This window comes from Arachis hypogaea, chromosome 2, assembly GCF_003086295.3.
Source record: "Arachis hypogaea cultivar Tifrunner chromosome 2, arahy.Tifrunner.gnm2.J5K5, whole genome shotgun sequence".
NCBI classification, from domain to species: domain Eukaryota; kingdom Viridiplantae; phylum Streptophyta; class Magnoliopsida; order Fabales; family Fabaceae; genus Arachis; species Arachis hypogaea.
In genome coordinates, this window is record NC_092037.1 from 6,373,291 (window position 1) to 6,517,469 (window position 144,179).

At 34.0% G+C, this 144,179-nt stretch overlaps 10 protein-coding genes and 3 long non-coding RNA genes across 33 annotated transcripts; 4 read left to right on the forward strand and 9 right to left on the reverse strand.

Moving 5' to 3' along the window:
• Nucleotides 1-6,706: 6,706 nt before the first annotated feature.
• On the reverse strand, nt 6,707-11,656 carry LOC112734968 (uncharacterized). Of its 7 annotated transcripts, none has more exons than XR_011870575.1 (6): nt 10,905-11,656; nt 10,474-10,596; nt 10,285-10,384; nt 7,972-8,171; nt 7,347-7,676; nt 6,707-6,934 (listed from the first exon to the last, which is right to left on the reverse strand). It is a non-coding gene; the product is annotated as an uncharacterized lncRNA (long non-coding RNA). The 7 variants fall into 7 exon arrangements; XR_011870584.1 differs by having other exon boundaries at nt 10,233-10,384; nt 10,905-11,405; XR_011870583.1 differs by having other exon boundaries at nt 10,228-10,384; nt 10,905-11,405.
• Nucleotides 11,657-20,275: 8,619 nt separating this feature from the next.
• Nucleotides 20,276-23,141, reverse strand: LOC112734999 (O-fucosyltransferase 36). The gene is made up of 3 exons (XM_025784554.3): nt 21,521-23,141; nt 21,081-21,330; nt 20,276-20,719 (listed from the first exon to the last, which is right to left on the reverse strand). Exons 1-3 carry the CDS (start codon nt 22,738-22,740, stop codon nt 20,543-20,545), a joined length of 1,647 nt encoding a protein of 548 aa, XP_025640339.1. The 5' UTR covers nt 22,741-23,141; the 3' UTR covers nt 20,276-20,542.
• A 1,225-nt stretch (nt 23,142-24,366) lies between these two features.
• On the reverse strand, nt 24,367-29,985 carry LOC112735009 (uncharacterized). 3 transcript variants are annotated; one of them, XR_003168483.3, is made up of 4 exons: nt 29,617-29,985; nt 28,038-28,190; nt 25,534-25,752; nt 24,367-24,940 (listed from the first exon to the last, which is right to left on the reverse strand). It is a non-coding gene; the product is annotated as an uncharacterized lncRNA (long non-coding RNA). The 3 variants fall into 3 exon arrangements; XR_003168482.3 differs by having other exon boundaries at nt 28,038-28,194; nt 29,617-29,984; XR_011867125.1 differs by lacking the exon at nt 29,617-29,985 and having other exon boundaries at nt 28,038-28,277.
• A 2,220-nt stretch (nt 29,986-32,205) lies between these two features.
• Nucleotides 32,206-35,874, reverse strand: LOC112735018 (uncharacterized). The gene is made up of 7 exons (XM_025784581.2): nt 35,613-35,874; nt 34,616-35,038; nt 34,344-34,396; nt 34,124-34,161; nt 33,720-34,038; nt 33,175-33,449; nt 32,206-32,839 (listed from the first exon to the last, which is right to left on the reverse strand). Exons 1-7 carry the CDS (start codon nt 35,623-35,625, stop codon nt 32,374-32,376), a joined length of 1,587 nt encoding a protein of 528 aa, XP_025640366.1. The 5' UTR covers nt 35,626-35,874; the 3' UTR covers nt 32,206-32,373.
• Nucleotides 35,875-43,980: 8,106 nt separating this feature from the next.
• LOC112718041 (RING-H2 finger protein ATL60-like) lies at nt 43,981-45,458 on the forward strand. Its single transcript, XM_025769952.3, has one exon. It carries the CDS (start codon nt 44,413-44,415, stop codon nt 45,352-45,354), a length of 942 nt encoding a protein of 313 aa, XP_025625737.1. The 5' UTR covers nt 43,981-44,412; the 3' UTR covers nt 45,355-45,458.
• Nucleotides 45,459-51,707: 6,249 nt separating this feature from the next.
• Nucleotides 51,708-53,352, reverse strand: LOC112735022 (uncharacterized). Of its 2 annotated transcripts, XR_011867127.1 has the most exons (3): nt 53,124-53,332; nt 52,774-53,003; nt 51,708-52,403 (listed from the first exon to the last, which is right to left on the reverse strand). It is a non-coding gene; the product is annotated as an uncharacterized lncRNA (long non-coding RNA). The 2 variants fall into 2 exon arrangements; XR_011867126.1 differs by having other exon boundaries at nt 52,774-53,352.
• A 1,468-nt stretch (nt 53,353-54,820) lies between these two features.
• Nucleotides 54,821-59,195, reverse strand: LOC112735040 (ubiquitin-conjugating enzyme E2 34). 2 transcript variants are annotated; one of them, XM_025784622.3, is made up of 10 exons: nt 58,937-59,195; nt 57,394-57,529; nt 56,932-56,986; nt 56,594-56,632; nt 56,395-56,458; nt 56,240-56,301; nt 56,098-56,137; nt 55,877-55,904; nt 55,574-55,665; nt 54,821-55,460 (listed from the first exon to the last, which is right to left on the reverse strand). In XM_025784622.3, exons 2-10 carry the CDS (start codon nt 57,448-57,450, stop codon nt 55,172-55,174), a joined length of 726 nt encoding a protein of 241 aa, XP_025640407.1. In that variant the 5' UTR covers nt 57,451-57,529; nt 58,937-59,195; the 3' UTR covers nt 54,821-55,171. The 2 variants fall into 2 exon arrangements, with proteins under 2 accessions (XP_025640407.1, XP_025640403.1); XM_025784618.3 differs by having other exon boundaries at nt 57,394-57,526; nt 58,937-59,190.
• Nucleotides 59,196-63,968: 4,773 nt separating this feature from the next.
• On the reverse strand, nt 63,969-67,611 carry LOC112735056 (uncharacterized). Its single transcript, XM_029291156.2, has 2 exons — nt 67,282-67,611; nt 63,969-64,738 (listed from the first exon to the last, which is right to left on the reverse strand). The coding sequence occupies exon 2, from the start codon at nt 64,695-64,697 to the stop codon at nt 64,077-64,079; it is 621 nt and encodes a 206-aa protein (XP_029146989.1). The 5' UTR covers nt 64,698-64,738; nt 67,282-67,611; the 3' UTR covers nt 63,969-64,076.
• A 4,264-nt stretch (nt 67,612-71,875) lies between these two features.
• Nucleotides 71,876-80,419, forward strand: LOC112735064 (exocyst complex component SEC10b). Of its 2 annotated transcripts, none has more exons than XR_011867128.1 (24): nt 71,876-72,176; nt 72,431-72,655; nt 72,781-72,855; nt 73,130-73,231; nt 73,375-73,425; nt 73,504-73,609; nt 73,859-73,966; nt 74,430-74,521; nt 75,316-75,484; nt 75,560-75,636; nt 75,761-75,859; nt 75,944-76,034; nt 76,691-76,776; nt 76,856-77,032; nt 77,186-77,239; nt 77,339-77,467; nt 77,578-77,670; nt 77,787-77,933; nt 78,103-78,223; nt 78,773-78,857; nt 79,186-79,244; nt 79,526-79,624; nt 79,707-79,790; nt 79,901-80,419. XR_011867128.1 is itself a non-coding variant. In XM_025784636.3 (24 exons), the coding sequence occupies exons 1-24, from the start codon at nt 72,093-72,095 to the stop codon at nt 79,968-79,970; spliced, it is 2,460 nt and encodes an 819-aa protein (XP_025640421.1). In that variant the 5' UTR covers nt 71,876-72,092; the 3' UTR covers nt 79,971-80,419. The 2 variants fall into 2 exon arrangements, 1 of the variants encoding a protein (XP_025640421.1); XM_025784636.3 differs by having other exon boundaries at nt 78,103-78,200.
• A 341-nt stretch (nt 80,420-80,760) lies between these two features.
• LOC112735078 (uncharacterized) lies at nt 80,761-85,992 on the forward strand. 6 transcript variants are annotated; one of them, XM_025784674.3, is made up of 11 exons: nt 80,761-81,135; nt 82,384-82,753; nt 82,927-83,001; nt 83,082-83,135; nt 83,293-83,371; nt 83,459-83,586; nt 83,800-83,883; nt 84,231-84,314; nt 84,571-84,722; nt 85,052-85,202; nt 85,308-85,992. In XM_025784674.3, exons 2-11 carry the CDS (start codon nt 82,406-82,408, stop codon nt 85,626-85,628), a joined length of 1,476 nt encoding a protein of 491 aa, XP_025640459.1. In that variant the 5' UTR covers nt 80,761-81,135; nt 82,384-82,405; the 3' UTR covers nt 85,629-85,992. The 6 variants fall into 6 exon arrangements, with proteins under 6 accessions (XP_025640459.1, XP_025640434.1, XP_025640445.1 ...); XM_025784649.3 differs by having other exon boundaries at nt 80,768-81,167; nt 82,266-82,753; XM_025784660.3 differs by having other exon boundaries at nt 80,771-81,167.
• Nucleotides 85,993-96,799: 10,807 nt separating this feature from the next.
• Nucleotides 96,800-108,435, forward strand: LOC112735112 (uncharacterized). 4 transcript variants are annotated; one of them, XM_072205880.1, is made up of 15 exons: nt 96,800-98,932; nt 101,958-102,312; nt 102,465-102,653; nt 103,645-103,978; nt 104,085-104,158; nt 104,320-104,403; nt 104,490-104,783; nt 104,953-105,092; nt 105,494-105,581; nt 105,824-106,006; nt 106,240-106,401; nt 106,516-106,709; nt 107,265-107,415; nt 107,731-107,896; nt 108,069-108,435. In XM_072205880.1, exons 4-15 carry the CDS (start codon nt 103,672-103,674, stop codon nt 108,089-108,091), a joined length of 1,866 nt encoding a protein of 621 aa, XP_072061981.1. In that variant the 5' UTR covers nt 96,800-98,932; nt 101,958-102,312; nt 102,465-102,653; nt 103,645-103,671; the 3' UTR covers nt 108,092-108,435. The 4 variants fall into 4 exon arrangements, with proteins under 4 accessions (XP_072061981.1, XP_072061982.1, XP_025640472.1 ...); XM_072205881.1 differs by lacking the exon at nt 96,800-98,932 and adding an exon at nt 102,741-102,781 and having other exon boundaries at nt 102,397-102,653; XM_025784687.3 differs by lacking the exon at nt 96,800-98,932 and adding an exon at nt 102,741-102,781.
• Nucleotides 108,436-109,350: 915 nt separating this feature from the next.
• Nucleotides 109,351-113,096, reverse strand: LOC112735127 (nucleolar GTP-binding protein 1). 2 transcript variants are annotated; one of them, XM_025784706.3, is made up of 3 exons: nt 112,511-113,096; nt 109,911-111,951; nt 109,351-109,622 (listed from the first exon to the last, which is right to left on the reverse strand). In XM_025784706.3, the coding sequence occupies exon 2, from the start codon at nt 111,935-111,937 to the stop codon at nt 109,916-109,918; it is 2,022 nt and encodes a 673-aa protein (XP_025640491.1). In that variant the 5' UTR covers nt 111,938-111,951; nt 112,511-113,096; the 3' UTR covers nt 109,351-109,622; nt 109,911-109,915. The 2 variants fall into 2 exon arrangements, with proteins under 2 accessions (XP_025640491.1, XP_025640486.1); XM_025784701.3 differs by having other exon boundaries at nt 109,351-109,625.
• A 22,678-nt stretch (nt 113,097-135,774) lies between these two features.
• LOC112721017 (protein FAR-RED IMPAIRED RESPONSE 1-like) lies at nt 135,775-136,539 on the reverse strand. Its single transcript, XM_025772109.2, has one exon. The coding sequence runs from the start codon at nt 136,537-136,539 to the stop codon at nt 135,775-135,777; it is 765 nt and encodes a 254-aa protein (XP_025627894.2).
• Between the last annotated feature and the right edge of the window lie 7,640 nt (nt 136,540-144,179).

Consider the following 144,179-nt stretch of genomic DNA (forward strand, 5'->3'; position numbering starts at 1 on the left):
GAGAACCAGAGATCTTATTGTTTAATTTAGGACAAAATACACCATTAAACTAAATGAAGGCAAAAATTACACAAATCAATTAAAAGTAAAATCGTTACATAAATCTCTCAAAAAGAACATTCTTATATAATTTAAATGAGTCTCATTTGAAATAGACAAACAAATACTAATTTGAATTAGACTAATTTAAATTAGTAATGATGCATATAAATTGAATTTAACCAATTCGAATTATGCATGCATACAATGTACTACTAAATCGAATCACATTGATTTGAATTAAGCATGCACATGACCCACACTAATTCGAATTTGGTTACTTCGAATCATAGAATTTGGACGTCCATAGTAAATCGATACCGTCCAATTCGATTTACTAGCAAATTGAGTTCTATGTATAAATCGAATTTGGACTATTAAATTTAATGTGAAATCAATCTATATTAATATTAATTTTTATTATAAAAAAGAGTACTCAACTTATCAATTTTTATATGTTATTTATAGTTAATAAATAAATAAATATTAATTTTTATTATAATAGTAAAAAGTTATAGCATACAAAAAAATATTATATAATATAAAAAATATACTAAAAATATAAAAAAAGATAATATTATAATTTATTATTGAATGTACTCTTTATTGTATTCATTATAGGTATTATTAAATATAATCTTTATTGAATACCCATAATGAATAAAATAAAGAGTATAATAAAGATTACATTTAATAATACTATAATAAATACAATAAAGAGTACATTCAATAATAAATTAAAAAAATAATAATTATAAATATTTTTTTATAAATTATTAAAAAATTTTATTATAACTATCATATTATGTTAAACTTTTGATTTGAGAATACTTAAAAAAGTATTAAAATATGTTATTTTATATATTTTTTAAATTTAATAAATAAATATTAATTTTTATTATAAAAAAAGTAGTTAAAAAGTTGTTAAATTTTTATATATTATTAAAATTTAATAAATATGAATAAATTTTTATATGTTATTTTTAATTTAATTTATTAATAGGAGTAGAAATTAATTTATATATACTAAAATTAATTTTAATAAAATAAATATTGTTTGAATAATATTAATTAAAATTATTTTTAAATAGATAATTATTAAAAAATAATATTAAATTATAATATTATCTTTTTAAATTTGTTATAATATTTATTTATACTTTTTTAATATATTTTTTCATATTATATAATATTTTTTTAGTATTTTATTTTAATATGTTATAATTTTTTACTATTATAATAAAAATTAATAATTATTTATTTATTAACTTAAAAATAACATATAAAAATTGATAAGTTAAGTACTCTTTTGTATAATATAGGTTGATTTCACTTAAATTTAATAGTCTAAATTTGATTTATACATAAAATTTAATTTGCTAATAAATCGAAGTAGACTGTATCGATTTACTGTGGACGTCCAAATTCTATAATTCGAAGCAACCTAATTCGAATTAAAGTATAAGGACTTTTATTAATAATAGCTTATAAATAAGTTAGTTTGTGTTTGAATTTTTAGTTATAGAAGTACCTATTTTAAAGTTGTAGTGTTTAGATAAATAACTCAAAAAATACAATTTTTTTATACAAAAAATGGATATTAAAATAATGATGATAACAAATACTTTTCAATATTGAATGTTTATTTTACATAGCCTAACCACTAAGATTGCAATCGTTTAAGCAATTGATTCTTTATTTTCTCTCTTATTAGCTCTATTTTTTAGGCAATTGGTTCTTCGCACGTAATATCATTAGAAACTGGTTCTTCTACTTCACCTTCAGCCATAACGGTGTTCTTGTATGTGGTGAATAGTAATAAAATTTTAATTTATAATAATCTTGATGGCAATGCCAAAGAAATTATTGTATAGTTAGTGTTTGCTGTTTTACTGTGTATGATATGATAGGTGAATATAAAAAACAAATGTAAAATGTGTGTTGATGTATATTTTGTTGTTTTTTTTTTTACTTCTATTAGAACTTCTTCCTCTTTTATTGTGGTCAAAAACTTGCTATAACTAACTATAAAAATAATAGCAAGCTATATAAAAATAAAATCACATGTGAAAAAAATAAAGTTAAAACTGGGATTTCATACCACACACAATGTTAAATACAAATTTAATAATAAAAATAGAGTAGTAAAATGATAAAAAAAAAACTAGAAGGAATATATGTAGTAGGTGGTTCAAATGGAACATTATTTTAAAATGGTAGTGGAGGGTCAATACATTCCGCAGATGAATTATTATGTCAAGATGGTGGTGGAGGGCTAATACTTCTAGCAGAAGAAACATTGCGTGAAAATGATTGTAGAAGATCAGTGCCTCTAGCAGATGCAACCTTGCGTGAAAATAGTGGTCGATGGTAGTATTTCCAGCAGAAATGGGAAACATTTTTCACATAGCCAAGAATGAAATTAGGTTTTTTTTGTTTTGAAGTCAATTTCTTTTTACGGAAGTGATAGAATGACTTATCGAAAAGGAGAAGTCTTATATTTCTATTTTTTCAAAAAGTTGTGAATTAATTTTTCAAAAAATTAAAAGCTCACGTGCATGCTTAATTTGAATCAATGTAATTCAATTTAGTAGTACAATTCATACATGCATAATTTGAATTGGTCAAATTCGATTTATATGCATCACTGTTAATTCGAATTGGTCTGATTTAAATTAGTATTAGTTTGTCTAATTTAAATGTGGCTTATTCAAATTATATAAAAATATCCTTTTTAAAAGATCTATATAACGTTTTTATTTTTGGTTGATTTATGTAATTTTTACCTCCACTTGATTTAATGGTATGTTTTGCCCTTTAATTTGTTTTTATTTATTCATTTATCTCAGATGGAATTGGAAGAGACTATCATCTTGAAATGGTGGTGATAAGAAAGAAACTTGTTGATCACGCACGCACCTTAACTTTTTTCATCAATTCATGGATTTAAATAAGGTTGGAAGTGAGGCGAGTTGAGTCGAGTTAGATCAAGTTCAAGCTCAGCTCACAAAAATTGAGTTTGATTTATGACTCGACTCATTAACTATTGAGTCTATTTCTTGAACTCAAACTCAACTCATCGAAAGCTCATGAACTGGCTCAAATAATAGAAACATAAATACATAATCTATAATTCTATATCAATAAATTATTATAACTTATATATTTTTAAAATATTTAAAAAGATCAATTTTATATATTATTTGTCTATCAATAAATTATAATTTTTTTTTATTTATGTCTTACATAAAAAATTATATATAAAAAATAAACATAAAATTTTAAATAATTAAGATCATTAATATATATAATTATATATCACTTTCATATATATATATATATATATATATATATATATATATATATATATATATATAATCGAGCCAGCTCACGAGCTAATGAGTTGAGCTTATCTAAACTCAAACTCGGATCATTTAATTTATGAGCTCAATTCCAAGTTCAAGCTTGGCTCACTAGCTCATGAGCTTAGCTTATCGAGCTATTAAAGAGTCGAGTTCGAGCTGGCTCATGAGTTGGCTTGACTCAGTTCCAACACTAAGTTCAAAATATGACTTGAAAAAATTCTATTGGTCAACAATACTTTAATGTTAAACATTTGATTAAAATATTTTTTATTTAAATTTTTTTCTTAAAAATATTAATCTTTTGTATGTTTTTTTTGTTTTTATTAGCGTTATTTTTTGAACTATCAACTTTATAACTGCTATACTTTCTTCTATACACAAATGCAGAATTAGGAAAAACTACCAAAAGTACCCATGAAATTTATGAACGCTGACAAAAATACCCATAAACTAAGAAAATTAATGATGTACCCATGGAAAATGGGTTTCGTATGACAAAAGCATCCAAATTCTAATTTTTTTGTTAATTTTTTAATAAAATTTCCAAACTACCCTCATTCTTAACCTCAACTCACTTTTTCAACCTTCCATAATCTAACTTGTACCTTTAAAACCTTTGTCATGGAGTCTAAAACTATTCCTATAATAGACCAGGCCAAAATCAATGGTGGTGGTGGCAGAGGACTTCGACCGATTCCTAGCAGATAAATTTAGTATGGTGAACTCTTTTCCATTTTTTTCGCTAATACCTTCACACAAAGAAAGCCCTCAAATTAAGAAAAAAAAGGAAAAAACAAATGAAACGATTAAAAACTGTTCCTTTATGATTCTTTATCTGATTCTTCATCGGTATTGATTTATTCTTTTGTTAATCTCGGCGCTGCAATCTTCTGTTGCATTATTATCCAAAATTTCCACCATAAAAGATTCATTTCATCTGTTGTAGGAGTAGTTTTGGACTCCATAGCAAGTTTTAAAGGTGCATGTTGAATTATGAAAGATAAAAAAAAGTGAGTTGAGGTTGAGGGTGGGGATAGTTTGGGAATTTTATTAAAAAAATCAACAAAAAATTAGGGTTTGGATACTTTTGTCATATGAAACTCATCTTCCATGGGTACATCATTAATTTCCTTAGTTTATGGGTACTTTTGTCAGCGTTCGTAAACTTCATGGGTACTTTTGGTAGTTTTTCCCAGAAATTTGATCTCTTCACAAAAAACTTAGTACATTTCATATTATGTTTATTTAAAATAAAAGTAAAAATGATCAAATTTACTTTTGAAAAATTATATATTTTTTAAATTAATTTTAAATTTTTTTATTAAATTTGTTTTTTAAAAATTTTAATTTAGTCATATTAATTTTTTTTATTAATTTTATAACAGATGCATCAAAATTTACTGATGTTAAATAAGATCACATTGACTATAATGCATTCGTAACAGTTAAATTAATCTCAAATTAAAAGAAATTTTGAGACATTGTTAATTTGTCAAATTAAATAATCATTTGTCAAAAAACTTCAAACATTATAAAATATAAATTATACATTAAACATCGCATAATACGCAACTATATATATATATATATATATATATATATATGATCCTAACAAAGCATAGACATTTAGTTTTATTTTTTTAAAAATATATACACAAATATGTATCCACTTTGATTGTTAGTTTGTTAGAACCAATGTAAGAATGGCGGTATTTTTATGTTATCTCAGAATCTTTCACATCTAAACCAATAATTAATATTGTTTATCTTTTTTTCAAAGGTAAAAACTTCATCTAATGAAACTTAAAAGTTTAGGTCTCCGTCGAGTCGTCGACTTATTCAAAAATAAAGATGGAATATTCCATAATCTACTATGATATCACTTAAAAGTTAAAACTTAAAAGAAAGACAAAACTTAAAAAAAGGAAAGAAAATAAACATAATGAGAGATTCGTGTGGTTTTGAGGGGTTTCATTTTCATCCTCTTGCTGGTGCTTGAAAATCATTTTTCATCTTCATTTTTTTGCTTATTTTCCAACTTAATTGCTGCTTCTAAAATCTATTGATGGCCAATCTGTTTCCAAAAATAAATAAATATATAAAATGTTTACTTATACGAAAGGGAAATATATATATATATATATATAGGGAATAAGAAAGGCTTCCAATTCATGAGCTTACATCCTAAGAAATACTATATAATTGAATTTTGATGTATATAAAATTCTACATAATTAGAATAACTTTTTTTAAGTAACCCATGAAAATTAATATTGAATTTTGTGTATCTATAGCTTTTTTTTACTTCAATAAAGTAAAAATCTAAATTTATTAGATTGTTTAAATTGAAATTTATTACATTATTTTTATAAATAAATATATGTTATTATTTCTCCATAAATTGAATAATCTGTCACCATTTACTAAATAAAATTTGCAAACATAAAAACTTAAGAGAAGATTAAATTCTGTTAGACAAATACAACTTCCTTGAGGCAAAACTACACAAGGCATTTCACACTTAATAGACCTGTTCAGTATTTATGGTGAAATACTGGAGCTGCAGGTTTGAAAATGAAATTCATTATGCTCCCAATATATCCTCAACTTAGTTCTCACCGCTTTTACTAATATGTACTTTACAGTAGGTCAAATGAATATTTATAAGTTCAAAATTCATGATTAATTTATTCAGCTCACTCACTCAAATAAATAATCTTAGTAAGAATATAACATAATTTAATATAATAATATATTTAAAAATAATTTTTTGATAAATAACAGAGTAGAAAGTGCTCAGAAAAAACAAACTAAACAGCTCCACTATTTTAGAAAATATTATTCTAACTAAATTGGCAAAAAAATTAAGAAATACAGAAAAGTTAAAAAAAAGATAAAATAATTATATTATAAAATAAAAAACAATTGAAAGCCCTGATAAAATAAAAAACAAAAACAAAAACAAATTATAATTGAACATGGAAGTATTGCCATTACAGATAAGGTTGTTCGGGTGCGATTTAATTCGGTTTTTAAGAAAAAAAAATAATCCGATAAATTCTCTTCAATTTTTTTAACAATAAAGTGTCTCACCTTTAATTCTGGGACGAAAGATAAATAGAAAAGAGAGAACAATGAAAGATGAAATTAAACACTTGACACCATCCAATTTTTTTCTACCGGAAAGGATCCATTCTCTTAATTAAACTACGGTTCAGTTTTTTTTATCCAGACCATCCGAACCAAATCAAACCAATTGAAATCGATTTGATTTGATTCAGTTTGTTCGGTTTTTCAATCAATTCGAACAAAAACCTGTCATACCATTTCACAGTGATAACATTGAAATTATAGAATACAAGTACATCATAACTAACAAAAGTCTTGATCCAATAAAATTCAACAACAAAAGAAATTAAAATACGACTATTAAAGAAGTTTAAAAGTTCAATAGTCAGCACAACAGCAACAGATAGCCACATTTTGGTTCTTCTCTAACAAAACAATGAAATTTCTTTAAGCAAACCAACCTGAAATCAAAAGAAATCAAAAGACATCAAATGAAATCAAAAGACAGTTACATAATAAGAACAATAATAATTGGAAAAAGCACTTAGTCATGTCACAGTGAATCTTGACCGTCGTCTCTTAGGACCCATTCTAGGGACTACCTTGTCAAATAATGTTAAAATTCTACAACTGACATGGTCCAATACTCCAATCAGAAAGGATCTACACACATAGACCACTACAACCTTTATTTAAAGTGCATCTGATTTTATGATTAATTTGAACAATTATTTCAAAAACCAAATTATAACATTAACCATTTTACTTGTCAACCTGAAATTTACTTAACAGACCTACGATCAAGATCTATGGAAAGCACATACGAAACGAAACCATGCAGTTAGATAGAGATGGGTTTAAGTAAATAGTTACCTTCCGATGCAATGGCGAAGTCACCATGGATAGTTCCAGGCTCAGATGCCAAGGGGGATTTGTTGCTCCAATCAACTTTCGGCCAGTTGCAACAACCCCTTTACCCTCCCAGACCATGGCAAGAATAGAACCAAAGATAATGTATTAGGCCAATCCATTAAAGAAAGGCTTTGTAGATAAATCAGCATAGTGCCTCTCGGCATAAGGCTAAAAATTTGTGGAGTTTCTAAGCCAAATTGTTAGCAAGTATGTTAAGTAGTAACAAAAACAAAAGAAGTCACCTTTCAAGTAAAATCTCTTCTTCTCAAATCTGTTAATAATTTTCCCAACCTGAAACAGAAAGTAGTTTTCTTTCAAATATTATAAAGGGAAAAAGAACAACATTGACCTATTTTACAAAATAGCTACCTTCATCAACCTAATTACTCATAATTTCAAACAATCAGTAATGAACAAATATTAAAAAACCAGTAATGAACAATAAACAAAAATCAGCAATCAACAATGAATAATGAACAACAATCAACCATGAACAATGAACAACAATCAGCAATTTCAAAAAATCAACAACAAAATAATGAACAACAATCAAACAACAAATATATAGAACAATGAAACTGAATACCTGGCTCGGAGGCTCCATAATCTCGGCGTGGAGGAGACAGTGCTGTGCCTGTGGGTGGCTGGGTGCCGTTGAGCAACTAAATCTTTTTCCTTAGATAAATAGATGATATTGGCTATTGAGATACTCATTGGAAACATACGTCTTCTTGAAGGTGGATTCCAAAGAAGCCTCAAGCTTTTTCATGTTCTAATTTATATAGTCTGAAATAAAAAATAGTCTTCTATTCAGAGTTTCAACTTTGGAATTAGGGTATGTTTAGAGGAGTGATTGCAAGATGTCTTTATCATTGAAAAGTGTGCCTTACATGAATAAGAATTTCTGATTTCAGGAGGTACGTCGTCCTCCCTGAAATAACAATTCCTGGTGATAGCATTTCAATATGAAAACTGGTCATGCAGCTCTGTCTCCGGCCATGGCAATAGACCCAACAAATTTGAAGCATGGGTTCAAAGTTAGATATTGCAGCACCGAATTTTCGAGTTGATAGTTTGTGTTGTTGGAGCTACTGGTGCTATAATAGGTTTTTATCAAGTTCGGAGACGAAAATTCATAGAATCTTTGGCTAAGGTCTTTTTCTTGCCCCAGTCGTGCTTCCCTTTCCTCTTCCTCTGTTAACTTTATCAAGAAAAAAATGTTACATTATCGAAGTCAATTCAAAACCTATGGTGTGTTCGTTTTCGTATCGGTGATATTTTTCTACTCCTACTTTTCGAGAGAGGAGAAAAACAAGAACAAAAAGATACGTTGATATTTTATCGTTGGCTGAATTTGCCATTATTAATTTTGTTTTATCACTCCAAAAGAACTATTAATTTGTTGAAGAACTTATAAAGTTCTTTTTGTAGAACTTGTGGTGGAGCTCACTGTGTTAAAATAGTGATTTGGTTTTTTGGGAGCAATCTTCAGCTTTTCCTTAATAATTCTTTCTTCCTGTAAAGAAAAATATGCCGACAGCGGTTAGGAACCATTTATGGACACCACTACCAGCTCACTGATGCTAGAATGGAGTTGAGTTTAGAGGCAAAATGTGCTCCAACCTGCTCCATTCTAGCATCAAGAAGATTGGTGGTGGTGTTGTTAATGGATGATTCCTCACACTGTTAACGTTTTTTTATAGGAAAAAAGAATGATTAGAGAAAAATTGAAGATTGCTTTCAAAAAACCAAATAACTATTTTAACACAGTGAACTCCAGTACAAGTTCTACCAAAAAAATTTTCACAAGTTCTTCAACAAAATGGTAATTCTTGATAAAACAAAATTCATAATAGCAAATCCAACAAACAATACAATATTACCGTATCTTTTTATTTTTGTTTTTTTCTTCATTCCTCAAAAAGTAAATATAGAAAAATATCACCAATACGGAGACGAACACACCACAGACTTTGAATCGACGATGATAGTGTAACACTTTTCTTTTATAAAATTTTAATAGAGGAAGAGCAAAAAAATACAACAGCAGTGATAAAAGGATCTTGCCCAAAGTTTCATGAATTTACGTCTCCAAACTTGAACTTTGATAAAAACTTATTATTACAAGTAACTCCATCAATATAAATTATCCACTAGAAAACTCGGTGCCGCAGTACCCAATATTAAACTCATACTTCAAACTTGTTGGGTCTTGCGATTGTTTCTATATTGAAATGCTATAACTAGAGATTATTATTTTAGAGAAGACGACGACGTGCCTCTCAAAATCGAAAATTCTTATTCTTGTGAAGTTCATTTAATTACTGTCCAAGCAATGAACCATCTCCATATTGCTTTCAATGATAAAGACACCTTACAATCACTCCTCCAAACATATCTTAATCCTAGAGTTAAAATTCTAAATAAAAAATAATTTCTTATTTCCAACTATATAAATTAAAACATGAAAAAAGCTTGAAGCCTTTTAGAATCCCACTTCAAAATGACACCAAGAGTGTCCACAATGGCTAATATCATCTACTTAATAAAAAAGGCCATAGAATTTAGATTTCCATATTGAAATACTACAAACTGTGTTCGTTTGGAGGTGAAAAAGGAAAGGAAAAAGAAGAAGTGATGTTAATAGATCTGTGTGTGTGGAGGGGAGGGGAAGGTTCCTATCATTTATTAGGGGTTCTATAACAGGAACATACTTTCCTGAAAAAAAAATGTGTTTCATATTAGTTAATACTTTGGGGACACTGTTTCATATGAAAACAAACCAAACCATGAATAAATAATAAAAAATGAACTGAAATAGTATAAAGAACTCAGAAACCACCTCACATGGGCAAAAAAAATATCATGGACAATGAAGGCAGTCACAATTCTCAGCTACCTTCCTCACCAAAGGTGGATTTTCATTTTGGAAGGCTTTCCATGGTTGACTTCCGGTCCGGCAACTTCCCCCACCAGAAAATTCCGCCAATATCCCCACTCTGCCCGAGATGTCAATAAGATCAAGAATCAGTCGCCCATTGCCTAGTTTATCGCAGAGAATCAGAAGCTATTTAGAGAGGAAACTTACTGGGTCATTATCTTTAGATGATTACAACTGAGCATTTCCAAGAGGCAGAACCTCAAGGCATCTCTCACAGCAAATAGAAGCGCGACAGATGATGGAGCTAACAACCTTTCTATGCGTAGAAATCTAGAAAGCCAGGAATTTGTTAGTGTTTGAACAGAAGAGAGTAACTCCGCCAAAGACCCTTGCAGCAGCAGCAGCGATGAGAGGGTACCAACGAGCTTCAGAGATTTGGAATCCCCAAACCCTAAATTTTCGCCACTTCCCCCTTTTTCTTCTATGAGATTTTTTGCTGTCTATTATCACTTTAGTAATATATTTTGGAAAACACCCAATACTTTGTATTTGTCCTAGAATTGGACACCCACTTATTTGTTTATTCTTCGGATAAAATAAAATATCTAATTAAAAAATATATTTTATTTCGTATATACCTCTCATAATCAAGGTAGACAATCTCTCCGTCACCTCTACTACTCGAGTCACTGGAGTTGCTTATGCACAGAAACGCCGGGAAAAGTTGCAGAGTCATCGGAATTGCGGTTCTGCAAACAACCTACGTTTCGAGAAGAAAGTTGACCCAAAACTTAGTTTTGCTGTGCAATGCAGAACCCAACTTGAATCACAAGCATAATCTGCTGAGAAGGTGTTGGGACCTTCGATTTTCCACCATCTTTCCCTCTCAGTCTCTTTGCTTCTGATAAGTAACCCACCATGTCTTTTTTTCTAATTCATCACGTAGATAGGTGTTATTTTATTAGAAGAGGATAAGGATATGTATGAAAAAAATTTATTGTTTTGAACAAAAAAATAAGAGAAAGTACAGAATTGAAATGGTGCTGTGGGAAATGGAAATTTTGAGGGAAAGGAAAGACGGAAGAGGGCATTTGAGAAGAGAGTGGCGATGGAACTGAAATGATTATTAAAATTGGTTTATTTTATTTTATTTTTCTTTTGAAAACTTTAAACATTTTTCCTTGTTCTTTTATTTTTTAACTTGGTTGTTTTTTATGAATATCTCTTATTGATTTTTTTTATATCCTTTATTTATTATTTGTTTTATTGCTTTTAGTTAAACGAGCTTAGTCAATTATTTTTGTCCAAGTGATGTCTTGGACTTATGGCATATACATATGATATAATATAAACTATTAAATTGTTTTTCTAAATTAATTTGAGAATTAATTATGAAATTCATTTTATTTGTTAATTTTTTTTACATTTTTTTAATTTTTTTATAATTTACAAGTTATATTTACATTTTGTTTTATAATTTTACAAATTATAATTTTATTATAATCAACCAAATTAAAGTAAAAGTTACGAGTTTGTTCGTAATATAATTTTTAGAGCAATTTATATAAATAAATTGTTTGTCCTTTAAATTTACACAATTGCATTCTTTCAAACATTTTATATATCTACAGAAATCGCTATTGACAGTAGCGATTTACGAAAACACATAATCCGCTATAGCCAGCGGCAGATTACATGCAAATGGAGTAACACAGAAACCGTTAGAGACGATCACGGTTTCTGTTTATTGATGATTGGCCATAGACCGCTGCTGACATTAGTGGTTAGCTCAACTTATTTTGTTTTGTTGAGTTTTTTAAATTTTATTCTGTGTTTGTGATTTAATAACTTAACTAAAGATTAAAAAAAGAATTTATAGACATTTTTGCCAAAAATACTACCCACAGTTTCCTTTCACAGAATGTCCAATGAATTTGCTATTTTATTCTGTGTTTGTGATTTAATAACTTAACTAAAGATTAAAAAAAAGAATTTATAGACATTTTTGCCAAAAATACTACCCACAGTTTCTTTTCACAAAATGTCCAATGAATTTGTTTCTAACAAAATAAGTCGAGCTAATAAAATAACATCTAAACATATAAGAGATTTTCTAAAATCACATTCTGGCACACACTAAACTAAATCAAAGCCATGCATTCTCCCTGACTAAACAATATAAAGCCAAAACTACAAATAAAACACCATATAAGATTATTATCAAAATTCGATCTTGCTAAGACTACTCCGTATGTCCATGTATATGAAGACAAGATATGAAAAAATTATAACATATAAGTTGATACCAAAATAGTACAGAACAGAAACGCCAGTAGCGATTTATGGCCAAGTATCAATAAACAAAAACCGCGACACCGCAACCGCTTCTAGCAGTTTTTGTGTTCTCCTATTTACATGTAATCCGCGGTTGGCTATAGTGGATTATGTGTTTTCGTAATAGTAACGGTTTTTATAGATATATAAAATAATGTATTTGCGTCTTCATGTTTAAAAAAATGCAATTACGTAAATTTAAAGGGTAAACAATTTATTTATGTAAATTGCCCTAATTTTTAAATAGAAACAAGATAAAAAAAAGAATAAATGACCATTTGTATCTATAAAAGATGAAAATACTGACATATGTACCCACATTAGATCGAAACTAAACTTGTACCCATGCAAGATGTCCTCTGACAAAAGTACCCTACGTGGCACTCCAACCCTCCAAAAACAAAAAACTTTTGTCACACGAAAAACATTTTGTGTAGGTACAAATTTAGTTTCGATTTAATGTTAATACATATGTCAGTATTTTTATCTTTCATGGATATAAATAGTCATTTATTTTAAAAAAGATGAACGACTTCGCTATAAAAGAATGCCAACAATTAACTGATGAGTGATAAGTGATAAATAAAACCAAACCAACATCATTTATCTTAAAATTGCTTCTGTAACAAATTAAAACTTTTAATTAATACGCTTGGCATCATCAACATAGGAGAACAAGCAAAAAGGTAGAGAGGAACATAGTCTCGTGAAATTATATATATATTTAAAAAAATTTTATGAAATTGGATTTAATCATTATATTATGGATTTTAATCTTCTTATGCCAATCTTAAAACGTACTTCTAAAGAAATTTAAAAAGCAAAAGAAAAAGAAATTAGTATATGACAATTTGTTATACAAATCTGTGTTTTATTGTTATGTAAAGAGTAAAGACATTTTCATTTAAATAGTTATATTATATTAACTATATTATTGTCTTATGATGATTATGATGGCTTTTTTTTTTTCCGGGAGAGGAGGGGTCAAAACTCCAAACAATAAAGGAGAAAAATCAAGAAAAATCTAGACAAAAGAGAAAAATCAAGAGAAATCTAGACAGAACTTCTTATCATAACAACACCAATACAATTAGAAATAAGTGAATACACTTTGGCAGAAGGAAGGGTATCATAAATATGAATTCCTAATGATAGAATGGCCTTGCTTTATCATATAATCTGCTACCAAATTTGTTTTTTCAAAGGTTGTGTTAGTTAATCTTAGAGATTTAATTTTTTGGTTGGACAATTTAATTCAGTTGAGGGGTTTGTCTTTAGAGTTGGAGATATCTTGATTTTTCACTTCTCCTCTCTAGTGCATATAATTAGTTGATTCTTAATTTTGTCTTTATCTCGAGTCGTGTTCCTTATTTTAGTAGAAAAACCAGCAAATTTGGAATAATATTTATAGAACTTTGTAGCTTCTTCTAGTGTCTCAAAAATCATCCCCACCTTTGGGACAAATCTTTCATCCACAACACAGTTGGTTTGCACGGTGAACCCGAAAACGTCATTAACGATGAAACAATTCTATAATACTTACCGAACCGAAAGATTACTCACAGTAAACGAAAGATAATCCATTATACAAAATCAAATTCGAAACAGTTCTGTCTACAATTTAGATATCATCAATTCAATTCAATTCAATTCAGATTCAGATCACCTCCGTCCATTCAATTCAATTCAAATAAAATTAGCAATTGCATTCCATTGAATTCGATTCAAAATTTAATAATCCAAACCTCATCAAATTGATGTGTTTCGGAAGAATAATCCAAATCATACTCATTCAACTGACTTGAAGTTGATTCACTCATTGTTTCAATTCAAAAGTCCAGATCGAAGAAAGGAACAAAGAAGAAGTAGAAGAACGACGAAGTTAATTACGTCAAAATCAATCCAGATCCATAATGCAGAGAACAAGGAATTTTATTAGGTTGAGGAAGAGAAGAAGAAGAAGAAGAACGAAAACGCGAGAAGAGAACAAGGTTTATGTTGAGAAAGGTTTACGTTAAAAAAAATTTATCACGCAGAAAATGTTTACGTTATATACGTTATATAAGGCGCGTGTATAATAAACGACTGTAGGATGGGAAAACGCGCATGTGGAAGAAGTTACTTAAATAACATCCATGTATTTTTTACATGAATGTAGAACTTTTCCGTTATTCAAATATTATTTACAAAAGTTAATATCTTTTGAATCATTTTTTTTATGAGTGTAATTTTTATTACAGATTTTGGTATGATTATTCTTTCTATTTTTATTATTATTTACATATACATACTAGAGATTTAAATTTTTCTAAAGTGAAAAATTAAAAACTTAATTACCCTTAAATTAAAATAATAGAATTTACACGGATCACACCTAATCATAATTACAAATTCAACATGAATTAGTGATTAATTATCTATTTTGTCATTTTACAATTTTTTCCACAATTTTTTTTCCATATATTTGTACTAGGACAATTATTTGTTGAGATTTCGTTCCTCCATCATAATACCTTTTGTGGACATTTTATTCCTCAGATTGGATAGTAATTTTCAAAAGTAATTTATTAAAAATAGTGTTTAAAAAATAACGGTTCAAATATTATAATGGAACGAAGATGAACGGATTAACTTGCTCCACATTAAAGACAAACATAAACAAGTGTATGTAAACCAAATCCGTAACATACCCAACCAACTCAACTTTAAAGAGAATACATTTCTTAAAAAATCCATAAACTAGTACCACCCATTATATACAGGAGGGCTCCATATAAGGCTTTTATTGTATATATGTTTGATAAGAACATTGAACATATATATTATATAAGCAACTAATAGCGCGGGCTCTTTAAGAGTTTAGACAAATGGGTGTTTCAAGTTTCAACATAGCCCGCTTTTGGCAGCAATTCATCAATCTTTTCCGGGCCTCTATCATATGCCTCATAAGAGAGTGGCTTGAACTCCCCTCTATTAATTCTGGGCAATAATGGGGTGAAGATCTTCCATGATGTCTGATATAGTTAAACACATTACATTAGTCTTCCAAAAATATTTGAAATATGGAACTTTTTTTAATAGGAAAAAGTATATTTAAGTTTTTAGTGGTATAAAATTTTCTATAAACTATGGTCATTGAATTTTTGAATCAATAGCTAAATTTAAAATTTTTATTAATAATATAATAATTATATTTATGTTTAAATATTTTTACAAATACTTCTGTTTCAAAATTACATTTTTGTCCTTTGTCCCCTTCTTTCTTTTTGTTTTCTCCGTCACCCCCTTACTGTCGTCACTGAAAGGAGGAGCACGACCGCCAAAAGAAGCCGCCGTCGTGGTCATCTTCTCGGGCTGCCTCTGCATGCGCGTCCTTGTCGTTGTTCATTTGCATCTTACCGTCGCCATCTGTGGAGCACGACCGCCACGAGGAGCCGCCGTCGTCGTCATCTTCGCGGGCTGCCTCTGCGTGCGCCGTCTGTGGAGTCGCCAAGCTGTCGCCGTTCGCCACTTTCAGTGTTGCCGCCAAGTCAAGAACGAGCGCGAGGGAGAGAGATCCGTCGCTGTCGACGCTGTTCAGTAGGGGAGGAAGAACTGCAATATGCAGAAAGGGTGATATAAAGTCAGTTTGGTTTAGGTGTTGAGCAGACTGATAATCGAACTGATCAAAGCAAGGGGATCATGACGGATGGGATAAATGCAGACACAGCAATTTGGTTGACCACACAAATTCAATCATCCATTCTATACAGTTATAAATGGAGACAATTAACAAAATAATGGTTTAATCGCAAAGCAAACTTGAAATGAATGAGTTAATGACACAACAAATACAATTGTTTCCTTAGTGATCAAGGCACGTAAGCAAAAAAAAGTATTAATATATCATTACATTGGAGTAAACACCCAACTTGGTCTCTATCCATTTTAAATTAGGACAAGGCGATCCCTCATAAAAAAAAGTAACCCACGCCGGTCCCTATCCGTGCATAAAATAACTCATCGCATCCTTTCCCTTGTATCCCCGGTCCATAGTTGACGGAAAAGTCTGATGTGACACTTACCGGCATTGATCTGGCAGCTAGTTCAGAGTTAAGTGCCAACGTGGATGAGGGGGACTAGACATGGGTCGATTTGTCCCCCTGTCACATTAAAAAACGACGACGCCGTTTATAAGTTAAGAAGAAGGAAACGTCATTCTCACCCTCGTAACCCCAAGCCCTAACTTATATTTACAGAATAATCAAAGCCCTTACAACCTTCTTCGCGCGAAAGGACAAAGAGTGGTGGAAGTAGCAAGTGTTGGTGCTGACAAGGCCGCCAGGAAGGACTCAGAGGACTCTTCTAACTCCACACTTGACGGAGTCATGACGTCGTGCAGTGTAGGCAGCTTGTGTCGCCATTCAGGTAAGTAATGAATTTGGGCATCTAAAACATTAGCACTATCCAATCTTTGTTTCTAAATTACATGTTGGTGTTGTAGTGTTCAGTAGGTTGAAATAGGTTGTCTGGTTGTGGGTGTTTAAGAATGTTGTGGTCATGAATGGATTTTGAATTTTTTTAATTAATTTGTTAAATAATTAATGTTGCTTGTCAGTAGTTTAGATCATTGGCACAGTGAGATAAAATGTCATGAATTGGATTTTGATTAGTAATAATATTTTTCAGATGGATGAGTTTGAAGTAGTTCATGTTTTTCATCATGGAAGAAATTTTAAGAGAAATGCACAGAGCAAATTAGAATATGTTGTTGGAAAAGTCAAGAAGTGGCCACCTTTACACATTGATTTGGTGAACTTTGATTTTGAAACATTACTGAAGGAGTTGGGTTACACAGAGTACAAGACTATATTTTGGTTTGATAGCATGGCACCTGACTTAGAATCTGGCTTACATGTAATAAGGGGTGATGTTGAGATAAATGACATGAGGAATAATAAGATTAAAAACAATGGGACAAACGAGATTTATATCTACTTTGATCATCCGGTTAGTGTGCCAGAAATTGTGGATGAGGAAATGCAAGCTGAGGAGGTTATTATGAGTGACTCATCTTCCTCAAGTGAGAGAGAGATGAGCACCACCAATGCAAAGAAGACATTCGCTGTTACTTGCTCTAAGTGTGGCCAAAAAGGCCATTACTATAAGACATGCCCGAATACAGCACAAGATTCCAACTGGAAGCCTATGACTAAAAAGGAGAGACGAGCACAGAAGAAGACAACAACTCACAATTCATCAACTGATCCAACAACAAGCACTGACCAGGTACAATGTGTTAAGTTTTGAGAATTGAATTGTCCTAAACAATAACTTCTTTACTCTATGTTTGAGAATTGAGGTACAATGGCTATGTTATGTATTGATTAGATTTAGATAAGGTCTGAGTTGTGGCTTTTTATTCATGTCAATGATTAGGTTCAAGAATGTCATGAAAAGACCTCTGACCTCAATGCAAATGCCACAACAGTAGGGTCAACCTCAGATTCTGTGGTGAGTTTATGGTTTAAGTTTATATGTTACACTAATTTTGTTGCTTGCTTTCTATAATAATAGAGCAAAGCGAAAAAAAAAAACTAAAAAGAAACTACCCAAAAAGCCAATCAGAAATGGCGCATCGACCCAAAATCAGAGAGAAGAAATTTCAGTATCACAATCTGCACCACCAGTTGAGAAGGTCATTTTTTTCCTTTAAAAAAAAAAACAAAACTTGTTTCATACAAGAAATTATTACATCTCAATCCCTTAAAGTTTTCATTCATATAACTGTTAAACCTACCTTTTACAGGCTATAGGAGAAAACTCCAATGACAACCCTACACCATTTAAGGAGAAGCACCAGATTATTAGGCCTCCAACTCCATGTTTCGTGCCTCCACCCATACCAGCACCGACGCCAACCTTATGGTTCAAATCTCAACCTTTCCAAGCACCAAACCTAATGCCTCACACCTCACAACTCCAATCAAATGACTCAATAGCTGGGAAGACTACTCCAAAAATCAGTCACGATGCAATTTCTGAAGAGACGATGGTAGCTGCAAATTCAACTACTGCATCAAGACTTTTGAAATTTGTGCCAACACCCGGCTACAGGCCTCCAGGATTCGGGCCTCCTAAGCAGGGGTGACAGTGCTAATAGGGATTTAGATATGTGATACTATTATTTTGGTATTTTGACACTTTAGTTTGAAGGATACAATTATTCCAACAAATGTCTTGCTATTCTTTTAGTATTTTGGTATTTACAAATGTGTAACTTTTATTTAGAGTCATGTTGCCTCTGCAATGATATTATGACTGTGAACATATGAATTACATGTTTCTTGACAATATGAATATAATGGTATGAATTGCTATGCTTTACAAGGTTTACTTCAATCCATGTTACATGCACAAATATTTGCCGCACTAATTTGCATTAAGTTCAGGTAACAAACTTTAAACAGTCATAATAATAATTCATCTTCATATAATTTACATCCACAATGTTTACATATACAATTTCACCTTGCCACACAATTCTTAGATACCCTAAAATTATTCATTAGGTTGCCTACATAGTTGTCCTAAATAAACAGGCAACCATAATCCCAATTAAAAATGCAAAAATACTACAACCTAACCCCAAGCATCTACTTTCACCTATTTTTTTCCTGCTCTTTCCCAATTGATTTTCTAATCCAATCAACATAATTTTTAGCTCTTCCACTTTGTCATCCATCGCATCACTAAAGCCTTCAAATCGATGCTAGTTCTGCAGCAATACCCCCTTTGATATTGTCTTCGAAACATGCTCATTAAAGAAAGAAACATAATCATCTAGCCATACAAAAAATGAGCAACATCTTTCTGCAGTCTGCATATAGACAAATTCAAAAAGGTTAAAACCATGAACATACCTTGAAGTAAGTATAAAAATCAAACACAATTAACACAAAATTTTTCATGAACATACCTTAAACTTAGGGCAACATAAGAATAACCTATCCGGATTATTTTTTGTCTCAAACATGAGCAGAATAGCATCAGACCCGCAATAGCATTTTGGAGAGACTCATCTCTTCTTCCTTCTACCTACAATACTTTCATTAGAGTTCATGCTATAACTCCAACTATCACCAACTTGCACGTTGGAGGATGAGCAACGTTCTCCACTTTTAACCATGGTCCCCTAGGGTTTCGTTATTGTTTAGAATATGAATAGTTTGTGCAGAGATCGAGGAACGAGAAGATGAAGTAAACGTTTCCTTCTTCACTTATAAACGGCGTCGTTTTTGAATGTGACAGGGGGACAAATCGACCCCTGTCCATTCCCCTTCATCCACGTTGACACTTAACTTTGAACTAGCTGCCAGATCAGCGCCGATAAGTGCCACATCAGACTTTTCCGTCAACTATGGACGGGAAATACAAGGGAGGGGGCGCGATGAGTTATTTATACAGTGAGTTATTTTTTTTTTTTTTTGTGAGAGATCACCTTGTCCTAATTTAAAATGCACAAGGACGAGTTGGGTGTTTACTCTATTACATTGCCACCTACTACTTGCTTAAAATACTGCAAAGGTAATGAAACATAGAGGTTTCTTACTTTAAGATAGTCATTTAATTAACAAATAAATTGCAAATGTTTCAATGCTATCTTAATCTATTCCATAATAGTTGAAGTATGAAATGAGCACATCATAATCGAACAACTTTACTACTATAATCCCCTTTGGGCAAAGCTCTCAACATGCAATCCTTATTAGGTACCAATACGAGGTTCCATTAATGAAAGAATATGCATAACAAGCAAAACTTAATGAATAAAATTGGCTAATTCTATTATCATACATGATTACTCTCACATTGACAATTGACAAAATTCCCAATCAAACCTATAATAGAGCAACAAACATAACTGGTCTCGAGTCAAGGCACAAAAAAATGGTCTTTATCCTCATTCATTTTCTGCTATAAAGTTTGGTTCTTCACCTTGGCAAAGGTACTCATCGCACAACGATGCTGATCCCCAATCCTTTCTCAGCCGCAGGATATCTTCGGTGAAAGTGGAACCAGGGGCTCCGATGAACACTGTAGACATTGCACATATCGTTTTGTCTAACATAGCTTCAACCTTCAGTGTGGAAACATTCAAAACTCATATCAACAAAACAATTTTCAAGGAAGAGTTATCACCGCATATAAAAGCTTCTCACTGATGTATTTTCAATGGCATAATAATCCAACCAAACAAAAATGTTTGAAGTGAAAAACGAGTATATAGCAATACACTGCCAAGTGTCATCGCAGATGTCTTTCTTTTTTCGTGATTGTGATACATAAACTTATTCTCCATCGGGTACCCTTAAACTTCTATTCTCAATCCAACTCAATACTAAGTTGAAAAGTAAAAACTTGCAGGAGCACCTAAAAGTTCTCAATCTTTCATTTCCTAATTTTCAAAACCAAAGAAAAAGAATATATTGTTATCTCACCTGTGAGTCCCCCTCAATGCCACTCCTGTATAACAAAGCATCCCATTTCTCTGCTGAGTCACGAGCAGGGCGTTTTATAAGCAGAACAGGCTTGCCATCCAGCACAACCATTGACTGAAGCAGACCAGTCTCGCTTTCTGCAGCATCCGTAGAAAGATAAATGACAGGTGCATCGGCCGTTTCAACCACCCTCAAGATGCAATCTGCAGCTTGAGGAATCGGGTAAAAGCAACTTGGTTTCTTAAGATTGCTGTAAACATGCGAAGTAATCAATCATTAGTAGTAACATTTTTTAAGGAAAAATCAGCAATCGAAAAAAGCAAGCAGATGCAGGCAGAGTTTACCACTATCATACTCAAACTTCATATAGACCGATATCATAAAACACCAATGATGAGAACAATAATGACTCAAGCTCCACTGATATCATAATGGCTCACCAGAATTTTAAGAAGCCATGTCTTCGAAAATGCAAAGCGATGAACTTTTTTCCCAGGAAGGTCTGAACAAATCGCTGAGCAGTGAGCACAATGAGGCGGCTAGGTTCAATCAGAGTCTTGCACTTGTGAGCAATAGGGCCACCTGGCTGCATTACCCACTGATTCTCCAAATCAGCAAAGAAAACATCCCCAATAGCCATAACATCATCATCATGACCGAACTTATCCAGAACATCCTTAATCGTCTTCGGTGTTGGCTTCCGAGTATCTTCCTGCCAAACAGGCTCAGGCTTGCTCATTGACAAACCCAAAGACCCCAACTTCTTCAAATGATCATCATCAAGATAACAAGGCTGTGGCAGAGAGAAGTAACACAGGAAACTATTAATGTGCAAATGATCCTTCTTAGCACTTGCAAATTCCTCAAAGGAAATCACAACTTTTTTCCCCAAACACTTGTTAATGTGATCAATGTCAATTACCCTGTCATACTGATAATCAATTTTGGAACTTGGAATCACCAGAGTCCTACTAAGAATTGCAGCAAAGAACATATGTTTTTCCAAACAAATCAAATGGTTTGACATTTGGCCAGAAACGCATACAGCAAGCAAAAATTTATCATCTCTAGGATTCCAATCAATGGTTTTTCTCTGTGAGAACTTCTGATCCACTGTTCTACACCTATTGTAACTAACTCCACCGAACAAATTAGGATTTCTAAAATCGAATTCAGGCTCATTTGTGTTACCTGTTCGATGCGGATTCAGCAGAACCTGCTGAATCTCTCTGTTAAGAGAGATCTGTTTGAACAGCGCCGATTTCAGATCCTCCAATTGATTTGGATCGGAATATGACGCATTGTGCTGAAAAGTTCGATTCCAAGCAGTTAAGAGCCCTAGTTGCTGCTCCCGCAAGAGGTTAATGGCGCGCAATTCGGATTCCTTCATTTGACCGGAGAGATAATCGGAGGAGAAGCTGGCGATAGGGCCATGGCGAATTTCGGTGATAGAGAAGAAGAGAACGACGGCGATGACGACGAGGATCAAGAAAATGTACCTCTTCCGGAGCTGGAATCGCCGAGAGCTCGAGCTGATATCTTCGACGTGAAAAGCGGCGGCGCCGGCGGTGGTGGAGGTGGAGGGAAGAGTGGGAGGCTTTCTAACGTTTTGGTCGATGAGGTTGCGGCGGTCGTCTTCGTCGTCAGAAGACGAATCCATGTGGTTTAGTTTGTTAGCCACGGCGGCAGTGTGATGAAGAAGCGAGTGAAGGAGTCAGTGAGTGAGTAGCAGAAATGGTAGAGCCAAAGAGGTTGCAGTTGCAGAAGATCCAGCCATGTGAGTGAGCCAGAGAGCGAGTGAGTGAATCGTTGGTGAGTCACTGAGTCGAGTTGAAGGTGCGTCGGTGAAAGTGACTCGGTTTAGTGAGTAGGTGGCGGTTAGCGAGAAGAGGAGGGAGACGGATTAGGTGCGCAACCAATGTTTTGTCCCCGAAGCGCCAAAAACAATTTTGACGCACCAGTGCGCTGAAAAAGAATTGTATTTGTATATTTGTATGTAATATACCTATACTTTATTGTTTGGGTTTATTCGGTTATAATTTTTAGGAAATGGGTGTTTTCATAATTTTCTTTATCTTCTCCCTTTTTGTTTTACTCAGTTTTTCACTTTTTCTCTATCTTCCACCTAACCGTTACAGGTTAATCTCCTTACTTCTATTTTTGCCCCTCTCAATTTTTCTGCATCTAAAGTCCGAAATCGCAAAAATAGAATAAGGAATAATATATTAGAATAACGTTTTCGAATATACCCATCTCTTCCACACATGTAACAATGGAATTCGTATAACACATAATTCAATTATATATTTTATTATTTAATTTATATAATCTAATATGTTCTTATTTTTGATATTTTAGAGTTTCGAATATAGTGCACAAATGTTCACCGCACTTTCGAATATGTTTCCTTATATTCGAATATATGAGAAGTTATAATGTGTACTATAAATTAAAGAATTAAAAATGTTTAATGTTTAAGGAAAGGAGAGAAGAGGATGTTGCGCATAGTCTCCCCATACTCAATTAAGAGGTTGCGGATTCGAGTCTCTTATCTTTAATAAAAAAAAAAAAAAGAAGAGAAGAGGATATTCCATTCCAACTTTAAGAGTAATTCCAATGATTTTCTATCTCATAAGTAGGATGCTGATTTTGCAATTTAGAGATTTTGACTTGTTCTATGTGTTCATGGAATGATAGGGAAGCAGAGCATATTGGCTTGTTGACAATCATGACTTAGTTTCTCAAATAAGTTAAAATTTTGACAAGTTAATTAGTATTGGATTTTAATTTCTACCACTTACTCTTAGAATGTGAATCACAGAATAATAACAGTAATGAAAAAATATATATATATATATATATATATATTAAAAAAAACTCATCAATACTCTAACTTACAAGGAATAAAAGAGAAGTATAATTCTGATTGGAACAGTTTTATCCTATAATATTTTTTTATTTCATATATTATTTAATGACTAATAATATTTTTATTTCCTATAATATACTTTGTGTGATAATTTGTGAGAATGAGTAATACAAAACGTAACATGCATGTGCATCAACAAATTCGACTCAATTTAATTCCAACTGCATTTTACACTTTTTATTACTAATACTGATATTCTAATATAATTGTTGTATTCGAAAGTAGATAACACTCATTTTTCTTTATGCATCATTAAGCGCACGATATTAAAATATTTGTGCAATATATTCAATTATCGAAATGCACATATATATTGATATTATATCCGATTATATAAAACAAATATTAGAATATATATAATAAAATATATGGAGTGTATCTAATATAATCCCAAATAATTTGTGCACATTATCTACATCCATATCCCATCTGTTAAAGTCTCAAATGTCTGGTATTAGTAAACAAACACAACCTTATATCCAATTTTCTACTTTAAGTACAAAGGGTCAAAATAAGATGAGCAAGATATGAAGAGTCTTGCAATAGACACCAAAATTAGGAGAAACAATTATATGAGTAAATTACACAAGATCCAAAGCCCGAACAGAAGAATGACCTTTGACACGCCACAATGCAATATACAAAATGCATAGCCTTTATGATTAATCACGTGAAGGCAAATATATCACAAGATGATTTAAATAAAGTTATATCCTTTAATTTGGTCAAGTATGGTTAGAGGAGTGCAAGTTCTACATGGCTGACAAGTATGGTTATAGGGGCATGTTGCTCCGTTGGGCCAGCATTTCATTCCACGGCAGAAAATCTGGCGAAAAGTTAAGCATGCTTGAACATCTTCATGCTAAGCCAATGGAAGTATACAAGAACCACAATTATAGGGAGAGTCAACGGCACTAAGAAGCAGTAATACCTGTTGTATTAGTCAAACAGAAATGAAAAACATGAATTTTTAATAACACTCACGCTCCTTTGCCAAAGGGGAGGTAACAATAATAGCAATATCGATGATGCTTATAATGATTGTTGATTAAAGAAATCAAAACAAGGATAATAGCATTGTTTTGAATGTTTGTGGTGTCCAAAATAGATCATTGTTTAGATATGCTGAAGAACCAAGGAGCTAGCCATAGAAAATACAAAGAAGCTACAAAAAGTTTGTCTCTACTCAAAATTGAATAATAACACACCACCGAACATTAAAAAGTAATCAATAAAGAAAAGATCAGATTGTATCTCCCACTTCCATGATATATTTCTCTGTACAACTATCTCATCAATCAGAAATGAGTTTGGAGGGTCATATACCCTTACATGTGTTAAAGAATTTTGGTTTAGAGGATGAAAGGGCATACTCTTTTATGTATTTTACAATAACATATTAAGGGCATGAAATCTATAAACAAAATCAATTGTGAAACATAATGCAATGCCAATCCTTTCCATAGATCAATAAATATGCTAAAAATAGTTTGAAAAGTAGAACTTAAGAGTTGTGAAGATTACCAATCATTTTGCATGGCAGATATCACTGCAATATTTGACGGAGGCAAAACCTTGGAAATAATTGCGATAAAGAAGTACACAGTAAAGTAAAGAAAGCCAATTGACACGAACAACCATCCCCAAATTTTTCTCTCATCATATGCAGCCATGTGACACTACCTCCAAGAACTGAAACTCATAGAACCAAGTACATGCCAACCTTGACCAGAATCAATGCACCTAAATTATAAAGCAAAATAATTAGTGCATCAAATTACAAATCAATAATATAAATTTATCAATTGCAAATTCACTTCTTTTCATGTAATACTTTGAACTCTATAGATATAAAACCAAACCAAACAAAACTCAGGCGACCTTGTCAAAAACTCAAAATCATCCTAGAGGAGCCACAATTGAATTTCAAAAGCAGCATTCTAGACGCACCACCATATTTTAACAAGGAATTAAAAACACTTTTCAAAACAAAGACTCTGACAACAACATTCACTCTAGGAATATGTACATTCCCAAAGGGCGAAAAAAATTAATGAAATATCAGCATTCCAAAGAAACTAATAGGACATCATTGTGCATTACACTGTTCAGGTTACAATAAAAAATTCCAAGTTTCCAGATCATAAAATTCTGTAAACCCAGGCCTGTGCAATGAAGTCAAACTTGAACCTAACAGAAAGAGGGAAAAATAATTTGATTTTATAGTGAAAGGTTGTGTGACTTTGCTTTTGAAACTTGAAAGGACTGGAATTGTGTGATTTTGAACTTTCTTCACTGAAGTTACACATTAAAAAGCAAGTGCATCCAAAGGCTAAATATTACACAGTACAAATATTTCCTTTTAAAGAAACTAATACCAACCAAGAATGAATTTAAATCTTGAATGTGAGTAAACCTGGAAAATGTAACATGAGATGTATGGCTCAGCTAAACTATAAGAAAAACCCAAATAGGCAAATAGTAAAATACCAACAATAACCTGAAGAGAACTTTTAAAACATAAAATCCAACCCAAGATTAACAAGACCACTTACTCTGAATGCAAAATAAGTTAACACAATTTAGTAAACCACTCAGACTTTGAAGACAGCCTACATTTAGCTGAAGGTAAAGCTCTCACCAAGGTGCATGACAACTACAATATTCAAGTCCGAATCATTGCATGTAAAGGTTTAGTAATGATATTATTTTGCATCAAAATACTATGCGAATGCAACTTTTGTTTTCAGGAATCTCAGATCCACAGAGAGCACAATTCAGCACGACCAAAACCTAAACCAACTCTACATATTCAGGTGCCCTCAGTCAGTCATTAATTAATAAATTGTCCCTATATATTGAACTGTTCATATCTACATATACTTTGTCCACTAGTTAAAATAAAACTCCTCCATTGTTTCTTCCGCCATTGATTCTTTAACACTAGTCTCCTCATTCTCACCAGCTCTTTTTATAACGACAATCATAGTAAATATCAACTATTCCCCTCTTTTCGTTGTCATGCTCACAATGCTTTTGAATAAATTCAATTGCATCCTCCTTATCTCTAAATTGCAAACTCAACCACAAAATTGAAAACCATGACCAACAAATCAAATCTATCAAGGGCCCCAACTACTCTTTAAAATGGCATAGGACATACTAACAAAGTATTTAATAAAATCGAGATAACAAATTCATAAGGAATCATTAAGAAACAACCAAGAATTCAGGCAGTCTAACTGCAATGCAACTCTTTCAGCTGTAATGCAAATTATTTTGGAGTTGGTTTAGCTACATAGGTCTTTTAACAATGAAAATTGTGGAAACCCATGCATAGTCCCAAAATTAAAATAGCAACAATCATAGAACAAAGCATTCCGTGATCCTTTCTAGCAGAAGGATAAAGTTGCTTTCAAATGTACAATTCAAGTTAGCTCCAATAGCAACTCAATATCTTAATCATTGCTATTTATTCTAACTTGAAACAAAATGAAGATTTCAAAGTTTTGGCTCCTAATGAAAATTTCATCAACCACATATAGCCGTGAAAACTTTATCAAGTTCATGTCAACCAATTCCTATTGTTAAGCCTGCAAGTGAAAATGAATTTCCCCTAAATGCTTAACAGAAACTCATACATAGTAGTGAAGCACGTAATGCTTCCTATTGACCTATTCAATTCATTGAGTGAGAAACTGTAAAGAACAAAGCAATATAACTATGAAGACTGAAAAGGGAACATTGCAATTCAACCAAAATTTGAGTACGAGATAAATTTACTCACAACTTCACATTTCACATTTCACATTTCACATTTCACATTCACATAATCGGACCAAAGCCATAAAGTAACATAATGATATTCAATATAACGTTTTATACGAAGCTGAGCAGCAGAGAAAGCAGGACACAAACTCAATAATCTAAATTGACAAAAATTAACAAATTCAGTAATAAAAAATGCACTAAAATCTGGCGACGAATTCGGGACATAAAATAACAAATTGAGGATCGACTCAACCTACCTGCAAGACAACGGCGACAGCCACGAGCAGAGGCTGTGCCGACAAGGAGCACAGAGGAGCAGCGACGATGGAGAGAGGGCAGCGGCGCGGGGAGAGAGGTGGTCACTGTATGGGTGTGTAAGAGTCTCAGAGCCGTGACAGAGAAAAAGAAATCTATCTATCCATTAAAATAGAAATCCTGAGTAGTTTGATCATTTAGGCTATCCAAATATCAAAATATTAGATGTTGCAACACTGTTCATGTCATGTAAGTATGTTATGAATACTTACATGAGATTTTAACTTTTGAAGTGTATCATGAGTAAGGTTCTGAAAACCAGACCGATCATCAAACCGCTCTAGTTATTAGTTTACTGATTTATTGATCCAATCGGTTCAACAGTGGTTTAACCAAAAAAATTGTTTTATAATAAAATAACAAATAAAATATAAATAAAAACCCTAAAACATAATTATAGTCTAATATAGACCTTAAAATGTCTTCCAAATTTAAAGCAATACATCAAATGTTATCAACCAAAGTCTTATGATCTTATCAAAATACAATTTTAAAAGTTAAATAACAAAAAAAATATCTAAAATATAAAATAACATCATGAAAGTTTGTCATGATATTAACAATTTAATACCCATTATATTACTATTGAAATCTTCAATACAATCACAAACTAAACACAATTAAGCCCAAAGCATAAACACAGCACAGCATAATATTCCAACAACACATCACTATGCAAAAGAAGCACAAAACACAAAACACAAAACAGCAGCATATAGAGCAGCCAGAGCTAATCAATAATCAATTAATCATTCAATAAAAACACAAAACATTCAATAATCATTCAATAAAAACACAAAACACAATATGATTTCTGAACCCAGCATTAAAAAAAAAACAAAAGAAAAACACTAGCAGTGAACACTGCAATTTTTTTTTACTTCAAAAGGGGATCATAAACAACTGGTTCTATGAAAGTTCAATGAATAAACAAAGGTTCAATTTTAAAGTATGAAATCCCAAAGGTTCTAGAAGGTGATTTCTAACCAATAAATCAAATTGCATAGTGACAGTTAAATTTTAAGTCAAAAAGTGAGGCTTGTTGGTATTAAGCATAAAGTAAAATTAACAACATTCAAACTTTGCACACAATTACTTTCAAGTTGACATAGTACTGATTAATCACATATCATTTCAGTGTTTCCCTGTATTCAATGGTATTAACACAGGCGGAAATGATAATCACCTGGTTTCTAAGAGCTAAAACAGTAAAATATAGTTACTAAAATGTCAGTAAGACTATGATTATGCGAGTTCATTTCAATATACAATTTGTTACATTTTTTTATTAAATTACAAGTATTCCTTTAGGCAATGAGCACAAAATTTATTAACAACAGGACCAAAAAAAAGCAAGAACAAGCCAGTAACAATTTATCATCAATCAGTAAGCCAGAGTTAATCAACCCAAAACAAGCAAGAACAAGCCAGTAACAGAGTTAAAATTTATCATCAAGCAATGAGCAGAGCCAATCAATCAAGAAAAAGCACCGAGAACTGACTGAGCATCCGAGGCATTACCTTCGGCGAGGGCAGTGACCATAGATTTGAGGGAGAGCGACGGGCGACGGACGACGGGAAGCTGGCAAAGAACACTGGTGAGATGGAGACGGACGACGGGGAGCTGGCGACGAACGCTGGCGATCTGGCGACGAACACGACGGACGGACGACGTTGGAGCAAGACCTGGAGACGTTGGCGTTAGGTGAACGGGAGGGCCTTCGAGCACGACGAACTAGGAGATTTGGCGAACGACCACGACAAACCAGGCGGCGGCGGTGAGACCAATGGCGGCGCAATGGAGGCTAGGGTTTTCAAGGAAGAATGGGAAGAGCTCTGCCTGAGGGAAAGCTTGAAAGGGGAGAGACTGGTGGGGTACCGATTCGGTCCAACCGGCCAGTTCTCAGCCGGTTTAACAGTTTATAAACGATTTAAAATGACCAGTTTTAGATTAAACCGAACCGCATTCCTGTTTGCTTCGCGGTTGGGCCAATCCAGACCGATTTTCAGAATCATATATCATGACCAAGGCTATCCAATATCCGTGTATTTGGTAGAACTAAATTGGTAATCGAACCGATATAATTATTAGTTTATTAATTTTTTGGTTTAATCAATAATTTTTTTATTAAACTGTTTAAATTATAATTAATAAATATAAATTTTAAAAGTATAATTTAATTGCATAGATTATATATTAAAAAAAAATAGTTCAGCTACTCATTTAAGTGTGTTTGGCAATTAAGTTGGCCTAAATTCAACAAAAATCACTTTCATCACACGCATCACACGCACGTTTCAGAAACGCAATTTTTTCGTCTTCGTCTTCTCTTTTTATTTTTTTTTTCTTCCTCCTCCTCCTCTTCCTCTCTCTTTCATTATCGTAATCACTAACAACACCGTCACCAAAAAAAAAAAATCACTAACAACACCAACATTTTACTAACAAAAACCAACATTTTAAATTGAATTTGAATTTTATATAATGGACCATGTTCGGTTCATTTAGTATTATACAATGGTTTCACTTTAATAATATTTTTGGTTCATTTAAAGTCCTAGGTGTATTATCGATAAATAATTTGTCCCAATAATTTGAATGACTTTTAAGACAAATTGAATAGAATGGAATGAAATCTAATCTAGTTGAATAAAGTGATAATAAATAATTTTATTTTTTTTTTGCTAAAAAAAAGACTTAATCATTAACAAAAACGCATCGAATTCATTTCTGGATCCAAATGAATCTCAATTAAACTAAAAAATAAACTGAAATTACTTAAAGAATAAAAAATTTGGTCAATACTTACAAGCAGCATCAAGTGAACTTCAATTAACACACAAATGAACGAAAATAAATTAAGAAATAAACCAAAATTATTTAATGATGACAGCAGAGAAAATCAAAACTAATAAAGATGTTCGTAAAATGTTGGTATTATTGATGATGACGATAACAAAGAAGAAGAATCTGCGTGTACGAATTTGGAGGAAGAATGAGAAGAAAAAGAGGAGAAGAAAAAGAAGAAGAAGAAGGGAAGAAGAAAAACTTGGACGAATTTAGAAGAAGAAGAAAAAAGACAAGGAGGAGAAAAAGGAGAAGGAAAAGGAGAAGGAAATAAAAAAAAAAAAGGAACGCGTGATTTAAAAAGTCGTTATAACAATTTGATTAGACTTAGTTAAGTATTTTGCTTTTCACGTAGATTTTATTTTTATTTTAAAAAAAACAAATGTAATGAAATGTTAAGTTATTGTACATGTAGGACAACTCAAGTTTGAACCTAAGAAAGAGTTCTCTTTTATTAATGGTAGACTTACGTTTTTTATCTATTTGCATTCGTTTTGATATGTTCTCTTGGATTTTGATCGATTTTCTTTCTTAAATAATTAGAATACTGGATTAGAGTGATTTAGAGTCTAATTTACTGATTTTTCGATTAAACTGACTGATCTAAATAAATTTTAACAACTATAATTATATTTCTGTCTTTTGTGTTTTATTCTTGATATTTTATCTCATTATCATTAAATTACTAGTAAATTGATTAGGTAATAATTATATCTTCAACATTCCTCTTTCTTTTACTCTATTTATCCGGATTTTATTTATAAAAATGAAATCTTTTGAATTTTTTTTTCCATCAAAAGATGAGTATAATTTTTGTTACAGATTTTAATGCAATTATTTTTTTTGTCATTATATATATTAGATATTTAAATCTTTTTAAAGTAAAAAATTAAAAATTTAATTACTATTAAATTAAGATAATAGAATTTATACCGATCACACGTAATCAAATTTACAAATTCTACATGAATTAGTGATTAATTGTCTATTTTGTCAATGTACAATTTTTTTAACAATTTTTTTCCATATATTAGTACTAGGACAACTATTTGTTGATACCTTCATCATAATACTTTTTGTGGACATTTTATTCCTCAAATTAGATGGTAATTTTTTCAAAAGTAATTTATTAAAAGTAGTTTTTAAAATATATCATTTTAAATATTATAATATTTATATTTAATAAATTAAATTAAAAATAATTTTTAATAAACATAACTAATAATAATTATATTTAAAAAATTAATATAAAAATATATATATTTATTAATATACAAAATTATATATTTTTTTATTTTAATAGACACAAACTAACTTTGAAAAATATAAAGTACACATATACTATCCTTTTAACTTACCAAACATAAAGATGTTTGTACTTTGAGCTACCTAAGCTAAGGTTCCTCTCTAACAACTCTCTACTGTTTTATCTATTCAGCTACTTCAACAAGCCTTCCACAAATCCATTTTCTTGTTACAATAGCTCTTCTTGGTTCTGCTTCCTTCTCTTCATATGATGAACTTGTTGCTTCCTCTATCTTCCTGCTAAAACTAGCATCATATGAAGCATACCCATTGGAACTTGTTAGAGGAAGTTCTGAACTACCATTAACCAACTTCTTGTTATCACTTAATGATAGTGTTTTGTGTCCATTTAATGGGACCATGAATGGTTGGTTCAGAACTTCAAACTCTTCATCTTGTTCCTTGTTTGTTTGTGTCATAGCAACAGAAACAGCATTGCTTATTGTCCCTCGCTTATGTATTGATTCCAGCGATTCGATTGCTTCGGCTATAAGCCTTCTACTTTCCCTGAGAGAAGCTTGAGCAATGGGACTCTTCGTTGCTGCAATCTCGAGTGCCTTCGCCGCCTTCTCAGCTTCAGCAATCAACAATCTGTCACAGTTACATAACATAGAAGTAGAGTGTTTCGTTATAAATGTATCATTTTTTTTTAAAATAATCGATAGAGAAAGTAGAAGGAACCAACTTTTAGTTTGCCAATTTTCATGTTTAGGTTAATAATTCAGGGTCGAGGGTCTAAGATTTAGGATATAGAATTTAAGATAAAGAAAATAATTTTAAAAAAATTGGCTGATTTTGGTTGAAAAAAGTTGGTTTCCTAACATTACTCTTAACAGATATCTGAATTGGATGAAGTAATTAATTTTTAGATAATATTCTGCCATAGATTGATTAATGTTAAAGGTTAGGAAAGAGCAATTTGTTACCTTGCTTGTTCAATGGCATTGGCTTGTTTAGTTTCAGTAACACCTCTCTGAGCTCTAATGCTCTTTATCATTGCCAGATTTGAACTCACCAAAGGATCTTTATAGGGAGGTGCATTGCTTTTCTTTGACAGAACCTGCTTAACAATTTTAGTATCTTTTTTCATTGTAGGTTTCCTCCTTTGTGAACCACCACTTGGCCGCCTTCTTGGTTTCGTTTCGGATCCTTCAGCGCCATGATCCTTGGTCATAGCATTGCAAACTCTTTTGCGATATCCCTGATTCAACGAAAAATCAGATGGTAAGGACTCATGATCACAGTTGATAGTAACTTCTATTCTAATCACATGCTCAAAAGTTAAAAGCCGAAAATCTAAAGGCCAATTCGAGTTTTGTTTTCGTTTCTTGTTTTCATTTTCAGTATTTTCTATTTTCAAGATTTTGCAAAGAGCAACTAATATATAGTCGAATAACTAATAAATCTTTGCTTGCGACACAAGTAAAATCCACAAACAATGAAACTTGAAGGCATTAACATATACACTTACAGGATCAGACCATTTTGCATAGATAGCTTCTGCAATTTTCCTCCTTTGTTCAGGAGTCTTGGGAGCCCTTTTGCTACCTTGTGGCCTCGGCATTCTTTTCCTTTTCTCGACACTCGCCATCCACTCCAGCTTCAGCTGTTCATCCAATACTTCATAGGAGTCCCACTGCAGCTCTTCCTGACCACCATAGCCTTGTTTAGAAGCTTCTGCAATCGAATTCTGCCACTCGAGACAGCAAGTTTCCTGCACCACCCTCCTTTCACGCTTCCTTGCCCATGTCATTTTCACTGCAGCACCAATCTTCTCTCTTGTTTCGATACTGGGAATTTGATAAAAAAGACTGAGTCCAGAAAAATTCTATAGGTAAAAAATGTAATCAACTAAAAACTATTTAACCAACTTACGTCTGCGGATGCGAACTATTAATCAACTTCAATTTGATCTGCATTGCTAAAGTTTTGTTAAAACTTTCTTACCACAGTTCCATGAATATGTTATCCACATGAAATTGAACTATTAGAAAGTGACTTTACATTGCATGTTTCATGGTTCCATGCCAAATTAGAATTCATATTGTGAACTTTGTATTGTAAAGGCATAAAAAATATTCTTACATGACATCACCTTAGGATTCTGCATTGCAAGCCTTGTTCTCTCTTTGATTTTCCGCAAAGTTTCTGGTCACATATTTAACATTTGAGCCAATTTTAAAGCACAACAAAACAATGACATAAGGGCCTGATTTGGTAATCGTCTTAGGATAGAAATACACAAACATAGGAGACACAACTTTTATTTCTTGTCTCAATCTCCATCTCCGTGTGTCTGGTTTTCTATTCTAAAATAATTACCAATTGCAGCCCAAGAATGGAGCTTGAAGGAATCTAGCTAGTTACCAGCACTGTGCTTCCTCCCTTTGTTCCATGGTGCTATTCCTTTATTTGCTTTTGAAATCCTCATTCTCCTCAACTTCTCCCTTTCATCAATTTCTTCTGAATCATCATCTTCATTAGAAGATTGGTTCATAGGTTCAAGTGGAACCTTCGGTGGATTACTAGGATTTAGACCATACCATTCGTTTCCCTTTGGAGCCAAAGAACTCTTTGGTTCTTCAAGGGTAGCAGCAACTGCTTTAATCACATTGAATTTCACACTGTTATGATTAAGTTTGTTGTCCAAGTATTTCCAAGAACAAGGAACACACTGCCCAAGACCAAAGGCAAATGAAACTGATGACTGTTTGCCATGACATGGTATTTGAACCTTCTGTGAACTCAAAGGATTTGGATGGTGAAAGGAAGGGTGTGCATTTCCAACTTCTGCTCACAAAATCAAAATAAAACTAAATAAATGAATAAAATATACTATTGATTTAACTCGTATCATCGACGTATAAAAGTTTTACAAGTGTATCCAATCATAATGCCACGTCAGTAAAAATAATAACTATTTTGTTCCAAAAGAAGGGATATAGTTGGGCGATTGTGTAAAATGTTTTATAATGCGTATGCAGGGCATAGCAATTAACCTTACAGGAAACATGTCAAGTGTTCCGGGTGTTGCAGTTGTTTTAATCTCAACCATGTATTATATTTTATGATTGAAATTAATGACTAAAACTATTAAAACAACTAAAATTCTTAAACACAAGTATATCCCTAGGTATGAGTTTACCTTATAAAGATAACAAGGAGTTTCATATTATATATTGTATATTATCTTATCTTGAAACACAGTAAGGCACACATAAATAGATTATGTCTAATACAATTCAAACTATATCTATGCATATTATGTTCCTGACACAGAAATAAAGATACATAGTTATAATTGAAGCATATATAACATAAGATGAGAGTAAATAAAGAAAGGGAGAAGTGAGTTAGTGTGTACCAAGCAAAGGCATATCTCAGTGAGAGTGCAAAACTTGTTGGTATGGAAACAACATCATATCCCAAACTCAGTTATATGATATTGATATATGTATGTTCTATTCTGTTCTTCTCTGTTGTTGTGAGAGAGTGTTGTGTTGAGGAGTGAGGATTCAGAATCAAAATGAATGAAGGAAGGAAAGAACTCAAAGAAGGAAGCAACTAGTTGATGTTGCTGTTGGAACACATGAGCCACAAATGGAAAAACAACCAGGATTTGGATAATGTTTCCAGTTCCATCATGGATTTTTAACCATGGTTTCGAAAATCAAACCGAACCGTCCGGTTCGATTAGATTAACCAAAAACCAATCTTCTAGCTGATTTGGTTGTCATAAAAATTTGGCTGACAAAAAACCGATAGTTGGCCGAACCGGTAACCACATGAACCGATCCGGGTTTTAAGATGTGGCCGGTTGTTTTCTGCTCACTAAACGACCTCGTTTTATTCAAGGGAAAAAACTATTTGCACTCAATAACTCCATCACCTGATCAAAAGGGAAAGACACTGAATTAATTTTTCATATAAAAAAATTAAATAAAAAATCAAAATGAAATCGAGTTAAAGCCAGTGGGGAGCTTGAAACGAAATTTTGGGAGGACGGATAGAAGATATTTATCAAGATACTTTTGATATGAATCCCATTTAAGATAAGTTCGTCTAACCTCATCTCTCTGATTTGGGTAATATTGTCAAATTTGAAGCCATTTTTCAGGATATCGTTCTAAAGAATTAAGGTCAAACTCAACAGATGTAATTCTTTAAACTTTTGAAGGTTGTATTTTACTTTCTTCGTGATTCATTAAAGTAGAAGAACTATCTACAGGTGTTGATATTGTAAAAGTTATATGTTTTTCTTCTTGAATATTAGCCTTCTTATTAAAAAATGCATCATCAACTCTTTGATTTTTTATGACTATTTTATATAAAAATTTAAATATATATCCGATAAAATATGTACAAAAAATTAGAAAAATAAATATTAAAATTTATAATATTTATTGAATTTTTTTATCAATTTATATAAATACAATAATATCAATATTTATTGAATATTCTAATATTTTTATCATATAAAAAATTAAATTAAATAAACAGTAAAATATAAAATAATATTAAATTACATAAATAAAAAATACCTAATTTTTTATATTTGAACTCAAAAGTAGAAGGACTGTTGCTTATTGAATAGAGAGCTGTGAAATGCGAATACAGTCAATTCAGTTCAAATCCAATATGTTTTGAATGTTTAAAACTAAAAATTATTATGCAATAAAAGCAAGAGGCGAAGATTAAACTTTGGTATTTTAAGTCATAACAAAATATTTGAGCCAACTGAACTATTTTTTATTTTTTGAAAAAGTATTACTAATTTTTTTAATAAAAGTTTGGGGGCATAGCCACCCCTTTTCTGAATTAAGATCTACCACTGGTTAAAGCCCTCCGAATTGAGAAGAAGATTAAGAAAAAGCCAAAAACTTTGGTAAAGATTCAGAAGATAAAGAACCTCTCTAAAAAAAGAAGAAAATTTTAATGTACTACTTTTTCTTGTAATCACATCCGTTATTTTAGATGATCATTCAATGTAAAAAATATTTATTTATATTAATGTAGCATTATATAATTAAATATATATATAAAATTATTTGACATTGACAGGACATTAAAATTAAATTTAGAGTATATACTAATTTTGGTTCTCAAAGAATTTTAGATTGGACACTTTAGTTTCCAACTAAAATTAATTACTCGATTGGTCCCTAACAATTAATTCCGTCAGTCACTTAAATCCTTTACTCCGTTAACTCTAACGGAGGATAAAATAGTCCCTGATCTCCTTTGTTCGTAAACGACATTGTTCTCTCCCAATTTCCATTATATCTCGCATAACACTAGCAGTCTAACACTATAACTTCAAACTACACAATGCACACTCTATAAATTTAATGTTCACAAGAAAAAAAATCCTCAACTTGTTCTCAAAAAATTCATACTCAGGAAACTAATGTCTATATCTCTCAACTAGTTATCGTTTTCGATGGATCCTCTGAATCTAGACAGCAAGTTTGGTTTATTAAGACCCGTTATCGTCGTTGCCATCTCCCTCCTCCTCTGTCCTATCATCTCCATGACCACATTGTCCACCACTCTGATCGCTTCCTTCAGCTTCTTCTCCGAACCAATGTTTAGGAATCACTTCAGTTTTCATATGAGTGGCAACAATGACATTACTCGTTGTACCGATAGCTTGGATGCGAGGTCGAAACTGTCTGCCAACTTGGACTCTGGAAAAGAAGGAAGGAAGCACTCGGTGTCTATTTCAAATGAGAATTTGCATATGATGTCGAAGGAGAATCTTCTCATGATGTTCTAATGTCCAACAATATATATTGCTTGTCAGATAGTGGAGAAAGGCGTGCCCTTGGAGTAGTTGTGGAACTTGGTCTTGAGGATGTCGTGGACGTGTTGGGGTTAGAGGTGATGTTATCGAAGACGTGGAAGTGGATGTTTTTGGTGGGTGAAGTGCAGAGAAGGTGGATGTACCAGTCACAAAGATTTAGAAAGTGTGTGGTCCATGACATGTTGAGGTAAGTGCGATACGTGTGACAATTACACCATGGCTTAATCTTGGAGCTAAAGAGGAGGAAGAAAAGATAGAAAAGAAGAATGTGAAGGTGAAGAAGGAAAGTATGAATATTAGGGTTATGCTAAGATATGATAAAAATTGGGGAAGAACAGTGTCGTTTTCGAATAAAGTAGTCAATGATCATTTTGTTTCTTGTTAGAGTTGTCAGGGACCATTTTGTCCCCTGTTAGAGTTGTCAGGGACTATTTTGTCCTCCATTAGTAACGGAATAAAGGACCTAAGTGACTGACAAAATTAATTATTAAGAACCAATCGAATAATTAATTTTAATTGAGAACTAAAGTGTCCAATCTGAAATTTTTTGAAAACCAAAATGGGTATATACTGTTAAATTTAAAAAACATACCCTCAAACAGCAAACAATGTTTGCGCCTTTCACAGCTACGAAAACGTTGATACCCAAATAGATGAACAAATAATAATAATAATAATGAGAAGATGGTTCTTTCTTGCTGGTTGATTATTGTTCTGGTGGTTGAACGAATCAGAGTGGCGAGTTTTATATAATTGAAGATGACACACAAACGTAAATGCATACATTTATTAATAATTTTATATCAATGAAAAATTATTTTAAATTTTTAAATAAGATTTTATTTTTGATATATTCATATAATATAAATAAAAAATATTAAAAAAATAATACAACAACAACAACAAAGTCTTGTCCCACTAAATGGGGTCGGCTATATGAATCAAACGACGTCATTGTGCTCTATCATGTATCATGTCTACAGAGAGACCGTTTACATGTAGATCTCGTTTGACCACCTCATGGATGGTCTTCTTAGGTCTTTCTCTGCCTTTCGCCCTTTGTCCATCTTCCATCTCATCCACCCTTCTGACTGGATGTTCTATCGGTCTTCTTCTCACATGTCTAAACCACCTAAGACGCGATTCGACCATCTTTTCCACAATGGGTGCTACTCCAACTCTCTCCCTTATATCTTCATTCCTTATTTTATCCAATCGCGTATGACCACTCATCCATCTCAACATCTTCATCTCTGCCACACTCAGCTTATGTTTGTGCTCCCCTTTAGCCGCCCAACACTCCGTACCATACAGCATAGCCGGTCTTATAGCGGTGCGATAGAATTTACCTTTAAGTTTTAAAGGCACTTTTTTGTCGCATATAAAACCAGATGCACTCCGCCATTTTGATCAACCTGCTTGGATCCTATGATTTACATCCTGTTCAATTTCTCCATTATCCTGTATGATGCACCCAAGATACTTAAAACTTTTAACTTTTTGTAGGATGTTTTCTCCAATCTTCACCTCTATATTGGGGTTTTCCCTTCTCAGATGGAACTTACATTCCATATATTTCGTCTTGCTACGGCCATACACTTCTAAAGCTTCTCTCCATAACTCCAACTTCTTATTTAGGTCTTCTCTTGACTCTCCCATAAGGACGATATCATCGGCAAAAAGCATGCACCATGGCACAGGCTCTTGGATGTGCTCTGTGAGTACTTCCAAGACTAATGTGAAAAGGTATGGACTTAAGAATGATCCCTGGTGTAATCCTATACCAATAGGAAATTCCTCTGTCGCACCACCTTGAGTCTTCACACTAGTTGTGGCCCCATCATACATGTCTTTAATTGTCTGAATATATGCGATCCTTACTCTCCTCTTTTCTAAAACCTTCCATAAGACCTCCCTTGGTACCCTATCATACGCTTTTTCCAAATCAATAAACACCATATGTAGATCCCTTTTATTACTATGATACCTCTCCATCATCCTTCTTAATAGGTATATCGCTTCAGTGGTAGATCTGCCTGGCATAAATCCAAATTGGTTCTCTGTTACTTGTTCTCTTTTCTCAACCTCCGTTCTATCACTCTTTCCCGTAACTTCATAGTATGACTCATAAGCTTAATTCCTCTATAGTTTCCGCAACTTTGTATATCCCCCTTATTCTTGTAGATAGGTACCAAGGTTCTTTTTCTCCACTCATCGGGCATCTTCTTTGACCCTAAAATCTCATTAAAAAGCTTGGTTAACTAGTTGATGCCTTTTTCTCCAAGACCCTTCCAAACCTCGATCGGGATATTATCAAGTCCTACTACCCTGCCATTTTTCATCTGCTTTAGAGCTTCTTTTACCTCGAAATCTCGAATCCTTCGATAGTAGTCAAAGTTTTGATCTTCTTCCCTTGTACATAATCGACCAATGCTCGGAAGAGTCTTTTGTCCCTCATTAAATAACTCGTAGAAGTAGCTCTTCCACCTTTCATTAATCTTCTCCTCTTGAGCCAACACCTCTCCATCCTTATCCTTTATGCACTTAACCTGATCCAAATCTCTCGTTCTTCTTTCCCGGCTCTTTGCGATTCTATATATACCTTTTTTCCCTTCTTTCGTGCCCAAAGACTGGTAGAGACCCTCATATGCTCTTGTTCTTGCTTCACTTACAGCCACTTTTGTCTCTTTCTTAGCCGCCTTATATTTTTCCCAGTTATCTGCATTGCGGCATAAAGACCACTCTTTAAAGCATTCCCTTTTTATCTTTATCTTTTCTTGTATACTCGCATTCCACCACCAGGACTCCTTGTCTCTTGGTCCTATTCCTTTAGATTCACCAAAACTTTCTTTCGCTGTTCTTCTAATAACTTCTGCCATCTCCCTCCACATCTCTTCCGCGCTTCCATTCCCATCCCACTTTGCCTCTTCTCCTACCCGTCTTAGGAAACTTTTTTGTTCCTCACCTTTCATCCGCCACCACCTCGTCCTTGGGTTCTTCGTATGATGTCTTTTCCTCAACTTTTGCTCAACGCGAAAATCCATGACGAGCACCCTATGTTGTGTTGTCAAACTCTCTCCCGGAATAATTTTACAATTAATGCAAAATTTTCGGTCGACTCTCCTCAACAAGAAGAAGTCGATTTGAGAGCTTGTCATGCCACTCTTATAGGTTATAAGATGTTCGTCTCTCTTTTTAAAACATGTATTTGCGATGAGAAGATCAAAGGTTGAGGAAAAGTCCAAAATAGTTTTACCCTCGGCATTGATCACCCCGAAACCATGGCCTCCGTGAATACTCCCATATCCAGTCACTTCTCTCCAACATGGCCATTTAAATCTCCTCCTAAGAAAATCTTGTCTCCCAAAGGTATGCCTTGAACCAAACTCTCTAGATCCTCCCAAAACCTAATCTTGTATTGTTCGTCTGAACCCACTTGCGGTGCATAGGCGCTAATCACATGGAAAGCACCTCCCTCCACCACAAGTTTGATAGAGATGATCCGATCTCCTACCCTCTTAACATCCACTACGTCCTTCTTCCACTGCTTATCCACAATTATTCCAACCCCATTCCTATTCTTCACTTTTCCTATATACCAAAGTTTGAAACCAGAAGTATCCAACTCCCTATCCTTTGCACCAACCCATTTCGTTTCTTGTAGGCACATAATGTTAATCTTCCTCCTTGTCATGGTGTCTACCACCTCCATGGACTTTCCTGTTAGAGTGCCTATGTTCCATGTCCCAAATCTCAACCTTCTGTCGTTTCGACCTTTACCTTTTATTTTGTGAACTAGCTTATTTACCCTCGTCCGTTCACGAAAACGCGAGAACCCTTGCTCATTTAACACTACATTCGGGCACCGATGCAGCGGCTCTTGCTTTGACACCGTACTCGAGTCATACGGCGCGTTGCTTCCAATATTAATCAATATATTTTTTTATATTATTAAAATTTATAATTTAAAATTTATTATAAAATAATTTTTGTTAGACAAATACTAACCAAAAAAAGTTAAATTTTACTGGCCACATATCATTAGTTAATATAAATAGTGTTACAGATTTATTCAATTAAATTTATGTATTTATATATTTTAAATAATAAATTTAAAAATTAGTGATGTGATAATATACTATTAGATATTTATATAAAACATTTTTATATTATTAATCCATTAAAATTATATTCTTTAAAAAAATTAAATAATAAGCATACAAGTCAATACTATATATCTACCTACATCTTTAATTATATTCAATCCCTTATCATAATAAGATGAGGCTTGAATAACTGTTCATCATTATTTTAGAAACTCTTCGTTGTCAGTGTAATTAAGCCAGCAGTCACATACATTCATTTATAATAAATAAATCTTTATTTTGGTTTAATGTTTTCTTTTCTACATGCAATGATGGATAATAGTAAACACTACCTAAAAGTAATTAAGGGGTCAATTTTAAGAGAGTTTAAGTTTAAAAGTCGATTAAATTAGGCATAATGTAGCTATAATTATTTAAAAGAAAACAATAAATTGAGCTTATTACAAAATTAGCTTGCACATCTTTTTCTATATGGTTAAATACTACGTGTATATTAAAATTAGCCACTAAAGTTAGTTATCAGTATAAAATATATATTAAAATATAAATATATATTGAAAATAAATTAAATCACATATGTATTTATACATAAATACATTAATAACTGATTTTAGTAACTAATTTTAATATATGAATAACATTTTTGATAAATCATTCATCTTGTACCCAAAAAAGGGGGAGAAAAAAATAATTAGACGGGTCAAAGAAGGTGAAGAAAAAAGGAGGAAACATGTCTTTAATCACCAAAGGTTTAACACTAAGAGCAAACCTTTGGATAATTGTTTCAAACAAAGAAAGATGTCCTAACTTGTCTAGGTATATATGGTCCAAAATAGGAATAAAGGTGTTTGAAAATCTTATGCCACCTTTCTTTTTAATTAGAAAAATGAACACAAAACAAACAAAAAACTTTTGAAGTAAATAGTATCCATGGTGAAATTTTGAAGAGTCAATGAGCTAGGGCCATGTCCCTCCAAATATTTAATAAAAAAAAATTGACTACTTTGTGGATATTGTATTGGTTAATTGGTTGTGATATTGTTATGATATTTTTCTAAGTGTTTGTTCTTTGAGTTTTATAATTCTTGCCACATCCTCTTTTTCTCTTTGTTTTCTTACAAGACAACCCCATACAATTTTTTGGCTTGTTTTAATTTCTTTTCTTTCTCTCAATACTATCAAACCTCCATGCATATGATAAGCAATATTTTTTAAGCTTATAATTAGAAGTATAAGTTAATTAATTCATTATTTTTTTAGAAAAAAATTCCATTTTAATATTAAAGATTATATATATTATTTTTCATGGCATTTCTCAGTCTAGTAGATTAAAGATTAGTTTGTTGTGGATCTAAACTCAATTTAATAATTTATCGTAGGCTAATAAATTATTATATGTATAAGACAAAATTTGAATTCTTGACACTTAATTAAAAGAATGAGTGAATTATTAACCATTTAATCAACCCAAATTATATATCATAACTAGTTATTAAAAATTCCGTTAAATATCTGCCACTACAATAAACTATATTTTAGTCCAAAATCATTTTAACTTCAAAACTTTGTTCTCTTATAGGTGGTTCAATAATGCATATGGAATAAAAAAATTTATTAAAGTCAAGTTATCTGAATAGAAAGAATATATATGAGTAGAATGTAATTAATTGATTGAGACTATAACTTTAAAAAAAAAAGAATTAAAGAATTTTTTTAATTTAATTTGTTTTTTTGGAGATGAGCTAGATTAGCCAAGGTGTAGAATATTCATACAAGTGTTCAACATAGAATCTCAAAAACAAGTGTTCAATAACAATCATATGTTAACATTTTTGCTTCATGGACTTCAAAACTGTCACATTCTTCTCTTTGTTTGTTCTTCGGTCCAAGTCTCAAGTCCAGTATTTGGATTGATATGCTGTTACTTATCCCATTCTACTTCTAATTGCCTTTTGAACCTTCCTTCAAATCCTCATTTAATTCTTAATTGTGTTTATATAAAAGCCTTCAACCTCTTCATTCTGCTTCACCACCAATCACCCCCACCATCACCATTTCCCTTATCATCATCCTTTCACCATTTTTTTCTGCAAAATCATAAACTTTAAACTGATTTTGCATCTGGGGTTGTGCCAAATTTCTAACTTGTAACTGAAGTTTAAACCTTTTTCACTTCTCAACAGAACTTACCATACATATATAGCACAAAAGTGAAGAAGCTACTTTTCAATTTTCAATTTTCAATTTTTTTCATCATGAGTACAAAATCTGATTCAGGCAATATATTGAATAATTCTGATGCAATTGTGATCTCTGGGAAGATCATGGTCGCAGTAGTGGTATTGCTCTCATTTGTGTTTGTTTTTGTCTTTATGCTTCATCTCTATTCCAAGTTTTCAATGTGGCGTGTTCAGCAAGAAACCTCCATTCCTTCACCACAAATCCGCCGTCGTCGCCGCCACCGCCGCCATCGCCACCTTGTATTCGCCTCGGCCGAAGACGCTATCCTCCATGGAACTCAAAATGTTGGGCTTGACCCTTCAGTTCTTAAGTCCATACCTGTGTTGGTGTTCCAACCCCATGAATTCAAAGAGGATTTAGAATGTGCTGTTTGCATATCTGAGCTTGTTGAAGGTGAAAAGTTCAGAGCTTTGCCACATTGCAATCATGGGTTCCATGTTGATTGCATTGACATGTGGTTCCAATCACATTCTACTTGTCCCCTTTGTAGGACACTAGTTACTGAAAAACTCTCTAAGCTAAATAATAGCACTCCAAGTGTTCGAGAGAATGTCACAGAGAACAGTGAATCATCATCAGAAGCTGAAAACTCTGCTGATGTGAATACCAATGATGAGTCTTCAAATTTTCCCACACATGTGTTGGTTTGGGGTGATCAAACACAATTTTCACACACTACTGAGGATCCACATTGCTCATCGTCATCTGGTTCATGTTCTTCAAGCAGTGAGAGTGGAAGTGATAGTAGCACTAGTAGCAGCAGCAATGGAAGAAACAATAATGGAGTGTTGGTGATTGATATACCAAATGATGAGGTCACTCCTGAAGATGATGATGAGATGAAATCATCATCACCAATGGTAGCAAGATTGAGGTCAATCAAGAGGCTTCTAAGTAGGGACAAAAAGTCAACTAGTCCTTGTATTCCCAATTCTTTTGATGTGGAACAAGCATAGAATTAGGAGTTTGTTGATGTTATTCATATCAATTATTATTTATTTCAGTACATATTCTGATACTTCTCAATTGAAACTGTTGTAAAAAGAAGGCAAAATGAAAAGCTGGTGTAATATCTAGTTCTGTAATAATTTTCATATGTTTAATTGTGATCTTTTTGTTGCAGTTAGCTTGACTCAATACCATTACTCCACTACTTCATATAGTAAAGTAGTGAAACATCTTTCTCTTTTATCTTATTAATTTAAAAGAGTGAATAAATATATAGAACTAATTTTTAATTAGTCAAATTTTTATTGTAAATTTTTTTAATCCTTTTTTTTGAAGATTTAAAATTGGGATTTAAGATTTGGAATTTAGGATAAAGATAATTTTAGAATAATTAATTAATATTGACTAAAAAATATTTATTTTATAGTTGAAATTTTCAATTTTAAATTTTCTATAAAAGAAAAAAAAATACAAATGAGTGTGTCTAGGTATGCATGGTTTCTAAAATTTGTGTGCAAATAAATTTATTATTAACAGGAGATAGTGATTAAATAAAAAATATTTAATGTAATGATTTCAGAATTTTAATTATAAGGAATAAATAGTCAAATTAGTTCTCGAAACATCACTCATTCTTTAAATTAGTATCCAAAAATTTTTTTAATCAAATTCATCCTTCAAAGATTTTATATTAAACTATTCTTCCACCTTAGCTTGTGAGACTTCTTTATTATTGTCATCAGCTAAAATAGAAGAATGGTTTAATATTTTAAACTAGTCATTTAATCCTTTCGTCACTTTCATTACTAACGGCGTCAAAATTTGTTGATGTCACATATTAAGTAACACCACAATACATACCTAGTAGTTCTAATTAGTGACTAAAATGATACGTTTATAAAACTAGATCAAATCAACCTCAAATTCTTCTCTCAATTAAGTTTTGATTTGATCTAATTTTATAAACTTATCATATTAATAGTCAATTAAAACTCTTACGTGTGTATTATAATATTACTTAACGTGTCACATTGACAAATTTTGATGCTGTAAATAAAAAAAATATCAAAAGGATTAACACAATTAGTTTAAAATATTTAAAATACAAATTTAATTAAAAAAATCTTTTAATAACTATTTAAAGAATAAATAATCTTTTAGAAATTAATTTAATTATTTATCATTTTAAATTATTATTTAAACATAATAATTTCATAAGGTGGCCCTTCACTCTATTGTCTACTTTAACTCCTTCAAGCCCATCAAATAAGTCTTGTTGACAAATAATTTGTTTAATATATGTTTCCAATATGGTGGCAGGAACAAGTACAACTGCAATCGATCATTATCAATCATTTGGCTAATGTTAATAGTATACAAATTAGTAGTATACATAATATTATAGGAAGAGTTTCAAATATATCAGAAATATTAATATTTTAATTATTTTAATTATTAATTTAAATTATAAAAAATATATATAATATATATTAATTAAAATTTAACAATTAAAATAATTAAAATATTATGTCTTTTATATATTTAAATTTTTTTTAATATTATATTATATTTTATACACTACACTTTCTCTTTATATATTAAGTATTTGAATGTTATAATTGTTGGTTGTTTAACACTTTCATATAATGTTCAGAATTCGCTTTTAGAGCATTGTATTTTTTAATAAATTTAAAAAAAATAAAAAAGATGATTCGCTTCTGACAAATTCGTTTTTTAAAAAAAAAAATTTCCTACGATGAATTCACTTTTTGAAATTTAAACAATTTGCTCTATTAAATTCTATTTGTCTTCGTATCCAATTATCCATGGAAATCACCAATAATTCTTACTTTTTGGAATTTCACCTCCCAACAAATATGTAATTTTTGTTTTTCTGTTAATGCATTCTCCTTTATTGAAAGGGAATTAGTGAAGATTTAAGTTCGGAGAAAAATAAAGATTGTAACAAATTTTTTGAGAGAAGTATGCATTAACATTATAATTTTTATTCTTTTAATTTTTTTATTGTAAAAGAAACAATTTTTTTATCTAATTTCTCTCTCTATCATAATATTTAATGGTGTTTGCGGATCAAATTTGATCGGATATTGTCAAAATCTCAATCTAATCTGCATTAAACTCGTCGGATTGAATCCAATACATTTTTAGACTTGGATCTAATTCATATATTTATGGATTGGAGATAAGATATCAAATATATTTGTAAAATAGAAAATATATTAAAAAAACTTATTTCTTAAAAAAAAATAAAACTCCTCGTTCACTCTTTTAAATATGTTTATTCTTAAAATATTATTAAATTAATTTTTTTAAATAACAAAAATAAAATAATACAATATATATGAATAAAATTATTAATTAAACTAAAACATAAATTATATATATTATTTATTTATTTATTTATTTATTATTTAGTGTGGATATGCGAATCGGATATGTAGATATAGATGTGATATCTGCAATCCGATCTAATTAAAATACGTATTGGATTCGATTATTATGTGGATCGAATTTTTTTTTTGAAACAAAGAAAGCTCAACACATTATAGTAGAGCAGTAGAGCAAAAGTATAAACGAAACACACAAAAGAACACAAAAGGATCAAATTCGGTCATCTCCGGCAAAGCCATCAACAATCAAAAGGATCAATACCAGACCACTCTTTGTAGCTCAAAAACGTCCTTCTTTGTATGTCCTCAGCACCTGCTTCTCTTTTGTTGAAGATTCTATCATTTCTCTCCATCCAGATATTCCAAATCACTGCAAAGAATCCAATCAACAACACCCGCTGCTCCTCTTTTTTGTTAAGCATGCCAATCCAACTCTCAAACAGTCCTTTCATGGTTCCTGGGACCACCCACGGTCTATCAAAATGTCTTAGCCAAACGCACCACACCTGCCACGTAAACTCACATACAAGAAACAAATGATGAACAGATTCCGTCTCCTTTTTACACAGGGCACAAATATTATCATTCTGATGAATCACGCCTAGTCTGCTCAACCTTTCTTTAGTATTTACCCTGCTAATCAGAACGAACCAGCCAAAAAACTCAATTCTCGAAGGTACAAGTCCTCCCCAAATTGATCTAGTGAAACTATAGCTCATAATCTCTTCCGAAATAGTCTTCGATTGCAACACCTGCATAAAAGAGTTAGTAGAAAAAATACCTTTATTATCAAACTTCCACATAATATTATCCTCTCTACCAGTTGATAGTTTCACTGGTCTTAACCTCTCATGAAGTTGATAAGCCAATTCCAACTCCCATTGGACAGCTCTCTCCTCCAATCAAATCCACTCTAACCCATCCCAGAACCCACTGTCCCCTATCACAGATCATTGTTAGTTTGAAATAGAGAAGAGCCTTGGAAAACTTGCTTTCAGAAGACCACCTTGCACCCAATTATCTTCCCAAAACCGAGTCTGTCTTCCATTCCCTACTTCCATCGCCAAGCCACTAATAAGCTTTTCTTTCACCTGTTGTTCTGCTATATTCAACTGACAGATGTCTTTCCATGGACCCCCTTCACTGGTAGAGTCTGACTAGATAGCATAGCATTAGGGTTGAGATTATTACACGAACAAACAACCTTCTTCCACAACGGGCAATCCTCCTTTGAGAAACGCCACCAACATTTGAACAAAAGCACTATGTTCCTGATCACTGCATCTCCGACTCCCAAGCCTCTAGCCTTTTTTGGAGCCTAGACTACTTCCCACTTCACTAGCGGCATACCATAGTTACCATCCTCCTTACACCACATAAAACTTCTCTGAAGTGCAATCAACTTGTTAGCGACCGCCTTCGGCATCTTGTATAGGCTAAGGTAATAAATCGGTAAGCTATTCAAAAGCGATTTGATGAGAACTAGCTTACCTGCTTTGTTTAAGACCTTTGCTTTCCACAAGCTGAGCTTCGATTCCACCTTGTCTATGATAGGCTACCAAGTCTTCACCAACCGAAGATTTGCTCCTAAAGAGATATCGAGGTACCTAATAGGTAACGCCGCTTGCTTACACCCCAGAAGGCCACACACATGCTCCACCCACTCCTGCTCGCAATTAACTGGGATCAGATTCGACTTATCAAAATTGATGCTCAGCCCATACATCAACTCAAAACAACGCAACATCCTCTTGTAATTCACAATTGTTTCTGTCTCCGGGGGGCAAAACAAGATAGTATCATCTGCGAATTGGAGATAAGACAATTCAATATGATCTCTCTCGACCAGCAATGGAGCAATGCGTCCGTTCCTTACGACTTTTCCGAACATTCTATGCAATACATCAATCACGAGCACAAACAAAAGAGGAGAGAGGGGATCCCCTTATCTTAAACCCCTTTCCATTTTAAACGCCTTGGATGGTGAACCATTCACCAGGACAGACATAGAGGCCGTACTGACATACTCCTTCACCCAATTCCTTCACCTTTGTCCGAACCCCATCTTCTGAAGCACAATATCCACAAAGCTCTATCTAACTCTGTCATAGGCTTTTTGAAAGTCTGGCTTTATGATTGCCTCTTTCTTTCTCCGCGTCTTGAGCCATTGTACCGTCTCACAAGCAATGAGGGCGCCGTCATGTATCTTCCTACCCTTGACAAAAGTACTCTGTGTCCCGACAACCAAATCCGGCATCACTGTTCTCATTCTCCGCACTAAGACCTTGGAGATCACCTTATACACACACCCCACCATACTAATCGGCCGAAAGTCCTTGATTTCCTTAGCCCCCACAAATTTCGGAGCTAGTGTCACCCATGTGACATTCGCATCGGCTGGTAGCTTAGCGCTTTGGAAGAAATCCATCACTGCTGCAGTGAACTCCTGGCCAATATCCTCCCAACATCGTTTGATGAAGTTTAAATTGTACCCATCACTACCCGGGGCTTTAGAAGATTCACATTCCCAAACTGCCTCCCGAATTTCCTCCACAGACGGCATCACCTCCAAAGCCACAGCCTCTGCTCCATCAATCTGTCTCACCAACCCATCCCGAAAGCCAATCCTCGGAACAAATTCTTGCTGATACAGGTCCTTATAAAACCCTCTAATTGCAACCTTTATTTTTGTTTGATTCCGCACTACCCGTCTATGAATCATCAGAGCATCAATCCTGTTATTCCGTCTTCTAGCCGAGGCAATGTTATGAAAAAAATCTAGAATTTCTATCCATGTACTTAGCATGTTGAGACCGTGACATCTGCTTCCAGTGTAACTCTTTCCTAACATACCACTTCTCGCATAAACTCACCAACTCCTTTCTTCTAGCCTCTGTCGTACCATCATAAACACTGTCACTAAATATATTATCCAGTTTCTTAATCTCCTCCTCAAGCGTATGCAGTCTCTTATCCATGTCCTCAAAGTTGTTCTTGTGCCATAGTCGTAGAAGCTCCGTCAAAGCCTTCAACTTACTAGTGAACTAAACATCTCCCAAATTTCTCCATTCATTTTTAACCATTCTTAGAAAACTCTTATGAGTAAACCAAGAATCCAAACTTTTTAAAAGGTCGTGGGCCACCACCAATTCTTTTATCCTCCACAATCAACGAACAGTGGTCTGACTCTGACTCTGACAGCCCTCTAGGTCCACCTTTTAGTCGAACATCAGAAAATTTCTCAACCCACTCTATATTAACCAGGACCTTATCAATCCGACTGCAAGACCGACCCCTGAACCACGTGAACTTCCTATCATTCAGAGGTAAGTTCACCAACTGCATATCATATATCCAATTCTTAAACTCTTCTGATGACATCGGTAGACTACTCGCTCATTTACGTTCTTCAATATGTAAAAACTTGCTCCTTTACAGATTAGAGTGGATAAATACTGTGAATTTATGAATATTCTGATCTATAAATACCTATAATAGTATTACTCTTTTTGTTAATCAGTATTTTAACCTATATATGATTGAGTAGTTTTCACCTTTTACATTAAAAAATGTAAAAATATTATAAATGATCGTTGGGAAGAGACAATGAAACACTAATCAAGAATTGGTTATTATAGTGAGCGTGAAATGAAGCCATAAACATTTTTAACAAATGAAAAAAGTTACTTGTACTTTTTTAAAAAAGTTTCTTGTCTTTTTTTTTTTCTTTTTCTTGTATGCACATCAAGCTGACACATTCTTTTTTATTATTGGATGAAACATGAATTTTACATTTCATTCATTAATGGAAAAAAAAGCTTCTCTGGTTAGTGTATGAATAAAGATGAATAATATTTATAAATTATAATTACTTAAATTGTTTGGGCTTGAGCACTCATAAGACTTACAAAATTAAGAGGAAAAAAATTGGCAGCAAAAATAATCTGGACTTTGAAACAAAGAACATATATATAACATGACTTTTATGATCTTCCTATTCTTGAATTTCTGGTATTCTTATAAACAAATCCATATGCAGCTCATATTCAAAGCCAAATACAACATAATTAATTAAACTATTCATTCAATTACATATGCTATCAAACTTATCTAAATTCACCCAATGCTAATGCATTTGCCACTAAATTTAGTATCATGTAAATAAAAATAAAAGTAGGAATTTGCAATCTATGATAGTGATAATATTATTAATACATGAACAACATTCAAGTAACCAAATAAAGGGGACCATAGTTATGTGAATTAGCATGGTTTCCTTGGTGAAGTGACATATAAGGTATCTCACTCTCCTTTCTCTTTGTGCCTTTAAAGAAACTTGTTAATGGGCCAGAATAATAAGATGTTGAACTCCATTGCTTCCTTTCATCAATATTTTTGTTTTGTGTTATGGGACCAGAAACATGCCCATGATGCTTTTCACTACTATAATAAGCATTTGACTTAGTACTTTTATTTTTATTCTCAGATTTCAACCATGAAACCAATGAATTCTTCCATGATTTCCTTCCCTTCTTGTTCTTCTTATTCTCTTTGAATTTTCCTCTTGATTCTTCAGGGTGCACTAATGATGATGAACAACTCTTCAGTTTTGCTTCCTTCCCATATTGTCTTGCTTCCTCCAAGAACTATATATAATCAAAAGCAAAATAATATGGAGTTAGAAAACATGTTATTCATGATATTACTCAAAATTAAACCTCCTAAGAAAAATACTAATAAATGCCAAAATATTTTGCGGCATGCTTATTATGATAATCTAACTCAAAAGTTCACCTAAATAATAAATAAAACGGTAAACTCGATCCAGAGATCTAGATGTTTACACTCGTAACAATTTTCAGATTATCTTAAAAATTTGATAATTTTACGAGTTACTTTATCAATTAAAAACATATTTGTCGGAATCTTCAAGATATGCAAAATTACATAATCATATACATTAATATATATGCAAAATTAAACCAAGAATGAAGCATGTATATATATATATGTTACCTGAGAAAAATCTTCTTGTAGATAAAATCCATAGTCATCATAGTGATGATTTTCTTCATATCTTGGATGTGATTCATCAGAGTTCATCATTGTAAACAAAAAACTAATAAAAAGCTTGAGCAGAATCAGAAGAACTTCAAGAGAAAGATGAATTCAAAAATTTTCTAAGGTTGATGGTTGCCAACTTGGCTAGAAAGCTCTTCCTTGAGTGTGATGCTTCCTCATCCTACCTAACAAGAATTATGTCATATAGTGGAAAGTAGTAGTCCTTCAAAAATAAAATAAAATAAAATAAAATTAGCTTCTAACTTATACAGCAAATTTAATTCACATGGGATTGGAAAATTTACTATCTTTGATCACAAAAAGCAAAGTTCAACAGCTCCTCAACAAGACATCACAATCACAAGGCCAGTTTATGGAGAAATGACAGAAACACTCATAGTGGTGCAATTATATTAAGAAATTCATGTGATTTAGAAGGTGCAATTATATTATATAAATATGTGAATGGATATTATATATTGTCTTATATATAACATGTTTCCTAGTACAACAAAATCAAGATTCACCAACATACCAAACTGTTAGGCTAATAATGCCAATAAGAAAATGGTAAAGATTTAAGGAGACACTACTCATTATTTATCATTATGAATAAATATAGAGAACTAAGAATAAATTACCAATTTGTACCCATAAAAGATACAGATACTGACAAATGTACCCATATAAGAATAAAACGACAATTATAACCACGGAAGATGGCTTTCGTGTGCCAAGAGTACCCGGACATTGGTTACACAATTGATCCGTTAGGGTATTCTTGGCACACGTGGGTACCAGTGTCGTTTTATTCTTATATAGATACATTTGTCAGCGTTTGTATCTTTCATGGATACAAATGACAATTTATTGAGAGAACTAATTTTTAATTGGTTGGTATTAACTAATTATTTTATTGCAAAATTCTTTTTAACCTTATTTCTTTAGAGAATTTAGGTTTTAGAGTTAGAATTTATGGAAATTAAGGATTTAAAATTTAATATAATTTAAAAATAAAATGGTTATATTGACTGAGAAAAATTGACTTCTTAGTTATCTCAATTATTATTAGGATTAATCATATACTATAAATAATTAAACTTACCATTCAAGGTAGAATTGAATATCAACAAACAAATTCGAGAGAAGATTTAAATTTTTGAAAGGAACTTGGCATCCTTATTTCCTTGAGAGGAGGTTAGGTAACATCATTATAGTAAATCAATTTATTTTCTCTCATGGGGCCATATATATAATGGCCTCCACTTCACTTTCGGTTAGCTTTTTTTAAATTTTTCAAAAGGACTTTTTTTTTTCTTAAAAAAAAATCAATAGTTTACACTGTTAAAGCATTCACAATGTTGAAGAGGGGAAGAATAGGAAAATGAAATTAAACGAAAAGTTGACTTTGACTTATATAGCCTTGAAACTTCAATGTACTTAAGGAGCTTTTCTTTTTTTAATAATTGAATTCACTATTCTTAGATTGGTTTTCTTAATTCATAACAATTAAAATTATACAAATAATTTTAATACTCTATTGTTGTACAAGTTAATAACATTTGTATTATAGTGAAAACGGAATATCACATTGTATAAATTAATAGGAAAAATTACATGGATATTTTCATATTTGATGGAATTCATCATTTTAGTAGTTTAGTATTAGTTAAATTTGAAGACAGGACAATTATGTTACTAAAGATAAGGGAAATTGAATTGAATTTTACCAAAATTTACCAAATTTTAAAAGAAAATGAATATAATTTACCCATAATCCAGGTTGGAGTATTAAAAAGTCTTCTTTAGAAGGGTTTGCCACTTGAATATAAATCTTTGGTGTTTTTAACATTATATGAAGTATATTAAAAATAAATAAATTAATTAAGGAGAGCAAAAACCATTTATAAACCTTATACCTTATAACTTGTTTGATAACTATACTGACAAGTTTAAATTCTTAGGACCTAATTATTGCCTAAACTTAAAATTACATGAGCAATTATTAGACCAAAAATATTTAATTTACCATTTCAAAATGTAAAGTGCAGATCAGACTTATAACACCACATGTAAGAGTGTTCAACCAACCAACACTACAAGAAGATTGAACCTCAACAGATTTAAGAGGTACAAGAGTATCAAAGCTTGAAACTTTCTTATAGCATTTACTACCAAAAGTACCATGAAACTGGCAACATAGACACAAAGGAGAAAATCATCCAAAAAAAACATATGACACAGCCTCCATGTCCATCATCATTTCCCTATACAAAACCCTAAGCAAGAACATATTATGGAGCCAGTTTAGGAGAACCCTTTATAGAGAGACCCTTGTATACCTATAAAGATATCAGAGCTGAAGCAATGGTAATGCCATTACAACCCCAAAGATGGAGAATAGTAATAACATCATCCATGCTGGGAATGGTTGCTTTCCGTTTTTCTTTACAACCTTCAACTGTTCTACTCTTTTCATTCCTTCTTCCGTAGAATCCAAATTCTTCTCCAAAAGAGCCTTTGGACTTGTGTCATTAGGCGCTGCCTCTGATGATGCCTGCTCGGGAGGAACTTGTTCGGAAAGCTGCTGCTCCTGGTTGTACTTCTCCACATACTCGGGGAACATTTTCCTGAATGTTGCGCTGCATGGAAAGTTATCGAAGCAAGAGGAGTTAATGGTGAAAATGGGAGACAAAATGTAGAGACCTTGCTAAATTCTATGGTGACTTGTGAAAAGATGATGCAATAGACCTACTTCTTGCAATTGAAAGAAAGGGAAGATTTTGCTAAACGCTGCTTCTCGGCGGTGGTGGTGTTTACACTGCCGGTGGTTGGGCTGTTGTCCATCTGAAAGAATGAAGTCCATCAGATATCAAAAACCCGCAAGAAAGTCTCTATACATGGCAAGGTACCAACTGCAAGCTACTAAAGCTATAACTTGCATTTTTAACCCCATAACTCTGATTTGGTGAGCCAAGACAACTATCTTCCAAACAAAGAAATAAGATAGGAAATGGAAGGAATACGAATTTAATTAGAATACAAAGAAGGCACGCACCATGAATGAAAGAAGCCCTGTGAGTATGCTGCATTCGTAAATTAGAAAGTTCAGTATAGACCATTAGAAAGCTGTATAGAAAAGTAACCAACATCTACAACTACTCTCAGTCTCAGATACAGGTTACTTGTGTAAAAGCATATAAACACAATCCAAAAGCTAAATGAATAGATTAAAAAACAAATCACATAACGAAACATCATAACTAAAATCAATCTGACCTTGAAACAGACCACATAGGATTCCAACTTTCAGGATGAACTGCAGAGCAGGAGCAGGAGCAGCAAAACACAGAAATATTAAATCAAAATCAGTATCTCATAATATTAACTGACTTGTGCTATACCAGATAAAAGAACTTACAATCACTCATAGACAAACAAATCTTTTTCTGCGTCATGAACCGTCCATTAGGTGTAGTCATGCTGCAATATAGAAAGTACACATTTGAGTCAATATCATGATAAAACACATTTGGAAATGAGAATTGACAACCATACAGTAGCAAGAAGGATCACCTGATTCCAGGAGGCTTATATGGATATTCCGGAGGAAACTTGATTTTTCCGTAGTAATATCCACCTAACAAGAGGAGGAAAACATAAATAGGAATTGATAGCAATACATAACCTTGGACATGTTAGAAATAACAATCCCAATAGAACTAAAAAGTGGCGTGTTGAAATGCAATAATCACAATTTGCTAAATTGACAAACCTGCAAAAGGTGTTCCTTCGCTTCCCTCCAACACATAATCTGAAACATCATTAGAATAAGATCAGTATTGGCCAGTCTAAGAAATAAATTAAAATTAACCATCTGACAAATCTTTTCCATTTTATTTGACAATATTAATGGTAATGAGGAGGGTGAGCCTAGCAACAAATGTAATATTGTTGTGCACCTTCACTATGAGTCTATGACCTGTTTGGTCAGAGAATCTACAACATTGATAAATGAACAAAACAAAGGTTCAACACAAAAAAAATTTCTTCTTTTTGACCATAGTAGTACCACATCAATGATATGAGCAATTAACAGTGATGCAAACTTACGCCATTCAAGAATATCATTTGGTGATGGGCGAGCTACAACATGGGACACTGGCTCCTGCAAATATAATGTTGAAATTGAGCATAATCAAGTTGATAATACCATCAATGTTCATCATTTTTTCTTCAAAAATGAATAAAGAAATGCCATGTCAAATTGTCAATTTTTGATACCGTGCAACACAGTATGCTACACAAACATTCTACAAAGGGGAGAAATAAAATAAAATAAAAAATACAAAGGAAATGTCTTCTTTCATGGCTCAACTTTTATCTTTTATAAGCTGGAACATCAAATTACCCATTCAAGAAGCAAAAAATACAAGGGAAAAAAAAAGTGAAACGGAACAAATAAAATGATACAAACAAGTATAGAGTTTTAATTCAAAAGAATAAGTAAGCATATAAACTTTGAATAAAAATAAAAAGTAAAGCATAATTTTGAAAAAACAAAAGATTCTATACTTTACAAAGAGCTCTGTATTCCTTCTGAAGGCGCTTGATACATGACTTTTCTGCCATCCAACAACTTCAAGCAGTATAAAGAGCACGCCTTTACACAGTACTTTGTCTCTTTATTATCCAATAAAGAATGTTCCTGCTAAGCATTGATCAAGAAGATATATAAATCAATATATTGAATATGAAATATAGAAAGTCATATATGCAATCTCTGCAAAATAGTTTACAAAAGTTAACAAAAATCAATTCCAAAATGAATGTGTGTGTAGGAGAGAGAGGGATAGGAGTGCCATGTAAAGCACGAAGATGGTAACACAAACATCACTACTCAAAGTGCATCAGTTTATCTTTTTTATCAGCACCACTAGCTGGTAACCATCAAAGGTTTGAACTATCACAATTCACAAGCCTACAGATCATATAATGATATGTATTTCTAAGGATTGCTGACGTTATTATGACAAAAGCTAGCTCAAAAGGAGAGGGTTCTCCTAATGATTATAAAGGCTATCTTATCATATCCTTAAGCAATTTGTGACTTAACCCATCCACATCCCCAGGACTTAACATACCATGAGTGAAGTTTCCAGAATTGGTCAATGTAGATGGTCCAACAGGATGGATTTGATAACATACTATCTGAAGATTATTGACCAAACTCAACGGCAAAATTAAGCTCAACAGAGGAGAGTTGCCCAATAGTGATTATAAGGGATAAAAGCAAAATGCCATTAGATTTTTATTTTGCTAGATAGAAAGCAACTAGAATTATACTAATCCCCAGCTTCTTACATGTCTGCCCCAATGCATAAAATCATGAAAACAATCCTCCATGCAAAGTTACAAAGAACTAAACCTACTTATGCAAGAATCCTAAAACATAAAAATAATCCCAAGAGAACAATCACTGAGACTACTCCTGTATATTCCATTGTTCCATGAAGCCACTAGAATTGTATGCATCAGTAACCACAAACCAACAAACAGTAGAAATAAAAAATTCATTCATTCCTCAGATTAATCCTAGTTATTAATACATTATACAATCTTAAAATCCGTATTCCCTGCCTAAGCTATTCAAACATTTCATGCCATCATTTAATGTCAACCCTAAATCCCTAATTGCAACCCTAAGTCACACTGTATAGGTAAAAATACTCTTTCTCCCGTTGAGTTTTCCATTCTCATATCACCCTCTGGTTTGATTCCACAGCTTAAATGTCCTGTCACTGAAATAATTAAACCTAAACACCATGATCCACGCGAAAATCCGCCTTGATTCTCTGTGTACTTCAATTTCTCATTGTTCTCACTACAGCGCTACGAATAATGAAAATCAATTCACGACCCCAGACATCAAAATCCACGAAATTTCACAATCAGATCATAAAAATCAAATCTTGATCATACACCCGCCAGAAAAGAATAAAACCCCCCGGACTCAGAATAACAAGAAGTTCAAATCTTCAAAGCGCAGATTAATAATAAAAGATTGAAAATTTTTCTTTTGTGAGCATACAGCGAAGAAAGGAGAAGAAAAATTCACCTGAGAGGCTGAGATCCGCTTTTGTTTTCTGTTCCAATTAGGTTCGACGATGCAGAAAAGAAAAGAAAAGAAAAAATAAAACTGATTTGGAATTTATTTATGATTTCTGATACTCCGTTTTAATTATTTTTTCCCCTTTCAGGGAAAAAACAGACAGAGAAGAAGGGAAAAATAGGGATCCTCAAAACGGCGTCGTTTAAACTTGGCACAGAGAGAGAGAGAGTGTGTGTGTGTGAGAAAGTGGGCTTTGTTGCATTGTTGTCTGTGCGGTGGCCTTATTATTAATTTAGGCAAAGTCAATGTGAATTATTTTTAGAATCAGTAATTTTTGTGATTTGTAGTCATCAAATAGTCATTAATAATATTTTTAATGATGTGAGATTTCATCCAACGATGTGGGATTATTCATTTTTCTTTTGCTAGTTATGTACTAATCAAAATTTAATAAAGTTATTAGTTCTTTAGACTTTTTTTTATTTTTAAGTAAAAATTCACATCTAATTATATTGATGTAAAATTAATAATTAATTATTATTAAATAATAATTTAATTAAATATATTAAATTATTTAATAATTTTTAATTAATGTATATTTTTATTTGTTTTAAAATTTTTAATTATTAAATAAAATGATAATTTAGTCTGAAAATTTTTATATTAGATAAATATATTTTTAAAGAATAAAAAATATAAAATAGATCCTTAAAATTGGTTTTTATTGGATATTTTAAGTTTTTCTATTAAAAAATATTTAATGTCATTAGTAAGCAAGATTAATTTATCTAATTTAAAATAAAAATAATAGAAATAAATGAAATAAAAGCACTTTTGGTAGAATTTACCATCCTAATTCTAGATCTAAATTCACCTATCTTATAAACAGTTACAAGCCAGTCAAATACAGTTAAATTAGTACCTGGATTATTTTTAATTTAGCAGTTATGAATATTAGACAATTTGATCAGTATACATATTAGACTTTCTAAACTTTTAAAATCATACATATTAATTATCTGAACATTTAAAACTAAACAAATTGATCCATGTTCACTAATAACGTCAAGTGTTTTTTTATAGAAATAACTTAAGTTAATAAAATATAACGAAAGTTTAAAATAATATTTAATATAATATTATTTTAAGTGAATAATAATAATAATAATAATAATAATAATAATAATAATAATAATAATAATAATAATAATAATAATAATAATAATAATAATAATAAGAAGTAAAGATTCAATACTAAAATACTTGAATAGATTAAATAATATATATATATATATTATATTAACTAAAAATAATAGAGTACAATAGTTCCTAAACTGGATTAACACTCTATAATTTATTATTTATTATAAACTATTAACTAACATTAAGTTTGAATATACAAAAAAAAAATCATTATTAAAATAAAATTGGTAAGGATAGAGTATTTTTTTAAAAAAAGAACTTTAAGGGTGATTTCTGTTGTTTATTCTATTTATTGGCATAGCTTTCATTGTTATGCATGACTTATCAATTAGCCACATTTTTTTTTCCAACTGAGTTGGATAGTTCACACTTATTATATACATGTATATGAGCTTCTACAAACTCTTTGTCCACCAATAATATCTAGAAAGAAGTTAAAAACACTTATTACATGATGATAATGTTCCAGTCCAGAAGATTCGACTCCAACTATGAACTACCAACAAAATATCTGTTCTCTTTAATGGGACCCCATATATATAATAATTACTGGACTTCTTTATTTATCAAAGAATAAATGATTGGAGTTCTTCAACTACTTGTCTTCTCTCTGATGTTTTCAGATGCTTTTTTTTTTAATATATATAATATTCTGTAGTCTTGAACCATTTGATTCAACTAAGCATCTGTATAGTTAGGATTATTATACTAATAATTAGGTGACTCTAAATCAGTAAATCCTAATAAATTCAGATAAGTAACACTCCAATAGTTTATTTAGAAACGTTTCATTAAGGAAGTGAAAATTATGTTAGGATTTAACATATAGTAATTTTAGAATATTACTTACTAACATATAGTACCAGTTGCTATTGAAATCTCATTCTTTATGATTCTGTGTGGTGTTGTATAAAACCTTTTGTAATAAATTTCCACTAAAAATTTACAATACAAAGAATCTATCAACTCTTACCCACTTTTATTTATAACTGTGTTTAATGAAAATATTTTTTTTATGGCTGTATCTAATCAAAGTATAGTTGTAGACGTGTCTCCTAGATATATTTCTTTAGACATGTATATTAGTACCCTATACTTTTTTAAAAATTTAAGAATATTTGATGTGTGTTTTTATTTTTAGTATTTTTATTTTCAAAATTTTATAAAAAAAATGGTAAAAATAATATAATTCTTTTTTTCATAAAATTTTAAAAAATACTAAAAATATAAATGAAAATCACACCTTAAATTTCTCTTGCCTTTCCTTTATTGGCTCTTTTATGATTTAGATGAAGATCATGGGGGGAAATCCAAAAGGCACCTACTCTTGCGCCTTTTTTTTGTCTGCTAAAAAATAACAAAGTGGATGCAAAAACAGCTATGTGAGTTTACTTTTGTTTTGTAAAATAATTAAACCTCAACCAAGTTGGGTTGGTATAGTGGTTAGTTCACTAGTTCGCTTAAGCAAGTGTTGGGGGTTCGAATCTTACCTTGTAAGGTACCCTATACTTTTCCAAAAATTAATTAAACCTCAAAGGACCTTCAATTTATGTATGATAATTCTACGTATGTACACTACTAGATTTTTCACTTTTTAATTAATGTAATTCTGTTAACTGTCAAAAAAGAAAAAACTCAAAGGAGAGAAGAAGCTTTCTTTTTTTATCCTAGCCTCATTATTGTAAAACTTTTATGAGAGATAGTCTGGTAATAAAAATTCTAAAATAGATGATGTTGAAGTAAATAATTTACTTTAATCAAAATGAATTTAACCATAGTATAGATAAATAGCCATATAGTATCCAAACTTCAAATGTATTTATGCCGAAGTGTGATTGTTTAAAAGTGGTGAAGGCTCTCAAATAACGAATACGGAGTGAAACTTGTTTTGTATCACTCATTATTAATGCACTCTCTCTTTTAAGAGATTTTGGATTAGATTCTTTTAGTCTAGATATATTAGAAAAAATGGAATAGATATGAATTTACTCAAATTACTCTTATTAATTCAAATTTAGTATGGACTAAAGTGGTCTGCTTAGAGTATCTTTAATGCTAGTTCTAATTTCAATTTCATTTTGGGTCTTATAAAAATATTTGTGGGATCATATATCATAAATAGTGATTTGAAATTCAAAGTGAAATTAGCTCCTCTAATACTCAGTCTTAGTTTATTTGAAGTTTTATAGTATTTTTTATTTATTAATATAATTATACAAATGACAAAATTTTATTAGTTCTCTATCAAAATGATACCGTATCTTTTAAAATGATACTATTTTTATTTCATATATCCATTCAAAAATGATACTCTAAAAATATTCTGAAATACTCTGACTGGACATGTTATCTGCTACTGAATGAAATTTCTCCTTTCTATTAAAAAAAAAGTATGACTTTTTGCAAGAGAAAAAATGGCAACAACAAAGTCTATCTAATAATATTTACTGTATCTTTACCAAAAAAATATTTATTATATCTTCTCTTTTTTTTCTTTATATATATATATATATATATATATATATATATATATATATATATATATATATATATATCCAAAACTTAAATTCAGAATTCTTATTTAAAAGAAAACAAAAGTTTGTCCCCCACTTCACCAATCCAATGTTGATAAATGTCTCACTATTTACTTTATAATTGGAAAATATAATGAATTTTACTTCCCAAGAAATTTACTTACAGCGCAAATACATATATTTTATATGGCAACATCATCACGTGCCTAACCACGTGACCTTTCTGTCACCATTCCATTTTCACCAAATCCTCAGGTCAGAAAATGCCATAGTAGGTGCACCCAAATAAAGGTTACACAATGGCCACATGATCCCAACTATATGCACCAAATCCCAAACTAGATTTTTCACCATTTTCACAATTCTTCTTAGAAAACATTTGAAGATACTTGACTCAATGCCACATTCAATTCATCTTTAACTACAATAAAATAAGAATCAAGAATCCAATACTCTCTTCTACTACTACTATTATACCATGAAGCCTTTGTTCATCATAGCACTAATAATTTCTCTTGTTCTTGTACTTCCATTATTGATATCACCATCAACATGCTCTTCCACTACATCTACAAGGGTCAAAGTTGAAGTTCCACAATCCACACACGTGCTGTATTCTTCATGGGAATTGAGGAAGAACAAGAACTCCCCTAAGCAGAGGGTGGAGTCTTGTTTCAGAGCAATTCCTCCAAGCAAGTCTAATCCCACACAAAACAAGTAAAACTCAATATAATTGTATCAATATCAATGTCATAACTAGCCTTGTATCCCCCTCCTTTTCTTAGCTTTTTTTGTTACTCTAATTAGTTCATTTTGAGTTTAATATATGCAATGTAGTTTACAGTTTTTTCTAGCCAACCTGTTTGAGTTATATGACATACTAAAATCCATAATTCTTTAGTTCCTATGTTGCTTTTCATTGTAATCAATTGAAATCAAAATGAAAAGCAACCACAACATAGATATCTATGTTGCTTTCCACAAGAATATAGAAATCCAGAAATGAACAACCATTCCTTCATTTCTCACAAAAAACATATATATTCTCCCAACTGGGTTTGGATTCGCTCCCATTCATTTTTAACATGATCTTGCCATGTTTATATCTCCTATTTGATTGTTCATTATTTTAGTTTGCAAACATGGCAAAGTCATATTCAAATAAAATCAACAGGATCCAAACCCAGCACTAAAATGATAGTTTACAACTTCACTGTTCTCTAAAAACTTGTCTAGCGTGGAAAAGCATATCACAATAGTGAATAAAACGACAATTTAAATTAACTTAAATCTGAGGGAAATTGATGAACTAAAAGCTTAATCATTCTTGCTTAATCATAATTCACACAATACAAAAGTCACTTAATAAAGCACAAAAACAAGTTTCAAGCTAATAAAAGAATTCATTGTTATGTTTGGAAAAGAGAAATGCCGCATACGACGATGATTGCATAAACAGCACAATCAATGAACACAGCATCCATGGCGTTCTTCATAACCAAGCCTAATTCCAATGTCCTAGCTAGCTGTGCGTATTGATCTCCATCAGAAGGAGTTCTATACTCTCTCCCGTTAGACCTTCGAAAACCTCTTTGCTTGCCAGAAAGAACACGTGCAGCCACAATCGACAAATCAGTTACCAAAACTAAGTACAGTGGCCTAAAGCTTGTTATACTCTTAATCAACTTGCTACTCATCAGAGAAAATCCTAGATAAGAAGCAACTACAAGTACAGCCACAACGACAGAACAAAGAAGGCGGGTAAACCTTGAGGCATCAATGGCAGAACTTATTTCACTTGGGGTGATCCGAAGTTTAGATTCTCCCATCTGTGGCATTTGTCGTGACTGTTGCTCGGTCTCTATGATATCAGGAGGCAAATCTTGAGATGGCTGAACATGCTCATCTTGAGATGTAAGGACACCTGAAATTGCACTTTTGGGCTCGTGTTCATGCAATGGTGTTTGGCTTCCACTGACACTTGCATCGGCTTCGCGGGATGGAACAACAACCGAATTGTGATTTAACATAATAGAATCTGATTTCTTCTCTGCCTCGTCATTAGGCAAAGCTGAAAAGAAACAGGGCTTGTCAACAAAATGGTAATTACTATTCATTCCAACATACAATTTTGTAGGAAATTTATCCTAACCATTCTAGATATCCATATTCCCTAACCAACAAGATTCTTAATCTTATAGGTAAACTACCGAAACGAGACCCAAAAATTTATATAACTGACAAAAATAATTTCAAAAGATACGAACAACCATTAAACCCTTGAAAGATTTAAAAAGTGACAAAAATAACCACATATTAGATACATATTCTCAAAAAGCTTTAGAGAACGGATTTTGATGCCCTTTTTTGCGAGTATGATTAGAAACATGAAACATTTTCATCCATAAAATTTGGTGATTCTACCACAGTGAATTGTTTGGTGAATGACCACTTTTATTTTGAAAAGAAGAAAAAAGAGGTCCAGTGATCAAATTTTGCTCTAGTTTTTGCATGCATCTTCTAAATACTTATCCAAATGTTCATACAAAAATTTGAATCAAATGCACACCTCGTTTGCCAAAAACAAAATTAGTTTGTTACTAATAAAACAAAATATATTTTTGGTTATTTTTATCAGGTTTTTAAATCTTTAGAAAGCTTGTTTATCGTTCGTATCTTTCGGATATTTTTTCAGTAATATGGACTTTCGGGTACCATTCTGTTAGTTTACCCTAATCTTATTTTATGAAATGAATCAACCAATAAAATTGTCTAAAACTTCTGGTCTGATTGAAGAAAATAATAGACTCTACCCTACCGACTGGTTGACTACTACCTCTGTCTACTACGTACTGTTATTTTGAGAAAATGCGTACATCACAACTAGATACATTAATTTTTTGACGTACTGTTTTTGTCAAACTTACATTCATGGATGCAGGGGATAGTTGTCTAGCTAATATGATAGATGTTAAATCTTCTGAATTCAACTTCGTGATAAATTGATACAAATGCAATAGCTAATCTAGAAAACCAAGTTCTCTGGCTAATGACATCCTCAATCTTATTTCACAAAACAATTTCTAATGAAATGCTTAAACATCTAAATCTTATTCATACAAGCAGTGAGTAGCAGCTACAAACTCACTAGTTGCCTATCCAATATGAAAATGATTAACAATTCCAAATCCAATAGCCAATCTAGAGAACCTAATTCTCATAGCCAACAAATTCAAGCCCATTCTCACTTCAAAGTATGAATCTAGTTATGAATTGTTCGGAACTCAACATCATTTACCTAATTGAATTATGTTATCTCATATTCAAAAGAAGCTTATAATCAAGACTAACTAATCCCTAAGTCAATTAACAGTCAAAACTGACTAATCAATTGATGGGGCAACTAATAGTAGCTACAGGAATTAGGTGTGAATATAAGAATTCTAGGGTCTGGAATCGGATTGCATAAGAAATTAAAAACAAGTAAAAATGCTACTGCAATTTGTGAGTTTTTGTTCTGAATTTGAGATTCAGTTATGAAGAAAGGGAAAGGTGAGAAAAGATGGAAAACGTACTTGTGGTAGTAAAGGTAGTGGTTGGATGACCGGAACGAGATGAAGAATCGGGTTGTGGCTGAGTTGGGAGGGTTTGGATCCGACCCGTAATGAAGGCGAGGCGGTCGGATCCTTGATCGAGGATCCTTCTTCGTCTTCGGATTTCTCTGCTGTTCTCTGCCATCGTTTGTTACTCGCAGCTCTCGAATTAGTCTCGGCCTTTTCAATTCATAATAAAAATTTCAGTCAAAATAAAAGAATTACTAAAGGGGTTAAAATTTCGACACAGGGTCCGTGAACTTGCACCCTAATCTTAATTTAGTCTTTAAAATTTTAATTGTCTCTATTTAGCAAGATTGTGAGAATCGAACCGATCATTGAACCGATTTAATTAAATATATAATAAAATTATTCAAATTCAATATTAAATTTTAAAAATTCAAATTCAATGATTTCTACACTAATAAAATTCAAAATTTTATAATTTCACATAATAATTTATTTATATTTTATCATTAAAAATTTACAAAATAAAAAAAATTCTAAATAACTTCTAAGTTCTAATCAAGTAATCAGCAGCAACACTCATCACATCAACAACGAAAATTTAGAATAAAAAAATTTTCAACAGTAACTTCTAATAATCAAATAATCAGCCACAATGGAAAACACAATCTTACACAAAAACTCAAACCATTGGCAAAAGAATTCAGAATCACAAAAATTTTCAACAAAGGCTTCTAATAAAGTATTCAACAACAAAAACTCAGAATCCAAAAACAGATACTCAGCATCCAAAACCAGAGAATTCAAAAACAAAAAAATTAAGCAAAGAATCCAAACTCAGCATCAAACTAAATTCAGAATCACATCAGCAACAACCCCAACTCAGAACACAAAATTAACAACAACCATTCAAATCAACCATCAACCCCATCCCAGGACCCCATCAACAAAATTAACGCTGACAAATTAAATTGGCAAAAAAATTCAACAGAATCATTCAAATCAACCATCAACCATTATTTCAGAAAACCAGCAACAAAGCAGCGGTGCTTACCGGCGGCGAGGGAGGAAGAGAAGTGAGCTCGGACAGAGAGAGAGAGAGGGGGATCGAAGATAGAGGCTTGACGCCGAGGACAGAGACGAAGACGACAGGGCCGACGACGACGACTACGGAGACTGGCTTGACGACGACGACGGAGACTGCGACGCCAAACGCTCCGAGCAGACCTTCTGGCGACGTCGAGGAGAAGAGGATCCAGCAGACAAGGGCCGAGCAGACCTTCGAGAGGCGACGACGGCAATCGCTGGCTGTCACCGCCGGTGGCAATAGTGGTGGCGTTCTGAAGTTTGAAGGTGGCTGCAGCTCTTCTTGCCTCTGATAGGGTTTAGAAGGGTTTCGTTCGTGAATTGTGTGTGTGTGCGCGTGTGTGAGAGAGAGAGAGAGAGAGAGAGGAAAGGGGGGGGGGTGTTTGCTGTTTTGCTTTTTTTAGTAATTAAAAAAACCGGTTCAATTGGTTTCTCGGTTAACCACCGATTCCACCAATTTTTTGCCAGCTGATTTTTCGTTTCAATTGAACCAATCTGGAGATCGGTTCCGGTAAATTCAAATGAATTACCCGATTTCGTTCAGTTTTCAAAACATTGTTATTTAGACTTTAAATTTTACAATAGACTCACATTCAATATCCAACATAAGAGACATTAATAGAGCGTGATCTGGACACAGTCAGATACCACGTTTGTAAAACAACGGTTTTCTGGTTTTGGCGCTTAAATATCCAAAAAATGACATCGTATCATTTGTTTGGGAGAAAAATTTTCAATAAACATTTTTATAATACTTTTTAAATTATTTGAGTGCTAAAATTAAAACGATGGTATTTTGTATAGTTTAGTGTGACTTGACATCAGGCTGTCCACATCAACATTTTGTTAATGTTTGTATTTCAAAAATTGTTCTAGAAACTAATATCAGTTACATTCATAATATTCGAGAACTAAATAATATAGATAATTAAAACTTCAGAAATTAAATTAAAGTTTGCCTGTTTAGTAACAAAATTGAGTATTTAGCTGAATAAAGATTTAATTTAGTCCCTATTTATTTTTATGAAGCACAAAGCGATCCTTATTGAATAAAATAAACACTTTAACATTCAACTTTTTTATTTTGGGATAATATAACTTTGTTAAAATATTTGTTAAATAGTAATGACAATTACTTTTACAGAGAATTTTAAACTCCTATACTTCTCTCTCCACGGTTCTTTTCAATAATATAACTAGATCATTACTATTCATAATTGTAAAAATCGTACTAAACTGGTTGGTTCAATCTAAAAATCAATAAGCTGAACACTAATTTAGTTCAGTTTAACATTCCAACCACTTAAATAAATAAACCGACCAAAATCAATATGAACTTATACAAACCGAATCGATCAAATAGTCAACATACACTTGAAAAAATTTTCAAAAACATTGCAAATGGTGGAAGTTAAACTTGGCACGCTAACAACTACTATGCCAATCTGTTTTTAATTATCTTTCATGCTTTTTAAAGTATATATTTTATTTAGTATCTATCTATCTATCTATCTATTTATATACATTTAATTGAATATTTTTTATACTCAACATTTTATAAATTAATTAGTTTTTAATTATATACAATTATTAATATAAACATTAAATTTTATTAACCATCTATAAATTAAAAAGTAAATAAAAATATTTGTATTAATCCCAAAATGCTTTTGCTATTTATAATTATATGATCTAATAATATTAATTTTTTAAACACATACTTGAATCATGTAATAAGTACAAATTAATTAATGAATTATAAAATAAAAATTATTTATTCTGAGAAGAAAAATAAATTTATATATAATTATTTAATTATATAAAAATACTCATACTTTAAATTATTTTTTGGATATAATTTATGAATTGTTATTTTTATTGTGCCAAATTAAAATATTATTATAATAGTACTGAATAATTTTATGTCTATCTTTAATATTAGTTATTTTTAAAATTTAAGACTTGATTGTTTTTAGAATGTTAATAAATATATGTATTTTAAATTTTAATTTTAAATTTTGACTATTTTATATTTTTACTTACATAGAATTGAATCAATCAGCTCAACTCATGACCCACCGATTGAACTAATGAACCACTAATTTAATCGGTTCGATCACCAGTTTAATTTTGACAATTATGCTACTACCACTAGCTTCTTCACCACTTCATCTCATCATTATCATTTCTACCTTTACTATTATTATTATTATTATTATTATTATTATTATTATTATTATTATTATTATTATTATTATTATTATTATATAACCATATTTTATTATCGTTGACTTATTGTTATTTCTTTTACCGACATCGTTACTAATACCAATATCATCAATATTAATGTTCTCTCCTTTAATTTCTTATTTGATGCTATTTTTTCTTTTAAAAAGTTTTTGTAATGCAATTATATTTTTTCTTGCAATATAATTTTCAGCAAAGTCTTTTTCCACTACGGTGAAAGAATTTTTCAGAAATAAACTTATTTAATAGTTTTTGAGAGTTTGAAACCACTTTTTGTTTTTTATATTGGAGTGGCAATAGTGTTTTTTTTGAAATGTGAACGGTTAAGGTGTTATTGTCAAATGTGAAACCGTTTAATTAAGAAGTAGAAATTGGACCATTCGATTTGTTAGAGGTGGAGAAATTAGACGGTCTAATTTGTAGAGGTACAAAAATTGAACCGTCCGATTTGTGTTAAAAAAATTAAAATAGTTGAGGTACATAAATTGAATTCATAATTTTAAAAAATACCAAAAATTACAATGCTAAGGTATATTACTATTTTTACTTTTATACCAAAAAAAAAGAGCCAATTAAAACCCTACAAATTATAAATAAAATTCTAACAAAACTAATTTTTGTTATTTAACGATTTTTAATAGAAGAATTATATTATTTTAAAATAAAATAAAAATTAAAGTTAAATTATCACTTTTTTTTTATATACAAGAATGATTTTATCCTTCAAAAAAAATAGACCATAGTCGAGTTTGGTGTTTGCTCAATTTAGCATTTTATTTTAATACGAGTATCGTCTAATATCGGTCTATGGAATTTAATTATTTATTTATATATCCATCTATTACTTTATTCGTTAATTGTTGATTTAAAAAATATAGACTTCTAACAAACCCGATTATAAGAATTTCGATTATGAATTAAACACTCAAATGTTCCCAAGAAATTTTATAACCGGCACTTTTTTATGGCAAATAAATTTGTATTCTTTAAAAAATTTTGAAGATTTTTTTCGTTAAAAAGATCAATTCATTATTTTAAATATATGTTAAATAAATAACTCCACATAATTATATTAAAAATAATTAAATTTCAAAAAATATTATTATAATACAAATTAATTTCTCTAAAAGCAAATAATAAAAAAATTAATTTGTTGAAAGTAATTTTTAAAGATTTTTATTGGAACTAAAATATTCAATCTAAAATTTTAAAAATTAATTTAAATATTTATATATAATAATTAGGGTTAAGTTCGATTTTGTTCCCAATATAGAGGTCGAAAATCGGAATTGTTCCTAACCTTTTTTTTTTGCTATGAAATGGTCCTCAAAGTTTTCAATTGTTTTAAAATCGCCTCTCGGACGAAAATACCCTTCTCCCTTCACCCCAAAATCAACCACCACCACCAGTATCATCATCTTCATCAGAATTTTCTCTAAAATCAACTAAAATCAACCAAAAGTCCAAGCTAAACAAGAACCCACCACCACTACCACCACCATTATCACCATGGCCTCATTATCATCATCATCAGAAAATTCAAACAACATGCACTTTGAACAATAATCAACAAATTCAACAACAACAATATTCCAAATTCAAATTTCACAAAAAATCTAAAATTTCATAAAAAATCCAATTCGAATAAGAAGAAGCTGTGGTGATGCGGTGATGCAGTGCGGCAGGGCGGTGAAGAAGAAGAAGATGGTGGTGGGGTGCGGTGCGGCAGACGGCAGCGCGGCAGAGCGGCGGTGCAGCGGTGCGGCGATATGGCGGTCCCTCTTCTCTCCTCCCTCGGCTTCTGTATCCCTTTTCTTCTTCTTTTTTTTATACAAACTAAAACTTTAGGGACCATTTTATAGAAAAAAAAGTTAGAGACGATTCTAATTTTCGATCTACCAAAATCATACTTAACCCTAATAATTAATATAACTTTAACTAAATAATCACTTACTAAAATAATTTAATCTATCATACAAATAATTTATTCACACGTGGTAGTGGTATTATTAAATTATTTATTTATGTATTAAATAAAAAGATCAATACTTTTATTAAAAAAAAGTTACTAATAAATTATAATTCAAATGACATAATCTTTCTATACTCATTTAAAAAATCGCAAATTCGAATTTCCTTATCTTTCATAAAAAAAAGTTGCCACACCCTACTCAATCCCACGAAATATAAGGCTAACTATAATTTCAATATTTTGAAAATGAAAATAATTTATTTTTAAAAGCAAAATTTGATTGATATCCAAAATAATAATTCACTCCGAATTATTTATCCATTTCAGCTGAAAAATAAAAAATGTTACCACATCGTGGTGTTGAATTCATAATTCATCACTCATTCGCGAATCACACCAGCTTCTTTTCTCACACACTTTCTTTTTTCTTTCATTTTTTTTTCACTGTCACACGCATTGCATTTTGCTCCCTTCGATTACTTCAACCAACAAAAATACAACAGAGACTCAAACATTCCTTCAGCGATTTCCATTTCAGATATTCCCTTTGATTCGTTCAGATGAGAGATCCTAAGAACGATCCTAAACCTGTGAAACCCGCAGCTCAATCCTCCCCTCTCATTCTCGACATCGATGACTTCAAGGTTTTGAATCTTCAGCTGAATTTTGTTCCTTTTTAGCTTATATGAAATCAGTGTTTGGTGAATCGCGATTCTCTGAAACGTGTAATTTGCGTTGTTAGCTTGTTTTCGATTTACATTTCATATCTGTGAATTCAGAATTTGGTTAATAGTGGCTTCGGAAGCGTGTTATTGTGTTATTATTAGTAGAGCTGATTTTCTGAGATTTTCTACGCGTGACATGCGTTTGGCGGATCGTGATTTGTTGTTATTGTTAGGGCGATTTTTCGTTCGATGCGTTGTTTGGGAACCTAGTGAATGAGCAGCTTCCGGCGTTCAGATTGGAAGATTTGGAAGCGGAAGATTCTCTTCCGAATGGCCATGTTACCAACAAGTTTGTTGGTTCTCAGCAAGGGGCTTCCAGCCCTCTGTTTCCTGAGGTTGAGAAGCTCTTGTCGTTGTTCAAAGACTCTTGTAAGGAGCTCGTTGAGCTCCGCAAACAGGTTTACTTCTTTTGAATTTGCTTGTTTGTTTAGTTTTTTTTTTTTTTTTTTTTTTCTGAGAAATGAGAAATTATGCTAGAGGTTCTTAGTTACATTTGATTTGATTGGTGTTATTTTGGATGAAGATTGATGGGAGACTTCTCAATCTTAAGAAAGATGTTGCAGTTCAGGACAATAAGCATCGAAAGACACTTACCGAGGTTACTCTACATTCTGTTCTGTTGATGTTATGTATATCCCGAATATTTTCTTTTATGAACAATGTGAATTAGCAACCCTTGGAATATTTCTATTTTGAAAAAAAAAAAAATGGTAATCTTAGCTGGTTTGTGCCCCCCCCCCCCTCCCCCTCTTTTTTCTTTCCCCCTCCCTTTGTTTACTTTTCATCTACTTTGTTGGAAAGGTTAAATTTGAATGATTTGTTAAACTTTTGTGGTTTTGTAAATGTGTTTGTGTATTTGATTCTCTTTTCAGCTAGAGAAAGGTGTAGATGGACTGTTCGAGAGCTTTGCGAGGTTGGATTCACGTATTTCAAGTGTAGGCCAGACAGCTGCGAAGATTGGAGATCATCTCCAGGTAGAAAGATGTTCAATGCATTATTTGTGTTTGACAAATGGTTTATGATCTCAGATTTGCACATAAAATTGTTTTTATATGTAGGTCAGTTATGCCTTTATGGTTTTAAATATTATCTCATTTATACTCTTATTTCTTGTCAGAGTGCGGATTCTCAGCGTGAAACTGCCAGTCAAACAATTGAGCTGATCAAAGTAATACTAGTTTGTTCATTCCGTGATACAACATTTCATGTTGGGAAAATTTACATGTGATTGATTTAATTTCTGCAGTACTTGATGGAGTTCAATAGCAGCCCAGGTGATCTGATGGAGCTATCACCTCTATTTTCTGATGACAGTCGTGTTGCTGAGGCTGCTTCAATTGCCCAGAAATTACGTAAGAATTATTATTTTATTCATTATTATTATTATTATTTAAATAATGCTTTGACCAAAGCTTTAGTGCACTGGTAAAGTTGTTGCTTTGTGACATTGAGAGCACTATTCTCAACCCCTAAAATTAGTTCCTTCTTTTTGTTAGACGGCTATAACATGTATCCTCCAAGGCAAACCTTGTGTCCTAGATTGTGTTTTTAGTGCCAAAACCGTTTCAAGTCAATGGGATGCTAATTCTGTTCATTTCCAGGGACATTTGCTGAGGAAGATATTGGTAGACTTTCATCAGCCGTTGGAAATGCAGCTGCTAGCAGAGGATTAGAAGTTGCAGTTGCTAATTTGCAGGACTATTGCAATGGTCAGTGATTTTTAAAACATGATTATATCTATCCACATTATGTGTTATTGCTCTCCATTCCTACCTGTTTAATGTTGTGACCTTAGATTTTATTATATCTTATCTATTCTCAATAAAGTATGATCTTAATGTAAACAATTTTAAGGGATTTGATCTCATGGAATATTTGATCCCTTTTAATGGAATTAGAATATTTATAATAAATGAATTAACCAACCCTTGAGACTCACAATTCAATATCAACCCAATTCTACCTTTTGCCCTTTACCATGGCCATTGGGCAGAAAGTTCTTGTTGTCTTAAGAATAAAAGTACAATCTTATCCCTTTGGTTGACATGATTTTGAGTAGCTTACCTTTCATATGGATAGACCAAGATATTTAGCAGCAGTACCCATGAATGTTTTAATTCTTGACTCTTGGATGCCCTAATGCATTCCATGATTCCTTTTCTATTTCTGCAGAATTGGAGAATAGATTGATTTCTCGGTTTGATTCTGCATCACAGAAAAGAGAATTGACTACAATGGCGGAATGTGCCAAAATTTTGTCTCAGGTAATAATGTTTTGTTGTAGATGATTTCACCCTTCTATGTGTCTCCTTGCTTAACCCTTCATATCCGGCTGATAAAACCAGACAGAAATGGTACTTGACTTCCTCCTAGAAGAAGCATAACATTTATCTCAGTTTATCTCATTTTGTTATGAGAATAGGTTGCTATTCCTGTTCTCCAATCTCCACCTTCATCTATCTGGTGCCAAAGTTCCCCACATCATTCATTGACTGCATAAGCTAAAGTGCTTAATGTAAATTGCATTATCAAGTGATCAATTTGAGAATAACGTTGTATTTATCTGTACATTGCTTAGACAGTGTTGTTCTTTGACCTTTTACCTTTGTACTTTTTTGTTCATAAATTTTATGAGGTTGCTGACCGAAACCAGGTGGAATTATTTTGTTAGATCATATTTGGCAATTGGCCTAGTTCTTAATAAAGATCCTTGAGAGAGTTAGTGAATGGACATGTTCAACACTGATATATATAATTACACCATACAATAAATCAAATCTTTTGTCTTGGGTAAATTTCTGTTCTAATCCAAATCCAAATATATGATTAGATTATATACACAAAGAACAAAGCTTCAACTTATGATTTGTAAAAATTAGTTGTTTGAAAGGTTGCTTTCAGATGTTTCTGTTTCCTATATACGCTGTCTCGGTTGCTTATAGTGTAGGTAATAGAACTCACTAGCTCAAGTTCATTGAGTGATTTATCAATTTTATTTCAATAATGTTTCTTTTATAATTGACTCTGTCTTTATCACTAAATAAACTTTTCAATGCAGTTCAATAGGGGCACAAGTGCAATGCAACATTATGTGGCAACACGTCCGATGTTTATTGATGTGGAAGTAATGAATGCAGACACTAGGCTGGTTCTTGGTGACCAGGCTGTACAGGCTAGTCCTAGTGATGTTGCTTCTGGGCTTTCGTCTTTGTATAAAGAAATCACAGGTTTGAAGTGTAATGTTTTGTTAGTAAAGTAGTAATTTATTGATAAGATTGGTGATGCATAGTAATTTGTTGCAGATACCGTTAGAAAAGAGGCAGCAACAATAACTGCTGTATTCCCTTCTCCAAGTGAAGTTATGTCGATTTTAGTTCAGGTATCTAAGATAAGAATATGGTCTTCAATGAATGCTGTGGCTTTATAGACATTGCCTAGTTTGGTTGTTCTCAAGGCAAACTGGTATTGTTTGTTAATTTATTTCCTTCTGATCCTATATGCAGCGAGTTTTAGAGCAGCGAATCACAGCTCTTCTGGACAAACTCTTAATGAAACCGTCTCTTGTGAATTTACCTTCCATGGGGGAAGGTGGGCTGCTATTAGTGAGTACAACTAACCTCATGCTTTCATTATTATCATAGAGTCAGCTTTAGAGCAGGCTGATCTTTATGTGCTTTGTGTTTCAGTATCTTAGAATGCTGGCAGTGGCATATGAAAAGACTCGAGAACTTGCTACAGATCTACGGACTGTGGGATGTGGTGACTTGGATGTCGAGGGTAATAAAGTTAACTTTACAACACCAATACTTCCATGAGTACCTTATTTCTCTGCATTGACAATAACCCATCTCTAAGAAACAAATTTGGAGCATAGATTCCGATGGTACTCAAATATTTTTTGGGTGTTTGCCACCCCTTATACTACTAGATGTATTTCCTAGTAATATTTAAGAACTAATTAATGCAATTATAGCGAGACATGTCACCAATTGATTTTCATGAATCATCAAGGTTGGTCCTCTTGTAATATAATTTGTTATTTGGCCAAAATTTGAGAATGCTTTCATATTGGAATTTTCTACTCAACTGATTGGTTTAGCAGGAACTTTTGCCTCATGGTCTCATTTTTATTAGCAACCTCAGTACTCATTTTTGTATTCAATTCATTCTAGGATTTCCAAGTGCTCAATTTTGGCTTATGGCAATTCTCAAGTATAGCTTTTTTGACTGACTTAGTTTTACTTTTATCACAACGATCTTATTTGTATTAGTATTCATTACATGCGTCATTCTTGTATTATTTTTCCTATTAATATTTGACCGTAACAGTTTTAAAAGTGTGTCAAATAAGTTCTTTGGTTGAGCATGATTAGCACTGGACTTGGAATATTAAAATATTTAGGTTACTTACAAAGAAACTTGATGTGGATCAGGTCTGACAGAGTCCCTGTTTTCTAGTCACAAAGATGAATATCTTGAATATGAGCAGGCAGCTCTTAGACAATTATATAAAGTGAAGGTTGGTAATTGTTTTAAGTTCTTTTCCTTTCAAAATTGGATCTGGTTGGCAACGCTTTAGATGGGTTAATGCAATGCAGATGGAGGAATTGCGAGCGGAAGGCCAGATTTCTGATTCATCTGGGTCACTTGGACGCTCAAAAGGAGCATCAGTGGCTGCTGCTTCATCTCAGCAACAAATATCTGTCACTGTTGTGACAGAGTTTGTCCGTTGGAATGAAGAAGCCATATCAAGATGCAATCTCTTCTGTTCCCAGGTAACTTTTCTGTGATTCCATTTTGGGGTATTTTTCTTCCAAAAGCGTCCTTTATGAAACTCAACATAGTACTCACTTGGGATAACTGTTGTAAGAACCTTTTACCGAGTAAAAGCAGTGTAATGGAATGCTGAATCTTCTGTTCTTTTGCAGCCTGCCACACTTGCAACCCATGTTAAAGCCGTGTTTACATGTTTACTAGATCAAGTAAGTTAGTAGCTTCACAATTTGTCAGAATGCAAACATTTGGTACATTTTATTTATTGGAGCTCAGTATTTTCTGGTCCGTCTTTATTCATTTTACAGGTCAGTCAATATATTGCGGATGGGCTTGAACGAGCTAGAGACAGCCTGACTGAGGCAGCTAATTTAAGGGAAAGATTTGTGCTGGGTACAAGTGTGAGCCGTAGAGTGGCTGCTGCAGCTGCATCTGCTGTAACTTCATGAGCCTTTGCATGCTTATGATTGAATTTTTTGCTTCCAATGCTGTATAAGATATGAAGGTGTTTTAAGAAAACATATTGAATTTACTTGTCGATATGCAGGCTGAGGCTGCCGCTGCAGCTGGAGAAAGCAGTTTCAGATCATTCATGGTTGCTGTACAGCGTTCTGGAAGCAGTGTAGCTATTATTCAACAAGTAATTTAAGAAGACTTTTTCTTTTATATATATATATATATATATATATATATATATTGGGTTAACACTTAACAGTAAGAAAACCTCAAACTGAATTGATTGCTTATCTACTGCAGTATTTTGCAAATTCTATATCCCGGCTTCTGCTTCCCGTGGATGGTGCACATGCTGCTTCTTGTGAAGAAATGGCAACAGCAATGTCCAGTGCAGAGGCTGCTGCTTACAAAGGACTACAACAGTGCATTGAAACTGTCATGGCTGAGGTTAGTTGTGCCTGACTGTAGTTTGTCATGAACAGTCTTTTGCCACCTATCCTACAATTTAATGCTGAGATTTTGGTGGTTAAATTTTTCGTGCTTTCTTTTTGCTATAATATAAAGCTGGAATTATAATATCTAAAATCATAAATGTTCCACTTTAAACCATGGATAGGTGGAGCGATTACTCTCAGCTGAGCAAAAGGCAACAGACTATCGAACATCTGATGATAATCTGGTTCCTGATCACCGGGCAACCAATGCCTGCACAAGGTGGATATAACTTGAAGACCCAAGTATATTTTCTGTTATATTTTTTAGCGGTATTGATAATGTTATTTGTATTTTTGGACTGAGAGTTTCTCAATTATTTTCTTTTACTGAACATTTAAATTTGAATATATATATTTATTGAAGAGAGAGTCTTAAGGCGTTAAGCTCCAATTTGGATTTGTAGAAAAATACTACATATATTAAGTATGGGATTACAATGTCGAAGGAAAACGTCAAACTATATCTTTAATGTCAATCCATCAGTTTCTAAGCTTCCATTTTTAAAGGTACGATCAGAGTGGTTCCTGATCTTTCCTGTCCTCTTTGGTTTCATAGCAGTTTTACATAGGTTACCAGAGCATAGGTTTCAATGTTATCTAGGAGACCAGTTTTAAATTCTTTGTATAATGTAGATGACTCTGATTATTGTTCCTATTATTATTTTGATAGAAAATGACTTGCTGTTTATTCTATTTTATATCAAATAATGCATTAGAGTGATAAAATTATCTCTGTCAAAATCTGTTTCCCGAAGTTTCTATTACTAACAAGGATATTTGGTTCTTTGTTAGGGTTGTGGCTTATCTTTCTCGTGTGCTGGAGTCTGCATTCACAGCTCTAGAAGGTCTTAACAAGCAAGCTTTCCTGACTGAGTTGGTATGTGTTTTATGTCTGTTCCCTAAATGAAACAGTATGATGCTTATAGAAACACAAATAGGGAGATTATATGTATTAGAGAATCCTTTAGATTATGTACTTTTTTATATATTTTTTATTTTTGTTTAATATTTCTGTCATTAGTCAGTGTTTTGCCAATGAAGTAGGGTCCTAACTGAGTCATTTGCTGTATCTGAAGAATGTCTAACTACCTTGAATTTAATGCTAACCATGCTCTCTTAGGTAGTTAAATTGCGAGATGTACTGATTTGGGTTTGGTTTCTTAGTTTCATACCATTTTCCTAATTGCATTGATATATCACTGTAGGGAAATCGCTTGCACAAGGTGTTGCTAAACCATTGGCAAAAGTTTACGTTTAATCCAAGGTAATTGGCCTCTCTTGTATTCCCTGATCCATGTAGTTTGTTGCAATGGGCACACTGCAACGACATAAAAATCTTCATCTATGATAGGGGTCCTCCGCGTTTATAATTTTCCCTACAATGTTTTATCTCTTGTCTATCCACATCAATTTAGTATGTTGTGTAAGCAACTGATGTTATCTGCAATTTCTCATTTGGCACTCCAACTGTACTTTAGGATCTTCATTTTTGTCCCTAAAATTTTTTTTGGGATCATTCTCATTGTTGTTTGTCCAACTTTCTAGTGGGGGATTGCGACTGAAGCGCGACATCACTGATTATGGAGATTTTGTGCGTAGTTTCAATGCTCCTTCTGTTGATGAGAAATTTGAGTTGTTGGGGATGTAAGTTCACAAGATATGCAATAACTTTTAGATTTCTGCCATTATCTTGTCATTCTGTAACTTTTTCTGAACATTTGTGTAGCATGGCCAATGTCTTTATTGTTGCTCCGGAGAGTCTTGCAAGTTTGTTTGAGGGTACACCTAGCATTCGCAAGGATGCACAAAGGTATATCTTATGTTTGAACGGCTAATACTTCTGTTTATTATCTTATATCCATAATAACTTGCTGGTTGCTCATATTTTCTGATACAATTCATTTTTCTTTTGTCTACCAGATTTGTTCAGCTTAGGGACGATTACAAGAGTGCTAAACTTGCAGCCAAACTCAGTTCCTTGTGGAATTAATGAACATGGTCTTGTGATCTTTAAACCCCTCTCGAACATGGTGGAGTTGATATGCCGTGGTTCTGGCATGAGCTGACCCAATTAAACAGTTTGTTACCATACGTAAACCTAGGAGGCCATTTTAATCGGCGGTTTTAGTAGAGCTTAGTTATTCCCTCTGGTATTTGGAGGCATGACTAGGAAGGAAGACAGTTTGTGTAGTTTTAATTTTTCTTATGTCTTTTTTATTGGAGTGTCCATTTCTAGTTTTGAATTCTGTGTGTAAAATGTTAATATTTTAATTTTCCATGTAAATCAAAATTTTACCGAGTTGTTAGATTGGTGTAATTGCTTAGACCGAAAATATTGTCAATACATCATCTCAGTGTGTAAATTAGTTTTAACAATGCTGATTTTGGAGTGCAACGTATTAATGGTCTCTGCTAATAGATGTCTGTTTACTCGTAAAATATGAGCTGTGTTGATGCATTCAACTTGTTAATGTTATCATAGATTTATTGACCAGATTGAAAATTAGTAACTAAAATAAAATAAAAATGTACAGCAATTTCATTTTACGCTCATGGTAATAGTTGTCAAAATCGGATCGAATTAGTTGGTCGGACTGGAAAATTGCTTAACCGACCATATGATTGGTCCGGATGATGCATACGGCCGGATAAAAGAGAAAACCGGTAGGAATCGGTTTGAATTGGTCGGTTTGGTAGAAAATTGGCGAACCGGTCGGATTTTAAAATCTGGACCGGTTCAAACTAAAAAATTAAAAAAAAAAAAAAGAAACCCCATCCCCAAACGAAAGCCTAGCTCACTACTCCCCCATTCTCCTTCCCTTCAGAGTTCAGAGAGATTTGAGACTCTCCCCCATCCTTGTCTCCTTCAAGCTTCAGCTTCAACCTTGCTACTCTCACCCATTCTCCTTCGTGACTTCGTCCTTCCTGTCCTCCTCAAGAACCGAACGGCTGAACCCACCTTCCAAATCGACAGCCACCCCAACTCTATCTCTGTCACCTCGGTTCACCGCCACGGCGCCACCGCACACTAACCTCCGTCGCCGCGCCTTTGCCGGATCCACCAGCTCTCCTCCGCTCGCATCTCGCGTCTCCTCCTCCGGCCGCCTGCGTCCCTGGTGTGCTCCATTGCTTCCCTGCCGTGAGCTCTCTTCGTGGTGTGCTCTACTGCTCCACTCTCTTTCCTGCCGTGAGCATTTACTTGTTTTTTCAGTTTTTTTTTCCCGTGAAATTTCTTGTGTTATTGCTGTGAATTTTATTGTTGATTGGTTGATGAGCTGATTAGAAATAAATATGGCAGGGTTGAGTTGAAATGTTGAAGTGGTTTTGAATGGCTGAATTAGTTGAATTGGTTTTTGAACTTGTTTATGAATTACTGAATTTCTGAATTTGCTGAATTGCTGAATTGCTGAAATTTCTTGTGTTATTGCTGTGAATTTTATTGTTGATTGGTTTATGAGCTGATTAGAAATAACTAAGGCAGTGGTTGAATTTATTGAAGGTATAAATAAAGATAGCAAAGATATTAAAGAAAGAAGTGGTTAGTTAGGATTGGTGTTCTCAAGTTGGTTATTGGTTTGCATAATAATTTTGCAGTACATGTATAAATAGCTGAGTCATCAGGTTCTAAAGAGAGAGATATAGATTATTGCTTTTGTGTACACTTTTTTTTGTTATACTAATGAAGAGGTATATTCAGATTACAATAGGTTATTGGTTTTCATTCTGTTTTCTCAAAGGGTTCATTTGCTATTATTTGTTCTTCAAGCTATTGCATAGTTCTTCATTCAGTTTTGGCTTCTTGGCAGAATTGAAACGTTGAATTGGTTTTAAATTGCTGAATTAGTTGAATTGGTTTTGGATTGGTTTTGAATTAGTTCTGAATTATTTTCTGAATTGCTGAATTATTTCTTAGATATAATTCATGAATTGTTATTGTTGTGTGTTAAACTAAGATACTATTGTAGTACTAACTAATTGAGACTTCATTGTTGTTAAATTAAGATATTATTGTAGCTGACTAATTCAAATTTTAATATTAAATTATTGACTATTTTATATTTTTATTTACGTGGGACCGAGTCATCGGTTCAACCAGTAAATCAATAGCCTAATTGGTTCGATAATCGGTTTGGTTCTGACAACTATGCTCTTGGTTGAGTTTATTGCAATTCACGTGGGCGTTTTATGTTCTTATTTTTAAGACCAAATTTGAGTGCTTACTCAAACACCTTTATGTTATGTCAAAGAGAGCGAAATTGATTGATTGTTTGATTTGTTTTGGTAGCAAAAAGCAAATAAATGCAGGTAGAAACAACTGATATTGGTGGTAGGGTAGGGCAACAACAAAGCAACATGAAATTGAAATTTTCTTCTCTTTTTATTTTCCGTTTTCGAGCTGCAAGAGTGAAGAAGGTGAAGGAGGGTATGATGCTGAGAGTGGCGGTGCGATGGAGCTGCTGGAAGCCAATGGCTTCTCTTCCTCTCCCAACATTTCGATTCCCTCGCCGCCCACGTCTCCTCCGCTTCCCCACCTCAAACCTCCTCTCTCCTCTGTCCGCCTCCGCTACACTTGCTCCCAGTGACTCTTTCATCTCCTCCTCTTCATCCTCCTTCCATGTTGATCTCCAACCTTATCTCCGCTGCTCCATGCCTCACAAGCACCTCCGAGTCGCAGTACTTCTCAGCGGCGGTGTTGACAGCAGCGTCGCCCTCCGGCTCCTCCACGCCGCCGGCCATTCCTGTACCGCCTTCTACCTCAAGATTTGGTTCCAAGTACTGCTCCCTCCGAACTCTAATCCCTCATTAAATTCTCACAACTGAGTGTTCATGACATGATTTGACCTAGTGTATGCTTGCATGTAGTTAGTTAACATAACTGCATCTTAATCCAACCATTCCCAACACACTTGCTTAGATTGGTTCTGACGCGTGGCTTTTATCTGTAGGAAGATTTTGAGAACTTTTGGTCAGAGTGCCCCTGGGAAGAGGATTTGAAGTATGCCAAAGCTGTTTGTAATCAGGTTAATTTCTTTCCTTGTTCACGACTCAAAAGAAAGAGCTCATTGTTGCTTATGTATAATGCAAACGAGTTTTATTACAGGTTGAGGTGCCATTAGAAGTTGTGCATTTGACCGATGAATACTGGAACAATGTGGTATGATGAAATGAACCCCTCTCTTGAACTTGTTTTTGTGTATTCTTTACTCAGTTTCACTCAAGCTGTCAAACATCAAATTATAGCACATTCATGTAATTAGACTATTAAAATAATTGAGTGATTCTAATTAAGATGCACACATGCTGCATATCAGGTTTCTTACATCATTGAAGAGTATCGTTGTGGCCGAACTCCTAATCCGGATGTTCTCTGTAACACAAGAATAAAATTTGGTGCGCATTGAATTACATGTGATGAACGAATCCACTGCCATGGTTTATTCTGTGTACTATTTCGTTAATCAAACATTAGTTTTTCAGGTGCATTTTTGGATGCAATAAGTGGTATGGGATTTGACTATGTTGCCTCCGGACATTATGCAAATGTTATCCACCCATGTGCAGATCAAATGGAGGAACCTTCTGTTCTGGAGCTGTCACAAGACATGGTACCCATATGAGATGTATATACCATTATCATTACCTGACCTTGTTTGCATTTCAGGTTTATAGGTGATATACATAGTCAGCTTTCTGTGAAGAATTTAGACAGATTAACTTAAATTTTTTTAGAAGTCCTATTAAGTGTTTGCTTTCTCGTTTATTACTCAGGTAAATATTTTTGTTAGCAGTTGGTTTCTTACGTGGTTTTAAAATTTTAGGTGAAAGATCAAACATATTTCCTTTCACACCTCTCACAGTCCCAGCTGAAGCAACTTCTTTTTCCTCTTGGGCGTATTTCCAAGGTTTGTTGTGACTGACTTGTACCAGTTACAATGCTTTATTTTTGTGCGTTATGTTGTCACTTTTGTGATGGTCTAGCATGACTAATCGGCTGTATGCATTCAGAAAATACTTGTTACTTTTGTAGTGCCCTGAATTGTAATTTGAGTTTGAAAATTGTATGCTGTTTTGCACTAACCACTTATGAAAGGCCCAAGAAGTTATTTTGTTCTGTTTAGTTAACATTTTTTATCATTTCGGGCATGCTAACATTTTTTTGTAAATGAAAAGATTAAAGACAATTATAGCACTGCGATGTGAAAAATAAAATTTGAAGTCTAACTTTTGTCTCCTGCCACAAATTTTGCAGGATGAAGTCCGCAGGCTGGCAACAGAATTTGATCTTCCAAATAAGGATAGAAAGGATTCACAAGGTATATGCTTTTTGGGCAAGGTATGCAAAGTAAACAGCTCCATTACACTATATCTATGTCAAATTTTTGAGAAATACATTCTTTTACATATCACTAATGATTCTTTTGAATTGATTTGAATGTGGACGATGTTGATTCTGAAATTTTATTCATGTTAATTTACATTTTGAATAATTTACTTTTATGTTGTCAATTTGTTCACATTTTAATATTTTGAAACAAATCTCAAAAATAGTTTCCTTATTCAAAACCATGTCCTTACCTTCTGGGTAACAGATAAGGTTCAGTGAATTTGTTGCAAGACATATTGGGGAGAGGGAAGGTATCATGCTAGAAGCTGAGACAGGAGATTTCCTTGGCAAACATCGGGGATTCTGGTTTTATACTATTGGCCAGCGCCAGGGTTTACGTCTACCTGGGGGCCCATGGTTTGTTCCCTCTATATTTCTTTTTGGCATCAACTGTATTATCTATCTAATGAAAGTTTCAATCATATAATTATAGATTTTATTTTATTCTGAAGATAGATCCCACATATTGTAGGTGAAGAAGTATGAAAGTCTAAACTATATAGTTCACATTGGGAGGTTTTTGAACTTTTGATAATTTTTGTGAAAGGGATCAAGCTTTTGCTCTTCAATAAGTTTCTCCACCTAGATTCATTTTAAATTTGCTTTCATTGTATATTTATCCTAGTCTAAAGTATCAATTTTGGCCTCCTTGTAATGTTTCTTATCCCATTTTTTTTCTCGCGCAGGTATGTTGTTGAAAAGGATATTAAAAACAATGTAGTCTTTGTGTCAAGAAATTACTTTTCCTTTGACAAAAGAAGGCGTGTATTTCGTGTAAGCTCTTTAAAATGGTTGAGTGGGCTGCCTGCAACCCAGACAAGTCAGCTTCAATGCAAGGTGAGAAGTTCTCGAATTTCAGTTTTTCTTCCCTGTTGGGAGAAACTAGAAACATTTTCGTTCTGTGTATAGTACTGTAACTTATGTTATCTTGAACCATTTCAGGTGAGACACGGTCCGGGATTCTACGATTGTAGTTTCGAAATGGAAATAGGAGAGGATGGCCAAGAAAGCATTGCTGTTGTCCGGTTATCTGAAGATGATCAAGGCCTAGCAGCTGGGCAATTTGCGGCCTTCTATGAGGGAAGAAAATGCATAGGTTCCGGTGTGATTTTGGAGTCATGGGATGATCAAAGTTTTCCTGTATGTGCAAAAGCTTTAGAAATTGCAAGAATGAAAGATAAATCAAAGCTAGGGAATCCAGTCAAGATAAAAGTTAAACCAGAAGAGGTGTTTGTTTCCACAGAGGTAGCAAGCAAAGCATGATAAGAGAATAAGAAATTCTTGAGTTGCTGCCACTAAAACAATAAGCAGAGGGCCTTATATATTCCCTTCCAATTGGCAATCAAAAGAAATCCATAGAAATGGACATAATTAGGGAATAGGGATGACTATTTTATGTTGCAATGCAAAGATAGTAGGAAAGTAAGAGAACCCATTATTCGGTAGTTTGTAGGTTTTTTTGTGGGGGTTTGGTGGTAGCACCAATGTTCTGCAGTCTGTACATAAATACATTATTGACAATATATAACTTAAAGATGCTTCACATGTAACAGAGAAATTTAATTATTGTATCATGGGGAAGAGATCAATGAAATATTGGTAGAAAAGACATTTATGATGCGGACAATGCAAACTTATTTAACATCAAATGAAATACGTTAGTTCAGGCCTAGCCGACCAAACCCAATGTTTTTTGCAGCGTTGTGAGCACAAATTTTCTAATCTGTCATTAACTGAATCAGTTGTAATAATAAAAAGTGGTAGGAACAATTGGTATAACTATATGAGAAGCAAAATAAAAAATGCAAACTGCTTTACAAAAATGATGTTACTAACTACATATTATTACATTAAATGGGAAAATGATCATGTCAACTTTATTTTTCATAATACTTCACACAAACACGTTGTATTATATATTTGCATAAATTTGTAGAGAAAATAAGTGACATTATTAAAATTAATTATGTTAGGTGTATATCAAAATTAATTATCAAAATCAGCTACTAGTATAAAAAAATATAAAATATATTAAAACTAAATTAAATAACACATTTATACGCAAATATATAATAATTGATTTTAGTATATAAATATCATTTTTTAATTAAAATACGACTATCTATTTTTCATTAAATTAAATATTGTTAATGATTGTTCTTAGGTATATATACATTAACAAATAAAAAGAAATTTTACATTAAAAAAAGAGAAAGGGGGATAAATTCCGCCGCAATGTCGAGTGTTCCAGCACTTAGCTTCATAGTTATCAAGTCCCACTCGATTTAATCGGTTCGATTAAAATTCTAGTCATCTGATCAAACCAAATCATTCTCTATATATGTTCAAACATTAGACCTGCTAAAATTCGAGTTGACCGGCCTGAATTTTGGGGGAAAAAGAATTAACCTGGTCGGTTTATATAGCCATACTATCTTCTTTTGTAACTCGAAAACGGCGTCATAATCTGATCTCAAACCCTCAACGTCCCGCTTCTCTCAAGGCTCTTTCTCCTCACTGTCTCACCCAAGCTCAAGAGCTTTCACCTCTCTCGTGGTTGGTGTTGTCATCGCACTCACTTACGTCTCCGGTCTCGCTCGCTTACTCCCTGTCTCACATTCAAAGTTGTCGTCGCGCGCTGTGTGGTCACCGCCGTCTCGCTTTCAGTCGCCGCCTTACCTGCGCTCACCTTCGCCTGCGGCAGAAGCAGACGAAACCAGCATCTGGTCCCTCGGCTGGTGGTGGTCATTGTCTTCCCTCTAATTTGCTTGCTATGTTGCCTTCCGTGGGGTCGTCGTCTTTAGTTTGAGGTCCTCGCCGTTGTCAACTACTGTGGACCATTAGTGAGTCCTTTCATCATCGCTTCTCCTATTCTGTCTCTTCCACATTTTTCTTCTTACTGTATTTTGAGATGTTGAATTTCTAATCAATTAATTTGTCTTGTTGATGATCTAAATGCTGTTGTAAATACTAGAATTTGTTGAGTTTATTGCTGCTTTTGTTGTAGTAAGTTGAATTTGTTGCTTAAAATACCATTGAGCTAATTTTTTGGTTGATGAAAATTATGATTAAGTTGAATTTGTTGCTGATTATTATCGGTGAACCTTAAATTTTCTGCTGTAATCAGCTCATGAGCCAGCTCGAACTCGACTCATTAATAGCTCGATAAGCTGAACTCGTGAGTTGGTGAGCTGAGTTTGAGCTCATAAATTAAATGAGTCGAGTTTGAGTTTGAATAAGCTCAGCTCATTAGTTCGTGAACTGGCTCGATTATATGTATAATATTAAAAGTATAGATTAAATGCATATAAGATGTGCGTATTAATAGTTTAATATATATATATATATATATATATATATATAATAGTAATATTTTTATTTATATATATATATATATATTAGTGTTCTTAATTGTTTAAAATTTTATAGTCATTTTTTATACATAATTTTAATATATTAAATATATTTTTTAATATTTTTTAATATATATAAGTTATAATTTATTGATATAGAATTATAGATTATGTTTCTATTATTTAAGCCAACTCGTGAGTTCGAGCCAGCTCGTGAGCTTTCGTTGAGTCGATTTTGAACTTACGAAATAAGCTCAATTGTTAATGAGTCAAGGTGTGAGCCAAGCTTAATTTTTGTGAGTCGAATTTAAACATGATCTAGCTCGATTTAGTTCGATTCACTTCCAGCCCTAGCTGAAATAATCACTTAGATAAATTTTTTGTTGCTATAAATTATTTTTTGAACTAAACTTTTTGTTGCTGAAAATGATCATAATTAAATTTATTATTAAAAATTATCAATAAATTAAATTTATTACTGTAAGAATATATTTGATTTTTAGTATTGATTGATTTGATTCTTACATAGACAATATTGGTCAAACTCCAAGTTTGTCCCATAAAATTATAGATGCCGACTTTGAAATCACTTTTTAGACTTGATTTACTTATTGTGTTACTAGAAATCGGTCTGCACTATGCATAGATATTACCCTATGTATTAGTTGGTTATATATACTCGATTATAAAATTATTAAAGGGTAAATATTGTTATGAATAAATAATAATGTATTTTAAATAATTTGTAATTTTTTATTTATAATTTTGTATATTTATTTTTAGTAAATTAATTTGTACACTTTATTTTGTACACTATATTTTGTAAATTATATATAATAAGTTTATTCTATTTTTTGTATGTTTAATATTAAACCATTACTTAAGGTGATTAGTTTTAAAAAGTTAATTTTACGTTTCTATACTTGATTAACTCTTAAGTGATGACCACAAAAAAAAATCTCTCATCTCTAAATATTATTATTAATATTTTGATAATATCACATTGACAATGATATTTTTACATAGTTACATGATAGTTTTACATGTTGTAGTTCAACTTATTCATATATAGGATTATGAAAGTCTCAATATCTATTTTTAGATTCAAACCTTAGCTTTTAAATTTTAAATTCTAAACTCTAATTCCTAAATATTAAATTCAAAATTTTAAAATCTAAAACACTAAATCTCAAATCTTATACTAAACATATTATATATATAAATATTAATACTACATTTAATCAGTAATTAGAATATTCATATGTAAGAATAAAAGTGGTTTGATATATACTTTTATATAATTATTAATTATTTGTTATAAAAACTATAGATAATCATAGTAAATATTTTTTTTTAAATAATAGGTTGAGAATTAATAAATAATTGGTTATCATATTTCTGTACATAATTAATTTTTAACCTGATAGAATATATATTATCCAAAATTTAGATGAAGGTTTTATATTAAGTTAATATTTAAATTCGTCTTTAAAAGATAATTAAATTTTTAAATTGATCTTTATATATTTTTTTAAATCAATCACCTTAAATAATAATCAATGTTAAACATACATAATAAAAATAAACAAATAGAGGTGTTCATACCCTGGCCCAATAATAAGGTCAAAGACCCAACGAAAGGCCCAATCCAAAGGATTGAGTCTCACCCTACACCGACCTTCAATCTACGAAGTCGGTGCCTACCACGACTTGCTCTAAAGAAGTCGGGAGCGAGGGATTAGCTGGCAGATAAACCCTCACTCAAGAGGATAACTGCCCCTAAAATCTCTCTAACCACTTCCAGGAGCAATATCTCAACTTTCCTAAGATAAAGGGACGGTTATTCCCCTTAAAAGGCGGAATTACTCCAACGGTGGTTATGGGTTCACCACTATAAATACACTGACATCCCTCAGGTATCTCTAAGCCCAATACTCTCTAGACCTGCTTACACCCTTGCTGACTTAGGCATCGGAGTATCTTTGCAGGTACCACCTCTCATTCTTTCATATACACAACTCGGAGGCGGCTCCCAGACGTAAACCAAGTCGGAGACCACCTTCCTCTAGCACTTGGGCCTCACAAACAAGCCCAACCACCGTCCAGTTCTAGGTAAGCCCCGGAACATTGGCGCCGTTGCCGGGGACCCGAGAGATCAACCAGTAATGGCGGATAACTCACCAGAAGATGGACATACAGCGTCTGATTCCGAGCAAGAAAATCCAGATACCGGAAACAATGACGCAGACCTGACCCTTCATCAAGGAACCAGCGACCAGCATAAAGAAGGCACCTCTGGGCTCAAAAACCCAAAGGCAAATTCCTCGGAAGGACGAGAGTCCGGAAAGGAAGGGCCACCCCATGCAACCGAGCCAATGGGGCTGGTCCACGGCCACCAAGGTCGTCTGGAGCAACTAGAACAGGAACTAGAACGACAACGAGAGGCAGAGCGAAACCTCAGGGAGGAAATAGAATGACAAAAAGAGTTGGAAGAAAAACTCACAAAGCTTGAATCCTCTCTTAAAGCCCGAGACTCCCGCGGCAACCGAGAAGAGTCGCCCTTGGGAGGAGAGGACCCGTTTAGCGAGGACATAATGAGGGTGAAGGTTCCAAGAAACTTCAAAAGCCCTAAGATGAACCTCTATGACGGAACCACAGACCCAAAGCATCATTAAGCAACTTCAAAAGTCGGATGTATCTGGCTGATACTTCTGATGCAACACGTTGCAAGGCTTTTCCGACCACCCTGTCAAAAGCGGCGATGAAGTGGTTCGATAGCCTCCCTCCAAGGTCGGTTACCAGCTTTGAGGACCTCTCAAGTAAATTCCTGATGCGATTCTCCATCCAGAAGGATAAAGTAAAACACGCACCGAGCCTCCTGGGAGTTAAACAGGAGGTCGGGGAACCTCTGCGTGATTACATGGAAAGGTTCAACAAAGCGTGTTTGAAAATTCAAGATCTGCCCAAAGAGGCAGTTATCATGGGATTAGTAAATGGACTTAGGGAAGGACCCTTCTCACAGTCCATATCAAAAAGGCACCCGACCTCTTTGAGTGATGTACAGGAGAGAGCGGAAAAGTACATCAACATGGAGGAAAATGCCAGACTGAGAGAGTCGAGTTGGCGATCTGGGCACCCTCCCTCGATAAAAGAAAGGGAGAGGGAGCCCAAGAAGAAAGAAGACCTCGGTCTCGACAGACCCATGAAATATCACTCTTATACTCCTCTAAAGGTTTCTATAGTGGACGTATACAGAGACATTTGCAATACTGAAAAGCTGCCGCCTCCTAGGCCCATTAAAAATAAAAAAGGGGGAGTCGCAGCGATTACTGCGAGTACCATAAAATATATGGTCATTCAACAAACGACTGTTACGACCTCAAAAATGTGATAGAAAAGCTGGCCAGAAAAGGCCGACTTGATAGATATCTCATGGAAAGGTCGGACAATCATGGGAAGAGAAAGCGAGATGACGCAGATAGAAGAGACCCACCACCGCAGACTCCGGAGAGTCATATACATATGATCTCAGGTGGATTCGCGGGAGGGGGACTCACCAAGTCCTCTCGCAAGAGACACCTCAAGCAAGTCTACCAGGTCGGGAGCGAATCGCCCGACCTTCCTACCATCTCATTTACAAAGGAGGATGGGCAAGGAGTAATCTCTGAACACGACGATCCAGTGGTGATAATCATGATCCTGGCCAATGCCCATCTCCACAGAACTCTAGTAGATCAAGGAAGCTTTGCGGACATCCTTTTCAAACCCGCGTTTGACAAGCTAGGGTTGGATGAGAGGGAGCTAAGAGCCTACTCCGACACCTTATACGGGCTAGGCGACTCGCCAATAAAGCCACTGGGATTCTTACCCCTTCATACTACCTTTGGAAAGGAGGAAAATCCAAAACTCTGAGTATAGACTTCATAGTCATTGACGTAGGGTCAGCATATAATGCCCTAATCGGAAGAGCTACCCTAAATCGACTCGGAGCGGTGGTATCCACCCCCATCTCTGCATGAAATTTCTGACAACAGCGGGGGTAGCAACAGTGCGGGGAGACCAGAAATTGGCAAAAAAGTGCTACAATGAAAGTTTAAACCTGAGGGGGAAAAGCAAAGAGGTTCACACCATAGAGCTCGGCGGTGCAAGGGCCAAAGAAGAGTTGCGACCACAGCCAGGAGGAAAAACCGAGGAAATACAGGTCGGCAAAGAGGAAGGAAAAAATACCAACATAGGAGCCAACCTAGGGGAAACCCTGAAGCAAGGGTTGACTAAGCTCCTAAGAGACAATTCTGACATCTTTGCCTGGAAAGCCTCCAACATGCCTGGGATAGATCCCGAGCTTATGTCCCATAAGCTCTCAGTGTATCCAGGATCCCGACCTGCACAACAGCGAAGGCGCAAGCTCAGCCCGAAACGAGCCCTAGTGGTGGAGGAGTAAATACAGGCACTCCTAGAAGTCGGCTTCATCAGAGAAGTTAAATATCCAACATGGCTAGCAAATGTAGTGCTAGTCAAGAAGCAAAACGGCCAATGGAGGATGTGTGTCGACTACACCGACTTAAATAAGGCGTGTCCCAAGGACCCTTATCCACTCCCAAGTATTGATACTCTAGTAGACTCTAGCTCGGGGTATCAATACTTGTTGTTCATGGATGCCTACTCAGGATATAATCAAATCCCTATGTATGAGCCAAACCAAGAGAAAATATTGTTCATCACGCCTCGAGCAAATTTCTGCTACGTGGTCATGCCATTTGGACTAAAAAATGCAGGGGCCACATACCAAAGGCTGATGAACAAGGTGTTCGCCCCCCACCTCGGGAGCTTAATAGAAGTATACGTAGACGACATGCTAGTGAAAACTAAGGAAGAAGCTGATCTCTTGACAGACCTCTCGCAAGTCTTTGACACCATAAGGTTGCACGGGATGAGGCTAAATCCCGCAAAGTGTACCTTCGTAGTGGACGCCGGAAAATTCCTAGGGTTTATGCTGACGCAAAGAGGGATTGAAGCCAATCCCGATAAGTGTCAAGCTATACTGGAAATGAAGAGCCCGACTTGCTTAAGGGGGGTTCAACAACTAAATGGCCGACTTGCAGTCCTCTCCAGGTTCTTGGCAGGATCACCATTAAAATCCCTTTCACTGTTCTCTTTATTAAGAAAGGGAAGTCAGTTTGAATGGACTCTAGAATGCGAGAGAGCGTTCCAGGAGTTCAAAAAGTTCTTGAGCCAACCTCCAATCCTGACCCGACCTCTAGTTGGGGAAGATCTCGTCCTATATCTGTTCGTAGTAGACAAAGCTGTCGCATCAGCCCTGATAAGCGAGGACGAGGTCGGACAACATCCAGTGTACTTCATCAGCAAAGTTCTACAAGGCCCCGAACTAAGGTATCACAAATTAGATAAATTTGCTTACTCCTTAGTAATAGCCTCACGGAGGCTACGGCCTTACTTTCAAGCTCATACGATAAGAGTCTGAACGAACCAACCCATGAAGCAAATCCTCCAAAAGACGGATATTGCAGGGAGAATGGTTCAATGGGCAATAGAGCTCTCCGAGTTTGACTTAAAGTATGAAACTCGGACAGCGATCAAAGCCCAATGCCTCACCGACTTCATAGCAGAATACGCGGGAGATCAAGAGAAGCCAACTGCATGGGAACTTTACATAGATGGATCCTCAAACAAGACAGGAAGCGGTGCAGACATAATACTAGCCGACAAAAGGGGAACCCAAATAGAGGTATCCCTCAAATTTGAATTCCCAGCTTCAAATAATCAGGCAGAATATGAAGCTCTGATTGCAGGATTGAAGCTGGCAGAAGAAGTCGGTGCAACAAAAGTGATGATATACAGTGACTCTCAAGTGGTGACCTCTCAGATAAATGGAGAGTATCAGGCTAAAGACCCGAACATGAAAAGATACTTGGAAAGAACTCTGGAGCACCTCGGGCACTTTGCGGAAACCGAGGTTAAGCACATAACCCGGGATCTCAATAGCAGAGCAAACGCCCTATCCAAGTTAGCAAGTACCAAGCCAGGAGGGAATAATAGAAGCTTGATCCAGGAAACTCTCCAAGAACCCTCTATGGTAAAAGTAGAGGACAAACGAGATGTCCTAGAGGTAACTGGGCTAAACCTCGGATGGATGAATCCCTTGGTCGAATACCTAAAATTCGACATCCTCCCCAAAGAGGAAAAAGAGATTAAGAAAATCCGAAGGGATGCACAACATTACACTCTGGTGAAAAATATCCTTTATAAAAGAGGAATATCAACACCATTGTTGAAGTGCGTACCGACCTCAAAGACCACTGAAGTACTAGAGGAGGTTTATAATGGGATTTGCGGAAACCATCTCGGAGCCATGTCGCTAGCTAGGAAAGTAATCCGAGCTGGATTCTACTGGCCGACTTTGTAGAAAGATGCCACAGAATTTGTGAAAAAGTGCCAACCATGCCAAATGCACGCAAATTTCCACGTGGCTCCCCTTGAGGAGCTAATCAGTATAACTTCTCCATGGCCCTTTACAAAATGGGGGATGGATCTGTTAGGTCCTTTTCCCCAGGCCTCAGAACAAGTCAAATACTTGATTGTGAGAATAGACTACTTCACAAAGTGGATAGAAGCAGAACCATTAGCCACCATCACAGTCCAGAGAAATCGGAGGTTCCTCTACAAAAATATCATCACAAGGTATGGGATACCATATTCCATTACCACATATAATGGAACCCAGTTCACCGACTCTACCTTTAGAAGCCTGGTGGCCAGTATGAAGATCAAACACCAGTTCACCTCGGTGGAACATCCACAAGCAAATGGACAAGTCGAGGCAGCCAACAAAGTCATACTGGCAGGACTAAAGAAAAGACTAGAAGACGCAAAAGAAGCCTGGGCTGAGGAGCTCCCACAAGTGTTATGGGCTTACCGGACGACGCCACAATCTGCCATTGGAGAAACGCCCTTTCGACTCGTCTACGGCGTAGAAGCCATGATACCAGTAGAAATCAGCGAACAAAGTCCAAGGGTGATTCTCCACGATGAGATCGGAAACATACAGGGGCACAAAGAGGAGCTTGAACTGCTCCCCGAAGTCCGAGAACAAGCCCAGATAAGAGAAGCAACGTTGAAACAAAGGATGACTACCAGGTACAACAAAAAAGTCATTCGAAGAAGCTTCACCCCAAACGACTTGGTCTTGATCAGAAACGACATTGGAGTCAACAAATCGGGGGAAGGAAAACTCGCTGCTAATTGGAAGGGACCATACAAAATTAGTGAGGTCTTAGGAAAAGGTTATTATAAGGTGACCGACCTAAACGACACCGAGTTACCAAGGTCGTGGCATGCTTATAACTTGAAAATGTACTATAGTTAAAAGTGAACTCTACTCCCTGATGTACTCTTTTCCCAACTTCACGATTTTTTCCCAAAAATCAAAGGGTTTTTTCTGAAGAAGGGTTTTTAACGAGGCATCACAGTAGAGGCTAAGGGAAAATAGATTATCAAAAGCCCTTAGTAGCAGTAAAGTACCTTCCCAAATAAATAAAGATATTTTACAATATCTCTTATAAATTCCTTCTCGTTTTTTTTTCTTTCTTTCTATGAAACGCGCCGACTTAAGCTCGACAAAGCGTGAAAATCCCATGAACTGACCTAGATGGTCGACAAGATAAAACGACGAGGTACAAGTCGGTGTAAAGAGGTTATAAAGGTTGATCGCGAAGAATTCGGAAACATTGCGACTCATAAGTCGGAATGAAGAACCGAGCAGCAAAGAAAATGCATCACAAAAGTAACCTAAGTCATAGGAACTCAATAAATTTTGAAATTGAGTATAAGGAATACCAAAAAGAGATCGAAAAACCTATCAAAAATGTCAAAGCTAAAGACTGTCCTAAGTCCTTAGAGAAAAAGAAAAAAGGACAGACGGCCCCAAAAAAAAGGTTTACAAAAAGATCAAAAGGGTTTCTCAAAAAGCTAAAAAGCATGCACGCAAAAGGTAACTTAGCCCTTATTCAAAAAAGGGTATTCTTTCGTTAACTTAAAACCCTTATTCAAAAAGGGTATTTATAAATATTTTGTTTACGGCCTTAAAAGGCCAAGAGAAATGTCAGGGAACAACGACCACAATATAAAAAAAAAAAGTTTAAAAAAGAGGAGACCTACAGGCCGGCCCCCCATATAGCCAATAAATTTTTTTAGAGAACATCACCACCAGAGCCGAAGGGAGTAGTCGGATCACCACCAGAGTCGGGAAGAGCAGACGAAGCGCCATCAGGTCCAGGGAGAGAAGTATCCATAGGAGACGGAGAGGAGGTTCTGTGAGACCTTGAGGAACTCGGAGCATCCTTTGGACGAGGAGGGGACTCAATGATTCTCTGCCCCCGAGTCTTCAAATCTGACTCAGAGACAACCTCGGGAGCAGGAGGAGAAACTATGGCACCATCAATGATAACCTTGTCAAGATCCAAAGGAGAGAGATCAAGGTCGGAAGCAAAGACCCCGACCTACTCCTTAAAAATCCTCCAGGCCTCTTCGGCTCCTTCAGCAATAGAGTCCTCCAACTCAGTGTAAGCATTCTGAGAATTCAACAAGTCCTTTCTCACCTCCACGAGGTCCTTGAACAAGCTCGAATAACTCTCCTGCGCCTTCTTCCTCAAGCCCTCCTCCATATTGCATTGGGCTTGTAACTTGCTCTCTTTCTCCCGAAGACCATCCCTCTCCTCCTTCAACTTAGCGACCTCCTCCTTCAACTCCTTGTCATTTTTCTAATATATGAGAAGCCTTTCCTCCAACTCTTCAACCCTCGAGGTCGAACCCAGAGAGCTAAGAGGAGTCTTCTAAAAAATATCAAGAAACTTGGTACACACCGGCCCCGCCCTGACACTCTCCTGAGCCAGAATAGTGAGGTGGTTCTAGATAGAAACATCATCCATACCTATACGGGTATGAGGATAGATGTATTTTCGGATAAACGCAGGAGCATCCACCTTAGCCTCACCTTCAAAAGAAGAGCTAGACTCTAAAGTCTTACGCTTCTTCTTCTCTGGCTCAGGAGAAGGTCGGGGGGGAGGGGGCGGCTGAGAAGAAGCCGAGGAGGAAATAACGATAGGTCGAGAAGGGGTCCCCAAATTTTGAGAAGAAGGAGGAGGAGGAAGAGAGGAGCTAGTTACCCTGGCACTGCCGGTCCTGGCGCGAGATCTCGCCTTGACCTCCTGGACTCTCTGGTAAGACTCACTGGAATTCTTCTTCGCCATCTCTGTAAGAAAACAATTAGTAGCCAAAAAGTCAGCGAAACAAGTCGGTAAAAATAAGTCGGAAATAAAGTAGATCAATAAAAATAGCTACCTAGTTGTGTCTGGACAAAGGTCGGCGACCCCTGGAGAAATTTTTTGGTATCCAAATATGGGGCCATCCCCCACACTTCTCGAAGGAACCCCACAACGGCCGCCTCCACTTTATCCAGGTCGTCCAAACCATATTTCTCACAGGGGGAGGCCTCTAACCAGTATAGAGGAAAGCGAGGAGAAGAATTCTCATCCAAGAAAAAGGGGTGGTGACCCCCTACGGCTTGAACTTTGAAAAAGTAATTTTTAAAGTCATGGAAGGATTCATCAAAAAGGGTGAAGACCCTCCGACCTTGTATAGCTCGGAAGGACACCCACTGCTGCTTGTTATTTTGCCCACTGAAGGGCTTGGTCATGTGGAAAAGAAAAAAGAAAATCCTCAAAGAAGTCAGAAAGTCTAAGGCATGGCTGACAAACTGATAAATTTTCAGAAAATCCCAGGAATTGGGATGAAGCTGGGTAGGTGCAACACAACAGTGACGTAAAACAGCAATCTCAAAATCAGAGAAAGGAAGAAAAACGCCCAGGCGGGTGATCATGCTCTCATACATATAAAAGAAATGAAGGACTGCCTCCGAAGCCCTACCGAAGCAAACCCGGTCTTCTGGACCCGGGACAAGCAGTTCATACTTTGGCTCATCCTCATCAGAGGTGCAGAGCCGGTGACGAGTGCGAAGATCAGTAATAAAATCAGTGTCAACCCAAAGTTCCTCCCCTAAGACTGTGACATCGACCCACTGAGCAAGAATTTCTACGGAAGACATTTCTTTTCCTAAAAAGGGTTAGTGAAACCTACAAAGGAAAAAGAAAAGAAAATAAAAAAATGGTCTCTAAAGGGGGGGGTATGGAATCAAACAGAAGCCTACAAATCAACTTCTCTCTCTCTAAAAAATAAAAGCATGCAAACAGAAAGCACGTTGTAAAAAGAGAAGAGAAGAAAAGACTAACCTTTATTTGGAAATAAGGTAGAAGAAGATGAAAGCCTTCAAACAAGGAATGCCCCACTAACGGATGAGAAGAAGAAAATTCGAAAAATCGCAGAAACGAAACAACGAAAGAGAGGGAAAATATTTATAAACACGTTAGGGGCATAATAGTAAAAACAGAAGCGGTCATTAATGAGTGCACCGTTACCAAGGTAATCAATCCCTACGCGAACCTCTAACGGACGCGACGTTTGATTAGACGTAACTGTGAAAATCAAAAGCCACGAAAAGTCACGTCGGCCCCCAATGATCATGTCGGTTCCCTCCTAGGTCGGCTACGACCCTGAGTAGAATACTCGAACCCAAATCTTAAAAGAAATTGGGCTCGAGTAGGGGCACTGTTCATACCCTGACCCAATGATAAGGTCCAGACCCAACGAAAGGCCCAATCCAAAGGATTGAGCCTCACCCTACACCGACCTTCAATCTACGAAGTCGGTGCCTACCATGACTTGCTCTAAAGAAGTCGGGAGCGAGGGATTATCTGGCAGATAAACCCTCACTCAAGAGGATAACTGCCCCTAAAATCTCTCTAACCACTTCCAGGAGCAATATCTCAACTTCCCTAAGATAAAGGGACGGTTATTCCCCTTAAAAGGCGGAACTACTCCAACGGTGGTTATGGGTTCACCACTATAAATACACTGACATCCCTCAGGTATCTCTAAGCCCAATACTCTCTAAACCTGCTTACACCCTTGCTGACTTAGGCATCGGAGTGTCTTTGCAGGTACCACCCCCCATTCTTTCACATACACAACTCGAGGCGGCTCCCAGACGTAAATCAAGTCGGAGACCACCTTCCTCTAGCACTTGGGCCTCACAAACAAGCCCAACCACCGTCCGATTCTAGATAAGCCTCGGAACAAAAGGTATTGTTATGAATATATGATAACGTATATTAAGTAAATCGTGATTTCTTTTGAATTTTTTGTATAGGTTTATTATTAATCCTAAACCCTTACTCCTAAATCTCATACCTTAAAACTTAAAACAACATTTCATAAAACCACGTACCCTAATTTAAATAATTCTAAATCTAAAATACTAAACTCAAAATTCTAATCTATACATAAATAGTAAATTTAAAATCCGAATGTCTAAACTCTAAAACTTAAACACAAAATCTTAATAAAACAATACTAAATCCTAGTTTCTAAACACAAACTCTAATTCCTAATCCAAGAACGATAAATTCTAAACTCCTAATTCTCAAACTTTTAATCATAAACCTTAATTTATAAGTCCCATACCCTAATTTAAAAAACTCTACATCCTAAATTCTAAACATTAACCATAAATTCTAAACTCTAATGCCAAAACTTTAAATTCTTAATTCTAAATCCTAATCTAAAAACATTAAATTTTAATTCCTAATCCTTAACATTAATTCTAATCCTTAAATCTTAGACCCTAATCTAAAAACGCTAGAGTTTAAACACTAATTCCTAAATTTCTAATTCTTAAATCCTAATCCATAAATTATATATCCTAATTCAAAATTTCTTAAACTAAAATTAATAGTAAACCCAAAGCATTAGCTCCTAAATATAATCCAAAAACACACTAAATTTCAATCTCTATGCACCAATCATATTTTTCAACCATAAATCATAATTTAAAAATCTTAAATCTTGAACCTATAATTACTAAATTTTAAATTATAAATCCTAATCCATAAACTACATATCATAAACTAAAAAACTCCTAAGACATAATTTTTAAACCCTATATGCAAATCCTAAATCTTAATACACAAACACTAAATTACGAACAGAAAATCACTAAACTTAAAATCGCAATCCAAAAAATTCTAAATCCTTGCCCCTAAATCTTATATCCTAAAACCTAAACTATAATACTAAATCATAATCCAAAAACTTAAACTCTCAATTTTCGCGTGTTGCACGATAATAATCATAATAAATAATTGCAGACAACACATCAATTAGAAATACTAAAAAAAATCGCTTAATTCCTTCTTATTAAATTCTTTTTCAATTGAGAAATAAAAATTTAATATACCTTTCTTATTAATATATTATAATGCAAATTTTTTTTAAATAAACTTAATTTTGGTAAAATCAAATTGATTAAGACCTTTATTAAGTTCAAATGTGATTAGTATTATTAAGTGTCAATATTTATATCGTATAAAATAATCCATATAATATTAAATAGGCAAACTATTAAATAGTTTTTTTAACTTCGCTTTTGACCTAATCTTTTTTTCAATAACTGCATTTATAAGTATGTGAATTTTTTTAAAAAAATATATATACGTATGTAATTTATATCATTATAATTCTTTTTAAAGACTAATTTTTTTATTACGAATAACGATCTCTATAGATTAATTCTCATTCTTATTACCTCTTTAAAAAGTGTTTACAGTTACAACTCAAATCTTTATAATAATAAGAAAAAAAAAAAACAAATCGCACATTTTTGCTGTGGATAAAAAATTTGACTATTCTGCTAAAAAAATTCTCAACCTATTGTGTATATATACATAACTTTTTACCTAAAAAATACTAGATAATTTAAAATTTAAAGACAAATTTAAAATTTAATATTACTATAATAAATACTTATAAATAATTTTTTTGTTTCCTAATCTGCTTACACGATTTTCCTGGTTTTTCTACATCAATATTAGGTAATAGCTTTATGCAATCCTAATTTAGTTGATAATATATACATAAATATAATTAAATATCCCAACAACATAGTTTGTAATAACTATACATAACATTACAGTGATTTATCATCTGATATTTTGACATTTAGATAACTTACTTTTTAAGATTGTTTTCAAACATTTAATATTATTTAAAAATATTAATTAATGACTGAATACATAATATAGATTTATAATTATTAAATAAGTCAATTACATGAATTATATAGATGACGTAAATTAAAGTAAACAAATAATAAAGTACTCATAAACCTAAGAATACTATAATTCTAAAATTTAAATTATAAATCCGAAAAACCTAATCTGACAAACTGTCTTTAAATCCTATACCCAAATTTAAATAACCCTAAACCTTAAACTTATACATTAATAGTAAATCTAAAATTCTAATACCACTAGCTATATCCTAAAGCTTAAATACAAAATTCTAATTCAAAATCCCTCAACTCTAAATTCTAATTTCTAAATATTAACCCTTATTCCTAATTTAAAAATTATAAATTCAAAATTTTAAATTTTAATAATAAATCTTAAATTTCAAACTATGTACTGATTTAGACTTTGTTCGAATATAAGAAAGAAAATAAAAAAAAGTTACTTATGTATTGTTTAGATGAAGAGAAAATTGATAGAAAAAAATAAAAAAATTTCTTTTATTTAAATAAAAAATTATAATAATATAAAATTACATTAATATTATTAAATATTTTATTTTTTTATTAATCAAAAAATAAAATTATAATTTCACTAACTTTTATCTATTTTTCTTCTATTTTCATCTCATCTATGGAGAGAAAAATTTTTTATGAGACCCACCTTATATTTTTTCTTTTCATCCATTTTTCCTGTCCATCCAAACAACAAAAGATTCACTTTTTCACTCTTTTTCTTTTTTCCTATTTTTTTTCGGAACTCTCATGTGAAAAAAAAAAACTTGGGAGAATAAAATATGAGACCAAAATTAAATAAAAGAAAAAAATAATGAAGAATTAGATTAAACATTGAACAACATCCAATTTTTTTTACTATTGGAGACCTTCTCCCTTTTTTTTCCCCTTCATTTTCCATAAATCCAAACAATCCCTTAGAGTAATAATTATAAGTCTTAATTTTTTTTATTATACACCAAAAGAAATTATTATAGGTGATCATTTATCATTTATAAGTCTTAATTTATTTTTTATTATCCACTTCAGTTCAAAATCCAGTCTGTCCCTCAACTCTCACACGGACTCAGCCCATCTCCACTCTCCTCCTCACTGTCGCAGTCCCTGTCGCAGCCGCCGTTGTTCATCACCCGTCTCCCACAGTCACACTTCGAAGCTGTTGTCCGTCGTCCTTCGCGCAGCTCGCACCCGCTGTCATCCTCCGCGGTTGAGCTGAAACTGAAAAGTGAAAAGGCAACAAAGAACAAAGCACCCCCGCAGTCCCGCAGCCCACAGCCCCCTCAGCCACCGCAGCCACCGGAGCCCCCGCAGTCACCGCAGCTCCCGCAGCCCCACTTCATTGTCATCGCGGAACTCTCCTCTGCTGGAAAGCTCCGTCGCCAAGGTAATTAATTTGTCACCGATTCCAACATGCATGCTTACCGTTATATAATGTTATTGTTGGTTAATTGATGATTATATGATGAAGCAACTATACGATGCCGGAGCAAGAAAAGTGTGGGTTCTGAGTACATTTTCATTGGGGTGCTTTGCCAGGAGGTAGAACTGCAGCAGGAGGACCTTTAAGACTGTGTTCTGATATTGTCAATGGAGAAGCTCAATTATTCAATGGTCAATTAGCATCAACTGTTAGTTCTTTGCAAGCCACACTTTCTGGTTCTACCTTTCAATTCATTGATTTCTGTGCTGCACTGCCCAAGATCATACAAAATCTTTTTAGTTCAGGTTAGTGTGGCTCTCATGTGCTATTTAATTTGGTGGCAATTGATAATCACCATATCATGTATGTTTTAAGTTAATTAATCATTTCAGGGTCTATAAATGTTGCAAACGGATGTTGTGGGACTGGACTGGTAGGGATTGCAGAGACATATAACTTAGCCCTTTCAATTCATTGATTTCTATGCTGGAATCAATTGAGTTGTTTATGCTATGATTCTGATTTTGAATTGTTTATGCTGATTTTTCTGATTTGTTGATTTTGGTTGTTTATTTGTCTGATCTGAGTTGTTGAAGATACTGTGGTGCAAAGCTATGTTGGAATTTTTCTTTGTTTATTTTGATTTTTCTGATCGAGTTATTTATGCTGATGTTTCTTATTCTTATTTGTCATTTATGAGCATTTTTATTTTTATTAGTTATAATTTTGATGTTTGAAGATGCTTGTGAATTTTTAATGATAAATTATGGATAATTTATTAGGTAAAATTGTAAATTTTTAAATTTTATCAACTTAAGATCAATAAATTTAAATAATTAAAATTATATATTAAATTTTTAATAATTTTATTTTATATTTAATTAAACCAGTTAAACTTCGGTTGAACCTCTGAACTATTGAACCAGTCACTCTACCGGTTCATTAACCGGTTGGTTCTCGCAACCTATTTCGCAAGTAAACTAAGAACTGTGCTCTCCATTTAAATTGAGAAAGGATTTTATACAAGTGACTAGTTTATTTTCTACTTTTGCATTATTAGTTATGTTTAAGAATTGATACTTGATTGTTATTAATGTATTTGTGAAGGCTTGCTTTTGAATTTTTAATTTAAGCTTATTTTTTGTAATTTTATATTTATATTTAATTGTGATTGGATCCACCGGTTCAACTAGTAACCCACTAGTTAAACCAGTGACCCAATGATCCTGTCTTATGACCGGATTGATTACTGGTTCAATTCTCATAACTATGCTTAGCTCCGCTTGTTGTAAACAGTTAACAGTTGAGTTGAGAATTGCTGCAATGTCATCTCTTGTTCAGCACTTGCAAGCTCCCACTTCCATCCCTAAAACCCTGATCTCGATTTTCTCATTCCCTTTCTCCCCTCCCTTCCTTTCTACTATTTCCATCTCCCGTCGGACACTCCCCTGCTCCGCCCTACGCACCACCCACGACCGCCACGAACCGTCCCACAAACTTGACCACCACGAATTTTCCGACACTGACAATGAAGATGAAAACGAGGAGCTTGATGTCAACGCGCTAGAGCAAGAAGCCAAGGACGCTGTCGAAGCTTACTCTACCTCTCTCTCACACATTCTCACCATTGGTCACTCTACATTTTTAAACTCTCCTTTTCATTTTGCTTATTCACGAAACTCCTCAGTAACTCTATTTTTATTTTTCTTTGTGTTTTTTGTGTCTGGTGATTTCAGATGACGAGAAAAATGATATTAAGCAAACAGCTAAAAGACACAAGAGGGGTAAAATCGGAGCTAACAATGTCAGGGTAACATTCAGCTTTGTTTTCTGAATTATGGAACTCTTTATATTCTGGAGGAATCTGAGAATACAGGAGCAGTTGCATGATTGTATGTAGTTATGAGTTCAATATCTTTAAGACATTGAAATAAAATAGGTTTTGAAAGAGGTTACTGATTTGAATGGCAGATCCCTGACAACCTTCTCCCAAGAGTTGCAATTGTAGGGAGGCCAAATGTTGGCAAATCAGCCTTGTTCAACCGTCTTGTTGGGGTATTTGATCTTTCTTTGAGCTTTAAATTGGGAATTAAAGTTCGTCTGTGTTTTTAAAATCGTCTTCTTGCTGCTTATATTGTTAGGGAAACAGGGCAATTGTGGTGGACGAACCTGGGGTGACTAGGGATCGCTTGTATGGTAGGTCCTACTGGGGAGACCGTGAATTCATGGTGGTGGACACAGGCGGGGTTCTTACTCTTTCAAAATCACAAGCTAATGTTATGGAAGATCTGGCTATTACTACTACAGTTGGTATGGATGGTATTCCGCTTGCCACTAGAGAGGCTGCAGTTGCCAGGATGCCATCAATGATCGAGAGGCAAGCGGTTGCAGCTGTCGAAGAATCATCTGTTATTGTTTTCGTCGTTGATGGTCAGGTATTTTGATGCTTGCATAAAATATTTTATTTTTTTCACATTGAGTCTATTGTGAGTCATGATTGATAACATCTGGGGGTTTTATGTATATTAAGTGTGTCATATGATCTTGTTTTATTAAACTACTCCTGATCATCACCCGAAGATCATAGTTGATTATGCTAAACAGGCAGGTCCATCGGCTGCCGATGAGGAGATTGCGGATTGGCTTCGTAGAAACTACTCAGATAAATGTGTCATTCTTGCAGTTAACAAGTGTGAATCTCCACGCAAAGGAATTTTGCAGGCATCTGAATTTTGGTCCCTTGGGTAAGTTATATTTGTGAGCATTCCCTTCCATGGGTGAGTCATTGGGTGGGAAAGTTACATGCTTGAGGCATGATTAGACACAATTCAACATGATCATGATACACTCTTATTTTTATGGTCTCTTGGCATGGATATCGTGGACTAGATATACAATATGTTATGTTTGCTTTTGATGTCATTTTTTAAATGTGGTTTTGAATTTGCCTTAATGAGCATGAATTGTTTGTGGATTGGTTTGAAGATCCAGTTGAGGTCTGAGATGGAACTGATTAATTTTGCCAACATATAATCATGCAGACTCTGATACTGTGTTAAAAAACTCTCTTCCAAAAGCTTAAGCCACTGGTTATGAGCAAATGAGTAGTTTTGAATCTAACGTATATTACTTGCTACTATATCAGGTTTGAACCAATTCCAATATCAGCTATATCAGGCACTGGAACTGGAGATCTTCTTGATCTTGTTTGTTCAGGGTTGCAAAAAGTTGAGGTTGGTTTCTATGAAGATTGAATTTTCTTCTGTATATATCATTGATAATAGCTAACTTTGGTTCCTATCTTTTTTCATGTCACAAGAAAGTGGGTTTGACTAAATCATGCTTTCTCCAAAACAGTAACAAATCATGGGAACTTCATTAAAAATATTATAATTACCATCATAGATCAGCTTGTTTTAATCTTATTTGAATCCCGAGCTTGTTTAATTTATGATTTATTTTTGCAAAACAATAGGAGCCAAACAATATTGATGAAGAAGAAGATTATGTCCCTGCAATCTCAATTGTTGGCAGACCAAATGTTGGCAAGAGTAGCATTTTGAATGCACTAGTTGGTGAGGACAGAACAATAGTAAGCCCTGTCAGTGGCACTACACGTGATGCCATTGATACTGAATTTACCGGACCAGATGGCCAGGTTTGATTCTTTTGGTGACTATCCAGTAGTTCAATTTTTGTGAAGCTAATGACTACTTAATAACATGTTTTATGAATTTATGCTGTGAGAATGAAAACTAGGAAGGATTTGTTAGTTATAAGGTTTTCCCACTTGGTTCATATGGCTAATTTACTTGGACCATAATTATATTTGTATGAGCTTTTTGAATTTTGGGTCAACATGGTAATTGACTTCTGGTATTCTTTCTGTAGAAATTCCAGCTTATTGATACTGCCGGAATCAGGAAAAGAGCAGCTGTAGCCTCAGCTGGAAGTACCACAGAGGCTTTGTCGGTGAATAGAGCATTTCGTGCTATTCGCCGTTCTGATGTTGTTGCCCTTGTAATTGAGGCCATGGCTTGTATCACAGAACAGGTTCTTGATAGATGCTTTTATTTTATGTATTCTAGTTCATAATCAATTTTCATACACTGGTTATTCATTTATTTAATTTATTTTTCCTCACACATCTATGAATATGTTTTGAAGGACTACAAGATAGCTGAAAGAATAGAACAAGAAGGGAAAGGTTGTGTAATAGTTGTTAACAAGTGGGATACAATACCAAATAAGAACCAGCAGACTGCAACATACTATGAGCAAGATGTCAGAGAGAAGCTTCGAATACTTGACTGGGCTCCAATTGTTTATTCTACTGCAATAGCTGGCCATAGTGTTGACAAGTATGTTTTAGCTGAAATATTATTGATAAATTTAATCTGCATCATATACGAACCGTTCATTCTGTGACTTACTCCATCTTTTCCTTAAAAACAGGTTCACCCTTCTGTGGAGTTCATCTTTATAAATAAATAATAGCTTGAAATTGACATTGTGAATGAGCCCAATTTTTTATATTTTGTTGAAATTTAGGGTTTGCTATATAGGGATGGTGGTAGTTACATAATCTCCATTGCATAAATAGTCTATACTAGACTAGTACTACCAAAATGATTTCATAAATTATTTATAGGGCTTGAGTTATGCTCATGGAAATGGACTCGGCTATTTCAAACAAATTCTCTATTTCAGTTACAGCCTTACAGGCTTTCTTTTCTCCCTTACTATAGAGTGTAATTAATGCTTTAGATCAATTATGGTGGATAGGTTTCTTGGAGGTAGACAATAATTTAGTGCCATATTTGTCATGATATTATGACTTACTCAGGATTGAAATCTTTTATTGGAGTTGATCCTCTGAGAGAATTGTTGATTCCCTTTTACTTTTTTGAACAAAGGATTATTGATGCTGCTAGTGAGGTTGAAAAGGAGAGATCAAGAAGACTCGGAACTTCTATACTAAATCAAGTAGTGCTGGAAGCAGTGGCTTTTAAGCCTCCTCCTAGGACACGAGCTGGTAAAAGAGGGCGTGTTTACTATTGTACACAGGTATGTCCATGTAATGATGCTTGTAATAGTTGCTATTGTATGCCTTTAGCTTAGATGTTTGTATGAATCCCTGTTTGTTGTCCTGTTGCCTTTATTTTAATGCCGGAGTATTGCCCTTTGCATTTGTTAAGATGTTAAAATGAATAATATATTTTACTGGTGAAAACTTTTACCAATGAGAACTTGAATGATATGATTAATGCCAACTGGATCAATCATGAGGTGGGTTGTTTCCACTTGACATACTCACAAGTCATAATGCAATTTAATTACTTATTATCATATACACTCTTGCTGGGTGTTGTTCCCTTGCAGGCTGCTATAAGGCCCCCTACATTTGTGTTCTTTGTCAATGATGCAAAACTTTTTCCCGAGACTTACCGCCGCTATATGGAGAGGCAACTGCGTACTGATGCTGGTTTTTCTGGTACACCCATTCGACTTTTGTGGCGTAGCAGAAGGAGAGTGGGAAAAGATGAAGGTCAGTGTTTGAGGTGCTTGTGATATCAATTATATATTTTCTTCTAATTTGTTTTCTGTTTTCCTGCTTTCGATCATCATTTTCTAATTTTCTTGTCTCATCCCCTAAAATGGTTCACGTTAAGAATGCTATGGACATGAATATATGAACTTGCTAATTGATTTTCTCACAGGCAAAGCACAAGAATCCAAATGAATCTTTCATCAATTGATTAAAATTTGGCATCAATTACACTATAAAGATCAGACATTTTATCATGGAAAAAGTGGTTCTGGTTCTGTTTGTGTTGGTCAAAAAGAAGGGGTCTTAGAATCAGCAATACCAAGATTGCCCAATACGTGCAAGCTGAAATCTATCAAGATTATTGAAAGCTCCAAAATGATGGGAAATGCGCTTGAAATGTGGATGATACTAACTTATTATTTACAGTGATCAGAATGTTTTTGTAATCCTTAAGCATATTCAATCGTCAACAAATACATTGTAAATTTATGTATAGAAGTTGTTACATCAAATATATGTTATTCAATTACCAAGTATTCAATCTTTTTAATGCTGAACATGCAATTAGTGATGGTTAAACAAATTGTTACCAAGTAATTGTTACCTTTATGCCATATAATAAGCTAGGCTACATCTTACTTTGCCACTTGGGAGTGCAACACGGCCAAGTGACTTAGCCAATCACCATCAGCAAGTACAATACAGGAAACATCAAAACTTACAATTCTGACCGCATTAACTGTCTAAGGAAAGTAGGTATGGTATGAGGATTTCATTGACATCTTCGTTATGATATACTAAGTCGCTTTTTTTGGGGTCTTGATATACTAAGTTCTTTTATCCGCAGAAACGGTATTTTCATTGTTTTGTTTTTATAATCTGCGGGCCTCAAACACATTTGTTACCCAACATACTAAGAATAAAACTTGATTCAATACAACAAACCGAAACCTAAACCCAAAATATTTGACAATATCCATTTGGAGCTAAACAAATTAATTAATAAATTACCATAAGCATTAGGTATAGTATGATTTTCTAATGCATCCAAGCACTTCTTCCTCTTTATAATCGGTAACTACTATATTTTCATACACTTGTAGTTCTAGGAACTTCAATTTTGTTTACTTACTAGGCATTAAACTTATGTGAGGGAATCTTAGAACAATGAATAACTAGAGTTGATTCCGTATCACCCAAAACTACGGATTCAAATTGCGGAATTAGTGATATAATTCTCATGTTAGACTACCTATATTATACTCTAAGTACAGCCTTTTTTCCAATCCTGCAATAATGCGAAATACTTGTGATAAATTACCCTTTGATGCGCACTAAACTTGTAATGCTAAACTTCCAATAACTACACAAAAGCTTGGAACAAGTTCAGACCAAACGATGCAGAATGCTGAAACAATACTTATTTACTTTCGAGTTTATGTGACGAAACATTTAAAAAAGCTCAACCATCTTCATTCGTTCAAATAACTATATTATAAGGTCCCCCAAAATTTGACAAAACATACAACTATGAATAATGCAAGCTGTGCAACAGACAGTGAAAATTCTAAAATAAAATTGAAGCAGAGGTATATAATAAAATTTTGGCAACATTAGCATACTTAAATCTAACACAGTATCACTAATATAGAGAAACAAAACTTTTGGCAGCCTCAAGTAATGCCGAGAAACTTCTCCAACAACCAGCATAAAACAATTTCCCCTGCTGAGAAAAAATGAAGAACCAACTTATAGGATCAGAATAAATGTATGTGCAAGGGAAACTAACTAGTGATGAAATTTTGGCATGTCAGCATTCAACAGCTACAAGAGCATGCATGTAATGAAATCTAATGTATGTATAAAATAAACTTAACTACAGAAGTAACTTTGGCATGACAGCAGTCAACAGCTACAGAAGCATGCAATGAAATCTAAGGTTTGTGGAGAGTTAGTAGACTTAGTAAAGCAAGATGCACAAAGAATAAGATGTAAAGGCCAAAAACATTACCTTTTTCAGCGCCTATCGGTTTTTCCAGTGGAGCGCTTTCCAGAAAACAAGTGCTTCGGCTTAAGAGTTGGTATGACTCTATCAGCTTCTCCGCGGCGAGCTTGCTTGTTTCTCTTCTTGACAGATTTCTTTGCAAGTTTAATCGCCTTGATCTTTTGTGCAGAGTCCTTTAAGCCCTCTCCGGGCACAACTTCATGTGGTGGGCGAGATACAGACCTGGATCGTGAACGTGACCTACTCAGGCGCTGCTTCTTGTCGGGTGTATCACCATCAACATCCATACTGTCTCCACCATCAGGTGACCTGTCCCTCTTCCGACCTCTCCTAGAGACAGACCTACTTCGCATTCTCTGGATTGCCAGACTGGGATCAAGCCCCAGAGAAGACAACTGCCTACCCATTCTCTCAGATGTGAATTTCTTGTCTTTGTCGAATTTCCTAGGAACAGTTGGCCGGCTCTCCGCATTGCTCTTCTTAATCCTATGCTGTTGGATGAGCAAGCTTTTCTTTTTTCTAATCTCAGCTAAAGCTGCTTGCTGTTCTGGAGTCAACTCAGCTCCATCAATCTCAAACTCGCCATTTTCCTCTTCTGCCTGTCTTATGCCCTCTTCTCTTTCCAACTCTTCAACCCTTTGGAGAATATCAGGATCAATGAAGTCATACACATTGTGACCATCCAAAATTTCTGGCAGTATATCTTCTTTCCATTCATCATTAGCCAAAATGTAATGCTTCCTCAAGTTCATTGAGTATACACCTGCTCCACCATTCGCATTCTCCAGATCCTTCTCGGTTTTTCTCTTTTCCTTTTCAGCTGCTGCTTTTGCTTTAGCTTCCAAAACAGCCTGAGGAATGCATGGTGGCCTTTCCTTCTGGTCACGTTGTTTTGGTATCGCAACATGAAACCTATTCAAGCAGTCATTAATTTTCTTTGACTTCATCTTCACCTCCACCCTCTGATTCAGTAGCCTCTCACATGCTGCATTTTTCACAGAAATCACCCCTTCCTCTGTCAAAGTGCTCATGGTCAACAACACACTGTCATCACTTGTTGCCTCACCTCCTTGGCCAATTACAGTCTTCAAGGCTTCGGATTTCATCTCGATGACCAGCTTCATGTCTTCCTCAGATATCCCCTCCAGTGGTTGCAAGTCGGTCTTGTTGCACACTATGATCAGCGGCTTGTTCATAAACAAAGACTTAATGCTGTGAAATAGAGCTGCCTGCTGAGCAATACTATAACCACAAGACCCAGATATATCCAAGAAAAACAGTATTGCAGCTCTCAGATGAGCTAAAGCAGTAATACTGCACATCTCAATAATATTTCGATCCTCAAAAGGCCTGTCCAAAATACCCGGTGTATCAATTACTTGGTACCTCAGGTATTTGTAGTCTGTGTGGCCAACGAACAGCGACTTTGTGGTGAAAGCATAAGGCTGCACATCCACATCAGCTCTTGTAATTTTGTTAATGAATGAACTCTTGCCAACATTAGGGTAGCCACAAATCAAAATAGTCCTGGTGTTTGGATCTATCGACGGAAGCCTAGCCATATGTTGCCTAACCTGTTCGAGGTAAGCCAAACTCGGGCCAATCCTCTTGATGACAGTGCACATGCGACCAAGAGCAGCAACCTTCAGACACTTGCACCGGTACAGCGAGTCACCATACTTCAACAGCTTCACATAGTCTTTTGCAATCTTACCAATAAGATTCCTGGCGGTGTTGATCTGTCCAAGTGCAAGCTTGTAATGGTCTTTGTTGTAGAGCACGTGGAGGAGATCTCCGTAGAACGGGTGAATATCGTCGAGGCGAGGAAACTCATCAATGATGGTAGAGATCTTGTCATGGAAATTTTGTTGAGTGTACTTCACTTTTCGCATATAAAACTGACGGAGACGGGAAATTGCATATCCTTTGTGCACGACGGTTGGTGTCTGGCGCTGGGTACGGGAGAGGATGATGTCAACAAAGTCCTTCCCATTCGGCACTACCGTAATCTTCTTGAAGTTATACTGCACCATTGTGTTGAATCAACCTATCCCAGACACAGATTAAAATGAAATGCACAAAAAGGTGGAGGCACTGCAAGAATCGAAGTTTAAAACATATTCCCACACTAATTGATCAATAATACTAGTTTTAAGCAGAGAATGAGGAGATTTAGGTTTTCTTAGCTAAGGAAACTAGCGAATTGAATTGCAGGAATTCAACACCAAGAATACAGAATATAGAGTACAGAATAGCATAGCTAATCATTCAATGATTCAAGTTATGTAAGGGAGAGCTTTAAGATGGTTCAATCATCGCTAACAACCAGATATGCGTTCAATCTTGCCAGAATCAAGCAACAATTCAGCAATCATCAACAACAATTTCATATCTAAAATCAGTAACAACAGAAATTATATATGATTGCAAATTAGTAATTACAATGAAGCAACAACACAAATTCGGCAACAACAGAACCAACTGCAACAACTAAAAAACTTCATGCCAACAATAACTTCAGAATCCAATTTCAGAACACACATTCAGCTCAGAATCTTAAAAATTAACTAGAAAATAAAGATGAAACTGAAGAAGAAATGGCCTACCGGTGAGACGCCGGGGGAGGAACGGCGGTGACAGAGTGAGCTCGGAGGAACACGGCACTGACAGCGACCTCGTAGAGATAGAGAGAGAGCTTGAGAGAGACGCCAGGAGCCGAGCAGGAGTAGTTCGCGATGGCAACGAGAAGAGCTCAGAGCAGAGATTCCACGGCGAGGAGAAGATGGTGAGTGGCAGAGACGTTCCGCGACTGCACCCTCTGTCGGTCACAATTCCGGCGGCGACGGTGAGCTCTGGCCGAGGAGAGGAGTTCGGCGATGGTAGGAGCTGCTGCCTGCTCCAGCTGGTGGTGGCTGGCTGATGAGTGTTGATGATGAGTTGATGAATCAAGGGACTAGGGAGGCCTTTAGGATTAACTGGTTAAGAGAGGGTGAGTGAGTGAGTGGAGGCTAGGGTTGCCGTTTGAGCCTTTGGAGTTTGGAGGCTAGGGTTGCTTCCTGAATCAGGAAGGGGGCTGGAAGGAGGAGTGAGTGAGTGAGGGTGCTGCAATTTGGTTAGGGTTTTTTTTTGGAGTTTGAAACAAAACGGCGCCGTTTGAGGAAATTTTTGAAAATCGGTCGGTCACGATTCAATTTGACTGACCGGTTCGACAGTTTGACAGCGGTTTTTAAATTTGGCCATTATAGTTTTGAGTATATATCTATTTTGGTCCTCAAACAATTAATTTTGTCCGTCACTTAGGCTTTTGGTTCCATCAACTCTAACGGAAGACAAAATGGTTCCTGAAAACTCTAACATAGGACAAAATAATCCTTGACAACTCTAACAAGGGACAAAATAATCCCGGACCCCTTTATTCGAAAACGACACTGTTCTTCCCCAATTTTTATCACATCTCGCATAACTCTAACATTCATACTCTCCTTCTTCACCTTCACAATCTTCTTTTTCATCTTTTCCTTCCTCCTCTTTAGCTCCAAGATTAAGTCATGGTGTAATTGTCACACGTGTCGCACCTATCTCAACATATCATGGACCACACACTTCCTAAATCTTTGTGACTGGTACATCCATCTCCTCTGCACTTTACTCACCAAAAGTATCCACTTTCACGTCTTTGATAACATCACTTTGATAACATCACCTCCAACCCTGACAACGTCCACGACATCCTTAAGACCAAGTTCTACAACTACTCCAAAGGCATGCCTTTCTCCACTCTCCGGCAAGCAACATAGATTGTTGGACATTAGAACATTATGAGAAGATTCTCCTTCGACATCATATACAAATTCTCATTTGAAATAGACACTGAGTGCTTCATTCCTTCTTTCCCGGAGTCCAAGTTGGCAGACAATTTCGACCTCGCATCCAAGTTATCACAACGAGCAATGTCGCCGTTGCCGCTCATATAGAAACTGAAGCGATTACTGAACATTGGTATGGAGAAGAAGCTGAAGGAAGCGATTGGAGTGGTGGACAATGTGGTCATGGAGATGTTAGGGCAGAGGAGGAAGCAGATGGCAATGACGACGACGAGTCTTAACAAATCAGACTTGCTGTCTAGATTCATGGGATCCATCGAAGACGACAACTACTTGAGAGACATAAGCATTAGTTTCCTGGGTATGACTTGGTTGAGAACAAGTTGATGATTTTTTTCTTGTAAATATTAAATTTATAGAGTGTGCATTGTGTAGTTTGAAGTTATAGTGTTAGACTGTTAGTGTTATGCGATATATGATGGAAATTGGGAGAGAACACTGTTGTTTCCGAACAGAGGAGATCAAGGACCATTTTGTCCCCTGTTAGAGTTGTCAGGAACTATTTTGTCCTCCGTTAGAATTAACGGAGTAAAGGACCTGAGTGACTGACGGAGTTAATTGTTAGGGACCAATCGAATAATTAATTTTAGTTGGGGACTAAAGTGCCCAGTCTAAAATTTTTTGAGGACCAAAATGGATATATACTCTATAGTTTTTAATTGAACCACAAATCTCATTAGTTCATCGTTCAATCAGTTTGAACCGATTTTCAAAACCTTGGCAGAAAGTGAAATTGAGCAAAATGTGAATGAATAGAGGCAAAGAAATCAAAAGTAGGACTTACCTTGAATCACGTTGGTTCAAAACGTATGCTGAGAAATGAAGAAAGGGTTCTAGAGATGATTTGGTTTGAGGTGGCAGCTCGTTTCAACACCAACACCTTCTTGTTGAAAAAGCATAGTTGTCAGAATCGAACCAATAATTAAACTGATCAAGTTATCAGGTCACTGGGTTACTAGTTCAACCGATAGATCACAGGTTGAACCAGTTAACCCGGTCCCACAAAAATAAAAATATAAAATAATCAACATAAAACAATATAAATACAATAATATATATACAACAACAACAACATAGAACAGTAACAAACAATATATTACACTATAAAATAAAAAGTTGAATAATCTGCCAGGAATCAACAAGTTATAATCAATCAAATATAATCAATAACAAATTTAGAATTCAATTCAACTATAATACAAATTCAACTCTAAATCCCACTATATTCTCATCACATAAAATTACTAAATCTTCCTCCCATATACAATGAGTTCAACTATTCATCTTCAACTGTTTCTAATTTTCAAATTTAAAATGTTCAAACACTGAATCCTAACCTCTCCAAAGCAGTGTATCTAATGACCACTGCAGCATTCAAATCTACCACAGATCTAATCATTTCAATATCAAACATCAAAATAAAGACAGATTTGGAGAGTTTTTATTAACAGGGACAAATTCATAATCACAAGCAAAAATTTTCAGCATTACAATATTAATCAACAAATTATAATCAACCAAATATAATCAACCACAATCAAAATTCAACAAATTCAATTAATCAACATCATTAGTCAGTTAATCAACATCATTATAACTAATCAGTTAATCCACGAGAGACAGAGTTCTACATTTTTTGGAATAATAATATTGATTAACTGATTAATGATGTTGATTAACTAAATTTGTTGAATCTATATTGTAGTTGATTATATTTGGTTGATTAAATTTGTTGATTAATATTGTAGTGCTGAAATTTTTTGCTTGTGATTATGAATTTGCCTCTGTTTAAAAAAAAAATCCAAATTTGTCTTTATTTTGATGTGTGATATTGAAATGATTAGATCGGTAGTGAATTTGAATCTTGTGATGGTCATTAGCTACAGTGTTTTAGAGAGACTAGGATTCAGTGTTTGAAAATTTTGAATTTGAAAATTAGAAACAAATGAAGATGAATAGTTGAATTCATTGCATATGGGAGGAATATTTAGTAATTTTTTTGTGATGGGAATATAGTGGGATTTAGAGTTAAATTTGTATTATAGTTGAGTTGAATTCTAAATTTGTTATTGATTATATTTGGTTGATTATAACTTGTTGATTCTTGGTAGATTATTCAATTTTTTATTTTATAGCGTAATATATTGTTTTATAGTGTAATATATTGTTCATTGTTGTTCTATGTTGTTGTTATATATATTATTGTATATATGTTGTTCTGTGTTGATTATTTTATATTTTTATTTATGTGAGATCGAATTAATCGGTTCAATTTATAACCTATCGGTTGAACCAATCAGAATAGAGCCACACAATGATAAAGGAGAGTAATAGCCTCTCTTAATTTTAACTTTTTACGTGTAAATTATATATAAATTTTAGTTTAATTTTTTTTAAAATTTTATTTTACTTTTATTTTATTATATAAATATTTTTAATCTTTTCTAATATTTCATCTAACTTCGCGTCTAAAATTAATAATCTAATAAATCAGTAGTTTAATCGATTTAATTACTAATTTAATTCTAATAACTATGTTTATAATCTCAAATACTGTACGAAAATATTAAGAGGTTGCACTTTTTGCTCTGTTCGGTGTTCACCATTGAGAGATAATGCAAGTATAAAATCTCTCTCTTTTTATGCAAGTGAATAAAGTCCTTTAACTTATTTAAAATTGAGTATTAGGCGATAAAAATTTAGATATAATTAATTTTATGTAAAATTAATAATTAAAAATTATTAAATAATTTAATTAAATTTTTATTTAATTATTTTTAATTATTAATTTCGTACAAAATTGACTTTATCTAAATTTTTACGGTACTAAGTCATTAGTTATTACAAACTCACTTTCAACGTGAGACGTATTTTTATTTTTCTAATTACGGAAAAGGTGGGACAATAGATGGGAACCGACAATAATATGAGAAGGCGCAAATCACGGTTTTGAGCAATTCAACTAATTAATAGAGATTATTAGTGTCTAAATTAAATACAACATAAATACACATATCTCCTAATTTAAAGTCACAGATCAAATCAAAGAGACACATAGAATGCCGAAATTGGCGTGATTGTTAGCAAATAATACAGATAGAAGTATTTACAGTATAATATATTGTAATAATGTTGCTATCCTTTATTCGATTGTTAGTTTCGAATATTTGTATACGGTTTTTTTTTTCTTTTTAATTTTATTAAATAGGGTTGAGCAAGATTCTGTCAAATTCTGAGTGCTGTTCTTCTCAATGAATAAATAAGTAAAAAATATTCCCTAATAATATTTGTTTTATGGAGGTAGCTCTATTTGTCAATATCTATTATTTAATTTTTTAGCCGAACAGAAAAATTAATATTTAAGTCAAGGTATATATAAGGTTCGCAACCAAGTTAAATTGGTCTAGTGGTTAATTTACTAGTCCGTTTAAGTAAGTGTCGGAGTTTGAATCTTGCTTTATGCATGCAGCAATTCATTGGCCAACAACAAACCTTTAAATAGAATTTAGTATTGCGTGCGACGAATTAATCCTTGGTCTATCGGATTGAAAGATACCGTAGAAATAAAAATGGGAATAAAGATTTCTTTGGAGAAAATTTTTAATTGGACATAAAAAGTTCAACTATTAAATGAGTTGTATATATAAAATGTAAAATATACATTAAAAATAAAATAAATATTACATATATTTATATACAAATATATGATAATTATTTTTTTGTATACACATAATATTTTTATAGTTATATATATTGGATATACTTTATTCACTTAGCAATTTTATTTTGCAGTTGAATGTTATTTCAATGAATTTTTATAAATATTTTAAAATAATAAAAATGATATAAAATAAAAAAATTATTGATTATTAAACAGAAAAAAGAAATGTATTCAACCAATAAAAAGAATTAAAAAAATAACAAAGAATTTCGCAGCAGTAAACTGAATCACCATAATATAAACATTGGGTTTCAAAAACAAATTAGAATTCAGCAGCAGTTTTAAACCACGGCAAACACTTGACAGATTAAAATACCAATATAGCAAATATTCCTGCGTGGTAAGTTGTGGAGGGATATAGCTCATCCGACCTAGGGTATATCTCGGCTTTTCAAGAACGACAGCGGTGGCAGTCTGATTGCATATGTCATATAAGAAAGGAATTTGAGTATTTTTTTATGTATGTTTGTTTGTTTATGGAGTTGGGAATTGAGTTTCCCTTTACTTCCCTCGAATGTGGTGTTTTGACACAAATGAAATGTGCACCTTCTCAATTGCATCCAAATTCTTGGAATTCGTGAGAGGGTTTGAGATATTAATGGTTTTTCTTGAAATTGAACCATCGCTGGAGGTGTTTTTTGTTTTGTTTCAGGCGAAAGAGGTGAGGAATGGGTTATGGTTGAACTTGGCTAGTGCTCCTAACTGGGCTATATTTATTCTTTACAAATTGTCGTTCAAAGGATTTAAGAAAATGTTTGTGAAGGTTAGGTCGTCTAAGCAAGAGTATCCGTTTTATGTTGGTGAATTTTTTGTGGAAAGGTTTCCTTTGTTTTGGCATGCGTCACCGCGTCAGATATTGGGAATGGATCGGATGGAGTATAGAGATGAAATGATTGTGGAGTTTCTAGTAAATAATATATCGTCGTCAAGGTTATTGGCTATTGCTGAGTTGCTTGAGTTGGAGTCTGATAAAGAATCCTTGACCTAGTATTTAGGTAATGTAAAAAGAGTTGGTGTTCTGTTAATGTTATAGTGTTTTGGCATTGATTGTTGTTTGTGTGTTGTTTTGCAGGTGAGAAAGCGTCGAAGGTTACATCGAGTAGTTTGTGTGCTTTCTTTAAAGAGAAGAATGTGGAAAAGGAATGGTCGAGTAATATTGCAAATGCTGAAAGAGGGGCCGAGGTGAATCAAGCATCGCCACGAAAGAAGGTTGGGTATAAAAGAAAAAGGGTAAATGAAAAAGAAGCTACAGTGGATTTCACCGAAACTAAATTTGTTGACAAGGAGGTTAATTTAGAGGAAGTGGAAAGGTATATTGAAAACTAGAAATAGCTGCATGGGTATAAGGGCAATAAGGATCTTACCTCTATGTAAAGTGGCCATTTTCCCTTCATGCTTGTGTCTGATGAGTATGGTTAATGTCTGACCGATGTTAAGCTCGTCTAGGGTGACAACACTACCCGCTTGTGTCTGATGAGTATGGTTAATGTCCGACCGATGTTAAGCTCGTCTAGGGTGACAAGATTACCCAAACTCGTGGGTACCCACCTAACCCTTACCCGTCCCTTAGGGGTGGCAGGAGTACCCGAACCCGCGGGTACCCGCCTCGCCCCTACCCGGCTGGGGCGGGTTTAAACCCAACCCGAAGCGGGGTGGGTCTTGAGCGAGGCAGGGTGTTGATCAGGGCGGGGCGGGGTCGGGTTCATAGTAAACCCGCCCCTACCCGCCCCGGAGTGTACATATACTCCTTCATATAAATATCTCTTTTAGCAATTAGGGTTGCCTCCCTCGTACGGTCACTGCTACCCACATACCCAAATCCTAGAAACACACACAGCACTTACTTACCCTTACCAAGATCCTAGAAACCCACACCTTGCTCACCGCCTCCGTGGCTCACCGCCGTTGTTGCTTGCTTTGCTTAGTCGCTCACCGCCGTCGTCGCGCAGTCGCTCACCTCGCCGTTCTCCCTCACCGTACTCACTTCGGTTGCACTTCTCTCGTTGCCGTCACTCTCCTCGCTGTTCGTCTCTTCGATTTGCAGTCTGGTCCCTCCTTCCATTGTCGTCGTCTAGCTGGTAAGCAGCAAGCACTCCTCCTTTACTCATTACTTACAGATTACTTCTTTGAGTACAATAATTATTGATCTTGAAAAATCCCTAAATGATGATATAAAAAATGATGTCCTCAGCCCTTAGGAACTTGTTGGCCCTGCCAAGGTCCTCTCCTTTTTAAAGAAATTAACATTTCCTTTGCTGAGTTGATTTATGTTATTATGTACTTCTTTAAAACATGAGCTTTGCAATTTGTTTGAGTAATAACTGTAAGTTTTCTTACTAGCTAATAAGAATCGGGCTAATTTATGTGTGTTGGCCTTATGTATCTTTATTTTTTTAAATCAAAGTATGTTTGGAAACTGAAATTATCTATTACTTCTCATTTTTTATGTTAAATATATATCATATGGCTTTCCTGTTTAAGCATTGTTTATGACTTTCCTGATTAATATTTTCTAGGAATCAAGATACTTGTGGTAGTTATAAAATTGAAGGCTGATTATCCATAATGCCATGTATTCTTTTGGAGCTGATTCAGAGTCAGTCAATGAATGTAATCCTTTTGTATATTCTTGTGATTTGTGCTTGATTAATTATAATTGAATTCAATCTAACACCATCAAGTCATCATGCTTGTTATGTATACACATGAAACTCATTTAGGTAATGAATGATTCACTTGCTTATAATGAGATATGAGGTACACTAATTCTGTAAATACAAAATCTGATCTTTCTTCTCTCTAGCTGCTTAGTGTTTATTATTTTTCTTTTTTCTTTCCCTTGGTCTCTTGTGTCAAAGTTGGTGATGTTACAGCTTACATTTAGCATTGTTGTATCAAATTTGCTTATTAAATTATTAACCTGTTGACTGTAAATTTGTTACTCTTATTTTATACAATGAATTTTATTAGAATTAACATTGAATAAACTTAATTTTTTTTAAAAGTTAGTTCTTGTCAAGCCGGTTTAAGTATTTAGAGAAGAGACTACAGTGTGATATTATTGTGTTAGTCATAAAAAATTTTCGATAGCATAAAGATGAGTTAATTTGTTGCACTTGTCACAAAGAGTGAGTGTCTATTATTGTTATCTTTTTTATGATTGATAATTTGATTTTGTGCTGTGGATTGTTGATTTTGAGTTGTTGATTATTGATGGCTAATTACTAATCTGATTTTATGATATTATTTATCATTTTTTATGTCTTTTCCAACAGCATTCTATATGGTTTGCTTAGTTTTTCAATTCCATCAATGTAGGTTCTTTAAGATAGTTTCATGACTAATTAACTTATTAATTGTTATCTCTTTGAATTTCAGGTTTGAATCTTAACCTCCAAACCTTTAATGATGATGAAGATGTTGAAAGTGATCAAGAATAAGTTATGAAGACTCTTATATTTAATTATGTAATATTTTTATTTTGGTGTTAAATTTGTAGTCATCAAACATTAACTTTTTTTACTTTCAAGTAATTTGACGTTGTATGAATTTTATGTTTGTATTTTAATTTAAGTATGAATTCTAAATTTTTATCATAATTTATATATGAATATTCAAAAATTAAAATGTTAGTTAATTTTGCTCGGGGCAGGTAGGGGCAGGGCGAGTACCTGCAGGGGCGGGTTAGGGTAGAACAGTTTACTACCCGCGAGTAGGGTGGGGCGGGTAGTAGTAGGGTCAAAGGAGGGTGGGGCGGGGTCAGGTAAGGCAAAAACCCGCCCCTACCCGCCCCACTGCCACCCCTACCGTCCTTGCACCGGGGCTGGTTTTTAACGGGGCGAGATTAGGTTAAACCCGCTCTCGGTATTTAATATATATATATATATATATATATATATATACTTTTAATATATATAAAACGATCAATAATATTGTATTATATTTAAATTTTTATTTTAATTTATGTTATGTATGTAATAATTGTTACATAAATTTTAAAATTTAATTTTATTTGTTAGATTTTAATAATTATAAGGGCGGGGCAGGGCGGGTAGAGGCGGGGTGGACGGGTTAGGGTTTAACTTTTTACTACCTGCGGGTAGAAGCAGGACGGGTTCGATGTGGATTATTGTAGGACGAGGCGGGGGTCAGATAGGGCAACAATCTGTCTCTACCACCCCATTGCCACCCCTACATCCAGGATGTTGGTGATGTTGAGATTGCTCAGTATTTGCAAGTATGTGGGGTGTTTTTTTTTTTGGATGATGTCTGGTAAAGATTGTGCAGGTCATGGGAGCTCAGCTGATGTCCGTTGGCCTAACTCAAGAGCTGAAGTACATGAGGGATGCTTCTGATAGGGCTTGTTTTGATCAAGTTATGAAGGAGAATGCAGAGAAAAGTGATAAGCTTCGGGCGGCATTGGACCAGGTTAAGGCCTTGCAAGAAAAAGTGAGGTTGGCGAATGATTCAGAAAAGAAACTGAAAAAGGAGAGAGCCAGCTTGGAGGCTAGGGTAGTGGTGTTTAGGGGTGGCAGTGGGGCGGGTAGGGGCGGGTTTTTACCCTACCCGACTTCGCCCCGCCGTCCCGTTACTCAAGTACTACCCGCCACTGTGGGTACCCGCCCCTATAAAAATTAAATATTTTAATTTTTACATATTCATATCTAAATTAAGACAAAAACTTAAAATTCATAGATAAATTAAAATACAAACATAAAATTCATACAATGTCATTAGCTCAAATAACTTGAAATAAAAAAAAAGTGTTAGATCACTACAAATTTAACACCAAAATAAAGAAATTACAATATTAGATATAAAGGAATCTTCAACCCTTATTCTTGATCACTTTCAACATCTTTATCATCATTACAAGTTTGCAAATCAAGATTTAAACTTGAAAATCAAAAGATATAACAATTAATAAATTAATTAGTACTATGTAAAAAATTAACATAAATGAAGATTAATCAATATATCACCTTTACTTCCCAAAGGAGCCCACAACCAACTTTGGCCACACATCAAAACTTCAATTACGTCTTGTTTGAGCTTTGCACAATAAGGAGAAATTATACGACCACTTGTACTAAAAGCATATTCAGAGGCAACAGTGGACACTGGAATAGCATATATATCCTTAGCTATTTTTGCAAGAACTTTAAATTTCATCTTATTGTTCTTCTATCATTTCAAAACATTAAAATTAGGATCATTGAAGGATGAATTTTTTCCTCAAGATAATGATCAAACTCAACATTCACATATGAACTCCTTGTCATTTTTCTTCTTTTAAGATACACCATATAATCATCACCCCCAAATAGACTTGCATTTTCACTTTCATTAACTTCTTTTGTACCAACACCAACACCGACATGTGATACATCAGAACTCATTTTTTGAGTGTATTCATTAACCAACTTATTACACAACTGATGAATTCTATCAACTTGCTTGGAGCATTTTGTTGAATCTGGATACATTTTTCAAATTGGAACTCAACCCCAACCATCTTGTACCTAGGGTCTAAAACAACAGCAACACCTATAATGCCATAAATTTCATCCTAATAATTTTCAAATTTCTTCTTCATGTTAGATGCCATATTAGCAATTAATGGATTAGTAGAAATTTCCCATTCATCCAATGACACTTTTATTTTACAAACCAGAGTAAAATAAAGATTAGCAATCGGAAATTTAGACCCACAAAACAGTTGAGTAACATCATAAAATAACTTCAATTTATCACAAATTTCCTTCGCAAGTTCCCACTCTTCATTACTTGGCACAGTTTTATATTGGGGTTCCTTCTGCCTTAACCTAGAAAAAACAACTTTATACAACAAAGCAGTTTCTAACATCAAATAAGTTGAGTTCCATCTAGTTGGGCAATCAAGAACTAATTTCCTAGTAAATGAGATCGCTGTTTTAGCACACCAACTCACAAAAGTTTCGTTCCTTTTTTGTGTTGCAGTCCAATACAATACACTACTACGAATCTTTTCTACACTTTCCTTAACAATACTTAAGCCATCCTTCACAATCAAATTCAATATATGAGCACAACAATGCATATGCAACAATTTACCCCCCAACATCAAGAATGAAAAATCTAAATGCCCCAACAGTCTGTCTATCATAACATCATTAGTAGAACAGTTATCCAATGTAACAGTGGACAATTTTCTATCAATGTTCCATTCTAACAATATTTTCATCAACGTTTCAGTGAAAACTTCACTTATATAAGGACAAGGAACATGACAAAAGCTGAAAAGATTAACAAACATGCATGCATTTTTAGATTAACGAAACTCAACATATGAAAACAACACAATGTATAAAAGTTTTTAAAATTTTTAAAGTACCTCAATAGACGCATATGCAACTTCCACGAACTATCAATATAGTGAGCCGTGACAACCATGTATCCCTTTTCTTGGTTGGAAGTCCACATGTCACTAGTTATTGCAACTCTACTATCATTTTCATCTAGTTGAAGAGTTAACTTCCGCTTCTCGTCCCTATACATCTTCAAGATGTCTTTTCTGACAGTGTTTCGACTAGGCATTTTAAATGTCGGTTGCATTGAAGCAAAAGCTCGTCTCAATCCATGGTGGTCCACACAACTCATAGGATACTATGCAAAACAAACATTTCAGCAACACATTTTCTTGTGAATGAAGGATCAAACACAAAGCCATCTTCATTCCCTTTTTGCTTTTGTGATTGTTTTGACAATGATTCAACAATTGATGATTGCCAAGAGTTGGCCACTTTTATTCTCTTACAATATCGATCCACATGGTTCCTCAATGACTTGGTACCATTCCTCAGATTTGCATTAAGCACAGTCTTGCAAAACTTGCATTTCGCCTTCCATTCACCTTCAACTTTCAAACGATCAAAATACTCCCAATAAGCACTCTTAACATGAGTCTTATTGTCACCTTCATTAGGAGTAGATCCTTCTGGAGTTGAGACATTATCAGTTGCTTGTGGAGTTTCTGAAGTTGGATTAGCATTACTTTGAACTTCAATTTCATTATCATTAGGAGCAACACTGTTACTTTGTGTGTCTTCTCTAGCATTACTAGCCATGAAGTAATTTGAAAATACCTATATCAATAAAATTAAAATTATATCATAAATGCATAAAGATTAGAATGCATAAATGAAAAATTAGAATATTATTAGTGTCTTAGAATTTCAAGTTCCAATTCATAATCTGTTATCACTCAAATCAAGAAACTGAAGTCTCTTACAAGAAGAAGAGTTAGGCAATGTAGATTTTGGAACATTCCCAGAGAAGGAGTTTCAAAGCAAAATTGCACAAAAATAAGAAGTTTTAGGCAAAATTCAGCCAAATTTATTCAACCAAAAACTGTAACATACTAAAACAGATAAAAGAGTTTTAGAAAATCGCCCCTGTGAGCTTTAAAAATGTCCGTATATGAACTCTTCATAACATGATTAACACTAACCTTATTGCTCTGGCCTTTGTTCTTAACAGAATAAAATCAGAATAAAATCAAAATTCATAATGCATAAAAATGATAAATCAAAACCAAATATGCACTTCTTGTTTTCCATATAACCAATCATCAAAGAAGCCAAAACAACTTCAATTTTACAAGCTTTAGCCCAACAAAGTCTGACAAATTGAGCCAACAAACATATTGTTCCCTGAATCAAGCTATTTCAACCCACCAAACTTAGTAACAAACTCAGGAAACTCCCTAAAAAATCTGTTATCACCCAAATTAAAAAAATGAAGAATCTTACAAGAAGAAGAGCTACACAATGTAGGAATCTACCCAGTCAAAAGTTTTTCAATGTTCTTACCAGTCACCAGAGAGACGACGACAGAGGAATGAGGGATGAGAAGGTGAGCACATAGTAGAGACCGCAGATCCGAGAGGCGAGTTGGCGAGGATAGTGACAGCGAGGACAGTGACAGCGAGAAGAGGGAGCAATGCCGACGTGAGCTCCGTGAGCGACGCCGACGTTAGCTCCGTGAGCGACAGTGGCGAGGTGACCTAAGTGAATGAGGAGGGTTGGTGTCTTGGTGCGCGATGGCGAATGTGATAAGGCTGACTGGCTAAAACGATCGGACGAGCTGTGACGGCGACTTACTGGTGCAGCTGATCAGAGGATGTGGTCCTTGACAGCCTTGGAGAAGAGCTGAAGGAGTGAAGAGCGACGAAGTGAGTTTGCCTATTGCCTAGGGTTGAGAACGGAAATGAGTGACGGTGAGGAAGTAACCCTAAATCCGACCCCACCCTGCTGCGGGTCGGGTTTAAACCCGCCTCGACCGGGTAGGGGCGGGTCGGGTACCCGCGGGTTCGGGTATTGCTGCCACCCCTAGAGGTGTTCACTTGATTTACAATGTTGGTCGAGGTTTTTCAGGTTTTGTTTATGTCCTCGGCTGTCAATGTACTTGTCTAGCAGATAGGGGTGGCAAACGGGCCTAAATTCGTTGGCTCGGCCCGTGTAACCCGCTAAAAAAGGTAGGGTGGGCTGGAAAATCGAGCGGGGCGGGTTTAGGTTAAACCCGCTCCCGGTATATAATATATATATATATATATATATATATATATATATATATATATACTTTTAATATATAAAATAATCAATAATATTATATTATATTTAAATTTTTATTTTAATTTATGTTATGTATGTAATAATTGTTACATAAATTTTAAAATTTAATTTTATTTGTTAGATTTTAATAATTATAGGGGCGTGCAGAGGCGGGGTAGGGCGGGTAGAGGCGGGGTGGACGGGTTAGGGTTTAACTTTTTACTACCTGCGAGTAGAAGCAGGGCGGGTTTGATGTGGATTATTGTAGGGCGAGGCGGAGTCGGGTAGGGCAACAATCTGTCTCTACCCACCCCATTGCCACCCCCTACGTCCAGGATGTTGGTGATGTTGAGATTGCTTAGTATTTGCAGGTATATGGGGTGTTGTTTTTTTTTATATGATGTCTGGTAAAGATTGTGCAGGTCATGGGAGCTTGGCTGATGTCTATTGGCCGAACTCAAGAGCTAAAGTACATGAGGGATGCTTCTGATAGGGTTTGTTTTGATCAAGTTATGAAGGAGAATGCAGAGAAAAGTGATAAGCTTCGGGAGGCATTGGACCAAGTTAAGGCCTTGGAAGAAAAAGTGAGGTTGGCGAATGATTCAGAAAAGAAACTGAAAAAGGAGAGAGCTAGCTTGGAGGCTATGGTAGTGGTGTTCACTTGATTTAGAATGTTGGTCGAGGTTTTTCGGGTTTTGTTTATGTCATCGGCTGTAAATGTATTTGTCTAGCAGATAGGGGTGGCAAACGGGCCTAAATCCGTCGGCTCGGCCCGTGTAACCCGCCAAAAAAGGTGAGCCGGGCTAGAAAATCGGGACCACCAAATAGCAAAAGTCCGCCTAATCCGTAATGCTTAAACCGTTGACTTTGGCGGGGCGAGGCGGGCTTCCCCGTCGGGTTTAGTGTTTTTTGACAAGGGGGTATTTTTTCAATTTTTTTGCCAAAACCTAACTTTCCCTAACCCAACTTACAAGAGAATGAAGATGAAAATTGAATGTTTTGGATTATGTTTATTTTGCTTTGGAGACAATATTTATAATTATATTTTGGATTATGATTATTTTACTTTGGAGACAATATTTATAATTACAAAGACTCTAATGTTTGTGAATATAAAAATTATAATTTTTTATGCTTTTAGAAATTATAAATTTACTAAAATTAATTATTATAAAATTATATATATTATTTAATAGTTAATAGTAAAAAAAGAGGAGATTTGGCGGGTTTAGCCTTCCAACCCGCACTTAGGCGGGGCGGGCTTCCCCGCCTGCCACCCGCTACTAGCAAACCTTGGTGGGCTAGCTTCTCAAGAAGATCTTTTGCTATAACATAGTCGTCTGTAGTGTGTCCATACTTTTGATAGGAAGTGCAATATTTTATTTTGTCCACATATCGTTGGTTTTGATAGGTTCCTGCTTTATTTAGAGGTTTGATGTCTTTGAAGATGTCCCCTCTCTTAGTGTTGAAAGGGGTGTACGTGTCAAATTTTGGAGTGAGTTTGAAGTGTTTCTGGTCTGGTTTGTTATTTGGGTATTTGCTTCGTCTATCTTCTTCTCGGCTAGGGTTGGGCCTCTCTGCTTTTTGGATCTGTCAGAATTCTTGTATCTCAATTTAGCTTGTTGCTTTTTCTCTGAACTCGGCCAGCGTCTTTGGTTTTGTCACAACTATAGTCTTCTGGAACTTTCTAGGTTGAAGCCTACTTTTCAATGTGTGTAGGTGAACTTCTGGATTGAGGTTTGGCATCTCCATGGTTTCTTTGCGAACCTTTTCATGTAATCTTTAAGGATTTCATTCTGTCCTTGTTTTATGGTACTGGGGTAGTCTAAGTCGTGTACATAGATCTTTGAGGCAGCAAAATTGTTAACGAAAAGGTTGACTAGCTAATTGGAACTTGATATAGAACTTGCAAGCAAGCTAGAAAACAAGATCAAGGCAACACCGTCTAAAAAGGTAGGGAATGTGCGACAGAGTATTGAATCAGATGCACCGTTCATAAACATCATCGCGTAGAATTTAGTGACATGTATGTTGGGATCGCCAATTCCTTCGTAGGGTTTTGAAGTTGTTGGCAAAGTGAAGTTCTTCGGCATCTGAAAGTTCATGATGTCTTTTGAAAATGAATTGGTTCTCTTCACCGTTGGCTTCGTGGTGGTTGTTACTAATGGTTTGGCCTCCAACGTGTTCTCATCTTCGTCATCTTTATTTTCAGGGTTCTTGTGCTCTTCCCCCTTGCTTTGATTGTGTTGTCTTTGATTCAACAAGTCGGTCATCTGTTAGTTTTACGCTTGTAGGGATTCATTGATGGCTAATATTTAGGCCTGGGACAGGGGAGGAAGAGGATTTCTCCGCTCGTCTGCCATAGGTTATAACCTACAACAGAGAGGTGAAAACAATATAAAAAAAAGTAAAGGTGGGGTTAGTTTAGAACTTTCAGGCCCCACGGTGGGCACCAAATGTTCCTGCGTGCTAAGCTGTGGAAGGGGTGTAGCTCATCCAATCCAGGGTTGAACTCACTTCTACTTGGGTTGGATGAGGTATACATCAGCTTTCCAAGAACGGCAGCGGTGAGCACCTGCAATGGCAGAACATTCAAGTCAGAAAGAGAATGAGATGAGTATGATGCAATTCAAAGTGAATAGCGTACCTTTTGCTTGTTTAGGGTTTTGTATTTATAGAGTGGATGTCGGTTTTGCTTTCGCCATGTAGTATAGTTAGGTTGTTTGATCTGATTGTGGTCTATTATTTCTTAGAGATGAAATGTAATTGTATTCTTCTTGTGATGGGTAAGGGTTCATTATTATTCGGTTATTTGTACGCTGCTGATTTATAGTGATTGTTGGCATGAGATATAACAGACGGATCAGCAACAATTTTTATCAGTCGCCAAACGAATTTACCACAAATTCAGATTTATCTGTTGTGATTCCAAAGGTTGGTAAAAATCACCTAATCTAGCAGAAGTAATTAACCGTCGCTAAATCCGCTCATACCGCAACACCAAATATAGCGTACTGGAACGAAAGCCAGAACAGGCTTATGGGGTTAGAAGGGTCTTTTCTCCATTTGTCCCTTATTTTCACCTCAACAATTGCAGCCACTACCGTTGAGATTACGGAGAAAACAAGGCCTACGCCAACTCTCTGTAATTAGGTGATTCCTGAGTGGTGGTTTGTGATTCCTCGTAGCAACGGTGGAGATTCGTGGAAGCAGGCCACTCTAATAACAAATGGATAAATTAGAATTTCAATATAAGATCTTTAATTAGAATATGAGATCGTAAATTGGATTATCTTTATTATTTTGTAGGACATTTTTATAAAAAATCACTAGATTGAATTTGATTTTGAATATCATATTTGAAATTAGAATATTGTTATTATTTATTAGGATATCTTTAGAATAAAATTAGATTTATGTACCATTTTTGTTGGTTATCGCTATAAATAATAGTATTTTACGTGATGTTTTAAACCTAAGCACTCTTTTTTTTTTCAGGCACAGTAAACTGAAGGAGCAAAGAGGATGAGTAAGGTAATCATACCTGTTTTTGTTAAATAAAAAATATGATTATCAATCTTTTGTAATATGTTTTTATTTTCTATTTTTGTCTTAGTCTAATATCAATAGTGAAATTTATTTGGTTTGACTAGCAAACACCGGTAGCCTCTGTAACTTCTAAGGGAGAATCGAACATGCACTTTTCTGCTTTGGATGAGAAGGTAATGTATTTTTTGGCTGTCATAGCCGAAGATGCCTTGCTTTCTTAGCAAGTTTTTTTAAACACATGTGTAGTTATCTTTTGTGATGTCAAGATTTGTTGTGTTGTTACCTTATTATTTAGTAATGCATGTCTTATTGTATGGCATCTTGCAGCTTGGAAAGGGTGTTGTCGAGGCACTGTAAACGATGATACGCAAAGCTGTTGTGGATGGGATAACAATAGTTCTGCCAAAATTTGTGAAAATGGTTGGTTCCTCATCAAAAATTGAGAATCACGGTGTCAAGCTTTCAAATACTGCTGCAGCTGTTACACCACCGTCAGATAGTTTGAAACGCTTCCTTGACGCCAACCCCGCAATGTATTTGGTGATGAGCCAGTAATGAAAAAAAGGACACCGATATGCAAAAGAAGGAAGCATGGATTACCGGTCTCCGAAGTTAAGGTTTTATGTTTTATTTTAACAAATGTCACAATTTATTTTTTATTTTTTATTATTGTTATTAATTTTTATAATTATATTTTTTATCATTATCTTTTTTTCTTAAATCTTTTTAAATAAAAGAATAAAAATAAACCAAACTGTTATAATTTGTTCTTATCTAATCCTTTGTGTTATTTGTAAGATGAGAGTACAATTATGAATTGTGATATGTGTAGAGTTGCTACTTCCCATCAACCTGCCTTGAATTAGTTGTAACTTACTAAGGGCAACTTTATGGCAATTTTATTTTCCTCTTTCCACCTAATGTAGCAGCAAGCAAGAAAATCAAGAATAGTTTTATAAGATAAATATGCTACTTAGATTAAAAGATGACATTCTTGGTGCTGAATATTATCAGCACGAAACTCTTCAAATTGAATAACCGATTTGGGGAAAGGCGCAAAGCCAATTAGACTACTTTTGGAAGCACTCTAAACGGATTTTTGAACCAATAAGGGAAGAATTGTCTATTCACAAGCACAACAAAAAGTTTTCATATTATCAAATCTCAATTATACCAAATTCCCCATTATATCTTTCTAGAGAAATTAAAAGCATTAACATCATTTATATTGTGATAGTCAAAGCATTAATATCATTATCAAATTCCCTGTTATATCTTTCATATTTGCCTTACTTTTTAAATTAATTGTCATATTTTTTGAATTTGTAGAAAGAATTACATTTTGGGAGAAGCTTCCTCCAGGCCGTTAATGGCTTTACTATAATAACTATAATCCAAACATGGACGGAGATGACATGTCACATGTAAGTTACGGTCTTTAGAATAACATTGTTATTAATAGAATTTTGTGTGTACACTTGAGTAAATAATTAATGTTGACATTGTTTTTATAGTGTTTGGACCTTTTATTTCGACTAGCTAAAGAGATGAACATTTTTGAATATGAGCTGGCTATAGCTGCTTACATCTTTGGAAATAATTTGGCTTCGAAGTAAGTAAAATTAATTTATTTCTCATTTTAGTTGTTGATTTGTTATATAATTATTTTTTTAATATTTTCTAATACCATAGTATAATATTCTTTTACATGATTTAAGGAAAGTGCTTGTTCCAGACGATCATTATATGGACACACATGAGACTTTTCGGACTATTATGCCTGACAAGCCAATAATTGGTGATGTAAGAATTATTTCAGCAGTATTTTTTTGTTATGCTTGCAAAATTATAAAATTTGGATTAGTGCAGCATAACCGTGATTGTCTTTAATCCATAGGTCCATACCTTAATTTGTTTGATGATGACCAAAGGGCCATTTGGGCCAAGTAAAATCAAATTAGGCAACCAATGGTTTTTGCCACTGACATTCTCTGTAAGTTTATTAGCAATTCAAATTTACTCTTCAATATAAATATATCTTCTTAGTTATACTATAAATATAATAAGATTCCTCACTTAGTTCAATATGCAATGTAACAAATTGTTTTAAGTTCGAAACAGAAATGTTTCGGCACAATGAAATACATCAAGGATAACTTTATGGGAGACCTCGGCGGTTTATACAAGATTCGTTAATTTCAGTCAACATTCAATTAATTGAAATATTAATATTTCATTGCTGTTTTTATTAAGAATTATCTTCTGAATGTTGTAGATTTTTGTGCCAATTTACCTTAATGGTTATTGGTTTCTCATAGTGGTTAATTTGTTTTATGAGACCGTGAGATATATGGACTTGTTCAAGCATTGTACATCGATGACAGAGCGTAAAAGTGTCATTGACGATGTGTTAACTTATCTTGAGAAATTTGTATTCGATAAAAACTTTCAAGAAACACCTTTACATAAAAACCTTCAACTTTCTAAGTATAAATTCTCTGAGCCAGCTGTCCCACAACAAAATACCAAATCGTAAGTTTAAAAATATGAATTTTCAAAGTACAAATTAATTTTTTGGCTGTTTGTTCTTTTATAATATTGCTTTGTTAATGTGTGCCTTGAATTGTGGTGAAGGAATGATTGTGGTATTTGGTTTGCTGAATGGATGATCCTCAATCACTATTGGGGCGTCAATAAGTCATGAGTAGAAAAATCGTCTATGAATTTTATAATATTTAGTTTGTTGGGTTTATTTAATTAAATAATACTATTGTTAATGTCTGTTAGGTTGTCAATAATTACTCAAAAATGTGATTGGCTGTGTATTTGGTGTACAAATGGCTCAACCCAAAGCGAGATATGATAAAAGAGTTTGCTGTTGCTGACTGGAATAAAAAAGATGCAGTAGTCTGTCCTTCAAACTTAGGATTTTAAGATACCTCTAGTTAAAAATTTATGAATCGTAATCGTGTCTTTTAAGAACACATTTATTTGGTTAAGTTATGGACTGATTAGACCATTTTAATTTTGTTTGAAGTACACTTTATCTTTATATTTTAGTCTATAATGATTTATATATTATTTCTTTTGGACTATTTAAATATATATTGTTCTTTTTTATTTATAATAATTTATACATTATCTTTGCAGCAATTGTTTCATTATTATTAAACCTAACCTAAATTTTAAATTTAGTAGTTTTTACTCTATATATATATATATATATATATATATATATATATATATATATATATATATATATATATATATATATATATATATATATATATATATATATATATAGTATTATTGAATGGATGAGAATTCTTTAACCTTCCATGACAAATTGAATGCAAAAATGAGGTATGCACCAGGAAGGAGATGAAGAATTTTTATTACACGGAAGCATGCTTTGATATATCTTGGCAGTGCTATTTTTGCTGCATAATTTTACAGGTCAGAGATAAGAGATTGCTACATATATGACTATACATAAAGCTGAAAAATATTTTAGAAATGTTTTAACATGTGCTAAAGATAGTCCACGGATATATCTTCAGAATTTAGGATTAACTATAGCTTCAAATTAGTAATTCATGAAGCAGAAAATAAAAAGGTATTCTTGTGGAGTTAAATAGAGTTGGATAAAATTAAATATAGTAAAGGGTCACTTTGAAACCAACACCACTGTCTCTTTCAACTTGTTAATCCCTTTCTTATTCTTCCTCCTTTCAACTTCTTATTTTTGGCATCATCTTTATTTATTTTGCAAGATTTTTTTCTATGAAAAATGGGTATATAGTCTTCACCTGAGCTAATGTATGCTCATTATTCCATATGAACTATAAATGAGAAACCGAATTGTATTGTTAATGATGATTATTTGTTTACTCTATTTTTTTTGAGCAAAAGCATTGAAAATGAAAAGTGAGGTAGAATACCAATAACAAAAATATCTCACAACCAAAATGAGACATGTCAGAAACAAAGGGAGATAAGTTATCATCTTCACAAATTATTCTCAAGAAAATAATGAGCATAACAATGCCAGCTTAAGATAATGTACAATTGCAACCAGTTTAATAGGCGTCTCTTAAAATTTTTGGCTCCAACAACCTACTTGAACTAAACGGCTTCAGGAGACTTGGTGACTTGGTTTAAAGTTAAATGGCAACACTTAAAATAGGCTCTACAGGTTTAACATCTTAATTTAACAAAGGACAAGCAGATGAAGAAACAGACAAAAATTATGGCCACAATGTCCAACAACTGGATATTTTTATAGGATGTATAGCAATTTTAGCTCCTGTCAAGGCTTGGGATTTACTAGTAGCACCATACCTACGTTGCCCCAGAATCAAGAATTGCATCTCCATAAGAAACTAACCCATTTTGTCCAGACAGTGATCTTGATCTAGACCTGCTTCGAGATGATGTCATTTTATCATGTCGTCGTTTTGGTGGTGTCGCATCAGGTGATCTGGAACTAGAAGATCTATTACTCCTGGAATTGGACATTGACTTGCCTTTGTCCGGAGAGGGTAGATCATTACGAGGACCAAGTCGGGATTCCAATCTGTCACTTATTCGAGGCCTCCTATCTTCAGGACTAGGACTACATACTGGACTCTGGCTGCGACCATGGTCTCTAAAACGGCCACGCACTGGACTGCGAGAGATGCTCCTACTTCGACTTCTTCTATTTTGGTATCTAAAATAACAAGTATATGAATTAAGCTTAAGCACTATTGTTTTCCATTTTTGTGTACTAGATTCCATGAAAGAAACACTACTTGTTTATATTAAAATGCAATTACAGAAAAACATAAGAAATGAGGACAAAGGTATAGTATAAGAACACAATAACCATGAAAATGCAGTTATAGTTCGATGAAAAATTATTTTAATGAAGCATCCATCATGCCACAGCATGTATATAGACAATTCTAGTTATATATGGTTAAGATCTCGTTAAGTAACAATAAAAGGTAACAAGGGATAACTACGTGACGACAAATGAGAGGGAGGAAGCATCTTGGACGGTTCCCACCCTTTGGTGGGCTCCAAAAACGTCTTAGAGGGGAGCGCTCAGAATATCTTATGTAGCTTGAGTTTCTAAAAATAACATAAAACTGAGAACAATATCCAACATGTTCCAAAGAATCCAGCTTGGCAAAATGATATCTGCGTGTAAAGGCATAGCACTCTGTAAAGCCACGTCCTTTTTTTATACGTTTAGGCATACCATGTGGTGAAGGACTTTTCGAAAAGTCCTAAGGTTTGGATGCTGGTTCAGATGCTTTTTGACCAGGACTAGCCAATATATTGTGTTTAGCTCTCCAGACTTCCCAACAGGATCTCCTCCAGGACTTGCACCTCTAAAAGAAAAAAGGATATGACAAAAAATAAGAAAAACTGGAGATGCATTCTTATAATAGGATGGAGTTGACATTTAAACTGTGCAAATTTTCAAAAGATTTCAAATGAGATAATATATAAAGGCAACGGGTGAAACCTATTCTGATCTGAATCATCTGACAAAAGAAGGCATAAAGTCAAACTTGCTATCAAGTATAACTACAACATAGAATTTAACAGGTTATTTTAATTCAAGTAAAGTATAATGCCATTTTAAATTTGATTGACCTCTTCTGCACCAAAGCTAGCCTGTGTGCCACCACCAATCTTATCACCCAAATTGTTACCCTCATTCTTCACAAGATAATTCTTCTTTACATGACCGGTATTGTTGCATTTAGTGGACCTCCGTTTTCCTTTCTCTTTTTTTCCCTTTGGTGCACCTGTTGTCTTGACAACTGAAGGGTCACCAACAAAGTTCGGCATGGAAGAATCTCTTGTTCCACTTTTCAAGCACGATTTTTGCTCTAGTGTTTTGGACAAACGAGAGACTTCATTTATAGTGTCATGGAAAGAAGGACCATCTTGATCTCCTAAGAATACCATCCACGTAGCTGCCACTGACAATGCGCCATAGTACATTAAAAAATCTCTTTCTCTGTCTTGTATAGTGCTTCCAACTGAACTTTCATCTAGATACTTTTTGGCATCCTTGGACCATCTTCTCAAAAGAAAATTTTCTGGCAAGTTCTGTAAACCTACCGTTTTCATGGCACAAAACATGTGGCTACAAGGAATGCCTTCACTACTCCACCTACTACATTCACACTCCATATTCTTGGTGTTGTGCTCATAAAGTACGGTGTATATTGTTGCCCTCTATCACACTCCTTAACTTTTAACACAACAATAGTTGATATATTTTCCTCATTTATAACATCTAATGCAACCACTCCTTCAATTTCTGTTTTTACTTTGCCAAACATCTCCCATGTGTAAAAATTTACAGCACAAAGCTCCAATGCAGCTAAGCGAGTTGTTAACATAGGCTCTCCGTACACCGTCTTAAATTGAGAAACTAATTCGTTGTGTCTATAATCCCTAAGAGCATATTCAAGATTTTGGACTAGGTCTAAAAGACTTTGGTGAATGCCAATAAACCTTTTGATGAAGTTGTTTATCCCTTCAGACCTTGATGTTGTTCTAAATTCAGCACAGAATTTATCTCGCAAGTAGGCGCTTGCCCAACTTTTTCTCTTTTGATATTCATTTAGTACCCATTCATTTTCCTCCAACCCATATTTTTTTATCATATTCTTCCAATATTCTTCAAATTCATCCGGATGCCATGGAGCATACAACCATCTTCTGAAGTCGTCGGAAAAACCTTTACTTTTTATGTTTGCCATTACATTTTTCTGAATGTGCCAACCACATAATCGGTGAGTTGCATTTGGGAAGATTTCTTGAATTGCTGCCTTTATTGCCTCATCACCGTATGTGACCACAACACTAGGAGACTTGTTCAGCATGACATCTAGAAAGTTTTGCAACAACTACGTATATGTTGGCATTTGTTCGTTCTCTATCAAGGCAAAGCCAAATATGCATGTTTGACGGTGATGGTTACAACCTGAGAAGATTACTAACGGTCTTCTGTACTTATTTTTTTGATAGGTTGTATCAAATGCAAGCACATCTTCAAAGCACTGATAATCTGCCCTACAAATGCCATCTGCCCAAAATAGATTTGCCAGCCGACTTTCATCAGTAGCACTGTACCTTGTCATGGCCATGGGGTCAACATCGACTTTTCCAAGTAGATAGCTAATTGTTGCATTAGAATCCTCACCAATGAGCTTTGCATGATGAGTTCTTTCAATGTGGTTATCCAGATCCTTCTTTGTGAACCCGACGTTAGCATAACCATACCCCCGGCTTGGCCTACCATTAATCCCATTATTTTAGAGGTTGGTAGATCATTATCATGCATGGTGTTCGCCTAAACTTTTTGAGCCTCATTCATCCCATGGTGGTTTGGAATTAGGTGTACTAAGCATTGGGAGACAAGATCGTAGTTGTGCTTCTCAACTATTTTTTAACTCTCCAAGTTGAAGTTTTGGTGTCAAAGTACACCGCAAGCAGGGCTTCACAACCCGTACGAGTCAGTGCTTTATGCTCCCTCTTCTTGTTCAAATTAGAGATATGTTTATCGGCTCTCTTTCCTTCTTTGTTGCAAAAAAATTGCCTTCTGCGTTGTGTTCCATATTTTCCACGCGCTGTATCACCCTTGCGAACTCTAAACCTGACACACCTTGCATAACGCACATACAAGTAATAAGTTGCATCCGATATTTCAAATGTTTGGTTTATAATATCATCGGCCGTCACAACAACAAACTTGCTACTGCTGTCACCGCAATCACAAGTGCAATTTACATTCTCTTCCACACCAGTCATCAAGCAATCTTCAACGTTGTCTTGTGAATTAAGTGGTTCCGAATCAACATCCATTGCATCCAGATTCGTTTTCTTTCTAATTCTATATATGTAAAAAGTGAAAATTTTACCCCTAAACAAGAACAGGTAGAAGTATGAGATAGCTTCATAAGACATCTTAACCTAAACTAAAAAATAGACTAAAATAAAAGTTAACAAGAACTTTGTATGCAACTCAAACTTTAAATCAAAAATTGATAAATTAAAATCAAGTTATAAAGAGAAAACGCAACATACAAAGAGGAATTGTAACCCAAGGGGCCTAAAAGTAACAAATTCAAGGTTCAATCACTAACAAATTTAATTCAGTAATAATTTTCAGCAACAAAAAGATTTAACTATCAATATTATTTGAGTAGAACAACACCAAATTCATCTCAATAATTTTTCAGCAATAGATCAAGCTATCAAGATTCAAGAGTAGACATTAGAATGATAATATTTTGGCAAGCATTAACTTGTGGCTCAATATATAGGGTATTATTGTTTCTCTTTCATCAGTAGAATTATACAATTATACAATTATTAATAAAAATAAATATACAATTTAATTTTAATAACACTTTATAACTACCTAAATCACCGTAAAAATAAATATATATTTTAATAAGATCTCAAATCTAACCATTAAAAATGGCCATTGCAAATGTTTACTTTCGTGATTGGATGTGCGTGCATTTTAAACTTTGAGATAGAATACATGTAGAAAAGTTGTTTGAATCACTTTCTGTTGGTTCTCTGATTTTTCAATTCGAGATTTGTCCCTTTTAATATTTTGTTTAATCTTAATGAAAAAGTACAAGACACAGCAAACCTTTAATACATATACAAAAGACAAAAAATTCAACACAGAAAGAATGACATACAAGAATATTAAGACCTTATCATATATATAGCTATATATTCTCTCTACAATTTGCATTTCTACAATTATATTTTTTTATATTACTGTTTCTTTTCATCACTACTTATTTTAAAATCCATTTTAATTTTAGTTACCAATTTTTTGCATAAACCATTTAATTCTGTTTGATCCCAATTATACAATTATTAATAAAATAGTAAAAAATTTCAATTTTGACTTCAATCATTCATACAGTTCATCTTTTTATGAATTTTTATGTGTCCATATTGGTGATCTTCACTCAATGTGATTATTTTTGGCAAAAAAAATCAAACACAGCAACTAAACACAAAAAAGACGAACAGAAAAATTTGTTGAAACTCACCAAATTGGGCCCAGGTTGTGCGAAGGGAGCCGAGGAGTTGCTGAAGACGAGGAGGAAGTCGGGGACCTGCTGCTTCTGTCTCGGCATCGACGAGCGCAACAATAGCGCGAGACTGCACGGAGCGGCGACGACGTCCAGGTCCAGGAGCTGCTGCTACTGCCTCCAGTGACGACGAGGGCAAGGAAGGCACGCGAAATCGGAGACCACAGGAGACGACCGACGAACTTGTCAGAGATAGTGAGAGAGACCGATGCCAATAGAAGAAGAAAATTTGAGTTCACATCAATGAGATACGAGAGATGAGAGAGCTTCTTTGAAAGTGGTATGAAAGGTGAGAGAACTTATGTGAAAGTGATAATGCTGAGGATCAAAGGACTGTGAAACGACATAGTTTAGTGAATTTAAAAAAAGAAAAAAAAAGATTCGGACCAGTTTATTTAAACCAACTGGATCAAACCAAATTTAAAGCATCTGATTTAGAAATATGTTTTATTAACCAATTTTAATAAACACCAATCATAAAATGACATGTCAACAACTAAAAAAAAAAGTTGTTTTACGTGAGTCTCCCCTTATAATTTTATATGCCTTATTTCTTCCTTTACTGATTTAAAACTATTTGACTAACCGTGACCATTTTAAAAAATTAAAATTTGTAAATATATAGTACCATAAGTTTGTTATAGTATCTACACTAATAAGCCATCATTAATGAAGACTCTTGTCAAAATACGTTTATGACAAAAAAAAAGCTAGATGATATATTTAACAACATTTAAAACACGTGATGAATAAAACGATTGAAGATTGGGATTAAAGAACAATTAAGGACAAAGCTAAAGGTCTCATTCAGACATAAATCTATAAGTCCGAAACAATTGCAAAATGTGATAAATGTGATAATCAATATTCAAATTAAACAACATTTAAATAGCCAACTAACTATAACTCAAATGACATAATTTTTTTATATTCACTTAAAAATTAAAAATTCAAATCTCACTCTTAATTCTAAAAAAAAAAAAAAAACACTCAACTACTTGCTCAATTAATCTGAACTTGTCGGGATATGAAAGATATATACAACGTTTGTGACAATATTTATCCACATATATAGAACAACGGCGATTAATTAATATAGTCTTTCATATTTTTTGGTTCTTTTAAATCAGAGTTAAGAAAGTTGTTCTGTATTTAATTTATCCAAGTTTAATATATACTTTAATTTCATGAACCGTTATTATTATTTGTTTTAAATATATTATTAGAATTAATTCAATAATTATTTTTTTATTAATTTAATAATTATATTTTTTATATACACATAATATTTTTGTTATCAAAATATTGAATATTAAACTAATAATAATTAGTTAGGATATATAACAGCATCTTTTATTGCACCACCTCAATTGTCTTCACTGAACAAAGAATTTCCTAAGCCAATTTGAGGGGATTTTCTTTTCCGACACAGTCTTTCTTATATTAGTACTTGACAATTTGCATACAATTTGCATTTTAAAATGTAAATTAGATCATATATCCTCCAAAGTGTGACATGTTATGGTGCATTTAAATATGAATTATTACTCTGAAGTCTGAACCCTGCTCTTCCCAATTTGTCTGATGTTGTGTCGGCAAGTAAAATGAAAACTAAAAGGATTACAAAAGAAGAAGATAATATTTAAATGGTTTGATCTGTGTTTAATCTATCCATCATATTAATTTAATTTTGGGTTTAAGTTTTATATATATACTATTTCACATACTATTAGTTACTTGAGAAATATAATACACTACAAAATTTTTATTTGTTTGTAAAAATTTTTTTATAGAAATTATAAAAAATTTCTATAACATATTTTATTTGTAGTAAAATATAAAACATTCATTAATTAATACTAATTTAAATTTTTAAGTCTAATTGTCCAAATAAATAGCCATTCTTACCGTCATCTAGGAGCAGGTTTTTATCCTCAACTCCACTTTTTCATGGAAGGAATCAGAATAATATGTACAATTTTTACTTCCTTATTTTTATTTAACAAAAGTAGGGGGAAAATACTAATGAGAAATGCAATATGTGAATGGTTCTATGAATGTGGTTATCCTTAATTATTCATACATATATTAATGAATAATTTATTATGTTAACGACGAGCACTCATGCAATTGCTTTGCCTGTTTAGCATCTGATACTTTTCTTTAACTTTTACACCCACGTTAAAGCACAATTTAGACCATTAATAAAATTTAATTAACTACTTCAACATGCATGGTAGGTAGGCTATTAGCTTAGATTAATCCTAAATTTAGCACGACTCTTTCACTTTAACAAAGAGTGGTCCTCCTTAATTAGTTACAGTATCTTCAATTTATTTTTTCAACAAATCTTTTATTATAAAACCCTAAAATTTATTCTTCAAGCTAAATAAAATAATACTTGGTATATATATATATATATATATATATATATATATATATATATATCCTAGTTCGACAGGTAAATCACTAATTTCTTGTGGATCGAAGCTCTATTTACAAGTTTATTGCTGATAAATAGGTTGCTGCATGTATAAAGTGAATTCGAACCATTGACACTTACTTAAACAGACGAGTAAATTTACTACTAGACCAGTCTAACTTGATTTATATATATATATATATATATATATATATATATATATATATATATATATATATATATATATATATATATATATATATAAAAGCAGATAACTTTTTTTGTTACCCATAATATTTTCCAATCCAACAGATTAATGATTAATCTGTCACAAATTTAAACTCTATTTAAGAGTCAATCATTGGTCAATAAATTATTATATGTACAAAACTGGATCCAAAACCCCATACTTGCTTAATCCTTTTATTTCCATTTGAAAGGTACCAGGCCTTAGTAGAGAAGAAGGAGAGAAAGAAGAGAGAAGAGTTAAGAGAATAGTGGAGTGAATTTATGTTGTATTGAATTAATGATTCATCACAGTTTCTTACAGTGTAGTCTGTGTATATATAAGGACAGTTGGGAGGGATGTTCAACTAACTGATTGGTTGGGAAAGCTAACAAAATGAAACTAACTAACTGTGTCCGCACTCATGGCTACACTCTCTAACTGACTTTAACTGAATGCAGCTGAAGCCTTAACTGCCTGAATGCACCATTACTCTGTCATCGTCCTATTTGAGATTCTTTTACTTCTTCCACCATTTTTGAGTCTTCTTCATACTTGAAATTCTTCTTCTCATGGCTCCCAGTTTCTGAATCTTCTGACTAGACTTCTTTCTTTACTACTTGGCCCGTTTTGTGTTACATTCAGCATGGATCGAAATTGCAAGAATGCAGTACTGGGGAGAGCTTTTGTAAACACATATGCTGCTTGTATTGAACCAGGGATGTGACTGACATTCACTATTTTCTTTGTTACATGGTGGAGATCAAAGTGCTTTGACTTTGAGTGTAAGATGGGGTTCGCAGCCAGTAACACTGCACTGAGATTATCACAATACATCAGGAGAGGGCCGGAACATCAACTCTTAATTCAATCATCAGATTTTTGAGCCATATTAGTTCAGCTTCCAAATCTGTCAGGGCTCTATACTCAGCGTCAGTGCTAGACCTTGCCACAATAGTCTACTTTTTTGCACTCCAAAAAATAAAATTTTTGCCCAAGAACACACAAAAGCCTCCTGTAGACTTCCTGTCATCTGGATCACCACCCCAATCAGAGTCACTATAGGCAGTGAATTGCATGTTATTATGCTGGTGTAAGTGCAAGTGCAAGTGCAATCCATAAGCTAGCTCCTCTTGTAAACCTGGAAAATACTGAAACATCTAACTTTGTAGAAGTGAAACCCAAGTGATGAAGTGCTGTGCAAAGTTTGTGATACCAGGCCCTGGGTGTTTGTTTTAGCCCATACAGTGCCTTGGTGAGTTTGCAAACTAGGCTGCCGTCTCCACTGACATATCCTTGAGGCTGCCTCATGTAGACATCTTCACTTAAGTCTCTACGAAAAAATGCATTATTGACATCTAGCTACCTAATATTTCACTCATTTGACAATGCTACTGTGAGAATTACTCTTATTGAAGTTGGCTTTACTACAAAGCTATACGTCTCATTAAAATCAAATCCAGGCCTTTGGGAGAACCCTTGTGCAACTAATCTAGTCTTGTGCTTCTACAATGAGCCATCAGCATTGTATTTGGCTCTAAACACCCATTTGCTTCCAATGGCTTCTCTTCCTTATGGCAGTGGTACCAGTTTTCATGTGTGATTTCTCATTAGAGCTTCATACTCATTATCCATAGCTTTCTTCCAATCAGGCTGAACTAATGCTTTTTTGACACTTCTAGGCTCAATAGTGGCTTGGAGAGCTTTTGGCTTAAAGATGCCATTTTTACTTCTTGTGATCATAAGATGTACACTATAGTGTTTTGTTTAAGCAGCATCATCTGGTAGTGCGAGTAGGACAACTTCCAGGTCAGAGATGAAAATTGGAATGGCAAGACTGGATGGTGCTATAGGTTGTGTAACTGACTGGTGGTAGGAGATTTCAGGTGGTGGTGTGGGATTTATAGGTGATGTATTAGGCAATAAAGCTGAAGTTGAAGATGTGCTAGTGTTTGTTGTGGTTGGCTGAGGTGAGGTTGGAGGGTTCAGTTGAGGTATGAGACTTGATAGCAGTAGTATTCTTGGTGGAGCATGTTGGTTGGTGCTTGGATTCTCTTTTTCTGGCTTGTTGATCAGAAAATTTTCCTCTTTAAAAGAAAATCTATTTTTATCGAAGACTACATCTCTCTGGTCACCACTATTTTGTCACTTTGTGTAAGACATTTGTAACCCTTATGTACTGAGCTGTACTTTATGAACACAGAGGGAGCAAAACAAAAATATAGCTTATGCTTGTTGTAGGGTCTTAGATGAGGGGAACACAGATAACCAAATACTCTTAAACTATCATAATTCGGCTTCTTTCCAAAGAGCTTTTTCATAGGTGATGCATTGTCCAGTGTAGGTGTAGGGAGTTGGTTGATTAGGTTTGCTGCTGAAGAGAAGGCCTCTCCCCAGTATTTGGTAAACATGCCAGCTCTAGTCAGTATTGACAATCCTTTCTCCACTACATGTCTGTTTTTCCTTTCAACACTGCCATTCTGTTGATTTATGTAAGGACATGAGAACCTGTGTATGATGCCCTATGCTTGCAATTCTTTTGCTAAACTGGTGTATTCAGTAGCATTATCAGTTTGTAATATTTTTAACTTAGTTTCTAATTGCAATTCAACCATACGTTGAAAAGAAGTAAATACTGATTTGAGCTGAGATCTTGCTTTGATAAGGTACTACCAAGAAAATTTAGAAAATGCATCAAAGAACAAAACAAAATAGAAGTTTCCATTAGTGTCAGGTGTAGGGGCAGGACCCTAA

Excerpts from the sequence above, each read along its gene's own strand:
- LOC112734999 (XM_025784554.3), bottom strand. The coding sequence starts at position 22,740 with ATGGATTCGTCTTCTGACGACGAAGACGACCGCCGCAACCTCATCGAC. Across the intron at positions 21,331-21,520 it reads CATGGCTTCTTAAAATTCTG|CAATCTTAAGAAACCAAGTT; the intron begins GTGAGCCATTAT and ends GCATGTTTACAG. Across the intron at positions 20,720-21,080 it reads GCATTGAGGGGGACTCACAG|GTTGAAGCTATGTTAGACAA; the intron begins GTGAGATAACAA and ends TCCACACTGAAG.
- LOC112735018 (XM_025784581.2), bottom strand. Across the intron at positions 34,039-34,123 it reads AATAGTTCGCATCCGCAGAC|TATCGAAACAAGAGAGAAGA; the intron begins GTAAGTTGGTTA and ends TCAAATTCCCAG. Across the intron at positions 32,840-33,174 it reads AATGCCATTGAACAAGCAAG|ATTGTTGATTGCTGAAGCTG; the intron begins GTAACAAATTGC and ends TAACTGTGACAG.
- LOC112718041 (XM_025769952.3), top strand. The coding sequence starts at position 44,413 with ATGAGTACAAAATCTGATTCAGGCAATATATTGAATAATTCTGATGCA.
- LOC112735040 (XM_025784622.3), bottom strand. The coding sequence starts at position 57,450 with ATGGCAGAAAAGTCATGTATCAAGCGCCTTCAGAAGGAATACAGAGCT. Across the intron at positions 56,302-56,394 it reads TATAAGCCTCCTGGAATCAG|CATGACTACACCTAATGGAC; the intron begins GTGATCCTTCTT and ends TCTATATTGCAG. Across the intron at positions 55,666-55,876 it reads CAGGGCTTCTTTCATTCATG|ATGGACAACAGCCCAACCAC; the intron begins GTGCGTGCCTTC and ends TCATTCTTTCAG.
- LOC112735056 (XM_029291156.2), bottom strand. The coding sequence starts at position 64,697 with ATGTTAAATCACAATTCGGTTGTTGTTCCATCCCGCGAAGCCGATGCA.
- LOC112735064 (XM_025784636.3), top strand. The coding sequence starts at position 72,093 with ATGAGAGATCCTAAGAACGATCCTAAACCTGTGAAACCCGCAGCTCAA. Across the intron at positions 77,033-77,185 it reads GCAATCTCTTCTGTTCCCAG|CCTGCCACACTTGCAACCCA; the intron begins GTAACTTTTCTG and ends GTTCTTTTGCAG. Across the intron at positions 78,858-79,185 it reads AAGCTTTCCTGACTGAGTTG|GGAAATCGCTTGCACAAGGT; the intron begins GTATGTGTTTTA and ends ATATCACTGTAG.
- LOC112735078 (XM_025784649.3), top strand. The coding sequence starts at position 82,280 with ATGCAGGTAGAAACAACTGATATTGGTGGTAGGGTAGGGCAACAACAA. Across the intron at positions 83,884-84,230 it reads CTCTTGGGCGTATTTCCAAG|GATGAAGTCCGCAGGCTGGC; the intron begins GTTTGTTGTGAC and ends CAAATTTTGCAG. Across the intron at positions 84,315-84,570 it reads GTATATGCTTTTTGGGCAAG|ATAAGGTTCAGTGAATTTGT; the intron begins GTATGCAAAGTA and ends TCTGGGTAACAG.
- LOC112735112 (XM_072205880.1), top strand. The coding sequence starts at position 103,672 with ATGTCATCTCTTGTTCAGCACTTGCAAGCTCCCACTTCCATCCCTAAA. Across the intron at positions 105,093-105,493 it reads TCTGAATTTTGGTCCCTTGG|GTTTGAACCAATTCCAATAT; the intron begins GTAAGTTATATT and ends CTACTATATCAG. Across the intron at positions 106,402-106,515 it reads TGGCTTGTATCACAGAACAG|GACTACAAGATAGCTGAAAG; the intron begins GTTCTTGATAGA and ends TATGTTTTGAAG.
- LOC112735127 (XM_025784706.3), bottom strand. The coding sequence starts at position 111,937 with ATGGTGCAGTATAACTTCAAGAAGATTACGGTAGTGCCGAATGGGAAG.
- LOC112721017 (XM_025772109.2), bottom strand. The coding sequence starts at position 136,539 with ATGCTGAACAAGTCTCCTAGTGTTGTGGTCACATACGGTGATGAGGCA.